The following is a 137839-nucleotide window of genomic DNA, read 5'->3' on the forward strand; positions in this document are numbered from 1 at the left end:
TAACTCTAAAAGTGATCATTAAGCAACAGCTATTTACAACTCTAAGCAACCTTTCTCTTTTTTTATTCACCTCCAACTCTATAACAATATAATGTTCCAATAAAAGGCCATATTAAAATTACAGCAAGTTAATTTAAAAATCAAACAGTGGCTGTCATCGTCGGTGTCTGTCTTCTTTCAGCTGCAGATCTCCTTGGGTTGTCTTTATCTTTAACTGCGAAGATGTTTCATATGAAAAAGATACCTCTGATAGAGAGTGTTTTGTTGGCAGTTACTCTGTCAATGGCAGTTGAGATCACAGTCTAACTTTCAAAATGTCTGCTTCTTTGTACGCCTAACATCGATTGTCTCATTGGTTTGAGGTTGGCAAAAGCAATAGATTCAAAGTCAATTGGGTTTAGTATCCTGGGGCATAATTTAAACTGATTGGACAAATTCAAATTCAGCTAAATTCAACAACCAAAACACAAGTATTTGTTTCACAGCCAAATGTAACATGTTTTCGATTTTCCAGTACACTCAGAGACAGCTAGTTAATGACCTGACAGGTGCCTGCAAAACAGCTTTCACTCTCTCTTAAAGGTACACTACACACCTTCAATTCATAACACCTCCCCCCTTAAGGAAAAAAAGAACCATCATAATGAAAACATGGCTTTTTTTTCTAGTTCTTAACTCCCATTACAAGAAAATACATAAGTCAATAATCTAAGTTCATGCTAATTTCTGCACACAAAGAAATAACATTGGTATCTGTTCAATCTTATCTATACTTTATTTGTTAAATCAGTGATAATGACATCTGCTATCACATTCACATGTACAATTTGTAAATTGAAAGTCTGTAACAAAAGACTCCAACGAAATAGTCTCATATTCTTTAAATTGTTCCAAGAATGTAATAGGATTATGATCCATGTATACAATTGTCTCCAACACATTGTTCATCACATAAACACTAAAATGTTGTAAGACCTGTAGCACACTCAATGATTCATTTTCATTAGTAGAGTACCTTGTCTGGTGGGTGTTGAGTTTCTTTGAAAAGTATCCAACTAGCAGTTCAATTCCACCATTATTTGCCTGTAGTTCTTCCTGATGAAGAGCTTATGCTCAAAACATTGATTCTCCTGCTCCTTGGATGCTGCCTGACCAGATGTGTTTTTCCAGCACCACACTCTTTGATGTCTTCCTATAGCAGTACTGCTCCAATTCCTATGTGGCTGGCATTGATAGCAACTTTGAAGGACTTTTAAAACTTTGGTGCAGCTAAAACTGGTGCGGTGGTTAAAACTGCTTTTAAATTGTCAAATACCTCCTGGCGTTTTTCTGTCCACTGAAAGTTTGTGTTCTTCTTTAGTAAATCTGTTAGTGGTGCCATTCCGCTGCTGAAGTTTGGGACAAACCTCCAGTAGAATCCACTTAGTCCCAAAAATCGAAGCAAAGGGAAGGCTGGTAGGTATAGGGAATGCTGGATGATTAAAGAAACTGAGGGTTTGGTTAAGAAAAAGAAGGATGCATATGTCAGGTATAGACAGGATAGATCGAGTGAACCCTTAGAAGAGTATAAAGAAAGTAGGAGTATACTTAAGAGGGAAATCAGGAGGGCAAAATGGGGACATGAGATAGCTTTGACAAATAGAATTAAGAAGAATCCAAAGGGTTTTTACAAATATATTAAGGACAAAAGGGTAACAAGGGAGAGAAAATGGCCCCTCAAAGATCAGCAAGGCGGCCTTTGTGCGGAACCACAGAAAATGGGGGAGATACTAGATGAATATTTTGCATCAGTATTTACTGTGGAAAAGGATATGGAAGATATAGACTGTAGGGAAATAGATGGTGACATCTTGCAAAATGTCCAGATTACAGAGGAGGAAGTGCTGAAATGGTTAAAAGTGGGAAAATCCCCAGGACCTGATCAGGTGTACTCGAGAACTCTGTGGGAAGCTAGAGAAGTGATTGCTGGGCCTCTTACTGAGATATTTGTATCATCGATAGTCACAGATGAGGTGCCGGAAGACTGGAGGTTGGCAAACGTGGTGCCACTGTCTAAGTAGAGCGGTAAAGACAAGCCAGGGAACTATAGACCTTTGAGCCTGACCTTGGTGGTGGGCAAGTTGTTCGAGGGAATCCTGAGGGACAGGATGAACATGTATTGGGAAAGGCAAGGACTGATTAGGGATAGTCAGTGTGTGGGAAATCATGTCTCACAAACGTGATTGAGTTTTTTGAAGAAGTAACAAAGAGGATTGATGAGGGCAGAGCAGTAGATGTGATCAGTAAGGCTTCCGACAAGGTTCCCCATGGGAGATTGATTAGCAAGGTTAGATCTCATGGAATACAGGGAGAACTAGCCATTTGGATAGAGAACTGGTTCAAAGGTAGAAGACAGAGAGGGTGGTGGTGGAGGGTTGTTTTTCAGACTGGAGGCTTGTGACCAGTAGAGTGCCACAAGGATCGGTGCTGGGCCCTCTACTTTTTGTCATTTATGTAAATGATTTGGATGCAAGCATAAGAGGTACAATTAGTAAGTTTGCAGATGACACCAAAATTGAAGGTTTTTTTTTAGATTAGATTACTTACAGTGTGGAAACAGGCCCTTCGGCCCAACAAGTCCACACCGCCCCGCCGAAGCGCAACCCACCCATACCCCTACATCTACCCCTTACCTAACACTACGGGCAATTTAGCATGGCCAATTCACCTGACCTGCACATCTTTGGACTGTGGGAGGAAACCCACGCAGACACGGGGAGAATGTGCAAACACCACACAGTCAGTCGCCTGAGGCGGGAATTGAACCCGGGTCTCTGGCGCTGTGAGGCAGCAGTGCTAACCACAGCGAAGATGGTTACCTCAGATTACAACAGGATATGGACCAGATGGGCCAATGGGCTTAAAAGTGGCAGATGGAGTTTAATTCAGATAAATGCAAGGTGCTGCATTTTGGGAAAGCAAATCTTAGCAGGACTTATACACTTCTTGGTAAGGTCCTAGGGAGTGTTGCTGAACAAAGAGACCTTGGAGTGCAGGTTCATAGCTCCTTGAAAGTGGAGTCGCAGGTAGATAGGATAGTGAAGAAGGCATTTGGTATGCTTTCTTTTATAGGACAGAGTAGTGAATTGGGAGGTCATATTGCGACTGTACAGGACATTGGTTAGGCCACTGTTGGAATATTGCATGCAATTCTGGTCTCCTTCCTATCGGAAAGATGTTGTGAAACTTGAAAGAGTTCAGAAAAGATTTACAAGGATGTTGCCAGGGTTGAAGGATCTGACCTACAGGGAGAGGCTGAACAGGCTGGGGCTGTTTTCCCTGGAGCGTCGGAGGCTGAGGGGTGACCTTATAGAGGTTTACAAAATTATGAGGGGCATGGATAGGATAAATAGACAAAGTCTTTTCCCTGGGGTCGGGGAGTCCAGAACTAGAAGATATTGGTTTAGGGTGAGAGGGGAAAGATATAAAAGAGACCTAAGGGACAGAGGGTGGTACGTGTATGGAACGAACTGCCAGAGGATGTGGTGGAGGCTGGTACCATTGCAACATTTAAGAGGCATTTGGATGGGCATATGAATAGGAAGGGTTTGGAGGGATGTGGGCCTGGGTGCTGGCAGGTGGGACTTGATTGGGTTGGGATATCTGGTCGGCATGGACTAGTTGGACCGATGGGTCTGTTTCCATGCTGTACATCCCTATGACTCTATGGCACCTCTTTCTTTGAGGTTGGTCATGGAAATTCCTCAATGGGCTTCGTCTTGGTGTTCCTTGGGGTCAACCTTCCTTGGACGATGTTATGTCCCAAGAACGTCACCTCTGCTTTCGCAAGTTCTGTTTTTTTTAAGTTTATTATCAGTTTTGCTTTTCTTAATCATTCAAAGAGCTCTGCCAACTGTACCATGTGATCTTTCCATGATCACTACATCATACAGATAGACTGCACAGTTTGTTAACCCAGCCACAACTCTGTTCATGAGTCTTTGGAATGTGGCTGCTGCGTTCTTCATTCCAAACAGCATTACTTTGAATTGATATGGGCTATTTGAGGTTACAAATGCAGAAATATCTTTTGCTTTTTCTGAAAAAGATACCTGCCAATAACCATGCAGTAGTCCAACTTTCTTGAAACAGTCCTCCAATCTTGGTATTGGATATGGGTCAGATTTTGTTATGGTGTTGACCTTCCAATAGTCCACACAAAAACATCAGGTTTGAGAGCTAACATGATTGGCGAACTCCACTCACTCTGACTCGGTTTGATGATATCTTCATTGAGCACCGCATCCACTTCCTTCTGGACCTGTGTGGCTTTGAAAGGATTAGGGGTGTTATTTTATCGGAATAGCATTAGTCCTACTCCTACTGGATACACAATAGCATTAGTCCTCCCCATTTTATTCCTGCATATGTCCCCTTACTGCTGCAACAAACCTTTCAACTGGGTTCTTTGCTCCTGAGACAGATGGTTCACTAACATATACCACTCCTCTAGGACCTCCTCATTGTTTAACATATTTTGAGGCACGTGACATCTGGATTTGATTCCTCACTCTGTGGGGCAGTAACTAACACCTATTTCTCCAGGTTCTTCTCTCTATTATATTAAGGTTTCAACATATTCACCTGACATGCCTGATTCAGTTTTTTCCTAACCAGCATCTTTACCAGATAGTTTACCTGATTCAACTTTTTCTCAATTTGATAGGGACCACTAAACCTGACTTTGAAATGATCTCCTATCACTGGTAACAATAGTAATATATCATCCCCATTGGAAAACATCTGAACTTCAGAGTTTTTATTTGCCACCTGCTTCATTCTATGCTGTGCCCTCTTTAGGTGCTGTTTAGCTAACTCACCTACCCAGTTTAATCTCTCCCTCACTGCAGATACATCATCCAAGTGGGACATCTCTGACTTTGGTCCTGGCAATTTCTCTTTAATTAATTTCAAAGGGCCTCTCACTTCATGTCTAAATATTAACTGAAAGGGAGTAAACTGAGTAGATTCATTTGGGGCATCTCTAATGGTAAACAATACAAATGAGAAAATCATTTGGGTAATCCTGACAGTATGCTCTTAACATGGTCTTCAGGGTCTGATGTCTTTCTAAAGCTAGGCAAAAGTGAGGACTGCAGATGCTGGAGATTAGAGTCGAGAGTGTGATGCTGGAAAAAGCCTGATGAAGGGCTTTTGCCTGAAACATTGATTCTCCTGCTCATCAGATGCTGCCTGACCTGCTGTGCTTTTCCAGCACCACACTTTCACCTTTCCAAAGCTCCCTGGAATTCAGGATGGTTTGCACTTGACTTAAGGCTGTATGCCTAAGCTATCCATGACTTCCTTAAACAGTCTAGCAGTAAAGTTAGACCTTTAGTCTGACTGAATCTCTCTGGGTAGCTCATACCCCGCATGAAGAAAGCTCTTAACTCCTCTACCATCCTTTTTGCCTTAATGCTCTGTAATGGAATTGCGTCCGGAAATCTGGTAGACACATCCATTATGGTTATCATGTACTGGTTCCCACTTGTACTTTTCAGAAGGGAACCTACACAATCAATCATTACCCATGTGAAAGGTTCTTCAAATGCGGGAATTGGCAACAACGGTGCTCATTTTATTACAGCCTGTAGCTTACTTACCATTTGGCATGTCTGACATGTACGGCAAAAGTTAACCACATCCTTGTGCATTCCAGACCAATAGAAATGGTTTTGTACCTTAGCCTGAGCCTTCCTTACACCTAGGTAACCTCCTCCTGGTAGTTCATGTGCAACCCATAACACTTCCTGTCTGTATGCTAACAGCAACACAATCTGATGCACTTCTGCCCATTTCTCCTCTGCGCTAACCTGCCATGGTCTCCATTTTCATCTCGGATTCTATCTTTCAGATAAGATCACAAGAAGGCACCGACAGGCAAGAAGTTGGTTTGAAGAGTGTCTACTTTAATGCCAAGAGTATCCAGAATAAGGTGGGTGAACTTGCAGCATGGTTTGATACCTGGGATTTCAGAGACATGGGCAGAGCAGGAATGGGAATGGTTATTGCAGGTTCTGGGATTTAGATGTTTCAGTAAGATGAGAGAAACTGGTTAAAAAAAAAAGGCGGTGGTGTTAAGGAAGTTAGAAAGCCACAAGGGATCAGTTCTATGTCTTACTTCTCCTTCAAGGCACAGTGGAGACTCAATGGTGAAACATTCCACTACCAAAAAGACTCACTGCAGTATCAAATGGAAGCCTGTCCTCTTACAGTAAAGACAGAACATCTCAGTAGGGGGAAGGCTGACTGTATCCCAGAAGAGGAGCCGAGTGGAGCCACACCTGTCGATTCCTCTGCAGCCTCAGACAGAGGTATTTGTCCTTCCTAGACAAGACTGAACGCCTTGGCCACAACCTGTTAAACTGCCTCCTGCTCCCATTGTCTTACTTCCCTTCCACATTAGCGTAGGTATATGAATCTCCCATTTAGAGCAGGCAAAACCCTTCTGTCTTAATCTCTTCCCATCAACATATAATCACAAAGAGTATAATAATCAGCTTCTGTAATCCATTCACACATTATCACAGGACATCGACATTCATCGGGCTTTGTAAATTCATAACTACCTTCTTTAAACTATGTAATGACAATCAACCACCTGACTGATAAACCTTTTGTTTAGTCCCTATAAAAAAATACTGTCTTTGTGTGTAGGGCAGAGATTCCTGGAGAAGTGTCATCACAGGCATGACTACTTTTGGGGACATTGAGAATCTCTTGCTGCTGTCCGATAATAAAACATCTGCTGTTGTACTGAAACCTGTGTCATCCGGATTTGTGGAACAAAGTCGATCTCAGCAGTGTGGCATTGTTAGTCAAGGACAATATTATGGCTGCAGAAAAGACGTTTGATGACTTGTCTCCTGAGGTAGTATGGGCTGAGATTAGAAACAGGAAAGGAGAGGTTACACTATTGGGAGGTTTCTATAGGCTTCCAAATAGTTCCAGAGATGTAGAGGGGAAAAGATAGCAAAGATGATCCTTGATAGGAGCGAGAGTGACAGGGTAGTTATTACAGGGGACTTTAACTTTCTAAATATTAACTTGGAGTACTATAGTTAAAGTACTTTAGATGGGTCAGTTTTTGTCCAATATGTGCAGGAGGTACACGGTATGTAGACAGGCCAACAAGGGGGAAGGCCACATTGGATTTGGTACTGGGAAATGAACTCAGCCAGGTGTTGGATTTGGAGGTAGGTGAGCATTTTGGTGATAGTGACCACACTTCGGTTGTGTTTACTTTAATGATGGAAAGGGATAGGTATATACTAGAGGGCAAGAGCTATAGCTGGGGGAAAGGCAATTATGGTGCGGTTAGGCAAGATTTAGGATGCATCAGATGGGGAAGGAAACTGCAGGGGATGGGCACAATTGAAATTATTCAAGGACCAGCTATTGTGGGTCCTTGATAACTATATACCAGTCAGGCAAGGAGGAAAATGTCGAACACAGGAGACATGGTTTACCAAGGAGGTTGAATCTCTTGTCAAAAGGAAGAAGGCTTATGTTAGGATGAGATCTGATGGCTCAGTTAGGGCGCTTGATAGTTACAAGTTAGCCAGCAAAGACCTAAAGAGAGAGCTAAAAAAAGCCAGGAGGGGACATGAGAAGTCATTGGCAGATAGGATCGAGGAGAACCCGAAGGCTTTCTATAGCTATATCAGAAATAAAAGAATGACTAGAGTAAGATTAGGGTCAATCATGAATAGCAGGGGGAAGTTGTGCATGGAGTCAAAGGAAATAAGGGAAGCGCTAAATGAATATTTTTCATCAGTATTCACACAGGAAAAAGACAATGTGGTCGAGGAGAATACTGAGATTCAGGTTACGAGACTAGATGAGATTGAGGTGCATAAGGAGGTGGTGTTAGCAATTCTCGAAAGTCTAAAAACAGGTAAGTCCCCCGGACCAATGTGTAATCATCTGCCATTTCTTCCACTTTCTCACTTCTTGAACTTTCTGTTCATCCACATGAATTTGAGTCATCTCGGAAGTGAGGTGTTAAACTCCTCCAGCAGAATAATCTCTGTTACAGCCTCATAGGTCTCATCTATTTTTAAGGACCACACCCGTTTATCAAAATTACTATGTCTGATTCTTTCAAACTCAACATAAGTCTGACCTGGTTCCTTTTTTCTGTTTCTGAACTGCTGTCTGTATGCTTCTGGTACCAATTCATAAGCAATTAAAATAGCTTTGTTTGATAGCTTCATAATCTCTTAACCCCTCATCTGACAGTGCTGCGAATACCTCACTGGCTCTGCCTACCAGCTTAGTCTGAACTAGTATTACCCACAAGTTCTCTGACCACTCCATCTGACTGGCCAACTTTTTAAAAGAAATAAAGGAGGCTTCTACACCTTTCTCATCAATGTGTGGCAGTGTTTTAACATATTAAAATATATTACTACTCTTCATCTCCATCCTGTTAACTTGGATTTCCTGACTGATTCACAACTTCTGAAGTTCAAACTCTCTCTCCTATTCTCTTTCTTCTCGCTCTTTCCTCTCTTGCTCTTCTTTTCCCTCCTTCCTTCCCTCCCTCTTCTCTCATTGGTCTTCTTTCCCTTTCCTTATCTTCTAACTCCATTTTTCACAATTTTAATTTAAGTTTTTTTTCTAATTTTATTGCACTTGTCTGTTTCTCTAAACACACCTAAGTGCTTGGCTAACTCCTTGACAATTTCAGCTTTACTTTTGTCCCTGGTTAGACCCAATTCTAACCTATTGTTAATTCAGAAGTATGGTCTTCTTCTGTCTTTCTAAACTTTCTTGGCAAATTTGGGAATCATCTTCAAACCCCAGAACGTCTTTAGCAACCTTAAGAGCCATTTCTCTTACTTTTAAATTAACCAACCACAAGTAACCAAAATTAAACAAATTATCATAGAATCCCTACAGTGTCGAAACAGGCCCTTCGGCCCAACAAGGCCACACCGACCCTCGAGTAACCCACCCAGATGCATTCCTCTACCTTATTATCCTATATCTATCCCTGACAAATACAGCTAACCTTCACATCCCTAAACACTATGGGCAATTTAGCATGTCCAATTCACCTAACCTGCACATCTTTGGATTGTGGGAGGAAACCGGAGCACCTGGAGGAAACCCATGCAGACACAGAGAATCAAACCTGGATCCATGGTGCTGTGCGGCAACAGTGCTAACCACAGAGCCATCATGCCACCCTCACCTACATTTTATTTAAAGATCTAGGACACTAATCAGCGAGTGTTTAAATCTACTCGGTTCTTTTGTAACCCCAATCTATTCAAATCTGTCCAAAGCTCAGGCTGGATCTGTCTAAACTGTCCAAATCACAGATGTGAGCCCTCAAACTGTTACCGACATGGCAGTGAACCCTTCTGCTAATTAAATCAAACACACAGAAAAGCTCACCTCACCACATAATCTGTTAAAGATGAGTGACAGAGAACTCCCAAATTCCACTATTTAAATTATTTTAATTTTTAAAGTATTAATTTATTCTTTAATTCTAAAAGTGAACATTAAACAACAAGTATTTACAACTCTAAGTATCCTTTCTCTTAAAGGTTTGTGATCTACCTCCAATTCTATAACAATATACTGTTCCAATAAAAGCCCACATTAAAATTACATCAACTTAATTTCAAAACCACACAGCAACTGTCATTGTCAGCGTTTGTCTTGTTTCAGCTGCAGACCTCCCTGAGTCATCGTTTTTTTTATTGCAAACATGTTTCAAATGAGAAAGCTACCTCTGATAGAGAGTGTATGGCTAGCAGTTACTCTGGTGATGGCAGTTGATCTCACTGACTAGCTTTCAAAATGGCTGCTTCTTTGTACACCTAACATCGGATTGTCTCATTGATTCAAGGTTGGCAAAAGCAATAAATTCAAATTCAATTGGGGTTCAGTATCCTGGTGCATAATTTAAACTGATTGGCTAAATTGAAATGGTTGTCAAAGCAGTATCCTAAACTCAGGTATTTGTTTCACAGCCAAATGTTACATATTTTCAATTTTCCAGCATGCTCTGAGACAGCTGGTCAGTCACATGATAGGTGCCTGCAAGCTCTTAGTGCAAAACAGCTTTCACTCTTGCTTAAAAATACAGTACACACACCTTCATCTTGATAACATCAGAAGTCACATGAAACCACGTTATAGGTCAAAAGGCTTATTTTGAAATCACAAGCTTTCAGTGTGCTACTGTTCCTTTTTCAGATGTAGGAGCATATTCCCTTAACTCGGGATGAAGACTCAGGAGGGAGACAGGATTCAGGCAAATGGAAGACTTTTATTAAAGCAGAAACCGATTAATGCAGGGAGAGGGCCAAAGGATCTCCAAATCTGGCCTTGAAGTACAATAGCTCAGATTGGAAGAGAGATCCATAATACACAATGATTTTACAATAAAATGCAGTACTTTTTTCTTCACTCTCTGTTAATAATCACATACAACATGATCACTATATCCTTCCCTCTTACTTTGGATACCCAATCCTAGGGGACACTTGATTAATGATGGGTATCCCTACGGACAACCCCAGACCTTGGGATTTTTTCTATGCATCCTAATCATTCGCATTTCGAAGTTACTAGGTATGCTCCCTCAGAACAACAGAAGAACTAGGAGCAGGAGTAAGCCGTCCAGCCCTTTGAGCCTGCTCCAGTCTGTCTCAGGCTAACTCATTGCTAAGGACAGCTTGAATTCTGTTATTCATTGTATCCCATGTACTGCCTTTATCAAATTCATTTATTACTCTTACGTTTCCCACTGTCATAGAGTCATAGAGATTTACAGCATTGAAACAGACTCCTTGGTCCAACTTGTCCATGCCAACCAGATATCCTAACCCAATCTAGTACCATTTGCCATCAGCCAGCGCATATCCCTCCAAACCCTTCCTCGTCATATACCCATTCAGATGCCTTTCAAATGTTGCAATTGTACCAGCCTCCACCACTTCCTCTGGCAGCCCATTCCATACACGTACTACCCTCTGTGTGAAAAAGTTGTCCCTTAGTTCTCTTTTATATCTTTCCCCTCTCACCCTAAACTTCTAGTTCTGGACTCTCCCACCCCAGGGAAAAGACCTTGTCTATTTACCCTATCCACACCCCTCATGATTTTATAAACCTCTTTAAGGTCACCCCTCAGCCTCCAATGCTCCAGGGAAAATAGCCCTAGCCTATTCAACCTTTCCCTATAGCTCAAATCCCCCAACCCTGGCAACATCCTTGTAAATCTTTTCTGAACCTTTTCAAGTTTCACAACTTCCTTCCGATAGGAAGGAGACCAAAATTTCACGCAACAGTGGCCGAACCAATGTCCTGTACAGCTGCAACATGACCTCCCAATTTGTATACTCAATACTCTGACCAATAAAGGAAAGCATACCAAACGCCTTCTTCACTATCCTATCTACCTGCAACTCCACTTTCAAGGAGCTATGAACCTAATTATGTATGTAAAAAAATACAAAAGATAGTTTTAACTTACTTGCTGTAACATTTGTAATATTGATTTCTGTTATAAAGTTAGTGATAAACTGTAAAGTCATACAGCTGCTTTCACTGTCAGGACTTTGTTAATAATGTACTGTGAACAATCTATTTTGTTCAGGGCCTAAGAGAAGTCATTACCTAAAGCTAATTAATAGCTGTATCTAGATTTAAATGCAGTTTCTTTTATACTTTTATTAAGCTTTGGTTATACACATCTATCCTTATTTTGAAAACCACCACTATGATTCCCTGAAGAATCTTTAAGTTGAAACTGTTTTCTAAGATTCTGAGTTATTCCTAAAACCTACCATAGATACCCAGGTAAATAGTGCGGTGAAGAAGGCATATGGCGTACTGGCTTTTATTGGTACAGGAATTGAGTTCCGGAGTCCTGAGGTCATGTTGCAGTTGTATAAGACTCTGGTGCAGCTGCATTTGGAGTATTGTGTGCAGTTTTGGTCGCCATACTATAGGAAGAATGTGGAGGCACTGGAACGGGTGCAGAGGAGGTTTACCAGGATGTTGCCTGGTATGGTAGGAAGATCGTATGAGGAAAGGCTGAGGTACTTGGGGCTGTTTTCATTAGAGAAAAGAAGGTTTAGGGGTGACTTGATAGAGGTGTACAAGATGATTAGGTGTTTAGATAGGGTTGACCATGAGAACCTTTTTCTATGTATGGAATCAGCTATTACGAGGGGGCATAGCTTTAAATTAAGGGGTGGTAGGTATAGGACAGATGTTAGGGGTAGATTCTTTACTCAGCGAGTCGTGAGTTCATGGAATGCCCTGCCAGTAGCAGTGGTGGACTCTCCCTCTTTATGGGCATTTAAACGGGCATTGGATAGGCATATGGAAAAAAGTGGGCTAGTGTAGGTTAGGTGGGCTTGGATCGGCGCAATATCGAGGGCCAAAGGGCCTGTACTGTGCTGTATTTTTTCTATGTTTCTATGTTCTATACGCAAGTAATAGTCAATTTCATGTAAAAGCTGACCCCCTATTTTGGCCAAATAACCTGGAATTTTCCATATATCTTGTATAAAAGTCAACCCTAGTTCTTCACAGATAACAGATCAGCATTTATGAGTCAATGTGCCAGCCGTCACATCCCGCTTCCCAGTCTGCAGGTTATTCCTCTCTGCTCCCGGTCTTCCAGTCCACTAGCTGTTGTGTCCGCTATGGATTGTCAGAATTACCATAATTAGAGATCAGTTGTGCTTCTGCTAATGATACGGTATGAATTTTGACAGGCATGAATTTCAGCCACTCAAAAGTAGTATCCATGTAATCATCGACCCCATAAATTTAACCCTATAAAGTAATCAAAAAAATTCGACTACAGAACAAGATCAGTTATCTGAACATCAATTATCAAGAGCAGAAAAAATGTTAAAAGAGGGGGTGATGTGGCACTGTTAGTCAAGGACAGTATTACGGTTGCAGGAGGAATGTTTGAGGACTCGTCTACTGAGGTAGAATGGGCTGAGATTAGAAACAGGAAAGGAGAGGTTACCTTGTTGGGAGTTTTCTTTAGGCCTCCAAATATTCCCAGAGATACGGAGGAAAGGATAGCAGAGATAATCCTTGATAGGAACGAGAGTGACGGAGTAGTTATTATGGGGGACTTTATCTTTCCAAATATTGACTGGGAATACTATAGTTCAAGTACTTTAAATGGGTCAGTTTTTGTCCAATGTGTGCAGGATGATTTCCTGACACAGTATGTAGACAGGCCAACAATGGGCGAGATTAGATAACCACATTAGATTTGATACTGGGGAATGAACCCGGCCAGGTGCTAGATTTGGAGGTAGGTGAGCATTTTGGTGATAGTGACCACAATCAGTAATGTTTACTTTAGCAATAGAAAGGTATAGGTATATACCGCAGGGCAAGAGTTATTACTGGGGGAAAGGCAATTACGATGCGATTAGACAAGATTTAGGATGCTTAAAATGGGGAAGGAAACTGCAGGGGATAGGCACAATTGAAATGTGGAGCTTATTTAAGGAGCAGCTACAGCGGGTCCTTGACAAGTATGTACCTGTCAGGCAGAGAGGAAGTGGTCAAGCGAGGGAGCCGTGCTTTACTAAGGAAGTTGAATCTCTTGTCAAGAGGAGGAAGGCTTATGTTAGGTTGAGATGTGATAGCTCAGTTAGGGTGCTTGAGAGTTACAAGTTAGCCAGAAAAGACCTAAAGAGACAGATAAGAAGAGCCAGGAAGGGACATGAAAAGTCATTGGCGCATAGGATCAAAGAAAACCCTAAGACTTTCTATAGCTATATCAGGAATAAAAAAATGTCTACAGTAAGATTATGGCCAATCAAGGACAGTAGTAGGAAGTTGTGTATGGAGTCAGAGGAGATACGGGAAGCGCTAAATTAATTCATTTTGTCAGTATTATCACAGGAAAAAGACAATGTGGTCGAGGACAATACTGAGATACAGATGACTAGACTAGATAAGATTGAGGTTCACAAGGAGGAGCTGTTAGCAATTCTGGAAAGTGTGAAAAATAGATAAGTCCCGATGGAATTTAACATAGGATTCTCAGGGATCCCAGGGAGAAGATTGCCAAGCCTTTGGCTTTGATCTGTATGTTGTCATTGCCCACAGGAATTGTGCCAAAAGACTGGAGGATAGCAAATGTTGTTCCCTTGTTCAAGAAGGGGAGTAGAGACAACCTTGGAACTTGGAGCCTTTGTGGGTAAAGTGTTGGAAAAGATTATAACAGATCAGATTTATAATCATCTAGAGATGAATAATTTGATTAGGGTTAGTCAACACAGTTTTGTGAAGGGTAGGTCATGCCTCACAAATCTTATTGAGTTCTTTGAGAAGGTGACCAAACAGATGGATGAGGGTAAAACAATTGGTGTAGTATATATGGATTTCAGTAAGACGTTTGAGAAGGTTCCCCATGCTAGGCTATTGCTCAAAATACGGAGGCATGGGATTAGAGTGTTTTAGCAGTTTGGATCAGAAATTGGCTAACTGAAAGAAGACAGATTGATGGGAAATATTCATCCTAGAGTTCAGTTCCTAGTGGGCTACCACAAGGATCAGTTTTGGGTCCACTCTTGTTTGTTATTTACTAAATGACCTGGATGAGGGCATAAAAAGGTGGGTTAGTAAATTTGCAAATGACACTAAGGTCAGTAGAGTTGTGGATTGTGACGAAGGATGTTGCAGATTACAAAGGGACATAGATAAGCTGCTGAGCTGGGCTGAGAGGTGGCAAATGGAATTTAATGTGGAAAAGTGTGAGGTGGTTCACTTTGGAAGAAGTAACAGGAATGCAGAGTACTGGGCTAATGGTAAGATTCTTGGCAGTGTAGATGAGCAGAGAGAACTCAGTGTCCAGGTACATAGATCCTTGAAAGTTGCCACCCAAGTTGATAGGGTTGTTAAGAAGGCATACGGCGTGTTAGCTTTTATTGGTAGAAGGATTGTGTTTCAGAACCATGAGATCATGTTGCAGCTGTACAAAACTCTGGTGTGGCCATATTTGGAGTATTGCGTACAGTTCTGGTCACTACATTATAGGAAGGCTTTCAAAGCTTTGGAAAGTGTTCAAAGGAGATTTATTAGGATGTTGCCTGGTATGGAGGGAAGGTCTTATGGGGAAAGGCTGAGGGACTTGAGGCTGTTTTCATTAGAGAGAAGAAGGTTGAGAGACGAATTAATTGAGACATATAAGATAATCAGAGGCTTATTTAGGTTGGACCCTGAGAGCCTTTCTCCTTGAATGGTGATGGCTAGTATGAGGGGACAGAGCTTTAAATTGAGGGGTGATAGATATAGGATAGATGTCAGAGAGTAGTAGGGGCATGGAATGTACCACCTGCAACAGTAGGGGCAACATTAAGGCATTTAAATGGTCATTGGATAAACATATGGACGAGAATGGAATAGTGTAGGATAGATAGGCTTCATATTGGTTCCACAGGCCAGCACAACATCGAGGGCCGAAGGGTCTGTACTGTGTTCCATGTTCTATCTGCATTTTGGATTATCCAAACAAGATCTCAAGGTCCCATAAAAACGTTATCCGTTATCCGAACAGTTCCCTGAACAAAATGTTCACCGCCAGTCTCATTTGGATAATCGAGGTTGTTCTGTATTACTGGAGTATATACAGTAATTACAAGATAACTTTAGCTGTTGTAGCTGTCTTCGGAAGTTAATTGGGTGGTATCTCACACCTGGTGTTTTTTCATTTACTGGAACAATTATTCTTTCATCAATAGGTCTGGGATCAGTCACTTGTCTGTATTAGGCATACTCTTATCAAAGCTGTATGGAATGGCATTCACAAGGCCTTTTTTTGCTGTCTTTGGAGTTGCTCTGTTCAAAACTGCTAGTGTTTATTTTAAGACTGGAACAGTCTTGTTTATCTCTTCTCGGCCATTTAATGTTTAAATCTTGGGACAGGCTCAGCAGGCTGCCCCATTTTGTTTGTCAGCCATTTTGTGTGAGCAGACCTGGGCCAATATTTGTATAAGCATATGCAGTGCACCCCTACATCAGCCTGATGAAGGGCTTATACCCGAAACGTTGATTCTCCTTCTCTTCGGATGCTGCCTGACCTCTGTGCTTTTCCAACGCCACACTTTTCAACTGCATTAGGTGAAATCACAATCAGGGAAATTATATGGTATAAGGTCCACTTGGCTGACCTCAAAGCAATCACTACAGCCCTCCCCTCTTATCCATGGAATGTGGGCCAGTTCTTTTTCCTATAGCTTCTGTTCGGGCATTTTCACTGCAGGTCCAGTTCCTCCGAATCTTCCTTGGATACTGGCAGCATACCAGACCATTGCCCATCTCCTGTGCCTGGAGAGTCTTGACTGAAATTCATCTTCTTCAGGCAGTAATGGCATCGAGGCTGCAACATCTGCCATGTCCATCTCATCCTCAGAGATGGTCGGTGGAAAGGGAGAACCCACGGGTGCTGACAGCCTTGCTGGATGTTCTGAAGGGGAGGGTATGTTTTGCTCTTGCCCTGTTTGCATGGTTGCAGCTTTCATGTGGTCCACTGCTTCTTTAGATTAGATTAGATTAGATTAGATTACTTACAGTGTGGAAACAGGCCCTTCGGCCCAACAAGTCCACACCGCCCCGCCGAAGCGTAACCCACCCATACCCCTACAAATACATCTACCCCTTACCTAACACTACAGGCAATTTAGCATGGCCAATTCACCTGGCCTGCACATCTTTGGACTGTGGGAGGAAACCGGAGCACCCGGAGGAAACCCACGCAGACACGGGGAGAACGTGCAAACTCCACACAGTCAGTCGCCTGAGTCGGGAATTGAACCCGGATCTCAGACGCTGTGAGGCAGCAGTGCTAACCACTGTGCCACCGTGCCACCCAAACATTTTATATCATGGGACCTGACCCCACGTCAACCTGTTGCCCATGCCTGTTACCCCTGGAGGGCTATTCCCATGGTTTCAACACCAAACTCCATCCCCGAAGTAAACTGCCTCTACTGCTTACAGGAGTCTTGGTGTTGCTGATGCCATTTCACCCTTATGCCCCAGATCCAGGATGATCAGGTTTAATCTGATATGGTGTCTTCTTCCAATTAGCAACTCTGCTGGATCTGTCCCTGTAGTTGTATAATAATCGAACAGGTAGTCTGATAATCGAACAGGAACTGAGACCGTTTGGTATTGAGTGAGGCGTTAGGATGTTTCAACATTTGAACTCCTCTTTTCTGCCAGACCATGGATGAATTGGAGCTGTCCTTACCTACCGAAAAACATTCAACTTGAGGAAATACTCAAATTCTCTGCTGGTGAATGATGTCCTTCTGTCTGTGACCAACACCTCTGGGAGTCTGTGTATTGCAATTTTTCGATCGTCGTCCCTGTATGTGAAGCATGACGCATGAACTCAATGCACATGAGTGAATAGTCATCCACAATGACTAAATGACTAAAAGCCCCACCAAAGCAGCTATGTTGGCACACAATCCTGTCCACCAGACATAACTTCTCATCAACATCTTCATTTCAGAAACCCCTGGATGACTCTGTTGGAGTTCAGGTTAGAGTGGTACTGGAAAAGCACAGCAGGTCAGGCAGCATCCGTGGAGCAGGAAAATCAACGTTTCGGGCAAAAGCCCTTCATCAGGAATGAGGCTGGGAGCCTCCAGGGTGGAGAGATAAATGAGAGGGGGATGGGTCTGGGGAGAAGGGAGCTGAGAGTATAATAGGTGGATAGAGATGGGGGGTAAAGGTGATAGGTCGGAGAGGAGGATGGAGCGGATAGGTGGGAAGGAAGATGGACAGGTGGGACAGGTCATGAGGATGGTGCTGAGCTGAAAGTTTGGAACGAGGGTAAGGTGGGGGAAGGGGAAATGAGGAAACTGGTGAAGTCCACATTGATGTCCTGGGATTGAAGAGTTCCGAGGTGGAAGATGAGGTGTTCTTCCTCTAGGCATTGGGTGGGGAGGAAGTAGCGATGGAGGGGGAGGCCCAGGACCTGCAAGTCCTCGGCTGAGTGGGAGGGGGAGTTGAAATGTTCGGCCACGGGGCAGTGGGGTTGATTGGTTCGAGTGTCCCGGAGATGTTATTCCCTGAAGCACTCTACAAGAAGGCGCCTGGTCCCCCCAGTGTAGAGGAGACTGCATCAGGAGCAACGGATACAGTTAATAACATGTGGAAGTTCAGGTGAAACTTTGATGGATGTGGAAGGCTCCTTTGGGCATTGGAAGGAGATGAGGGGGGAGGTGTGGGCGCAGTTCCTGTGGTGGCAAAGATGGGGGGGGGCACGTGGACCTAACCAGGTAGTCACAGAGGGAACGGTCTTTGCGGAAAGTGGATAGGGATGGGGAGGTAAAAAACATCCCTGGTAGTGGAGTCCGTTTGTCACTGGTGGAAATGTTGGCGGATGATGCAAATTATGCAGACCTCGGTGGGGCGGAAGGTGAGGACTGGGAGGTTCTGTCCTTGTTGTGGTTGGAAGGGTTCCAGGGCGGAGGTGCCAGACGTGGATGAGATGCATTGGAGGGCATCTTCAACCACGTGGGAGGGGAAACTGCGGTCTTTAAAGAAGGAGGCAACCCTTTCGGCCCAAGATGTTGTGCAGAATGCGACCCTAACTTAAACTAGTCCCTTCTGCCTGCCCTTAGTCCACATTCCTCCAGTCCTTACATATTCAATACCAAGCAGCAAGTTCAGTTCTCACTGATTGTAGTAAAAGGTTCAGGCCCAAGGTTGATGGGATGAAATAGATTGAGAAAGATTCAATTTGATTGGCTCAACATTTTTCAGTTAGAAAATGACTGCCTCAGTGCAGTCCTAATTAAGTAAGTAATTAGAAACCCTCAGGCAGTGATAAAACCAACACCTTTAATTCCCTTTAGTACCCTTTCCCACATCTGCGGAACCTTTTACAAGGAACCTTTTACGTTAAAAAAATCTGATTCATATCCTATTCCACATTTGCAAGACTGTATTGAGAAGGACTTATATTTCAAAGTAGAACTGACTCAGAAGGTACCGTTAGGTACCTTTAGCTGAAGGAAATTTTAGATTTTGTGACATCAAATATTGTACTAGTTTAATAGTACATGCCTTTTCATGCCTTTTGATATGAAAATGTGCCAGCCACATTCCAAAGACTAATCAATCAAATCATTTTGGGATTACTCAATTGTACCTTGAGTGAGCTTGTGATTTTTAGTCACGCGTGTTATGAAGTTGAAGGCATATACTGTACATTTAAGAGACAGCAGATGCTGTTCTGAACTGAGAGCTTACAAGGACCTGTGTATATGACTAGATGGCAGTCCCAGAGTGTTCTGGAAAATTGAAAGTATGTAACATTTGGCTGTGAAATCAATACCTGAGTTTGGTTGTTGTTTTGACAACAACTCAAATTTAACCAATCAGTTTAAATTATGCCCCAGAATTAGATTCAATTCGATTAGATTCCCTACAGTGTGGAAACAAGTCCTTTGACCCAACCAGTCCACACCAACCCTCTGAAGATTAACCGACCCAGACTAATTTCTCTCTGACTAATGCACCTAGCACTATGGTCAATTTAGCATGGCCAATTCACCTGAGCTGTACATCTTTGGACCATAGGAGGAAACCAGATCAAACTCCACACAGACAGTCTCCCGAGGCTGGAATTGAACCTGGGACCCTAGTGCTCTGAGACAGCAGTGCTAACCACTAAGCCACCATGCCGCCCCAAAGCTTAATTGTGTTTGAATTTATTGTTTCGCCAACATTGAACCAATGAGCCAATCCGATGATGAGGATATAAAAATGTGGACATTTTGAAAATGACAGAGAGAGCAACTCCACGGGGAAGTGAAAGCAATGATTATTGGAGAGTTGCACATACCATCGACGGAGTGGGAAGTACGACGATTCCCGGGACTGGCTGCTTCACTGACTTGTTAAAGAAGTGCAGGAAATTTCAGTGGACAGAGGAACATCAGAAAACATTTGATATCCTGAAAGCTGTATAAATCACTGCTCCAGTGTTAACCACTCCAAAATATGCTAAGCCATTCAAAATGGCTATCGATTTGAGTGGTGTGGGTGTTGGTATTGTACTCTTGCAAGAAATACCCCTATTGGGTATTTATCCAGAAAAATGAATAACCATCAATATTCCACGATTGAGAAGGAGACCTTGAGCTCGGTGTTGGTGTTGTAACATTTCAACATTTATACAACCAGTAATGTTTCTGAGACAATTGTATAAACTATTGTAACCCCTTAAAGATTTTGGAAAAATGTAAGGATAAAAATTCCAGACTGTTCAGTTGGAGCTGATTATGGTAGCCATTCAATTTGCAAGTTATACGTGTAGGTCCCACCGCCCCCCAAAACAGTCCCAATGTCCCAAAATGTAATGCCCTCCTTGCTGCAACAATTGTCCAGCCTTGCATTCATTTGGAGTAACCTCCTACTTCTCCAATCATGAGCACGTTTGCCTGTTTGAAGGTAAACATCACTACTTTGAACTTTTAGACATTTTTAGAGTTGGATTTCTTGTCCATAAAGGCGAGCATTTGATAGTTGGCTGTTGAAAAAGATGAGTTTGGGATTCTAGTGGTTTAGAAAGGCACTGAAGGGATCCTCTACATCTTGAAGATATCTTCAAGAAAGTAGCAACAGAACAAATGAGACCAATGCTGACACGAGTGCTATTTTCACTTTATTTAGTGTCCCGGATCAGATAGCATCTAACAGTGCACCTCCAGTCCCTGGCAAACTGCTTGAAGCTAAGTGTGTTAAATGGGAAGTGACCCATATCAGAGTATGACCTCTCAAATCACATTCAAATGGTCTAGCAGAAGGTGCGGTTCGTATTCACAGATCAATGGTCAGAAAGAATTGAACAATCATAGGATCATGCAGTATAGAGGAGACCCTTCGCCCATCAAGTCTGTGCTGTGGAAAATACACCGCGACCTACACTTGTCTCAGTTTCCATCACTAACGGTTGTGAGGCTTCATGCCACAACTACCTTCTCAGCTAGTACTTTTCAGACCCCATCACACTCTGGATGAAATAGATGTCCCCAGAGTGTGATATCCTCCCAGTTTCGAATCCCCACAAGGCAGGATCCCTGCAGAGAATGTAGGGGATCCCTTAATGTAGGATCTACAAACAGCAGGATCATCACAACAAGGAATCTTCATTGAGTGGGATTGTCACAGAGTGGTAACATCCCAGTGTAAGGTCATCCCAGTTCAGGGTCCTTAGCTAAAATAAACCCCATCTTTTCAAAGTAGTGGCTGCCAGTTTTCAGTCAGAGAATGCAGAGCAAAGGTGATATGTGGGTGGGGTGGGGGGACTGTGGTGATAGGTGGGAGTGGGGAGAGTGACAGGTTGATGAGGGGAAGGGTGACAGGTTGGCAAGGAGGAGGGTGATTGGTGAGAGAGGGGCGAAGATTGATGGGGAGGAAGGTGACAAGTTGGCGAGGAGGAGGGTGGTAGGGAGCAAATGATAGACTGGTGAGGGGGAGAGTGTATGTGTCTTGGACTATTGTTGTATAGGTTGGGGGTTGGAAGTTGTTCGCCTGTCAGAGTATGAAGTCAAGGAGATGGGAGGTCTCTCTGGGGGGGTTTCAGGTCAGGGATGTGTTGAATTGGGTGCAGATCCAGAAAATCTGGCCTGGTTAGAGGGCTCAGAAGAGGGCTCCTGTCTCTGGACAGGAGATTGAAAGAAGAATCAGATTGTGAATGGTGTTGAACATTATGCAATCATCGGCAAATATCGCCATTTCTAACCTTATGACGGAGGGAAGGTCGTTGGTGAAGCAACTGAAGTTGGTTGGGCCTAGGACACTTGAGGAGCTCTTGCAGAGCTTACCTGGAGTTCAGATGACTGACCACAACCATCTTCCTATATCCCAAACATGACTCAAACCAGCAGTTTGCCCTTTAATACCCACTGATTCCAGTTTTGCTAGGGCTCCTTGATGCCACACTTGGTCAAATGATATCAAGATCTGTGACTATCAAGGGGGTGGCATGGTGGTTAGCACTGCTGCCTCACAGCGCCAGAGACCCAGGTTTGATTCCAGCCTTGGGCAACTATCTGTGTGGAGTTTGCACATTCTCCCCGTGTCTGCGTGGGTTTCCTCCGGGTGCTCCGGTTTCCTCCCACAGTCCAAAGGTGTGCAGGTCAGGTGAATTGGCCAAGCTAAATTGCCCATAGTGTCAGGTGCATTAGTCAGAGGGAAATGGGTCTGGGTGGGCTATTCTTCGGAGGGTTGGTGTGGACTTGTTGGGCCGAAGGGCCTGTTTCCACACTGTAGGGAATCTAATCACTTTTGCCTCACCTCTAGAATTTAGCTGTTTTGTCTATGTTTGAAGTAAGGCTGTAATAATGAGGTAAAGCGCTGAGTGGACCTGGCAAAATCCAAACTGAGCATCATCGAAAAGATTGTTGCTGAACAGGTGTTGTTTGATAGCATTGTTGATGGCATCTTCCATCACTGTATTGATGATTGAGAGTAGACCGATGGAGCAGTAATTGGCCAGACTGGATTTGTCCTACTTTTTGTGGACAGGACATAAGCCTGGGCAATTTTCCAAATTAGAACAAAGATAGGTACAGCACAGGAATGGGCCCATCGGCCCACATTGTTGTGCTGAACTTGATGCCAAATTAAATGAATCCCTTCTGCCTGCACTTGGTCCATATCCCTCCATTCTTTGCATATTCATGCACTTACCAAACCATATCTTTCCCCACCACTACCCCGGCAGCGAATTTCTGACACCTACCACTTTCTGTGTAAAAAAAACTTGCCCCTCACATATCCTTTGAACCTTCCCATCTCACCTTAAATGTATGCCCCTTTAAGTTTTAAACAGTTCAACTCCAGAAAAAAAAGATTCTGACTGTCAAACCCATCTATGCATCTCATAATTTTATAGACTGCTATCAAGTCTCCCCTCAGCCCCTGCCGCTCCAGAGAAAACAAGCCAAATGCTTCTAGCCTCACTTGTAGCTCATGCTCTCTAATTCAGCATCCTGGAAAACCTCATCTGCACCCTCTCCAAAGCCTCCACATCCTTCCTGTAATGTTGCAACCAGAACCGAATGCAATACTCTAAGTGTGGCCTAACCAAAGTCTTATATAGCTGCAACATGATATCCTGACTCTTGTACTCAGTTCCCCAATCAATAAAAGCAAGCATGCCATTTTACCACCTTAATTACTTGTGTTGCCATTTTCAGGGAGAATTGTTAGGTAGATGGGAGTGTTGTAGCTGTGCTGGAACAGCTTGGCTACAGGAGCAGCGTTCTCAAGCACAAGTCTTCAGTACTATTGCCAGAATGTTGTCAGGGCCTTTGCAGTATTCACCAGTGTCGGCATCAGATCAGTCTTCCTGTGAGTCAACCCAAGAAAAGCGATGGGCCTGGATGGAGTCCCTGGCTATGCACTTAGATCCTATGTGGACCAGATGTCGGAGGTATTCACTGACATCTTCAACCTCTCCCTCCTACAAGCCAAAGTCCTTAACTGCTTGTGGAAATCTACATTCATCCCAGTACCAAAGACAGCAAATGCAACATGCCTTAATGATTACCGCCCAGTAGCTCTGACCTCCAAAATCATGAAGTGTTTGTCATTGCCCATATTATCTCGAGCATCCCAGCCTGCTTCAATCCCCTGCAATTTGCCTACTGATGTAACAGGTCCATAGCAGACATTCTTTCCTTAGCCCTGCGCTCATCCCTGGAACATTTGGGCAGCAAGGACACCTACATCAGACTCCTACTCATCGACAACAGCTCTGCCTTCAACTCCATAATTCCCTTCAGACTGATCTCAAAACTTCCTGACCTAGGTCTCAGCACCACCCTCTGCAACGGGATCCTCAGCTTCCTGACTCACAGACAGCAATCAGTAAAGATAGACAACTGCACCTCTTCCACGATAACCCTCAACACTGGAGCCCCGCCAAGGATGCATTCTCAACCCCATATTGTACTCCCTGTACACTCACAAAATGAGTAGCAAAACTCCAAATGAACGCCATCTACAATGTCATGGGGCAATGATAACAATCCTTCTATCAATGTTTGCAAAACAAAAGACTTCAGAAAAAAAGGAGGAGAAAATGTCCCCTATCTCCATCAATGGAGCGGAGGTTGAGAGGGTTGACAGCGTCAAGTTTTTAGGAATGATGGTAACCAACAAGCTGTCTGAAGTTCCTACGTAGGTGCGACAACAACGCCTCTTCTTGCTGAGGTGGCTTAGGAAATTTATCATGTCCAATAAGGACCCTTACCAACTTTTACAGATGCTTCATAGAAAGCACACTATCCAGGTGCATAATGATCTAGTACTAGAGCTGCTCTGCCCAGGACTGCAAGAAACTAGAGAAGGTTGTGAGCACAGCCCAGACCATCATGGACTCCATTTACACTTCATGCTGCTGTGAAAAGGCTGCCAACATCATCAAAGACCCTTCCCACCCCTATAATGCTCTCTTACAACCTCTTCCATCAGGCAGAAGATACAGAAGCTTGAACACGCACCAACAAGTTTGAAAACAGCTTCTTCTCTGCTGTTATTAGGCTGAAGAATTGACACTTTAACTTCAAAAAATGTCAATCTTGTTAATGTTAAACTTGTTTCTTGGATCGCCTGTGCAGTGTAAGCTGTATGCCTCAGTCTGTCTAAGCTCTGCATATCCTTGTTCGTATGATCTGCCTGTATTGCTCACAAACAGAGCTTTTCACTGTACTTTGGTACACGTAATGAGGACAGCAGATGCTGGAGATCAGAGTTGAGAGTGTGGTGCTGGAAAAGCACAGCAGGTCAGGCAGCATCCGAGGTATACATGACCACAATCAATCAAATAAAATGACTTCTGTGGCTCCAATTGTTTCTTGATATCACATGGCACGAATCAAACTGATTATTCCAAATGTTTCAGCCTTATCATTTACAGTCGTGTGCTGGCCACTTCCATCATTGAGGATGGGGATATTTGTCCAGCCTGCTCCCCCATTGAGTTGTTTAATTATCCTCCACCATTCATGACTGAATGCGGCAGACTACAGAGCTTAGATTTGACCCTTTGGTTGTCGACTTGCCCGGATCCATCACTTCTAACTTAGGCTGTTTGGCAGCAAGTGGTCCTGGTTGTTAGCTTCACCAGGTTGACACCTCATTTCCAGGTATGCCTGGTGCTGCACCTGACTTGCCCTTCTGCACTCTCCATTAAATCAAGGTGAATTCAGTGCCTGATGATAATGGTTGACTAGGGGGTATGCCAGGCCATGATCTTGCAGATTGCGCTGGAGTACGATTCTGCTGCTGTTGATGGCCCACAGCAACACATGAATTCCCAGTCAAGTTGCTAGATATGTTTGAGGTCTGTCTCATTTTAGCACAGTGATAGTGCTGCACAACACAATGGAGGGTATTCTTAATGTGAACATGGGACTTCACAAGGACTGTGCAGTGGTCACTCTTACCGATACTATCATGGACAGATAAAGTTTCAATCAGCAGGTTGGTAAGGATGAGGTAAAGCATGTCTTTTTTCCCTCTTGGGCCACCTGCTGCCAACCCAGTATAGCATCTATGTCCTTTATGATTTGATCAGCTCAATTAGTGGTGGTGAGTGATTGGTGAGTGATGCTGTCATGGTGTTATCTAAGTGAAGTTGAATATGGGTTCCACACAACCTCCTTTCTTGACAATTCTGAATCCTCTAGGACTAAAATTAAACACTCAGTTTGTTTTAATTACAGTTTTAACTATGACGCAGCATTAAAAAAATAGGTGTGTTGTCCAACAGCACTTTGCCCCCCCCATGACCTAATATTCAACCTTTCCCCACTGGCCAGTTACCTCACAGCAAAATATACTGGACCTCATTAGGATTAAGAAAAAATAATGGTTGCTGGACTTCTGAAACAAAAAAAAATGGAAATTGCAGATGAATGAATATCTGTGGAAAGAAAACAGAATTAACATTTCAAGAAGGTTGACCCTTCTTCAGAACTGATAGCAGCTGGAACCAAAGTGTAGGAGGGGCTGGGAGTGAGCAGAAACGTGGAGATGGCAGCCAGAGAGACAGAGAAAGATAAAAAGTTAGGTAGATGAAGGGATTGTTGGTAATAGGCCACAGAAGAAGAAATGGGGAGGATCAGAAGGTGTGTGGTTGCTTAGCTCAGTTGGCTGAACAGTTGGTTTGTGATGCAGAATTACACCAATAGCATGGGTTCAATTCCCACACCAGCTGAGGTTATCGAGCTATGCTTCATAGAATCCCTACAGTGTGGAAGCAGGCCATTTGGCCCATCGAGTCCAGACACAGCCTCCCAACCCTCCCCCCATAATCCATGTGAACCTGCATTGCCCATGGCCAGTCCATCTAGCCTGTACACTATGGGCCATTTAGCATGGTTGATCCACCAAACTCCACCTTCTTTGGACTGTGGGAGGAAATCGGAGCACCCAATAGAAACCCCCACAGATGAGTAAGAAAGTACAAGCTCCACACACAGAGACAGACAGTTGCCCAAGGTTGGAATTGAATCCAGATCCCTGGCCCTGTGAGGCAGTAGTGCTAGCCACTAGCCGCTTTACAGCGCTGGGGTCCTGCCTTCTCAACGTCTACCCTCACTTGAAGTGTGGTGACCCTAAGATTAAATCAAAATCTCTCTTTAACAAAAGAGCAGACCGATGATACATAGACCATTCCCTCCAGGACACCTTGGTCTACTCCCCCTCCATGCCCCTTCTCATGGCATCTTTGCCTGCAATCACAGGTGTAACACTTGCCTATTACTTTCTGTCTCCTCACTATCCAAGACCCCAGACATACCTTCCAGGTAATAAGTGCTTTACCTGCACTTCACTCAGATTCAGTTTACCGTATTCACTGCTCACAGTGTGGTCTCCTCGATACTGGGGAGATGAAACGCAGACTGAATAACCACTTTGCAGAACCACGTTCTGACAGCAAAAATGATCCCGAGCTTCCAGTTCCCTGCCACTTCAACACATCACAATGTTCCCTCGTCAACATTTCTGTCTCCAGCCTGTTGCAGAATTTCAGTGAGTTGCAGCGCAGGCTGGAAGAACAGCATCCCATTTTTCCACTTGGGGACCCTGCAGCCTTTAGGATTCAATATTGAGTTCAATAATTTTAGAATCTGAACACCTTCTTCGATGTTCACACCCCCACCATCCAGGCCCTATCATTTTAAGAGTTACTTCCAGCACAGCCAACTTGTTTCCACCACTCATTGTCCCTATTATCAGCTTTTCCTCTTCCCTGGCTTTCTATCAACCATCTCTTTGCCTGCTTAAAGGGTGTCAGTTTAACTCAATTGGCTGGAGGTTGATCTGGCAAAAGAGTGGGATACCAACAGCATGGGTTCAATCCCCACACCAGCCGAGGTTACCATGAAGGACTGTCCTTCTCCTGAGGTATGGTGGCCTCCAGGTTAAGTCACCAGCAGTTGTCTGTCTCTTAAGAGAGAGCAGTCCTATGGTCTGGTGAGATTACGTTGACTTGAGTTATCTTCTGAAGTTCCTTTCTCTCTCTGTAGGCTCCACCTTCAACCATCTGCTCAATCCTTTACTAAACCAGTGTATCTTCAGCATAATTGTCACTGTTCCTTCGTTAATATTAGTTCTGAAGAAGGATCATTGAACTGAAAGTGTTCACTCTGCTTTCTGTCCACAGGTTCTGCCAGACCTGCTGGTTTCTCCAGCAATTTCTACTTTGTTTCTCATTAGGATCAGGATTGTTCCAAGAACCACACTTTTCAACTTTGCTCAAGAACAGCAGTTTCAACAACTTCCTAGACTCATTGAAAACGAATGAAATGTTGTGAAATCATGTTCACTCATGTATTTAAACTAAACAGGGTACACACTGCCCAAACAATCTAACTTGGCATATTTCAATCAAACCTGATTATAATAATAATAATATAAAATGCAGCAGCAAAACATCAATCACACAGGATGCATAGAGAGTATGAGAAATTCATGCAAATGTACAGTCAAGATCAAGGGTGGGATCAGAGGTGGAGGGTGAGGTCAGAGGCTGGGATGGGGTCAGGATTTGAGAGTGGGATCAGTGTTCAGGTGAGGTCAGAGGTTGGGGGCGAATTCAGGGAATGGGGTGAGTTCAGGGGTTGAGGATGGGTTGAGGGATTGAGGGTGAGTTTGGGGTTGAGTGTGATATTAGGGCTTGAGGGTGAGGTCAGGGTGTTGGGGGTGAGGGTGGGGTTGGGGGGATGGGGTCAGAGCTGAGGGTGGGGGTCAGGGTTTGAGACTGTGGTCAAGGGGTGGAGATATGATCAGGGGTTGAGTGTGATTTCAGGGTTTAGTAGTGAGGTCAAGGGTTGAGAATGGGGTCAGGGTTGAGGGCGGGATCAGGGTTGAGGGTGGTGTTGGGGATTGTCAGTGGTGTCAGGGATTGAAGTTGAGGTCAACAGTTGTGGGTGAGATCGGAATTGGGGGTGGGTCAGGGATTGAGGGTGGGGATGGGTTTGAGGGTAAGATCAAGGAAGTATTAGATCTGTGGGTAAGGAATGATATTTGCTGGGTTCATGGTAGGGTATCGCTGGTTAATATGGTTTGAGGTTTCGATGGTCCTGGTGTTGGAGCAGGTCAGAAGAGGTCATCATGCCTTCATCATGCTTTCTGCCATGGATCATATCTGCAGTTGTCAGGAATCTACAGGGATTACCTAAAGGGAGACAATGCATTCAACCTCAAACCAAAACAATACTGGAAAGACTGGAATTGCTGAGCAGAGCTGGCAGCTTGTTTGGAAAGGGAAACAGAGTGAACCTTTCTAGTCTGTGTCCTGGTGAGCCGTATATTCAGGTACTGAGAAACACTAATGCTATTGCTCTCTCCATGGAAGTTGATAGACCTACTGAATATTCCCAACATTTTCCATTGTTGCTTCAGTTTGCCATAATCTGGAGCATTTCTGAACAAAGACTTTGAATGACACAAAATCTAATGGAAGCAAAATTAGAAATTGTTGGAAAAGCTCAGCAGGACTTGGCAACATCTGTGAGAATTCAAAGTTAATGTTTCATGTCCAGTGACCCTTCCTCAGAATTGATTTAGTTTTAATAAGAATAGTGGTGGGGGGAGGGAGGGTTTAAGGAGTAAATGATACATGGAGGTGGAGCCCAAGGAGAGAGAAGAACAGTTGGACAGACAAAGGAGTAGAAAAAAACAACTTTTTCCGAGCTACCATCAGTTCTGAGGAATGGTCATTAGATATGAAATATTAACTCTGCAGATACTGCCAGACCTGCTAAGTTTTCAGAGTCATTTCCGTTTTTACTTTTGATTTCCAGCATTCACAGTTCTTTTGCTTTTTACAAAATCTGCTGGGGCTGGAAGAATTGCATCCAAGTCGATCCTGACATCTGGATTTCTGAAATCAAACGTTCAAAAAGATCAGGAACAAATTACTGCAGATGCTGGATTCTGTATTGAAAAGAACAAATGCTGGAGATCACAGCGGGTCAGACAGCATCCATGGAGAGAGAGGAGAAAGTGAGGACTGCAGATGCTGGAGATCAGAGCAGAAAAATGTGTTGCTGGAAAAGTGCAGCAGGTCAGGCAGTATCAAAGGAGCAGGAGAATCGACGTTTCGGGCATAAGCCCTTCTTCAAGAATGAGGAAGGTGTGCCAAGCAGGCTAAAAGGTAGGGAGGAGGGACTTGGGGGAGGGGCGTAGGGAATGCGATAGGTGGAAGGAGGTTAAGGTGAGGGTGATAGGCTGGAGTGGGGTGGGGGCGGAGAGGTCAGGAAGAAGATTGCAGGTCAAGAAGGCGGTGCTGATTCCGATGGTTGGGACTGAGATAAGGTGGGGGGAGGGGAAATGAGAAAGCTGGAGAAATCTGCATTCATCCCTTGTGGTTGGAGGGTTTCTAGGCAGAAGATGAGACGCTCTTCCTTCAGGCGTTGTGTTGCCATGGTCTGGCGATGGAGGAGGCCAAGGACCTGCATGTCCTTGGTGGAGTGGGAGGGAGAGTTAAAGTGTTCAGCCATAGGGCAGTTGGTTGGTTGGTCCGGGTGTCCCAGAGGTGTTTCTGAAATGTTCAGCAAGTAGGCGGCCTGTCTCCCCAATATAGAGGAGGTCACATCGGTTGCAGCGGATGCAGTAAGTGATGTGTGTGGAGGTGCAGGTGAATTTATGATGGATATGGAATGATCCCTTGGGGCCTTGGAGGGAAGTGAGGGGGGAGGTGTGGGCGCAAGTTTTGCATTTCTTGCGGTTGCAGGGGAAGGTGCCGGGAGTGGAGGTTGGGTTGGTGGGGGGTGTGGACCAGACGAGGGAGTCGCAGAGGGAGTGGTCTTTCCGGAACGCTGATAGGGGAGGGGAGGGAAATATATTCTTGGTGGTGGGGTCTGTTTGGAGGTGGCAGAAATGACGAAGGATGATACGATGTATCTGGAGGTAGGTGGGGTAGTAGGTGAGGACCAGTGGGGTTCTGTCCTGGTGGCGATTGGAGGTGTGGGGTTCAAGGGCGGAGGAGCGGGAAGTGGAGGAGATGCGGTGGAGAGCATCGTCAACCACATCTGAGGGGAAATTGCGGTCTTTGAAGAAGGAGGCCGTCTGGGTTGCTCGGTATTGGAATTGGTCCTCATGGGAGCAGATGCGGCGGAGGCGAAGGAATTAGGAATATGGGATGGCGTTTTTACAGGGGGCAGGGTGGAAGGAGGTGTAATCTAGGTAGCTGTGGGAGGACCCTTACTATAAAACCCGACCTCAAATTTATCTGGACTGTCTCAGACTCCTCCCTCCCCTTCCTAGACCTCTCTATTTCTATCTCGGGCAACCGACTCAACACGGATATTTACTATAAACCGACTGACTCCCACAGCTACCTGGATTACACCTCCTCCCACCCTGTCTCCTGTAAAAACGCCATCCCATATTCCCAATGCCTTCGCCTCCGCCGCATCTGCTCCCATGAGGACCAGTTCCAATACCGAGCAACCCAGACGGCCTCCTTCTTCAAAGACCGCAATTTCCCCTCAGACGTGGTTGACGATGCTCTCCACCGCATTTCCTCCACTTCCCACTCCTCCGCCCTTGAACCCCACACCTCCAATCGCCACCAGGACAGAACCCCACTGGTCCTCACCTACTACCCCACCTACCTCCAGATACATCATATCATCCTTCGTCATTTCCACCACCTCCAAACAGACCCCAACACCAGGGATATATTTCCCTCCCCTTCCCTATCAGCGTTCCGGAAAGACCACTCCCTCCGCGACTCCCTCGTCAGGTCCACACCCCCCACCAACCCAACCTCCACTCCCAGCATCTTCCCCTGTAACCGCAAGAAATGCAAAACTTGCGCCCACACCTCCCCCCTCACTTCCCTCCAAGGCCCCAAGGGATCCTTCCATATCCGTCACAAATTCACCTGCACCTCCACACACATCATTTACTGCATCCACTCCACCCGATTGGGGAGACAGGCCAACTACTTGCGTTACGTTTCAGAGAACACCTCTGGGACACCCGCACCAACCAACCCAACCGCCCTGTGGCTGAACACTTTAACTCTCCCTCCCACTCCACCAAGGACATGCAGTTCCTTGGCCTCCTCCATCACCAGACCATGGCAACATGACGCCTGGAGGAAAGGGGCCTCATCTTCTGCCTAGGAACCCTCCAACCACAACGGATAAATGCAGATTTCTCCAGCTTCCTCATTTCCCCTCCCCCCACCTTGTCTCAGTCCCAACCCTAGGACTCAGCACCGCCTTCTTGACCTGCAATCTTCTTCACGACCTCTCCGCCCCCACCCCCTCTCCGGCCTATCACCCTCACCTTAACCTCCTTCCACCTATCGCATTTCCAACATTCCTCCTCCAAGTCCCTCCTCCCTACCTTTTATCTGAAACCTGCTTGGCACACCCTCCTCATTCCTGAAGAAGGGTTTGTGCCCGAAACGTCGATTCTCCTGCTCCTTGGATGCTGCCTGACCTGCTGCGCTTTTCCAGCAACACAGTTTTCAGCTCATCCATGGAGAAAGAGCATGGTAACTCGTCTAGTCAAGCCTAGACTCAAAATGTTAGCTTACTCTCTCTCCATGGATGCAGTCTGACTCACTGTGATCCACAGCATTTGTTTTCAGTTCAAACAGATAATCTTGTTCATCAAAGAGTCTCATTTGAACATTCAGTTTAACACATCAGATGGTACAAAGAACATGTTAATCAGTCGATATTCAGATCATGATCCCAATACATTACAACCAGATATCAGCCACACGCATATACTCAGGAAATATTGTAGGGTCTCGAAGTCCAAGTGGTTCTGTCATCTTGACCCCCATCTGATCACTCTCCATAGCTCGAGCAACTGGCCCTTAACGTGGTCAAATCGGTCAAAAGTGGTTCCTTAAAGAGTAGTTTTCTGAGTTTGTGATTCTTTCAGAATCCAGGGCTGTTTGTTAATGTTTGGATTGGGAAAGAATTCCCGGTGTTGTCCCAGTCACACGTAGCCAGGCTTCATGGCAGACCGCCTGCAATTTGGACAGCCTCGCATCTCACTGTTTTGTAAGCATCTAGGACAGAGAGGGAGATCATTAGAAACAGCCAGAGCCCCAGCACAATACCCCATGGATGAAAGGTTCCAGAATGCCCACCTCACATGCTGAAGATAAGTCCAAATGCTGAAGATCATTCTCAGATCAGTACTGATCATTACATAGAGAGAGAGAGAGAGAGAGAGAGGAGACAAAGACAGACAGGGAGAGAGGCAGAGAAAGAGAAGTGGTGGAGACAGAGACAGAAAGAAGTGAGACAGAGAAAGACTGACATTGGGGGAGACAAATGGAAAGGCACAGAAACAGATAGAGTGCAACAGAGAGCCTGTAACAGAAAGAGAAAGCAACAGGAAAAGAGAGAAGCAGAAACAGGTGGAGACAAAGGAGAGAGGAGACAAGAAAGAGGCAGCGAGGAAGGGAGAAAGTCGAAATGAAGAGAGACAGAGACAGACGGGAAGATAGGGGAGCTAGCAGAGAAACACAGAAAGGAAAGAGAAGGGAAGCAGAGAGACAAATGCTGATAGAGGAGCAGACAGAGTGACAGAGGTAGTAAGATAGAGAGAAGGGGAGAGGGACAGTCAGACTGAAACAGAAAGAAAAACATATTGTTTTCATCAGTCATGGCATAGAGTATAAGAGCAAGGAGGTAATGTTGGAGTTGTAGAGAGTGTTGGTCAGACCACAATGAGAGTACTGTGTGCAGTTCTGGTCACCTCATGACAAGAAGGGTGTGATAGCACTGGAGAGATACAGAGGAGGTTCACCAGGATCTTGCCTGAAATGATGAAATTGAGCTGTAAAGGAAAGACGAAGTAGGCCTGGATTGTTTGCTTTAGAGCGCAGAAGACTGAGGAGAGGACATGAATGAGGTATAGACAGTATGGACAGGGTGAATAGAGAGCAGCTGTTCCCCTTGGTTGAGGGATCAATCACAAGAAAATATAGCTTTAGAGTAAGGGGCAAGAGATTCAGAGGGGATTTGGAGAAAAAAACCTTTTCATTCAACAGGTGGCAGGGATCTGGAATGCACTTACTAGGAAGGTGATGGAGTCCAGAAACATTACAGCCTTTAAAAACTATTTGGATGAGCACTTCAAATATCACAACATTCAAGGATATGGGACCAATGCAGGAAATTGGGATTAGTGCATTACTAGTGGTAGCTATGACAATGCAGACTTTACAGAAAAGACCAAAGGGTCTTTTCTGTGCTGTATGAATCTATGAGAGAGAAAGCTTCAAAGAATCAGAAACAGTAAAATGGAGAGAAGGTCAGGGATACAGAGACAGAAGGGGATACATAGACACAGTCAAATGGAGAGAGCAATAGTCAGTGCAGTGTTCTGTAAATGTTAACCCTCTGACATGCGACACTTCCTCAGTACTAACCCTCTGGCAGTGCAGTGCTCCCTCAGTAATGACCTTCCAACAGTGCAACCTTTCTTCAGTTTAGATCAGAGTAGTGCTGGAAAAGCACAGCAGGTCAGGCAGCATCCGAGGAGCAGGAAAATCAACGTTTCAGGCAAAAGCCCTTCATCAGGAATAGATGCAGGAAGCCTCCGGGATGGAGAGATAAATGGGGGGGGGGGGGGTGCTGGGGAGAAAGTAGCAAAGAGTACAATAGGTGAGTGGGGGTGGGGATGGAGGTGATAGGTCAGAGGGGAGGATTGAACGGATAGGTGGGAAGGGAGATTGGCAGGTAAGACAGGTCATGAGGACAGTGCTGAGCTGGAAGGTTGGAACTGGGGTGAGGTGGGGGGGAAGGGGAAATGAGAAAACTGGTGAAGTCCACATTGATGCCCTGGGGTTGAAGTGTTCCGAGGCGGAAGATGAGGCGTTTTTCCTCCAGGCGTCTGGTGGTGAGAGAGCGATGGTGGACGAGGCCCAGGACATACATGTCCTCGGCAGAGTGGGAGAGGGAGTTGAATGTTGGTCCATGGGGCAGTGGGGTTGATTGGTGCGGGTGGCCCAGAGATGATCCCTAAAGCGCTCAGCGAGGAGGCATCCAGTCTCCCCAATGTAGAGGAGACCGCATCGGGAGCAACGGATACAATAAATGACATTGGTGGATGTGCAGGTAAAACTTTGATGGATGTGGAAGGCTCCTTTGGGCCCTTGGATGGAGGTGAGGAAGGAGGTGTGGGTGCAGGTTTTGCAATTCCTGCGGTGGCAGGGGAGGGTACCAGGATGGAAGTATGGGTTGTTGGGGGGGCGTGGACCTGACCAGGTAGTCACGGAGGGAACAGCCTTTGCGGAAAGCAGAAAGGGGTGGGGAGGGAAATATATCCCTGGTGGTGGGGTCTGTTTGGAGGTGGCGGAAATGTCGGCGGATGACGCAGTTAATGCGAAGGTTGGTAGGGTGGAAGGTGAGGACCAGGGGCGTTCTGTCCTTGTTACAGTTGGAAGGGGTTTGAGGGATGTGGATGAAATGAGTTGGAGGGCAACTTCAACCATGTGAGAAGGGAAATTACGATCTCTAAAGAAGGAGGCCATCTGGTGTGTTCTGTGGTGGAACTGGTCCTCTTGGGAGCAGATACGGTGGAGGCGGAGGAATTGGGAATTACAGGATTACATTTTTGCAGGAGATAGGATGGGAAGAGGTATAATCCAGGTAGCTGTGGGAGTCGATGGGTTTGTAAAAAATGTTAGTGTCAAGTCATTAATGGAGATGGAGAGGTCCAGGAAGGGGAGGGAGGTGTCAGAGATGGTCCAGGTGAATTTAAGGTCAGGGTGGAATGTGTTGGTGAAGTTGATGAACTGCTCAACCTCCTCTCGGGAGCACGAGGTGGCGCTGATGCAGTCATCAGTGTAGCGGAGGAAGAGGTGGGGAGTGGTGCCGGTGTAATTATGGAATATTGACTGTTCTACGTAGCCAACAAAGAGACAGGCATAGCTGGGGCCCATACATATGCCCATGGCTACACCTTTGGTCTGGAGGAAGTGGGAGGATTCGAAGGAGAAATTGTTAAGGGTGAGAACCAGTTCATCCAAATGAATGAGAGTGTCGGTGGAAGGGTACTGTTGGGGATGTCGGGAGAGGAAGAAACGGAGGGCTTGGAGGCCCTGGTCATGGTGGATGAAGGTGTAGAGGGATTGGATATCCATGGTGAAGATGAGGCGTTGGGGGCAGGGGAAACGGAAATCTTGGAGGAGAGTGGTGTCTCAAAACTATGTGGGGAGTTCCTGGACTGGGAGGATAGGACATCACTTCTGTCACCATGTCGTCGCTGATATCACACGTTCAGCGACTTCCGCCCCCTCTTCTGCTGTTTTCGCCACCACTTCCGCCCCCACCAACACCACTCACCTGCAGTCTGCTGACACACCCCCCACAGATCCCACTGTCACTATCCCCACCCCCCAGAACCCTGAGGGGAACACTACCCCTACTCATGACTCCACCCCCATTCCCCCCACCACCACACCCACTCCAGTTGCAGGCTCCATCCCCTCCCCCAGCTCCACACCCACACCAGATCCCAGCTCCCGGCCCTGCCGAGTTTTCACCATCCCTCGAGACCTCCCCCTCACTGAGGATGAACGATCAGTCCTCAGCAAAGGCCTCACCTTCATCCCCCTCCGCCCACGCATCAATGAATTTAATACACGCCGTGACGTCGAACACTTCTTCCGCCGCCTCCGCCTCCGAGCTTCCTTTCACAATCAGGACTCCCGCCCACCTTCCGAGGACCCCTTCACCCGCCTCCAACACACTCCATCCACCTGGACACCCCGTGCTGGCCTATTACCCACCCTCAACCTCTTCATTTCCAACTGCCGTTGAAACATTAACCACCTCAAACTGTCTACCCCCCCCTTCCCCTCTCCAAACTCTCACCCTCACAAAACGCTGCCCTCTACACCCTCTGCTCCAATCTTAACCTCACCATCAAGCAAGCAGATAAAGGGGGCGCAGTTGGAGTCAGGCGTACTGACCTCTACCCCGCTGAAGCCAGAAGCCAACTCGAGGACACCTCTTCCTACCACCGCCTCGGCCATGACCCCACTGCCCATCACCAAACCATCATCTCCCAGACCATACAGGACCTCATTACCTCAGGAGATCTCCCACCCACAGCTTCCAACCTCATAGTCCAGGAACCCCGCACTGCCCGGTTCTACCTCCTTCCCAAGATCCACAAGCCTGACCACCCTGGCCGACCAATTGTCTCAGGCTGCTCCTGCCCCATCGAACTCATCTACACCTACCTTGATACTGTCCTATCCCCCCTAGTCCAGGAACTCCCCACATACGTTCGAAACACCATCCACGCCCTCCACCTCCTATGAGACTTCCATTTCCCCTGTCCCCAATGCCTCATCTTCACCATGGACATCCAATCCCTCTACACCTCCATCTGCCATGACCAGGGCCTCCAATCCCTCTGTTTCTTCCTCTCCCGACATCCCCAACAGTACCCTTCCACTGACACTCTCATTCGTTTGGCAGAACTGGTTCTCACCCTTAACAATTTCTCCTTCGAATCCTCCCACTTCCTTCAGACCAAAGGGGTAGCCGTGGGAACCCGTATGGGCCCCAGCTATGCCTGTCTCTTTGTCAGCTACATAGAACAATCCATCTTCCGTAGTTACACCGGTACCACTCCCCACCTCTTCCTCCGCTACATTGATGACTGCATTGGCGCCACCTCATGCTCCTGCGAGGAGGTTGAGCAGTTCATCAACTTCACCAACACATTCCACCCCAACCTTAAATTTACCTGGACCATCTCTGGCACCTCCCTCCCCTTCCTGGACCTCTACATCTCCATTAATGACAACTGACTTGACACTGACATTTGCTTTACAAACCCACCGACTCCTACAGCTACCTGGATTACGCCTCTTCCCATCCTACCTCCTGCAAAATTGCCATCCCCTATTCTCAATTCCTCCGCCTCCACCGTGTATACTCCCAGGAGGACCAGTTCCACCACAGAACACACCAGATGGTCTCCTTCTTTAGAGATCACATTTTCCCTTCTCACGTGGTTGAAGATGCCCTCCAACGCATCTCGTCTACATCCCGCACCTCTGCCCTCAAACCCCATCCCTCCAACCGTAACAAGGACAGAACGCCCCTGGTCCTCACCTTCCACCCTACCAACCTTCACATTAACGTGGGTAATATGCCAGCACAGGGTGTCCAGGTGGATGCAGTGTGTTGGAGGTGGGCAATGGGGTCCTTGGAAGGTGGGCGGGAGTCCTGATTGTAAAAGTAAGCTCAGAGGCGGAGGCAGCGGAAGAAGTGTTCGACTTCACGGCATGTATTATCATCCGCCAACATTTCCGCCACCTCCAAACAGACCCCACCACCAGGGATATATTTCCCACCCACCCCTTTCGGCTTTTTTGCAAAAACCGTTCCCTCCGTGACTACCTGGTCAGGTCCACGCCCCCCTACAACCCACCCTCCCTTCCTGGCACCCTCCCTTGCCACCGCAGGAATTGTAAAACCTGCGCCCACACCTCCTCCCTCACCACCATTCAAAAGCCCCAAAGCAGCCTTCCACATCCATCAAAGTTTCACCTGCACATCTACCAATGTCATTTATTGTATCTGTTGCTCCTGATGCAGTCTCCTCTACATTGGGGAGATTGGACGCCTCCTAGCAGAGCGCTTTAGGGAACATCTCCAGGACACCTGCACCAATGAACCCCACACCGCCACATGGCCCAACATTTCAACTCCCCCTCCCACTCTGCTGAGGACATGCATGTGTTGGGCCTCCTCCACCATCGCTCCCTCACCACACGATGCTTGGAGGAAGAACGCTTCATCTTCCGCCTCGGAACACTTCAACCCCAGGGCATCAATGTGGACTTCATCAGTTTCCTCATTTCCCCTCCCCCCACCTTATCCAAGTTCCAGCTCAGCACTGTCCTCATGACCTGTCCTACCTGCCAATCTCCCTTCCCACCTATTCACTCCACCCTCCTCTCTGACCTATCACCTCCATCCCCACCCCCATTCACCTATTGTACTCTTTGCTACTTTCTCCCCAGCCTCACCTCCCCCCCTACCCCCCTCATTTATCTCCCCACCCCAGAGGCTTCCTGCCTCTATTCCCGATGAAGGGCTTTTGCCTGAAATGTCGATTCTCCTGCTCCTCAGATGCTGCCTGACCTGCTGTGCTTTTCCAGCACCACTCTGTTCTAAACTCTGGTTTCCAGCATCTGCAGTCCTCACTTTTGCCTAGTTGATTTTAACCTTTCCTCAGTACTGATTCACTAACAATATGGTATCTCCTCAGTACTGACCCTCCGACAGTGCAGCGCCCACTCAGTTCTGTCCCTCTGACAGTGCGGTGTGTCTTCAGTAGTAACCCTTCGACAGTGCAGTGCTCCGTCAGTACTGACCCTTGAACAGTGTATCACTCTCTCCGTACTGACCCTCTGACAGTGCAGCACTCCCTCAGTACTGACCCTCCAACAGTGCAGCACTCCCCCAGTATTGACCCTCGAACAGTTTATCACTCCCTCAGTACTGACCCTCTGACAGTGCAGCACCCCCTCAGTACTGACCCTTGAACAGTGTATCACTCCCTCAGTGCTGACCCCTCGAAAGCGCAACACTTCTTTCGTACTGACCCTCTGACAACGTGGCATTTCCCCAGCACTAGCCGTCTGATGATGCTACATTCTCTCAGCACTGACCCTCCAACAGTCCTGCACTGAAATATTCATTTATACTCTAGTATCTAAGATGTAATGTTCACATCACACAGCATAGCTTTGCAACTTACTGATGAATTTCATTTCTCTGCTGTTTCAGGTGTGAGACTTACTTCAGATGGAAAAGATGGGAGCATGGCAGCGCCTGGAGCTGGGAGTTCTTATCTCCAATGGAATCTCCACACATCCCGCAGTACAACTCCATGTCTTCCATGCACTCATGGAATTTAACAACATGTTCTCGCAGAAGCCGCTGGGAACCCTTCACTCGATAGATTGTCTCACTTAGACAGTGTGCCTTTAGCATATACAGCTAGGGAGATGAAGCAGAAACCAAGCTTCAGCAGGTAGATTGGGCAGAGATAGTCTCTCTCCCTCTCACACACACGCACACATGCAGACACACACACACTCGTCAAAGGGTGTATTGCCTTTAAAATGTAGAGAACTGATCCACCAAATCCTGTCTTCATTTCTGACAGATTCCATTTTTGTCATTCTGGGACATACTTCCCACATGATCAAAGCCCACCCTCAGCAATATTAGTGAGCTTTCGTTACAATCTCAGCCACTATTGTTACTATTGGACAAGCCAAATCACTGAAAGTAAATATGGCTTGGTTGATCGCAAATTTAATCTTTCTTCGGTTGTTAATCTGCTGGTTACTCACTGAAATGCATTCATTTGAAGCTGATGTTCTTTAACAACAGAACATAGGCTTCTTTCATAAATGAAAATAATATAAGCAAACCTCTCTCCCTCCCTATGTCTTTATGTAAAAGATCTTAACACAAATGCAAATGTAAAGTTTCAACCTGTTTTCCAATACTACCCATTACAGACATTCAAGCCCAGAGAAATTATGCTGCTATCTTCAACTCAATCATTCCCTCTGATTTCATTCCCGTTGACTGTGGAGACAATTTAAAGCTTCCTGTCAAAGTCCTTTACTCAGTTCTAATAAAATGCAGATTTCCATCGAAAGCCTTTGGAATCTTCAATTATACCCTTCTGCTGGCTTCTCTGAATATCCCTGAACCCCTGCTCAGAGAAAACTAAAGCTTTTTTTTTCTGTTTTTGTCCTTACTGAATTAAACTGTTAACTTGTTTCTTGAACTTAATCCCCGATTCTTCTCAACCAAACTGAAGACAACATTTATGATCTTGGAAGTCTTCACTCGACATAACACAGTAAACATCCTTCCATTTCAATTTGCCTAACATTAACTGGGAGAGTCAGTTTGAAACGTTTGAGGGAGTGGAATTTTTAAAATGCATCCAGGATGGTTTTCTTCAACCTGTATGTAGAAGACCTTCTAGGTAACAAAACTGGTTAAGTGGTTGACGAATCAATGGAAGAGCATTTTGCACTCAGCTATAATAACTTCATTAGATTCAAAATTGCATGGAAAAGGTGAAGGATGGGCCTGAAATCAAAGTTCACATCTATGGGAAGTTCAATTTTAATAAGACCAGGTATGATTTGACCAGAGTGGACTGGGAGCAGATACCTCCAGGTAAATCTGTCTCAGAACAGTGGAATGAATTTCAGAAGGAAACATGGAGAGTACAGAGTCAGCATGTTCCAATAAAGAAAAAGGGCATGACAGTGAAATCCTGTAGACCCAAGATATCAAGGGATCTACAGCATTGAATTAAGAGAAAATTGAAGGATTATGGCAGCTGCTGAGGGCTCAAAACAGCATAAACCCTACAGAAGTATAGAGTATACAAGAAGGTACTTAATGTGGTATTTAGGAGAGTGAAAAGGATATATGAAAGGATACTGGCAGGTAAAATAAAGGAAAATCCAAAGTCATTTACAGATACATTAAGGGCAGAAAGGATAAGGAGGGAAAAGACCACATTGGTAATTTGTGTATGGAGCCAGGAGATTCTAAATAAATAGTGGTGCTCACTAGTGAGAAGAACGATATGGGTGTAGAAATCAGGGAGAAAGTCTGTGATACGATTAAAGAAATTCGCATCAACAGAGCGGAGGGTCTGAGTGACAGAGAGGAGGTTCTAAGTGATCTGGCAAGCTTAAAAATAGATAAATCTCCAGAAAGGATGTAGGCTTGAAAGTCTGACTTCAGTTTTCGGTAAATTGCTGGAGGTGACTATAAAAGATAGGATTTATGGACATTTAGAGAGGCAAAAATTGATTAGGGACAGTCATCATGGTTTTGTGCGATGATAATTGTGTCTCAGAAAGTTGGTTGAGTTTTTTGAGGAGGTTAATAAAAAGGTTGATGAAGGCAGTGCAATACACATCGTTTATTTAGATTCTAGACAAGGTTCCTCATGGTAGGCGAACTCATGAAGTTAGGTCACATTTGATTCAGGGTGAGCTTGCCAATTGTACATATAATTGGCTTAATGGCAGGAGACAGAGAGCGGTGGTGGAGGGCTGCATTTTGGACTGGAGGACTATCACCAGCGGTGTTCCACAGGGATCAGTTCTGGGTCCTCTCCGATAAGATTATAGAAGGCATGATTAAAAGCTTATGGATAACATAAAAATTGGTGGCATAGTAGACAGTGAAGAAGGTTTTCTCAGATTATAGAAGGTTCAATGGGCTGAAAAATGACAGATGGAGTTCAATCTGGATAAATGTGAGGTATTGGGGTAGGGCTTACACAATTAATGGTAAGGCCTTGGGTAGTATTGTAGAACAGAGGTACCAAGGGGTGCAGGTACATAATTCTTTAAAGTGTGCATTACATATAGACGTTGTGATTAAAAGGGTGTTTGACACATTAGCCTTCGACGCTCAGTTTTTTGAGAATAGGTGTTGGGACATTATGTTGAGGTTGTACAGGACATTGGTGAGGTCTCTTCTGGAATACTGTGTCCAGTTCTGGTCGCACAGTTATAGGAAGAATATTATCAAGCTGTAGAGAGCTCATAAGAGATTTACCGGGATGATGCCAGGTATGGAAGGTTTGAGTTATAAAGAAAGGCTGGATAGGCTGGGAGATTTTTCACTGGAGCATAGGAGGTTGAGAGGTGACCTGACAGAAGTTTATAAAATAATTAGAGGTATAGATACAGATGGTCGTTGTCCTTTTCCCCAAGATGGGGAATTTCAATACTAGCAGCACATTTTTAAGGTGAGAGGAGAGAAATTTAAAAAAGACACAAGAGGTAAATTTTCCACATAGAGGGTGGTTTGCGCATGGATGTGGCTACAATTAGAATGTTTAAAAGACATTTGGATAGATACATAAATAAGAAAGGTTTGGAGGGATATGGGCCAGGAGCAGGAAGGTGGGACTAGTTTAGTTCAGAATTATGTTCAGCATGGACTGGTTGGACCTGCTGGTCTGTAGCCATGTTGTATGACTCGTGACTCTGTAAGTGTACCCTGTGCTGTTGGGTGAGGCAAGGGAGGAAATAGTAGGGACACTGGCAAAAATGGTTAATTCCTCTCTGGCTATTGGAGACTGCCAGAGGACAGTCAAGACTGGAATAAGGGATAAACCAGGAAATTAAACTTGGTGGTGGGGTAACAATTAGAAGCAACTCTGAGCAACAGAAAGAATCTGCAATTGGACAGGCGGGGATTAATCAAGAACAGTCAGCATGGTTTTTAAAAGGGGATCTTCTCTGACCAATTGATTGAAATTTTCAAGGAAGTTACCAGGTATGTACTTAGATGTTGCATACTTAGATTTTGGCAAGGCTTTTGCTAAGGTACTGCATGGGAGACTGACAGCAAAGGTAACAGTCCATGGGATCCAAGGAAATTTGGTAAACTGAATCCACAATTGGCTGATTAGCAGTAAGCAGAGGGTGGTGGTTGAGTGGGTGTTTTTTTTGTTGGAAGTCTGTGCTCAGTGAGACCCTATAGGGTTCAGTGATGGGGCCCTTGCATTTTGTGGTTTATAAAAATGATTTACACTTGACGGCAGAACGGTTGATCAGTAAGTTTCCAAAGGTAAAAAAATTGGTAGGGTGGTAAATAGTGAGCAGGATAACCTTAGAATACAGGATGACATAAACAGGCTGATCATACGGGTTGAACAATACAAATGGGTTTCAATCTGGATAAACGTGAAATGATGCGTTTGAGCAGAACAAACAAGGCAAGGGAATAAGTGATGAATGGGAGGACCCTAGGAAGCACTGAGGTTCAGAGGGACCTTGGTGTGTATGTACACCTGCCCCTCAAGGAATTGGGACAGATATAGGCATATGCAACTATGGCACATGCTATTAGTTGAGACATGGAGTTTAAGAGCAGAGATGTATTGCTGGAACTGTATAATAGGTTGGTTAGGCCACAGCTAAGGTATTGTTTACTGTTCTTGAATCCATCTTATAGAAGCGATAGTGCACAGGAGATGTTGCCTGGGCTGGAGAGTTTCAGTTATGAACAGAATGGGATTGTTTTGCTTAGAGCAGAGGAAAATGAGAGGGGACAAGATTGAGGCATCTAAAATTCTGAGGGGCATATCTATATTACAGGTGGGCAGGTGGGGAGATCAATGACCAGCAGGGAACATACGTCTAACGTAAGGGAGAGAAAGTTTAAAGGGGATGTAAGGAAAATCTTTTTTTTTATCCAGAGGATGGTGGGACTCTAGAACTCGAAGGCTGATAGAAGGAAAACATAAGATGATGATGCCCCCTTGTGATGCAAAGGGTGAAATGATGGAAAATAGAATAAAATTAATAAATAAGTTCAAAGATGATACAAAAATTGGTGGGATGGTAGATAGTGAGGAGGGTACCTTAAATTACAAGGGATTATAAATGAGTTGGTTAGGTGAACTGGTCAATGGCAATAGAATTCAATCCAGATAAATGCACTGGGACATAAAAAACCAGGCAAGAGAATGCATAATGCATGGATTTCTATTATTAGTTTTCTATTATTTGTTCCTCAGCAGCCCAATACCTTCCATTATGTCATTCAATACTCGATGTCAGAAGATCATGGGTGGCGCAGTGACTCAGTGGTTCATGTGCTGCCTCACAGCGCCAGGGACCTGGGTTTGATTCCCACCTCGGGCAACTGTCTGTGTGGAGTTTGCACATTCTCCTGTGTCTGAGTGGGTTTCCCCTGGGTGCTCTGGTTACCTCCCACAGTCCAAAGATGTGCAAGTCAGGTGAATTGGCCACGCTAAATTGTCCATAGTGTCAGGTGCATTAGTCAGGGGTAAATATTGGGGTAAGGGAATGGGTCTTGGTGGGTTACTCTTCGGAAGGTCAGTGTGGTCTTGTTGGGCCAAAATGCTTGTTTCCACACTGTATGTTGTCTATCTATTCATAAATGCTATGAATTTTTGCCCATTGCTTCTGTTCTCTTGCATCACGGCACATTTCCCTCCTGGGAATGGCACCTTTGAAGGAGCAATTTACAATTATATTCACAATGACCAATCTTGGCATCCATACAATCGCATACCTTGTTGCCCACAGCTTCAGCCAGTTCTCCAGCTTTCTCCACCACCTCGAGAGCCTATAAAGTAATAAGTGTGAAATGAAGAGGGATAGCCAATTTTAATCCATGAGTGATACACAGTGTAAATGCAGATAGACCACCCGAGAGTGGAGTACTCCATCAGCAATGACCCTCTGATAGTGCAGCGCTCCCTCAGCACTAACCGTCTGAAAGAGTGGCCCTCCCTCAGCACTGACACTCCAACAGTGTGACACTCACTCAGTGATAACCGTCTGACAGTACAGCACTCCCTCAGCACTGACCTTCTGACCGTGCGGCCCTCCCTCAGCACTGACCCTCCGACAGTGCGGTGCTCACTTAGTGATAACCCTCTGACAGTACAGCACTCCCTCAGTACTGACCCTCTTACAGTGTGGCACTCCCTCAGCACTGACCCTCTGACAGTGTAGCATTCCCTCAGCACTGACCCCCTGACATTGCGGCTCTCCCTCAGCAATGACCCTCCGACACTGCAGCACTCCCTGGGCACCTACCCTCTGACAGTGTGGCACATCCTCGGCACTGACCCTCCGACAGTGTGGCAACCCCTTGGCACTGACCTTCTGATAGTGTGGCACCCCGAAGGTGCTGACCTTCTGACAGTGCGGCACTCTCTCAGCAGTGACCATATGACAGTACCAACTTTTCCTCACCACTGACCCTCTCACAGTACCAACCCTCTGCTGCTTTTTTGTTCTTCAGTTCAAGTCAAAAAATATTCTTAGATGGGATGTGGACATCACTGTCTGGGCCAGGGTGATTTATTGCCCACCCTTAATTGCCAGAGGGTATTTCAGACTCAACCGCATTGCTGTGGGCCTGGAGTCACATATGCAGACCAGACCAGTCCAGACAGCAGTATCTATTTGCCAACCAGATGGGTTTTAAAGACAATCATCAGTAGTTACATTGTTGTCATTAGATGAGCTTCGTTTGAAAGGAATTCCAGATTTTTATTGAATTCAAATGTCACCATCAGCCATTATCATCAGCTATCCCCAGAATGTTAGCCTGTTTCTGGATTACTAGTCCAGTGACATTACTACTATGCCACTCCTCCCCATTTAATGATTCTGATCTATTACCACCCCCCCCACCCCCTTCTCGGCTATAATCACTCCATTGATCAATTTTCTGACACCCCTCCCCCACCCCCCAATGCCCTTCTCTATCTTGAATGCCAAATTGGGAAACAATAGTGAGAAGAAGTTTCCAGGAGATACATTCAAAAATCAGATTTCGAAGAGTGAGTGCAGAGAAGAATTAGAAGGATAATTTCGGAAATAGGTGGGTATCATCAGGAAAACGCTAACAGGCTGGTGTCTTCTCCATCAACAATAGAAGCTGAGAGCTAGAGAGCTTTAAAGCTGTGTCAAGTTATGAATTTCACTGGATGAATTTAGACCTGTGCCTCTATTGGTTGGCACATCACCTTATGTGGGCTGGCAACAGTCAATTTCTCATGCTCTGCCAATCCACACATACATCACTGAAATAACATCAAACCTTCCAGATTTGCGCTCTGCTCACCTTCATCACTTCACAGACAGGATTACAGAACAACCAGAGTTCGTGTTAACACAGGGACCATGCCACACAGCTATAGATCAGACAGTCAGCGAGATCAACAGTACACAAAGAGGCTCTTCAGCCCATCACATCTTCCAGCACCAGGCCTTGTATGCCTTGGCATCGCAAATGCCCATTTAAACACTTCTTAAATATTGTGCAGGCTTCTCTCTCTAATAGCCTTACAGGAAGTGAATCCCAGACTCCCACCACCCTTTGAGTTAAAATGTTTTCCTCACATCACCTCATACCTTTAAGGTATGCCCCTTGCTCACTGATCCCTCCATTGAGGGGTAAAGTTCCTATCTAATCCCCTCATCATTTTCGACATCTCGATCATGACGCCTCTCAATCTCCTCTGCTCTATGGAAAACAAAATCTGTCCAATCTCTCTTCATACCTAAAACTCTCCAGCCCAGGTAACATTCTGATAAACCTACTCAGCACCCTCTCCAGTGCGATCACATTCCTCCTATAACATGAATTCCAGACCTGCACACAATACTCTAGCTGTCGCCTAACCAATATTTTATACAGATTCAGCATAATCTCCCTGCTCCTAAACTCTATGACTTGTCCAATAAAGAGCAGTATCCCTCCCTTCTGTTCTGCCCAGGTTCCCACCATGATTTTGCATTCCCTTGCACGGTTTGTCGTGCCCCAGTGCATCACCTCACATTTATCTGGATTGAATTCCATGGCCGCTCACCAGCTCATTTATATCGCCTTGTAGTCAAAGGATATCCTCTTCACTACTCACCATCCCACCAATTTTTGTATCCCCTTTGAACTTACTGATCAACCCTCCTATACTCAAATCTAAATCATTTATATAAACCACAAATAGCAAGAGCCCCAACACCTACCCATGTGGAACCTCACTGGATACCAATTTCCAATCGGAATAGCACCTCTCAATAATTATCCTCTGCTTCCTAACACTCAGCCAATTGAGGATCCCATTTGCCAAATTTCCTTTGATCCGATGGACTCCATTTACTCCACATGCTGCATCTGAAGGCTAACAGCATTGTGGAAGACCCCACACCCCCCTCACTCAAACTCTTCTCCCTTGTGCCATCTAGCAGAAGATACAGGAGCATTCGGTCTCTCATGGCTAGACTGTGCAACAGTTTCTTCCCCCAAGCCATCAGGCTCCTTAACACGGCATAATCGGACTCTTTCCCATCTGAAGTTCTTTCGTATTGCTGCTAGAAAAATGTCTACTATTCATCACTCTTCTGTTACACTGTAACTTGCCTGTTTTGCACTTCTTATGCACTTTATGCCATGTACGATTGTGTAGTGAGTGCTATCCATGTAGCACCCTCGGTCCTGGAGAAAGGCTATCTCGTTGTTACTATATCAGTTGTATATGGTGGAAATGATAAAGAGAAAGGTACTCTCTACTCTACCCTTACCTTTGGTATCAGTCTCCCACACAGGACCTTATCAAAAACCTTGCTGAAATCCAAATAGATGGTATATATATGGGGCAGCACAGTGGCTCAGTGGTTAGCATTGCTGCCTCACAGCACCAGGGACCTGGGTTCAATGCCAGCCTCGGGTGACTGTGGAGTCTGCACATTCTCCCCGTGTCTGTGTGGGTTTCCTCCAGGTGCTGCGGTTTCCTCCACAATCCAAAAGATGTGCAGGTCAGGTGAATTGGCCATGCTAAATTGCCCATAGTATTAGGTGCATTAGTCAGGAGTAAATATAGTGTGGGGGATTGGGTCTGGGTGGGTTACTCTTCGGAGGGTCGATGTGGACTTGTTGGTCTGAAGGGCTTGTTTCCATATCGTAGGGAATACAATCTAATCAAAAGCATTGTCATCATCTCCACACCCGGTCCCCTCTTCAGAAAAATTCAATCAAGTTGGTCAGATGTGACCTCCCCTTAATAAAACCATGCTGACTGCTCATAATTAATTCATGCCTCTCCAAGTGTTGGTTAATTCAGTCCCCCAGAATTCCTGGTGTTGGCTCCTACCTTGTCCTGCTCCTTTTGGATGAACCAGCACTTGGCAATTCCCAAAAGAGCTTGGGCCTGCCCCAGGCGGTTGCCAATTTCGGCCATGATATTCAGCGAGGAATCATAGCGAGGTAGAGCTTTCTGCAAGAGACGGATCACATAATTAATTCGAGTCACAAAGATGCACAGCATGGAAACAGCCCTTCGGTCCAACTCATCCATGCTGACCAGATAGTCTAAATGAATCTAGTTCCATTTGCCAGCATGTGGCCTTTATCCCTCTAAACCATTCCCATTCATATAGTCATCCAAATAGCTTTTAAATGTTGTAATTGTAGCAGCCTCCACCACTTCCTCTGGCAACTCATTCCACACACGCACGACCCTCTGTGTGAAAATGTTATCCTTGAGGTCCCTTTTATATCTTACCCCTCTCACTTTAAACCTATGCCCCCTAGTTCTGGACTTCCCCATCCCAAGGAAAAGACCTTGTCTATTTACCTCTCATGCCCCTCATGATTTTATAAACCTCTATAAGGTCACCCCTCAGCCTCTGACAGTCCAGGGAAAACAGCCCCAGCTTATTCAGCCTATAGCTCAAACCTTCCAATCCCGGCAATGTCCTTGTAAATCTTTTCTGAATTCTTTCAGGTTTCACAACATCCATCCTATAGGTCATGAATTCTTAGGTGTGTTAACCCCTATGAGGCCCATGGGGAATCACTGATTAATTTCACCGTGGAGCTTGTTGAATATGGGTTCCCTTGGTAATATGCCTGGCTAGAACTCAACACTTGAGACCTTTATAAAGAAAATGCAAAGGGTTCTTGCGATGTAGTGGTAGTGCCCCTGGTCTAAACCAGAGAGACCTAGGTTCAAATCCCACCTCCTCCAGAGGTGTGTAATAACATTTCTGAACTGGCTGATGAAAGCATGTTATAAAGCAGACCCACTCCCTCTCACTCTGCAGTGCCTGTAACAGGTGCTGCATGTAAATATCCAGTGGGCTACATCGGTGATCTACTGTCGGTCATTAGTAGTTGGGAAAAATGTTAAGGTGATGTTGTGGTGGGGAAACCATTCAGTTGTGTGTGATAGCCTTCTGGATCTACTGAAAAAGATGTAGTGTTATTATTTTGGTGTTCAAACGTAGGTGGTGTTCCTTTCCAGGCAGTCTTCCTCTGTTATTACATTGGCAATGAGAACAGAGAAAAGTTTCCAAAAGCCTTGCCTTTTGACAAATCTGGTAAGCACCAATGAGGAAAAATTAAAAGGCTTGCAGTTTGGGGAACTGCAACCATATTAGTGAGATTTGCGAAAATTTGTAGTTCAGTTTGAGGTTCTGGATATAGGTTTGCTCGCTGAGCTGGAAGGTTCATTTTCAGATGTTTCATCACCATACTAGGCAACATCTTCAGTGAGCCTCCAGATGAAGCACTGGAGGTGTAGCCTGCTTTATACTTATATGTTCTATTTCCATATATAAATATGAATATACTCTATTTATATACACACAAAAATTCCTGGAAGCATGGCATTCTGACCGAAACTCAATCAACAAACACATTGACTTGGATCCCATTTACCACCTCCCGAGAAAAAGAACAGGAAATGACATTGCCATGGGAAATGATGCACCACAGGAGATGATATCACCAACCAAAGGAAACCCAAATAAATAAATAGAAAGCGGGCTACACCACCAGTGCTTCATTCGGAGGTTCACTCAAGGTGTTACCTAGTATGGTGATGAAACGCCTGAAAACGAACCTTCCAGCAAACCTACATCCAGAACTGGAGCCATATGATGTGGGTGTGGGGGTTTGGTCCCAATATGCCAAAAGAATGAGGTATACTTTCAGGCAAAAGGGGACAACAGACAAAAATTCTCCTGACTGCTTATGGGGCCTGGAACTTCGCAACATAAAGAGTTTAACCTAGCTGGCAGCCTCAGAGGCAATACCCTTTCAGAAACTGACAGGTATGGGTGCAGAGCACTATGACTGCAAATCATTTGTTATACTGCAACAGGCTGTTCGGCCCCACGATGTTGTACCAACTGGACGTTAAATTAAACTAATCCCTTCTGCCTGCTTTTGGTCCATTCTTTGTCCATTCATGTGCTTATCTAACAGACTTTTAACTGCGCCCCTGGCAGCAGGTTCCCGACTCTCTGTATAAAATACTTGCCCCTCACATCTCTTTTTAATGTTCCTCCTCTCACCGTAAATGCATGCCTAGTTTTAACTCTGGGAAAGATATTCTGACCGTCAACCCTATCTATGCATCTCATAATTTTATAGCCTTCTATCAAGTCTCCCCACAGCCTTTACCACTCCAGAGAAAACAACCCAAATTTTTCTAGCCTTTCCTTATAGCTAATACCCTCCAATCCAGACAGCATTCTGATAAATGTCTTCTGCACCTTCTCCAAAGGCTTCACATTTTTCCTGTAATGTGGAGACTAGAACTGAATGCAATACTCTAAGTGTGGCCTAGTTACTGACATACCAACTAATCGCAACGTCTTGCTTTGCCCTGCCAGAATTGTTCATAAAGTTGAACAGTTCAATAAAATCATATCTTAATCTTCTCTGCTCCATGGAGAATAAGCACAATTTCTCCAGAATAAAGAATCCCTACAGCGTGGAATCCTAATCGAGTCCACATCGACACTCCACAGAACATCACACCTGCACCCATCACTCCAGTTCCCCGCTCCCCCTGACCCCTGGCAATATTCCTGTAACCCTGCATTTCCCACTGCTAATCCACTTCGCCTGCACATCCCTGGGCACCAAGGTTAATTTAGTATGGCCAATCCACCTAACCTGCACATCTTTGGACTGTGGGAAGAAACCAGAGCACCCAGAGGAAACCCACGCAGACACAGGGAGAATGTGCCAACTCTACACAGACAGTCGCCCGAGACTTGAATCTAACCTGGGCCCCTGGTGCTGTGAGGAAGTAGCACTAACTCCGTGGTGGCTTTGTCAAATGATGTTGGGACTTCGTTTCCACAAGCTCCTACTTATATTCCTATGGTGGGTTGGTGAGCATGAGGTCAGATACACTGCATCTTCTTCTTAGTTCCCTCACTGCCTTTAACTGACTTAATTGAGCAGCTAAGCCTTTTCAGACTCCCAGAACTGAATACATACTCCAAATGTGTTCTCATCAGTAACTGTAGTGATGTAACATTACTTCCTTGCTTTTGTATCCTATGTCTCTATTTATCAACCCAAGGATCCTATAAGCTTTCTTAACAACTTGTCTGGCCACCTTCAGAAAATCATGTACGTGAACCTCAGGGTCCCTCTGCTCCTGTACTCCCACTGATCCCTGTACCTGTCTCTTCATGTTTTTTCTACCAAAATGCATTACCTCACATTTCTTGGTATTGAATTTCATCTGCTCGGTGTCTGCTCATTTGGTCAACTTGTTAATATTCTAGGTTAAAACAATGACTGCAGATGCTGGAAACCAGATTTTGGATTAGTGGTGCTGGAAGAGCACAGCAGTTCAGGCAGCATCCGAGAAGCAGCAAAATTGACGTTTCGGGCAAAAGCCCTTCATCAGGAATAAAGGCAGAGAGCCTGAAGGGTGGAGAGATAAGCTAGAGGAGGGTGGGGGTGGGGAGAAAGTAGCATAGAGTACAATAGGTGAGTGGGGAAGGGGATGAAGGTGATAGGTCAGGGAGGAGGGTGGAATGGATAGGTGGAAAAGAAGATAGGCAGGTCGGACAAGTCATGGGGACAGTGCTGAGCTGGAAGTATGGAACTAGGGTGAGGTGGGGGAAGGGGAAATGAGGAAACTGTTGAAGTCCACATTGATGTCCTGGGGTTGAAGTGTTCTGAGGTAGAAGATGAAGCATTCTTCCTCCGGGCGTCTGGTGGTGAGGGAGGGACGGTGAAGGAGGCCCAGGACCTCCATGTCCTCAGTAGAGTGGGAGGGGGGAGTTGAAATGTTGGGCCACAGGGTGGTGGGTTTGATTGGTGTGGGTATCTCGGAGATGTTCCCTAAAGCGCTCTGCTAGGAGGCGTCCAGTCTCCCCAATGTATAGGTGACCGCATCGGGAGCAACAGATGCAATAAATGATATTAGTGGATGTGCAGGGCTCCTTTAGAGCCTTAGATAGAGGTGAGGGAGGAAGTGTGGGTGCAGGTTTTGCAGTTCCTGCGGTGGCAGGGGAAGGTGCCAGGATGGGAGGGTGGGTTGTAGGGGGGCGCAGACCTGACCAGGTCGTCACGGAGGGAACGGTCTTTGCGGAAGGCGGAAAGGGGTGGGGAGGGAAATATATCCCTGGTGGTGGGGTCTTTTTGGAGGTGGCGGAAATGTCGGCAGATGATTTGGTTTATGCGAAGGTTGGTAGGGTGGAAGGTGAGCACCAGGGGCGTTCTGTCCTTGTTACAGTTGGAGGGGTGGGGTCTGAGGGCGGAGGTGTGGGATGTAGACGAGATGTGTTGGAGGGCATCTTTAACCACGTGAGAAGGGAAATTGCGGTCTCTAAAGAAGGAGGCCATCTGGTGTGGTCTGTGGTGGAACTAGTCCTTCTGGGAGCAGATATGGCGGAGGCGGAGGAATTGGGAATACGGGATGGCATTTTTGCAAGAGGTAGGGTGGGAAGAGGTGTAATCCAGGTAGCTGTGGGAGTCGGTGGGTTTGTAAAAAAATGTCAGTGTCAAGTCGGTCATCATTAATGGAGATGGAGAGGTCCAGGAAGGGGAGGGAGGTGTCAGAGATGGTCCAGGTGAATTTAAGGTCGGGGTGGAATGTGTTGGTGAAGTTGATGAATGGCTCAACCTCCTCTCGGGAACACGAGGTGGCACTGATGACTGCATCAATGTAGCGGAGGAAGAGGTGGGGAGTGGTGCCGGTGTAATTACGGAAGATTGACTGTTCTACGTAGCCAACAAAGAGACAGGCATAGCTGGGGCCCATACGGGTTCCCATGGCTACCCCTTTGGTCTGGAGGAAGTGGGAGGATTCGAAGGAGAAATTGTTAAGGGTGAGGACCAGTTCGGTCAAACGAATGAGAGTGTCGGTGGAAAGGTACTGTTGGGGACATCAGGAGAGGGAAAAACGGAGGGCTTGGAGGCCCTGGTCATGGCGGATGGAGGTGTAGAGGGATTGGATATCCATGGTGAAGATGAGGCATTGGGGGCCAGGGAAACGGAAGTCTTGGAGGAGGTGGAGGGCGTGGGTGGTGTCTCGAACATATATCGGGAGTTCCTGGACTAAGGGGGATAGGACAGTGTCGAGTTCAGTGGGGCAGGAGCATGCTCAGACAATGGGTCGGCCAGGGTGGTCAGGCTTGTGGATCATGGGAAGGAGGTAGAACCGGGTAGTGCGGGGTTCCTGGACTATGAGGTTGGAAGCTGTGGGTGGGAGATCTCCTGAGATAATGAGGTCCTGTATGGTCTGGGAGATGATGGTTTGGTGATGGGGGGGGGTGGGGTCATGGTCGAGGGGGCAAGTCACCCAGCATCATCCTCACAATTCAATATTCTCCCTGGCTTAGCACCATCTGCAAATTTAGAAATTCTGCCATTAACACCTATCTCCAAATCTAAAAATCACACAACACCAGGTGAAAGTCCAACAGGTTTAATTGGAAGCACACTAGCTTTCGGAGCGACGCTCCTTCATCAGGTGATAGTGGAGGGCTCGATCGTAACACAGAATTTACAGCAAAAATTTGCAGTGTGATGTAACTGAAATTATACATTGAAAAATTGATTGTCTGTTAAGCTTTTCATCTGTTAGAATATTGTGATAATTTCACTTCTTCCATGTGTAAATCACAAAACCTTTTTTTTAAAATTGCATTCTCGGGTTAGCTGTTAACAATGGTGATAGCTAGACAATATGTTGAAGGTGTTGGCCCCCTGTGTTCTCTGTCTATGCCATGATTGACATTAGATTGATTCTAATCTAAAAAGTGAGATAACGGAGTTTTACATAAATTCATGCAGTTTTTGAGCTCAGAGTTCTACATGAATGCATGCAGTTTTTGAGCAAAGTACAATGTAACTCTGCGAGTACAAATTCACCCCACAAAATATATGTGTGCATGTGGGTCTTTGCCTGTCTGTGTGTGTGTGTGTGTGTCTGTCTGGGGTGGGGGTTCTGAGTGTGAGAAAGTGTGTGTGTGTGTGTGTGTAGTGAGTGCAGAGTGTCTTAAGTCTGTGAGGGGGTGCATGTGTGAGTGTGGGAGTGTGTGTGTCTATAAAGGTGTGTGTGGGTGTCTGTGTGCGCGGGTGTGTGTACCTGTGTCTGTGTGTATGTAAGAGTGTGTGTGTGTACGAATATCTGTGTGTGTGTATAGTGCAATGGTGATCACCTGTAATGTGACATGAACCCAAGGTCCTGGTTGAGGCCCTCCCTATTTAGATTAGAGGCCCCCTACTTTTAGATTAGAATCAATCTAAACATCATGGCAGAGACAGAGAACACAGGGGGCCAACACCTTCAACATATTGTCTAGCTATTACCATTGTTAACAACTAACCCGAGAATGCAATTTAAAAAAAAGGCTTTGTGATTTACACATGAAAGAAGTGTTAGAACTGTATTCTAACAGATGAAAGGCTTAACAGACAATCAATTCTTCAATGTATAATTTCAGTTACATTACACTGTAAATTTTTGCTGTAAATTCTGTGTTACGATCGAGCCCTCCACTATCACCTGATGAAGGAGCGTCGCTCCGAAAGCTAGTGTGCTTCCAATTAAACCTGTTGGACTATAACCTGGTGTTGTGTGATTTTTAACTTTGTACACCCCAGTCCTATACCGGCATCTCCAAATCATCTCCAAATCAGTTACATAAATCAGGAAAAGTAAGGCCCCAATACCAATCCTTGGGGAATACCATTTTCATCTCACCTCCAATCTGAGAAATGTGTCCATTTATCGCATTCAATTCTCTCCTGTTCCTTTACCATCTGTCACTCTCTCTCTCTTCCTCCTTTTCTGTCTGTAACTATCTCTAATTTCTATGCACATGTTCCTTTGCCTGTGTCCCTCTCTCCTGCCCCTTTACCACTTGCCACACTCACTTGCTGCTTTAACATCCATCACTCTCTCCTGCCCCTTTTATGCCTTCCCCTTTCCCACCTATGAACTCATCCTATTTTACTGAATCTTCTGGCCAGCTCTTTCAAATGCTATCACTAAGAGACATTGGAGTCCAAGCCCAACGTTGCACACTGGGGAGCTGATTGGGATCAGGATTAGAAATAAAATTTCTACAGTCTGGAAACAGGCCCCAAATCTGAAGAGTAACCTACCCAGACCCATTCCCCTACATTTAACTCCTAACTAATGCACCCAACCTACACATCTCTGAACACTGTGGACAATTTAGCATGGCCAATTCACCTAACCTGTATATCTTTGTGATTGAGGGGGGAAACCAGAGCACCCGGAGGAAACTCACTCAGACAAGGGGAGAATGTGCAAACTCCACACAGACAGTCGCCCAGGGCTGGAATCAAACCCAGGTCCCTGGCGCTGTGAGGCAGCAGTGCTAACCACTGTGTTGCCCATAAGAGGTCCAATTTCTTAAGAAGAAACACCATCCACTATTGAACATCAAAATAGAGTAACTACACGTGGCGTTCATAGACTAGTCCCAGCCCAGGACAAACAATTCTGCAGAGCTATTCCTGGCTCTGCTTTGTTTATTGTTTTACATCTGAAAGTACTATCACTGCAATGTACAACACCTGCACACTCCACCCCAGGTCTACAACTGAAAACGGGAAGACTCCTGTATAGAGGGCCTTCCACTGCAGGTGGTAATTTGCCTGGTGACAAATTAACATGCCAAGGCGAGACCAGGTGGCGGGTGAAATTGTCAAAGTGGATGGTGTGCACCAACCTGTTCAAGAAGGCAGAAGGACAGAGAGGGCATTGCCATGAGGTGGCTCAGGCTATGGGGGGTGCAGGTTCCTGAGGGAGGTTCAGGACTCTGGAGCTAACGTGAAATTCCATCCGAGCAGGAGGAATCATAGACAGGACCGACTGCACACTCGAGTGCACAACACTGGATCTGAGCACTGCCATTTTCAGGCAGTGTATGGCATCAGTCATGAACTGGATCTCCACTGCCACCCTGTTTGTCAGTTCCTGCAGCCTCTGCCACCCACCACCCAGCCCAGGTCTCTGCCACCCACTACCCAGCCCAGGTCTCTGCCACCCACTACCCAGCCCAGGTCTCTGCCATCCAGCACCCAGCCCAGGTCTCTGCCATCCAGCACCAAGCCCAGGTCTCTGCCATCCAGCACCAAGCCCAGATCTCTGCCATCCAGCACCCACCATATCAGTGACTCTGGTCACCCCTACAACCACAGTCCTCCCCTCCAACAGCCACTCGATTAGTGGAAGTGTGAATGTCTGAGTAATGGTTCTCTAATGGCAGCCACTACTCTTGACAATGGGAAGAGCTGGCACAAATTGACGACATTTCAGACATTGATCAGGTCCTGGCATCCAGAGGGAGACCTGAAGACCCTCATGGGGTCAAGAACAGGAGCAATGTGTAATCCTTGAGGATCAAGTACATCACCAGGCATACCACCTGGGAGGAGGTTTGACATAAAGGTATCGCTGCAGGGTCCAAAGGCAGAAAGTTACCACCCGAGTGTGGCGGCACACGTGTAATTGACTGCCCTCCTCAGTAAGGAGACTGCAAACCTTTGCCACAACCCAGTCCATGTTCTTATCCTCGAACAAATGACCTAACATTGTCTGGACTTTTGTGACTAAACCAGGAGGAGGGGTCAAAGGAACCAGCTGGTTCTGTAGAGGAACTGGAAGTAGGAGGGAAAAGGTGCTGTGGTCCACCAGGTACCAATGATATAGGTAGAAAGAGGAAAGAGATTCTGCTGAAGTAATATGAGTAGCTCGGGGCTAAATGAAAACTCAGAACTGAAAAGGTAGTACTCTCCATGAACAAAGTGACACAGGGTCAACAAGATTAAAAAAGTAAACACGTGGTTCAAAGATTAATGTGGGAGAAACAGGTTCAAATTCCTGGGACTTTGTACGAGGGAAGGAGGGAGCTGTTCCAATGGGGTGTGCTCCACCTGAATCACGCTGTGATCAGAATCCTGACAAAGTACATACCTAGGGCTGTGGATAGGGCTTTCAATATTTGGGGGGACGGTTTGATTACTTGGAAAATTATGAAAACATTTAAAGTGGGGAAGGACTCAGCAAAAGTCATTAAAGTTTCCAGACCAAGTAATAGGACAGAGAACATGGAAAGAATCAGGAATCCATCTTCAGGCATAGCAGAGAAGGGGGGGGGAGGAGGGGGGGGGGTGGCAGTAAATGCAAGACTGAAGGTGTTTTAGTTAAATACATGCAGTGTATGAAACAAGATAAATGAGTTTGTAGCACAAATTGAAATTAGCACATTCTGTAAAGGGATTAGGGTTGGGAACTAAATATCCAAGGACACACACCCTATCGGAAGGACAGGCAGCTGGGCAAAGGTGGTGGGGTTGCTTTGTTAGTAAGGAATGAAACTGAACTGATAGCAGGAAGTGATAATAGAGTGGGAAGTTGTAGAATTTGTCTGAGTTGAGGAACTGCAAATGAAAAAAGATCCTGATGGGAATTATATTTGATTAGTTACAGTGTGGGAACAGGCCCTTCGGCCCAACAAAGCACACCAAACAGACCCATTCCCCTACATTTACCCCTGCACCTAGCACTACAGGCAATTTAGCATGGCCAATTCACCTAACCTGCACATTTTTGGACTGTGGGAGGAAATCGGAGCACACGGAGGAAACCCATGCAGACAATATGCAAACTCCACACAGTCAGCCGCCTGAGGTGGGAATTGAACCCGGGACTCTGGTGCTGTGAGGCAGCAGTGCTAACTACTGTGCCACCCACTTACATGCAGGCCTCCTCGCAGGAGTCAGGATGTGGGAAGAAAATAAATCAGGAAATAGCAAAGGCACTGTTACCATAATTATATGGATTTGAAAAATCAGATTGGTAGCGGATCTCAAGAAAAGAAATTTGTGGAATGTCTACGAGATTTTTTTGGAGTAGCTTGTGGTGGAGCCCATTAGGCAACAGGCAATTCTCGATTTGGTGATGTGCATTGAAGCAGATTTGATTTGACTTGAGGTGGAGCCATGGAGAAGGAACCCCCAAGGGGGACAGTTACCATAACATGATAGAAGTGACGCTGCACTTTGAGAGAGAGAAGCTAGAATCAGATGTGACAGCATTACAATTGAGCGAAGTTAACTACAAGACATGAGGGAGCAGCTGGTCAGAGTTATAGTCATCGAGTCACGGAAGGTGAAAGTGAAGACTGCAGATGCTGGAGATTAGAGTCAAGATTAGTGTGGTGCTGGAAAAGCACAGCAGGTCAGGCAGCATCTGAATTTCCTGATGACTCCTGCCTGAAACGTTGATTTTCCTGCTCCTCGGATGCTGCCTGACCTGCTGTGCTTTTCCAGCACCACTCTAATCATAGAGTCATGGAAGCCTAAGAGGGAAATCAGTGGAACAACAATGGCAGGGGTTTCTGGGGGTAATTCAGGATGCACAGCAGAAATTCATCCTGTGGAGAGGATGAAGCAATCATCGCTGGCAAGGGAAGTCAAGCACAGCATAAAAGCAAAAGGAAAAAGCATGTAATGTGGTGAAGATAAGCAAGAAGCCAATGGATTGGGAAGCCTTTAAAAACCAGCAAGAAAAAAATGAGGCAAGAAATGTAGTAACGCAGAACTGAGGAAATGACAGAGGAACAGAAAGGTACTTTGAATCAGTTTTCACAGTGGAAGATACCAGCAGCATACCAGAACTTCAAGAGAGTCGGGGTGGAGGATCCTGCAGTGGAAGTAAGGTGAAGGTACCGGGGAAGCTGAAAGGTCAGAAGCTGAATAAATCACCTATACCAGATGGACTACACCCCAGAGTTCCAAAGGAGATAGCTGAGAAGATTGTGGAGACATTGGTGGTGATTTTTCAGGGGTCACTGGAATGAGGGAGAGTCCCAGAGAACTAGAAAATGAGTAATGTAACACTACTGCTTAAGAAGGGAGGGAGGCAGATGACTGGAAGCTATTGGCCAGTTAAACCTAACTTTGGTTGTTGGTAAGTATTTAGAGTTCATTATTAAGGATAAGATTATGGAGCACTTGGAAGTGCATGGTGAAATAGGGATGAATCAGCATGGCTTCATCAAGGGGAGGTCATGTCTGATAAATTTAGATTAGATTACTTACAGTGTGGAAACAGGCCCTTCGGCCCAACAAGTCCACACCGACCCTCCGAAGAGCAACCCACCCAGACCCAATCCCTTACATTTGTCCCTTTACCTAACACTACGGGCAATTTAGCATGGCCAATTCACCTAACCTGCACATTTTTGGACTGTGGGAGGAAACCCATGCAGACACGGGGAGAATGCACAAACTCCACACAGTCACCTGAGGAATTGAACCCGAGTCTCTGGCGCTGTGAAGGCAGCAGTGCCACTGTGCCACCCACGATTTGTTAGTATTCTGTGAGTAGGTAATGAACAAGTTAGACAAAGGAGAGCCAGTGGACATGACTAATTGGGATTTTAGAATCCTTTGACAGGGAGCCGCACAGGAGGCTGTTAAATAAGACAAGAGCCCACATTGTTAGGTGTAAGGTACTGGCATGGATAGACAATTCGCTGACTGGCACAAGGCAGAGATTAGAGATAAAAGGTTAAACTCCAATTGCCATTTCTTGGCCCACTTCCCCAGTTGATCAAGGTCCTGCTGCAATTTCGGATAATCTTCCACTTTGACCACGATACCCCATGTTTTAATGTCACCTGCAAACTTACGAATCATGCCTTGTACATTCTCATCCAGATCACTGATATGGATAACAAACAGCAATGGGCCCAGCACTGATCCCTGAGGCACTCCACTAGTCACAGGCCTCCAGTCCAAGAAATATCCTTCTGCTATAAACCTCTGCTTCCTACCATCAAGCTAATTGTGTATTTGATTTGCCAGCTCCCCCTGGATTCCATGCGAGCTAACCTTCCAGAGCAGCCTATCATGTGGAACCTTATCCAAAGCCTCACTGAAATCCATATAGACTACATCTATCACCCTGCCCTCATCAACCTTCCTTTATCAAAGATGTCTAATAAATTTGTGAGGCATGATCTCCCATGCACAAAGCCATGCTGACTACTCCAAATCAAACCCTATCTTATCCCTCAGAATCTTCTCAAGTAACTTACCCACCACAGACATTAGGCTTACTGATCTATACTGCCAAGGCTTTAATTTGCAGGCTTTCTTGAATAATGGCACGACCTTCGCTACCCTTCAATCTTCCAGGACCTCACCGGTGGCTAACGATAATTCAAAAATATCAGCGAGGACCCCTGCAATTTCTTCTCTAGCTTCTTGCAGTGTTCTTGGATTCATCTGGTCAGGACAAGAAGATCTATCCACCTTCATACATTCTAATTTATCCAACACCTCCTCTCCTGTGATATGGACTGTCCCCAAGATGTCACCACTAACTTCCCCAAGTTCCCAAGTCTTCATGTCTTTCTCCATGGTAAACACAGAGGAGAAATATTCATTGACAACCTCACCCATCTCCTGCAGTTTTACACATATATGACATATTGGTCCCTGAAGGGCCGTATTCTCTCTCCAGTTATTCCTTTTCCTTTAATATACTTAAAGAACCTCTTTGGATTCACCCTAACCTTCTCAGCCAAGGCTATCTTCTGCTGCCTTTTCACCCTACCTTCTTCAGTAAACTCCTGTATTCCCCAGGCGAAAGTCAGGACTGCAGATGCTGGAGATCAGAGTCAAGATTAGAGTGGTGCTGGAAAAGCACAGCAGGTCAGACAGCATCCCAGGAGCAGGAATATCGACATTTCAGGCAAAAGCCCTTCATTCCTGATACCTTCAGGGATTCCCTTGATCCCAGCTTCACCATCACAGGAACATATGGACCTGGAACTCTAGTTCTCTCACTTTTAAAAGCTAGTCACTTGCTGGAGGTCCCCTTCCCTGCAAACAAACTACTCCAGTCAACCCCTGCAAGCTCCTGTCTAATTCCATCAACATTCACCTTGCCTCAATGTAGAACTTGAACCTGTGGACCAGTTTTGTCCCTCTCCATAATTATTTTAAAATTAATAGAACTATGGTCACTGGTCCCAAAGAGCTCCCCCACCGTCAGCTCTGTCAGCTGCCCGCCCCTATTTCCCAAGACTAGGTCGAGTTTTGCCCCTTCCTGAATATAACAAATTCTACCCCATCTCAGCCTTTAAAGCTCTGGCAGTGCCAGTCTATGTTAAGAAAATTAAAATGCCCTCCTATGACAACCCTATTTCTCCTGCAAGTCTCCACACTCTTTCTGCATTAGTTGTTCCTTTAATTCCCATTGACTATTTGGGGGCCTATAGTACAACCCCAATACCGTCATCATCCCCTTCTTATTTCTTAGCTCCACCCACAAAGCCTCACTGGATGATTCTTCAGTTATTTCATCTCTGACTGCTGCTCCGATACTCGCCTTAACCAAAAATGCAACTCCCCCTCCCCTCTTGTTCTGTCTCATCGAAAGCACCAGTACCCTGGCACATTGCTCTGCCAGTCCTGTCCCTCCTTTAGCCATGTTTCTGTAATGGCTTTAATATCCCAGTCGCGCGTACCTATCCACGCCAAGTTCATTGGCTTTACCTGTCAGCCCTCTTGCATTGAATTGGATGCAATTTAATCGATTAGGCATTCCTCGCTCCCTGTCATGTTCCACCCTGACCTGTCTCTTCCATTTAATGTTTCTGATTACTGTATCTCATTCCAGCTTCATACTTGCCTCCCCTCTGTTGAGGATCTCACCCTTTTCGATTTCATCTGAATCATGGAACATTAAGCTGCCAGTCCTGTCCTTCCCTCAGCCAAGATTCTGATAGCCTCTACATTCCAGTCCCATGTTCCCATACATACTGTAAGCTCATCAGTTTTACCTGTAACACCTCTTGAAATAAACGCAGAGTTACTTCGTTTTCCGACTTTCTCATCTGTCTTTTGTAATTAACTTGCTCTTTCCTGATTCAGAATTAGAAAAAAATCTTCATTTTTTTTTTCTGTTTTCACTATTACAAAAATGTCTACAGGCTCCCGAAATGGAACGAGCAAATCTCCCCACCAGGATATTGGTCCCTTTCCAGTTCAGGTGAAACTTGTCCTTTTTGAACAGGTCTTTTCTGTTCCAGAAGAAATCCCAATGATCCCAGAAACTGAATCCCTGCACACTGCACCACTTCTTCAGCCATTGATCTATCTCCTCTATCCTTTCATTCATTCCCTCCTTAAAGCACGGTACCAGACATAAGCCAGAAATTACTACTTTTAATGTCCTGTTTTTTTAACTTTTTACCTAACCCTTTATATTCACTCTGCAAAGCCTTAATCCTTTCCCTAACTATGTTAGATGCACCTCTTAAAGATCAATTTTTTGTGTTAAACTTCAGGAGATGGGAGAGGTATCACTTGAATATTTTGTGCCAGTTTGTTCAATTCCCGCCTCAGGCGACTGTTGGTGTGGAGTTTGCACATTCTCCCCGTGTCTGTGTGGGTTTCCTATGGGTGTTCCAGTATGGGTGCTCCCATAATCCAAAAGATGTGCAGCTCAGGTGAATGCTAAAATTGCCATAATGTGAGGTGCATTAGTCAGAGGGAAATGTGTGGACTTGTTGGGCTGAAGGGCCTGTTTCCACACTGTAGGGAATCTAAAAAGAAATGGAGGGCTAGAGAACTCAGAAATAAATACAGATGTTTTGAGAACAGTTCACATTACAGAAGATGGAATGCTGGAGGTCTTTGAAAACATAAAAGTAGATAAATCTACAGGACCTGATCAAGTGTATCCCAGGATATTGTGGGAAGTTAGGGTGGAAATTAGGGAATTGCAGAAATCTTATCAATAAACATGAGTGAAAGACAGGAGTGTGGCGAATGTTGTGCCATTATTTCAGAAAGGCTGTAAGGAGAAGCTTGGAAAGCCTGTGAATCTGACATCGGCGGTGAGCACATTACTGAATGTGATTCTGAAAGATAGCTTTTACAGCAGCAAGGATTGATTAGGGACAGTCTGCATCACTTTGTGCAAGAAAAGTTGTGTCTTACAAACTTGATTGAGTTTATTTTTAATGAAGTAACCACAGAGGTGGATGAGGGCAGGGTAGTGGACATTATTTACTTGGACATTAGTAAAGCCTTTGACAAGTTTTCACATGGATGAGCTTGTCAGTTGGACACAAAATTGGCTTTATGGTAGGAAACAGAGGGTGGTGGTGGATGTTTGGTTTTCAGACTGACTAATGTGCTTAAGCCTACACATCCCTGAACGCTATGGGCAATTTAGCATGGCCAATTCACCTGACCTGTATATCTTTGGACTGTGGGAGGAAACCGGAGCACCTGGAGGAAACCCACGCAGACACGGGGAGAATGTGCAAACTCCACACAGACAGTCACCCGAGGCAGGAGTTGAACCGGGTCCCTGGCGCTGTGAGGCAGCAGTGCTGATCACTGAGCCCCTTACAGAAAGCACTTCAGCGTTTCCCCTCACTGCAAACCAAGTTCAACTCACCAGTGCCTGTGACCAGCAGTGTTCCACAAAAATCAGCCCACTTTTGTTTGTCATTTATATAATCAATTTGGATAGGAATATAGAAGACAGTAAGTTTGGAGATGACACCAAAATTGGTGGTATATTGGGCAGTGAAGATTATCTAAGAGATCTTAATCAAATGAGTCAATGAACTAAAGAGTGACACATGGAATTTAATTTGGATAAATGTGAGGTATTGAATTTTGGTAATATAAACAAGGGGGCAAGACTTATATAGGCAATGGTAAGGCCTTGGTAGAACAGAGAGGTACATAATTCTTTGAAATTTGCGAGACAGGTCCACAGCATTTAGCATGCTTGCCTTCACTGCTCATACCATTGACTATAGGAGTTGGGCATCATGTTGAGGTTGTACTGGATGTTGATGAGGCATTTTCTGGAGTACAGTGTCAAGTTCTGGTTGCCTTGTACATAGGAAGGCTATTATTAAACTGGACAGGGTTCAGAAAAGATTTACCAGGATGCTGCTAGGATGTTTGAGATGTAAAAACAGATTGGAAAGTCCGGCACTTCTTTCCTGGAGCATAGGAGGTTGAAGGGTGACTTTATTAAAGTTTATAAAATCACGAGGGGCATTGATAAGGTGAATGGCAAGGGTCTTTTCCCTAGGGTGTGCTACTACAATGTAATGTTCATGCGTGGAATGAACTGCCAGTGAAAGTGGCGGATGCAGGTACAGCTACAATGTTTAAAAGGCATTTTGATAAGTTGGGGTGGCACATGGCTCAGTGGTTAGCACTGCTGCCTCACAGAGCCAGGGACCTGGGTTCCATTCCAGCCTCCAGTCAACTGACTGTGTGGAATTTGCACATGCTCCCTGTGTCTGTGTGGATTTCCTCCCCCATTCCAAAGATCTGCTAAATTGCCACATTGTGTCCAGTCATGTGTAAGCTGAATGGATTAGCCATGGGAAGATGAAAGCTTGCAGGGATAGGATAGGGGTCTGGGTGGGATGATCTTCAGAGGTGCAGTGTGGATTCGATGGGCCGAGTGGCCTTCATCCACACTATAGGAATTCTATGAAATACAAGAAAAGGGAAGTTTGGAGAGATATGGGCCAAGCACAGGCAAGTGAGAATAGCTTAGTTTGAGAACATGTTTGGCATGGATTGTTCAGACCAAAGGATCTGTTTCCATGCTACATGACTCTGAGTTTCAGATGCTAAACAGCTAACCAGTAGAGGTGGGATGGGTCCTCATCAGGTGGGCAGGGAAGGCTCAGTGCCAGCAATGAGCTACTCCCTGGTTCAGTGAATGTTGTGGGCAGAGATGAGATCTGAAGTCTACCAGCCAGACAGTGAGCAGGCTGCTGAAGTTAGACAATGTCTACAAGCCTCCCAATCGCCAGCACAAGAAATGCAGAGCTAAACAAAGTCACTTCTAAGTTATTAAACATGAATACATTCTCTCTCAGATTGAGCCGACTGTAAGAGACAGATTGTTCTTACTCCAACATGGGCATTTTCACTCAAGTAGGTGCTGCTGATGGGTAACTCTAAGCCAGCTGGGCCACAGAGAAGCCCAAAGCAATAGGATGAAGACGTGGCAGCCATCACTGCGCCCTAATCAGGAGGTGGCAGAAAATTCGGCTGAAATTCTGCCTTGCCCTTACTACACCCATCCAGCCTCATCTTCTTTGTTTGTCTAATGTCTGACTGCAAGGTGCAGGGAGTGTTTCGATTGAAGTTACGGAGCAGTAGCATGTCCCCCGCACCCCCCACATACAACACACCACCCACACCACAACCATACCACCCACTAAACGCACACATACAACACACCACCCACACCACAACCATACCACCCACTAAACGCACACATACAACACACCACCCACACCACAACCATACCACCCACTAAACGCACACATACAACACACCACCCACACCACAACCATACCACCCACTAAACGCACACATACAACACACCACCCACACCACAACCATACCACCCACTAAACGCACACATACAACACACCACCCACACCACAACCATACCACCCACTAAACGCACACATACAACACACCACCCACACCACAACTATACCACCCACTAAACGCACACATACAAGACACAACCCACACCACAACCATACCACCCACTAAACGCACACATACAACACACCACCCACACCACAACCATACCACCCACTAAACACACAAATACAACTCACCACTCACACCACAATCATACCACCCACTAAATGCACACCTGCCACAGAGCACCCATACCACAACCATACCACCCACTAAACACACACCTACTACAGAGCAGTCATACCATCCACTGCACACACACACCTACCACACAGCACCCACACACAACCATACTACCCACTGCACACACACCTACCACACAGCACCCACACAACCATACTATCCACTACACACACACACCCACACCATAAACATACTACCCTCTACACACTCACCTACCACACAGCACCCACACACAACCACACTACCCACTACACACACGCCTACCTTAAAACACCCACACACAACCACACTACCCACTGCAAACACACCTACCACACAGCACCCACACACAACCACACTATCCACTACACACACACCTACCTTACAGCACCCACACACAACCATACTACTCACTGCACACACACCTACCACAGAGCACCCACACACAACCATACTACCCACTACACACACACCAACCACACAGCACCCACACAAAACCGTACTACGCAATATAGGCACACCTACCATACAGCAATCACACAAACATACAACCTGCTACACGCACACCTACCTCACAGCACCCACACAACTACTACCCTCTACACACACACCTACCACACAGCACCCACACACAACCCTACCACCCACTAAACGCACACCAACTACAGAGCACCCATACCACCCACTATACACGCACACACCTACCATACAGCACCCACACAACTATACTACCCACTACACACACACCTACCACACAGCACCCACACAACCATACTACCCACTGCACTCACACACCTACCACACAGCACCCACACACAACCACACTACCCACTACACACACGCCTATCACACAGCACCCACACAACCATACTACCCACTGCACTCACACACCTACCACACAGCACCCACACACAACCACACTACCCACTACACACACGCCTATCACACAGCACCCACACAACCACACTACCCACTGCACACACACATCTACCACACAGCACCCACACACAACCACACTACCCACTACACACACGCCTACCTTACAGCACCCACACACAACCATACAACCCACTGCACACACACCTACCACACAGCACCCACACAACCATACTACCCTCTACACACTCATCTACCACACAGCACCCACACACAACCATACTACCAACTACACACACGCTTACCTTACAGCACCCACACACAACCATACTACCCACTAAACGCACACCAACTACAGAGCACCCATACCACCCACTATACACGCACACACCTACCACACAGCACCCACACAACTATACAACCCACTGCACACACACCTACCACACAGCACCCACACAAAATTGTACTACGCAATAGACGCACACCTACCACACAGTAACCACACAAACATACTACCTGCTACACGGACACCTACCACAGAGCACCCACACAACTACTACCCTCTACACACACACTTACCACACAGCACCCACACAACCATACTACCCACAGCACACACACACCTACCACACAGCACCCACATACAACCATACTACCCACTGCACACACGCCTATCTTACAGCACCCACACACAACCATACTATCCACTGTACAAACACCTACCACACAGCTCCCACACAACCATACTACCCACTACACACACACCTACCATACAGCACCCACACACAACTATACTACCCTCTACACACACAGACACCTAACATACAGCACAACATAGAGCCTTACTACCCTCTTCACACACACCTACCACACACTACCCACACATAACCATACTACCCACTACACACACACCTACCATACAGCACCCACAGAACCATATTACCCACTACACACACACCTACCACACAGCACCCACAGAACCGTACTACCCTCTAGACACACACCGACCACACAGCACCTACAACACAACCATACTATCCACTACACACACACGCCTATCACACAGCACCCACACAACCATACTACCCTCTACACACATACCTAGCATACAGCACCCACGCACAACCCTACCACCCACTAAACGCACACCTACTACAGAGCACCCATACTACCCTCTACACACACACCTACCACACAGCATCCACACAACCATACTACCCACTGCACACACACCTACCACACCGCACCCACACACAACCAAACTACCCACCACACGCATACCGACCACACAGCACCCACACTACCCACTACACACACGCTTACATTACAGCACCCACACACAACCATACTACCCACTGCACACACATGTAGCACACCGGACCCACACACAACCATATTATCCACTACACACACCTACCACACTGCACCCACACTACCCACTACACACACGCTTACATTACAGCACCCACACACAACCATACTACCCACTGCGCACACACCTACCACACAGCACCCACACACAACCATATTATCCACTACACACACCTACCATACTGCATCCACAGAACGATACTGCCCACTACACACACACCTACCACACAACACCTACACACAACCGTACTAACCACTACACATGCACCTACCACACAGCGCCCACACACAACCATACTGCCTACACACAACCATACTAGCCACTACACAAACACCTGTCACACAGCACCCATACGCAATCATACTACTGACTGCACACACACCTACCACACAGCACCCACACACAACCGTACTAACCACTACACATGCACCTGCCACACAGCGCCCACACACAACCATACTGCCCACACACAACCATACTACCCTCTACACACACACCTACCACACAGCACCCACACAACCGTACTACCCTCTACATATGCCTATAACACAGCATCCACCTACAACCATATGACCCGCTTTACAAAGACCCACCACACAGCACCCACACACAACCTGACTACCCACTATACACACACATCTATCACACAGCACCCACACAACCACACTACCCACTGCACACACACCTACCACACAGCACCCACACACAACCATATTATCCACTACACACACCTACCATACTGCATCCACAGAACGATACTGCCCACTACACACACACCTACCACACAGCACCCTATACAACCACACTACCCACTGCACACACACCTACCACACAGCACCCACACACAACCGTACTACCCACTGCACACACACCTACCACACAGCACCCACACACAACCGTACTACCCACTAGACACACACCTACCACACAGCACCTACACAACCATACTACCCACTACACAAATCCCTACCACACAGCACCCACACGTAACCATACTACCCACTACACACACACCTACCACACAGCAGCCACACACAACCGTACTACCCACTACACACACACCTACCACACAGCACCCACACAACTGTACTACCCTCTACACACACACACGCCTATCACACAGCACCCACACAGCCATACTACCCACTACACACACACACACCTACCACACAGCACCCACACACAACCAAACTACATTCTACAGACATACCTAGCATACAGCACCCACGCACAACCCTACCACCCACTAAACGCACACCTACTACAGAGCACCCATACTACCCTCTACACACACACACCTACCACACAGTATCCACACAACCATACTACCCACTACACACACACACACCGACCACACAGCACCCACACTACCCACTACACACACGCTTACATTACAGCACCCACACACAACCATACTACCCACTGCACACACACCTACCACGCAGCACATACACGCAACCGTACTACCCGCGACACACACCCCCAGCACACTGCACCCACACCACAATCATAAAGTCCTGACAATGTAGAAGCCCATCTAGTCCTATGTGGACCCTCTGAAGAGCATGAGAATCGACGTTTCAGGAAGGGCTTATGCCCAAAACGTTGACTCTCCTGCTCCTTGGATGCTGCCTGACCTGCGCCTTTCCAGCAACACATTTTCAGCTCTGATCTCCAGCATCTGCAGCCCTCACTTTCTCCTCTGAAGAGCATGCCAGCCAGAGCCACCCCCGTACCCCATCCCTATTTCCCTCGGCCATTCCACCTCGCCTGCACATCCCTGGACACTATTGGCAAATTAGCAAGGCCGATCCACCTAACCAGCACGGCTTTGGACTGTGAGAGGAAACTAGAGCACCCGGAGGAGTCCCACGCGGACACAGGAAGAATGTGCAAACTCAGACAGTCGCCCGAGGCTGGAATCAAACCTGGGTTCCTGGTCCTGTGAGGCAGCAGTGCTGACCACTGATCCACCCTTCTGCCCCACACAGAGGCACACAGAACAGAATAGAAATGTGGGGTGGGGTGAGGCATGCATAAGGAGGAGCGAGGAATGAGATGGATTGCAGGAGGAAGGGAAAGGATGGGGGCAATCAGGAGAGGAGGATACGGGATAAAGGGGACACACAAATATGTGGGAACGCAGTTTCCGAAAAGATACAGTTTACAGAGAGACATTGATACGTTAAGTAAACAGGCAAAAGGTTAGCAAATCGAGTATAACATGGGAAAATGTGAATGTTCATTTTGAAAAGGAGAACAAAACAGCAGTGTTTTATTTACATGGGGAAAATCTACAGGAAGTGGCAACTCAAAGGGATGTGTATACAAAACATGAAAAGCTTGCACACAGATGCAGCAGGAAATCAGGTGATCAGGTAAACTCATGGATTATCAGGGTAAGGAAGTCTTCCTGCGACTGTTCAAGGTACTGGTGAGACCACACCTGGAATATTGTGAGCAGTCTTGATCCCTTTATTGATGAGAATGCATGATTTAATTGGAGGTGGTTCGGATGCATGGAGGGATTGTATATATGAGCAAAGGCAAAATAGGTTGGGTCTCTGCTCACTGCATTTCAGGAAAATGAGAGGTGATCTCATTGAAACATTGGATTCTTAAGGAGCTCAACAGAGTAAATGCTGAGATGATGTTTCCCACATGAGACAGTCTCATAACAATGGGACATTGTCTCAGAATAAAGGAATACCGATTTCAGACTGAGATGAGGAAAATTGTCTTTTCTCAGAGGTTGAGAATCTTTAGAACACCTTCCACAGAGAGCCATGGGGACACAGCCCTTGTGTATATCTAAGGGCTGAGATAGATTCTTGATCAGGCAGAAGTGGGGACTGCAGATACTGGAGATGAGCCCCACTCGAATCTTGACGAGATTCTTCATCAGTCTGCGAATCAGGGGTTACAGAGAAAGATGGATGGGAGGAGTGTCCGATCAGCCATGATTCTATGCCATTCAGTAGGAGGTGAACGGCCTATTTTGTATGGTCTAAGGGACCTGCTGGTGGTGGTGGTGCGGAGGGTGGGTATCCTGCAGGAGGAGGGCAGACTGATGGGTGACCTGCAGGGAGTTGAGGAAAGGGGGGAAGGAGGAGGAAACCTGTGAGTGAAGGAGCAGTGGAATAGAGAGGGTTGTGGGAAGATCTCATTGGGTAGGTAACACTAACAGTGTTTCCTGAAAAAGGTACACCCACTCTGAGCTCCACACTGCAGACCTCAGGGCCCGCAATTACAGTGTGTAGCCACATGAGGTCACAACTCCACAAGCTCATGCTGACTGACAACTAAGTCAGAAACCCCTTCCATCACTTTTCGGTTCAGTGGATTGATAATTGAACAAGTTGGATTTTGTCCTGCTTTCACGTACAGGACATACCTGGGCAATGTTCACATTTTCACATTATAGTTCTGCAGGAATAGTCTGGCTAGGGGAGCAGCAAGTTCGGAAGCACAAGTCTTCAGAAATATTGCTGGAATATTATCAAAGCCTTTGCAGTATTCAGTGCCTCTAACCATTCCTTGATATCAAATGGAGTGCACCGAATTGGTTGAAGATTGTGTTTTCTGTGATGCTGCAAACCATTGGCGGAGGCCAAGATTGATTATCCACTTGGCACTTTTGGTGGAAGGTTGCTGTGAATGATTCACGATGGCTCAGTGGTTAGCACTGCTGCCTCACAGCACCAGGGACCTGGGTTCGATTCCACCCTTGAGTGACTGTCTGTGTGGAGTTTGCACATTCTCCCCGTGTCTGCCTGGGTTTCCTCCCACAGGCCAGGTGAACTGGCCATGCTAAATTGTCCATAGAGCTAGGTGTTAGGGGTAAATGTGGGGAAATGAGTCTGGGTGGGTTACTCTTCGGAGGGTCGGTGTGGACTTGTTGGGCCGAAGGGCCTGTTCCCATACTGTAGGGAATCTAATCAAATTCTTTTGCTCTAATTATTGAAGATGGGGATATTTGTGAAGCCTCCTCTTCCAGAGAGTTATTTAATTGTCTACCATCATTCTGCAGAGCTGAGATCTGATCCATTGATTGTGGAACCACTTTGCTGCCTGTCTCTAACAGTGATTTTCTAGTGAATTACTAGTCCAACTGTTAGGGCAGATAAGAGTAAATCAGGAGCACACACATAGGTCAGACCAAAAAATAGAGCAGATTTCCTTCCCGAACAGTGAATCAGATGTGTTTTAACAACAAATCAATGGGAAATCATGGCAATGTTACTGAGATATACATTATATGGAGGACAATGTGTTCATACTTAGGAAGGTGATCACATGCAGGGGTGAAATTTTAAAAATCTGACATATGAACATTTCTTGCCTTTACAGATGGCTAATTTACATTGTGCTGCATTGTGTTCTGACTTGGGTACAAATCAACTTGCAAACAGACTCAGGAATGGAACCTGTTCGCAACACAGAGATTGCCTGCATTTTAAACTTATCCTTGCATTTCATTTCCACCAGCATTTGTGGTGGGATTTTACTGTAAAGGTCCTGTCTCCTCATGCCTTACCAGAGTGTCAGCGTGATGTCGATGGATGTCAGCAAAGCACAGCAGGCAGAGGGCCTGTAGAGGTCGGTCCCGGTGCTGTATGGCAATCTTCATTGATTCCTGAAAGACAGAGGCACAGAGATATACACACACACAGACACAGACACAGACACAGACACAGACACAGACACGCACACGCACACACAGACAGACAGACACAGACACAGACACACACACAGACACACAGACACACACACAGACACACATACACACATACCGACAACACACACACACACACACACACACACAGACAGACACAGACACAGACACACAGACACACAGAGACACACAGACACATAGACACACATACTCAGACACAGACACACACAGACACACAGACAGACACACAGACACATGCACACACACACAGACACACATGCACACACAGACACAGAGAAACACACACACACTCAGATACACACACACAGATACACCCGCACAGACACACACACAGATACACACACAGACACACATACACAGACACACATACACAGACACACACACAGACACACATACACAGATACAGAGACACACAGACACACACGCACAGACACACAATCAATATCATCCATTGGTGACTTGGCTGGGTCAATGTTCCCATATACCTGCTGACCTTGTCCCTCTCAATGTTAGTGATCATGTGTTTAGAAGATGCTGCTGAAGGATCTTTCATGAATTTCCCCAGTGCACCTTGTAGATGGTAAATACTGCTGCTCCTGACCATCGAAGGGGGAGGGAGTGAATGTTTGTTGATGTGCCAATCAAGATGGCTACTTTATCCCCAGTGGCATTAAGCTTCTTGAGTGTTGATGGAGCTGCAGCCATCTCACCCTCCCTACTTGCAGATGTAGGACAGGTTTTGGGGAGTCAATTGGATACAAGTTAGTCAGAAAAATGAAAAGTAAAACAACTTTCTTTGTCATGGAGTCGGAGCCATTACATCACAGAAAGGCCCTTCAGCCCATCATGTTTGTGATATCCTAAAACGTCTACCTGTTCTAATCCCATTTTGCAGCATTTTTCCCACTGCCTTGTTTGCGATGATGCTTCGAGTATTTATCCAAGCAGCTTGTGAGGCTTGTGACCGCACTGTCAGGCAGGAGAAAAGGAGGACTGCAGATGCTCGAGATCAGAGTTGAAAAATGTGGTGCTGGAAAAACACAGCAGGTCAGGCAGTGTCTGAGGAGCAGGAGAATCAACGTTTCGGGCATAAGCCCTTCTTCAGGAATGAGGCTGATGTGCCAAGCGGGCTGAGATAAAAGGTAGGGGGGAGGGGTGTTGGGAATACAATAGGTGAAAGGAGGTGAGGGTGAGGGTGATAGGCTGGAGAGGGTTTGGGGCAGAGAGGTTGGGAAGAAGATTGCAGGTCAAGAGGGCGGTACTGAGTCTGAGGGTTGGGACTGATTTAAGGTGGGGGGGAGGGGAAATGAGGAAGCTGGAGAAATCTGCATTCATCCCTTGTGGTTGGAGGGTTCCTTGGTGGAAGATGAGGTGCTCTTCCTCCAAGCGTCGTGTGGTCAGGGTCTGGCGATGGAAGAGGACAAGAACCTGCATGTCCTTGGCAGAGTGGGAGGGGGAGTTAAAGTGTTCACCCACGGGGCGGTTGGGTTGTTTGGTGCGGGTGTCCCAGAGGTGTTCTCTGAAACGTTTTGCCTGTCTCCCCAATGTAGAGGAGGCCACATCGGGTGTAGTGGATACAGGAAATGATGTGTGTGGAGGTGCAGGTGAATTTGTGATGGATATGGAATGATCCCTTGGGGCCTTGGAGGGAAGTAAGGGGGGAGGTGTGGGCGCAAGTTTTGCATTTCTTGCGGTTGCAGGGGAAGGTGCTGGGAGCGGAGGGTGGGTTGGTGGGTGGTGTGGACCTGACGAGGGAGTTGCGGAGGGAGTGGTCTTTCTGGAACGCTGATAGGGGAGGGGAGGGGAGGGAAATATATCCTTGGTGTTGGGGTCTGTTTGGAGGTGGTGGAAATGACGAAGGATGATACGATGTATCTGGAGGTTGGTGGGGTGGAAGGTGAGGACCAGTGGGGTTCTGTCCTGGTGGCGATTGGAGGTGTGGGGTTCAAGGGCGGAGGAGTGGGAAGTAAAGGAGATGTGGTGGAGAGCATCGTCAACCACATCTGAGGGGAAATTGCAGTCTTTGAAGAAGGAGGCCATCTGGGTTGTTCGGTATTGGAACTGGTCCTCCTGGGAGCAGATGCAGTGGAGCCACTGTGGAACCCCCAGATACCTTCCCCTCCAACCAGAAAAGATGTAAAACCTGCTGGTACACTTTCACTCTGACCTCCATCCCGGGCCCTAAACAGTCCTTCCAGGTTCACCTGCCTCTCCTCCATCCTAGTTTACTGTATCCGGTATTCCCAATGTGGTCTGCTCTACATCAGGGAAAGCAAATGGAAACTAAGGGAACGGCTCACCGAGCATCTCAGACGGGCCCACAGGGGGCGACCAGACCTCCCAGTCACTGCCCATTTCAATTCCTCGTCCCACTCCCTTTCCAACATGACTATCCTTGGCCTCCTCAATTGCCACAGCAAATCAAACTGCAAATTGGAGGAACAGCTCCTCATCTTCCGCTTGGGCAGCCTGCAGCCTGGAGGACTTAACACTGAGTTCTCCAATTTCAAATAACCGTCCTTCCCATCCCCCGACTCCCTGCCCAGCCCCTCCCTGCCCTTCCATTCCTCTCATCGACCCTTCCTTCTAGCCACTAACTGGATTCATTCCTCCCATTGACCAACCAGTCCATACCCTCGACCTGTGTTCACCTAATTAAAAATCACACAACACCAGGTTATAGTCCAACAGGTTCATTTGGAAGCACTAGCTTTTGGAGCGCTGCTCCTTCATCAGGTGGTTGTGGAGCAGGGCCATCTTACAGGGGCAGCATGGCGGCTCAGAGATTAGCACTGCTGCCTCACAGCACCAGGGACCCAGGTTCAATTCCCGTCTCAGGCGACTGACTGTGTGGAGTTTGCACGTTCTCCCCGTGTCTGCGTGGGTTTCCTCCGGGGGCTCCAGTTTCTTCCCACAGTCCAAAAATGTGCAGGTTAGGTGAACTGACCATGCTAAATTACCCACAGTGTTCAGAACAGGTGCATTAGTCAGGGGTAAATGTAGAGCAATAGATTTGGGGAATGGGTCGGGGTGGGTTACGCTTTGGCGGGTCGGTGTGGACTTGTTAGGCCGAAGGGCCTGTTTCCACACTGTAAGTAATCTCATCTAATCTAATCTAAACCCATACTCTCACTCTGATACACCACCCCGTACTCTCACTCAGACACACCACCCCCTACCCTCACTCTGACACACCACCCCGTACCCTCACTCAGACACACCACCCCGTACCCTCACTCCGACACATCACCCCCTACCCTCACTCTGACACACCACCCCGTACCCTCACTCAGACACACCACCCCGTACCCTCACTCCGACACATCACCCCATACTCTCACTCTGACACACCACCCTGTACTCTCACTCTGATACACCACCCCGTACCCTCACTCCGACACATCACCCCGTACCCTCACACTGACCGACCACCCCGTACTCTCACTCTGACACACCACCCCGTACCCTCACTCTGACACACCACCCCGTACCCTCACTCCGACACATCACCCCGTACCCTCACTCTGACCCACCACCCCCTACCCTCACTCTGACACACCACCCCGTACCCTCACTCTGACACATCACCCCGTACCCTCACTCTGACACACCACCCCGTACCCTCACACTGACCGACCACCCCGTACTCTCACTCTGACACACCACCCCGTACCCTCACTCAGACACACCACCCCGTACCCTCACACTGACCGACCACCCCGTACTCTCACTCTGACACACCACCCCGTACCCTCACTCAGACACACCACCCCGTACCCTCACTCCGACACATCACCCCGTACTCTCACTCTGATACACCACCCCGTACCCTCACTCCGACACATCACCCCGTACCCTCACACTGACCGACCACCCCGTACTCTCACTCTGACACACCACCCAGTACCCTCACTCTGACACACCACCCCGTATCCTCACACTGACCGACCACCCCATACTTTCACTCTGACCCACCAGGGGAGCTGCAGATAAAGGGGTGGGGGAGTGCAGAGTGGTCAGGTGGAGATAGGTGGAGGAGCCAGTGTTTTTTTTATTAGAGTCCCTATAGTGTGGAAACAGGCCCTTCAGCCTAACATTTACCCCTTACCTAACACTCTGGGCAATTTAGCATGGCCAATTCACCTGACCTGCACATCTTTGGACTGTGGGAGGAAACCGGAGCACCCGGAGGAAACCCACACAGACACGGGGGGAATGTGCAAACTCCACACAGTCAGTCACCTGAGGCTGGAAATACCTCTGGCACTGTGCCACCGTGCCGCCCACGGGGTGGTGTGTCAGTGTGAGGGCACGGGGTGGTGTGTCAGAGTGAGGGCACGGGGTGGTGGGTCAGTGTGAGGATATGGGGTGATGGGTCAGTGTGAGGGCACGGGGTGGTGGGTCAGAGTGAGGGTATGGGGTGGTGTGTCAGTGTGAGGGTATGGGGTGGTGTGTCAGTGTGAGGGTACGGGGTGGTGGGTCAGAGTGAGGGTACGGGGTGGTGTGTCAGTGTGAGGGCACGGGGTGGTGGGTCAGTGTGAGGGTACGGGGTGGTGTGTCAGTGTGAGGGCACGGGGTGGTGGGTCAGTGTGAGGGTACGGGGTGGTGTGTCAGAATGAGGGTATGGGGTGATGGGTCAGTGTGAGGACACGGGGTGGTGGGTCAGTGTGAGGGTACGGGGTGGTGTGTCAGTGTGAGGACACGGGGTGGTGTGTCAGTGTGAGGGTACGGGGTGGTGTGTCAGTGTGAGGGCACGGGGTGGTGTGTCAAAGTGAGGGTAGGGGGTGGTTTGTCAGTGTGAGGGCACGGGGTGGTGGGTCAGAGTGAGGATACGGGGTGGTGGGTCAATGTGAGGATACGGGGTGGTGTGTCAAAGTGAGGGTAGGGGGTGGTGTGTCAGTGTGAGGGCACGGGGTGGTGGGTCAGAGTGAGGATACGGGGTGGTGGGTCAGTGTGAGGATACGGGGTGGTGGGTCAGTGTGAGGATACGGGGTGGTGGGTCAGTGTGAGGGTACGGGGTGGTGGGTCAGAGTGAGGGTACGGGGTGGTGTGTCAGAGTGAGGGTACGGGGTGGTGGGTCAGTGTGAGGATATGGGGTGATGGGTCAGTGTGAGGGCACGGGGTGGTGGGTCAGTGTGAGGATATGAGGTGGAGTGTCAGTGTGAGGGCACGGGGTGGTGGGTCAGTGTGAGGGCACGGGGTGGTGGGTCAGTGTGAGGCTACGGGGTGGTGGGTCAGTGTGAGAACACGGGGTGGTGGGTCAGTGTGAGGACACGGGGTCGTGGGTCAGTGTGAGGATATGGGGTGATGGGTCAGTGTGAGGGCACGGGGTGGTGGGTCAGAGTGAGGATACGGGGTCGTGGGTCAGTGTGAGGATATGGGGTGATGGGTCAGTGTGAGGGTATCAGACGGTGGTGGGTCAGAGTGGGAGTACGGGGTGGTGTATCAGTGTGAGGGCACGGGGTGGTGTGTCAAAGTGAGGGTATCGGGCGGTGGGTCAGAGTGAGGGTAGGGGGTGGTGGGTCAGAGTGAGGGTATCGGGCGGTGTATCAGTGTGAGGGTACGGGGTGGTGTGTCAAAGTGAGGGTATCGGGCGGTGGGTCAGAGTGAGGGTATCGGGCGGTGGGTCAGAGCAAGAGTGCGGGGTGGTGTGTCAGAGTGAGGGTACGGTGTGGTGTGTCAGTGTGAGAGTTTGGGGTGGTGTGTCAAAGTGAGGGTAGGGGGTGGTGGGTCAGAGTGAGGGTACGGGGTGGTGTGTCAGAGTGAGGGTACGGGGTGGTGTGTCAAAGTGAGGGTAGGGGGTGGTGGGTCAGAGTGAGGGTACGGGGTGGTGTGTCAGAGTGAGGGTACGGGGTGGTGTGTCAAAGTGAGGGTAGGGGGTGGTGGGTCAGAGTGAGGGTATCGGGCGGTGGGTCAGTGTGAGAGTATGGGGTGGTGTGTCAGAGTGAGGGTATAGGACAGTGGGTCAGTGTGAGAGTATGGGGTGGTGTGTCAGAGTGAGGGTATAGGACGGTGGGTCAGAGTGAGGGTATAGGATGGTGGGTCAGAGTGAGGGTATAGGATGGTGGGTCAGAGTGAGGGTATCGGGCGGTGGGTCAGAGTGAGGGTATTGGGCGGTGGGTCAGAGTGTGGGTATCGGGCGGTGGGTCAGAGTGAGGGTATCGGGCGGTGGGTCAGAGTGAGGGTATTGGGCGGTGGGTCAGAGTGAGGGTATAGGATGGTGGGTCAGAGTGAGGGTATAGGATGGTGGGTCAGAGTGAGGGTATAGGATGGTGGGTCAGAGTGAGGGTATCGGGCGGTGGGTCAGAGTGAGGGTATTGGGCGGTGGGTCAGAGTGAGGGTATTGGGCGGTGGGTCAGAGTGAGGGTATTGGGCGGTGGGTCAGAGTGAGGGTATCGGGCAGTGGGTCAGAGTGAGAGTACGGGGTGGTGTGTCAGAGTGAGGGTATAGGACGGTGGGTCAGAGTGAGGGTTTCGGGTGGTGTGTCAGAGTGAGGGTATCGGGCGGTGGGTCAGAGTGAGGGTATCGGGCGGTGGGTCAGAGTGAGGGTATCGGGCGGTGGGTCAGAGTGAGGGTATCGGGCGGTGGGTCAGAGTGAGGGTATTGGGCGGTGGGTCAGAGTGAGGGTATCGGGCGGTGGGTCAGAGTGAGGGTATTGGGCGGTGGGTCAGAGTGAGGGTATTGGGCGGTGGGTCAGAGTGAGGGTATCGGGCAGTGGGTCAGAGTGAGAGTACGGGGTGGTGTGTCAGAGTGAGGGTATAGGACGGTGGGTCAGAGTGAGGGTTTCGGGCGGTGGGTCAGAGTGAGGGTATTGGGCGGTGGGTCAGAGTGAGGGTATCGGGCGGTGGGTCAGAGTGAGGGTATCGGGCGGTGGGTCAGAGTGAGGGTATTGGGCGGTGGGTCAGAGTGAGGGTATTGGGCGGTGGGTCAGAGTGAGGGTATCGGGCGGTGGGTCAGAGTGAGGGTATTGGGTGGTGTGTCAGAGTGAGGGTATCGGGCGGTGGGTCAGAGTGAGGGTATCGGGCGGTGGGTCAGAGTGAGGGTATCGGGTGGTGTGTCAGAGTGAGTCAATCCAGCTGTTGTATCAGAGTGGGGTCTCACTCTATCATTTCTCAGACTGTTCTGTTTGTTATTGATATACTGAATTACAGAACCCCCCATGATAACATACCAATCACACTTGGATGATGGACCTTTAAAACACAGACTCATTCAGTGGAAACATTGTCAATAAAAAAGTTGGACTACTTCCAAAACTAATTCTCTTCCACAGGCTCGTGAACCTTGGATCCACATGACGGTACTCGGGCCTGTGCCCTCTGTCACTGACTGGGTTGTGTTGCCACTGGAGGTCCCCAATACAAGCTCCAGAAAGCCTGCCAACTTCAGGGTGTTATTATGGGGCAAGTGCCTGCATCCTCTTTCATATCAGGCCTTGACAACTCACCAAACCTCTCCAATATCAATGAGGCCACACTAGAAATCTGCTGAGTGGTAACCCCAATGCCCCTTCTGTCCGCTCTCTGCCTTGCCAGCTCACAGTGAGCATTGGCAGAGCCTACTCGTGTGTGCCTTACCTCACAGCATTCCATTGCATCCTCTAAACGTGCCAGTTTACGGTATGCCACTGCCATGTGATATTGGCTCATGGCTTTATATTTCAAGCTCCACGTCTTGCCATAATCGCTGACCAATTCGGCCCCCTTACAGGGAAAGAAGAGTGCCTTCTCGTAGTCTTTGAGCTGGATGTAAAAGTTACCCAGGCTGCAGCACGCCCGGCATTCCAACATCTTGTCGTCGTTGCTGTGAGCGTAGCGCAGGGCCTTCTCAAAGCACTCCAGGGCCTTCTGGAAGGAGCTGAGGCCCAGGTAGGCATTGCCCATGCTGAGGCAGACCTGGCCATTGAGCTGCAAACCCACGGTGGTCCCCTGCATGCTCAAACAGGTCTTGCAGTAGGTGACAGTCTTGGCGAAGTCGCACAGCTTCTCGTTGCTGCGGGCCAGGTTGAGGTAGGACTCAGTGACGTAGTCAGAGTCGGCGATCTCACGGGCCACGTCAATCTGCGCGACAGCGAACTTCTTCATCTCTGCGTACTTGCCCATCTCAGAGTGGGCCGTGATGAGGCAGCCCAACACCCGGAACCTTCCGGGGAGGTCGGTACTCTTCTCCAACACTCGCTTCCAGATGTCAAGGGCTTTCGCTGTCTCATTTGACTGGTACAGACGCAACCCTTTCTCGATTTGGTGCTTGGTTTGGTCTTGGCCCATCTTTGCCTCAAACTGGAGCATAGAAGGCCCTCAGCCGCTGGGGAAGTTCGGAAGGTGGAAAGGCTTGTGTACGGAATTAAACAGCTCCCTCCCAGCCAGCGCACAGAAAACTGGCTTGGACAGAACAGCCTTCCCTGGGTGTCTGCAGCGACGGGCAGATAGCTCTGACGAGGATCGTAAGTGAGTGAAGCAGAAAAGGCCCCCCAGCTCCTCAATGTTGTCGCTGGCAGCCAGTCACAGCAGCTGTCACTGCCTGTTCCAGGGTCAGCCTCACAGCCTGCCCTGTCACTCAGCAAGGTCAACGCGCACAGGGGCTGCACCTAGTGCAGCCTCTGATATCTGAACCATCCCCACCTCCCCCACCCTGTCACTCAACAACACCACAACAGAGAGAGAGAGAGAAAGAGAGATAGAATTTGGGGACTGCCCAGACATACAAGCTGCTCCCGGTGCAGATATTAATTCCCCAACCCAAAACAGCTGCTCAAACCTCTCGAAACATTATTCTGATTTAACCTCCCTTCCCCAACAACTTATTGTTCTGGGAGATTGTCCTGAATACACTCAAGTTCTTCCGCATGACAATCTGAATTCCCCAATCCACATGGAGATCGAAGTTATCCATGATTAACGTGTTGCCTTTGTTACACTCCCTGATTATCTATTGATTGATTCTCTGTCCCATTGTACAGCTGCTGTGAAGAAGTCTATAGTCTATCCCCACCTGTGCCTTCTTTCCCTCTTTATTTCTTACCAACACTATGGACTCTATTGCTTCCAATTCAAGATGATTTGCTATTATCATATTATCATCATCCAGTACCAAATAAAACTACACCATAATGTTTCCTTTCCTGCCTGACACTTTGAAAACAGAATACCCTGAATACTTAGCCAGCTTTGATCTCCCTGTAACCTATATCTCTGTAATGGCTCTAAAATCATAGCTACTTATCTTTATTTGAGCTGTAAATTAATCTATTTTCTTTTTAATACTATGTGCATTTAAGAGCTGTTCATTTTGTCTTTTGACCAAGGTAGCCTCCAGCACCAGGGATCTGGGTTTAATTCCAGCACTGACTGACTGTGTGGAGTTTGTCCTTTTTTTTGTTTATTCATCTGTGGGATGTGGACATCCCTGGCTGTCCAGCATATATTGCCCATCCTTAGTTGCCCTTGAGAAGCTGGTAGTGAGCTGCCTTCTTGAACACAGCCTATGTGCTGTGGGTTGACCCGCAATGCCCTGAGGGAAAGAATTCCAGGACTTTGACCCAGTGACAGTGAAGAAACGACAGTATATTTCCAAGTCAGGATGGTGAGAGGCTTGGAGGGGAACTTGGGAGTGGTGGTGTTCCCATGTATCTGCTGCTCTTGTCCTTCTAGATGGAAGTGATTGTGGATTAGGAAGACGCTTTCTGAGGATCTTTGGTGAATTTCTGCAGTAGATACAGGCCGTTCTGCTATAACATGACAGTTGTGTTCCTCTGTAACCTCACGCTGTAGTAAATGGGCTGTGGAAAACTGCTACAGAAAATCAAGCTGTAGTAGATGTGTGATAGGAAATCACTATCCGCTCAGTAGAAAGTTCACGTTATCCAAAAAATGTCCACAATTCATCAATTTATGCTGACAAGACATGTGTTATGGCAGAACAACCTGTAGTACACACTGCAGCTACTGAGCATTGGTGGTGGAGGGAGTGGATGCTTGTGTATGTGGTGCCAATCAAGCGGGCTGTTTTGTCCTGGATAGTGTAAGCTTCTTGAATGTTGTTGGAGCTGCACTCATCCAGGTGTGTGCAGACCATTCTATCGCACTTCTAACTTCTACCTTGCAGACAGACTTTGAGGAGTCAGGAGGAGAGTTACTCTGCACAGTTTTCCTAGCATCTGACTTCTTGTAGCCATAGTGAGTCCAGCTGAGTTTCTGGTCAACAATCCCCAGGATGTTAATAGTGGAGGATTCAGTGATGGTAACACTGTTGAATGCCAAGGGGCAGTGGTTAGACTGTTTCTTATTTGTGATGGTCAGAGCCTGCCATTTGTGTGGTGTGAATGTTACTCGCCACTTGCCAGCCCAATCCTGCATATTGTCCAGATCTTGTTGCATTTGAACATGGACTGCTTCAGTATCTGAGGAGTTGTGAACGGTGCTGAACATTGCGCAACCATCAGCGAACATCCTCACCTCTGACCTTATGACAGAGGGAAGGTCATTGATGACGCAGATTGGGCCTAGGACACTACCCTGAGGAACTCCTGCAGAGATATCCTAGAGATCAGGTGACTGCCCTCCAACAACCACAGCCATCTTCCTGTGTGTCAGGAATGACTCCAACCACCAGAGAGTTTGCTCCCAGGACCCATTGATTTCAGTTTTGCTCGGGCTCCTTGATGCCACACTTGGTCGAATGCAACCTTGATGTCAAGAGCTCCCCTCCCCTCTGGAAATCAGCCCTTTTGTCCATGTTTGTACCAAGGCTGTAACGCGGTCAGGAGCTGAGTGGCCCTGGCAGATCCCAAACTGGGCATCACTGCGCAGGTTATTGCTGAGCGGGTACTGCTTGATAACACTGTCAGTGACACCTTCCACCATTTTACTGATAATTGAGTGTGGACTGATGGAGCAGAAATTGGCCAGTTTGGATTTGTCCTGCTTTTTATGTACAAAACATACTTGGGCAATTTTCTACATTGGGGAGAAAGTGAGGACTGCAGATGCTGGAGATCAGAGCTGAAAATGTGTTGCTGGAAAAGCGCAGCAGGTCAGGCAGCATCCAAGGAGCAGGAGAATCGACGTCTCGGGCATAAGACCTTCTTCCTGAAGAAGGGCTCATGCCTGAAACGTCGATTCTCCTCCTTGAATGCTGCCTGACCTGCTGCGCTTTTCCAGCAACACATTTTCAGCAATTTTCTACATTGTTGGCTAGATGCCAGTGTTGTGACTGTACTGGAACAGCTTGGCTAGGAGAGCGATAAGTTGAGTACTATTGCCGGAACGTTGTCAGGGCCCTTAGCATTTGCAGTATTCAGTGCCTCCAACCGTTTCTTGATATCACGTGGAGTGAGTCACATTGGCTGAAGACTAGTACCTGGGATGCTGGGGACTACTGGAGGAGGCCGAATTAGACCATTCACTCGGCATTTCTGGCTGTAGATTGCTGCGAATGCTTCAGCCTTATCTTTTGCACTGATGTCTCTTCCATCATTGAGGATGGGGATATTTGTGGAGTGTTCTCCGACAATGAATTGTTTAATCGTCCACCACCATTCATGATGGGATGTGGCAGGACTGCAGAGTTTCGACCAGATCAGTGGTTCTGGGATCGTTTAGTGCCAGATTGACACCCAGCTTCAGGTATGCCTGGTACTGCTCCTGGCACGCCCTCCTGTACCATTGAACCAGAGTTGATCCCCTGGCTTGATGGTAATTGTTGAGTGGGGATATGCTGAGCCTTGAGGTTACAGATTGTGCCATAGTACAATTCTGCTGCTGTGGGTGTGTCGTGTTTACAATTCTGTTGTTATGTCTGCATGGGTCTCCTTCAGGTACTCTCGTTTCCTCTCACAATACAAAGATGTGCAAGTTAGGTAGGTTGGTCATGCTAAATTGCCCCATAGTGTCCAGTGATGTACAAGCCTGGTGGATTATACACAGGGAATGGGGGCGGGGGGTGAGGGGGCTGGGTCTGGATAGGATGCTGTTTTGAGGATTATTGGAAACTTGATGGGCTGAATGGCCTCTTTAAGCACTGTAAGGATTCTTTGATTCATTTTTCCCTTCGACCATAATTGCTGCTGTTTTTCTACGTTTGTTATACCCTCTCCCTTCCTGTCCAACTCTGGGTACCATGAACCAATTACCTGCTTATTTTGCTGCCACATCCTTTTGCTTTCTAAGCCTGCATTTCTGCTCTCCCAAATTGTCACCATCCCGCTCATTAGCTTGAAGCCCTCTCTATAGCCTTAGACATTTGATTCCCCAGGACACGGTTCAAATGAAATCTGTCTCACCAGAACATCTCCCTTCTAGCCCAGTACTTGTGCCAATGCCCCAAGAATTGAAAGCCATTCCTCTTACACCAATCTTTCAGCTGTACATTTAACTCCTTGACTTAATTTACCCCATGCCACGGGTAGCAATCCCAATACTATCACCTTGGAGGTTCTGCTTTTGAGCTTAGGTCTTAACTACTTCCAGCAGAACCTCCTTTCTCATCCCATCAAAACTGTTAATATCTATGAGGATGACAACAATGCTTGCCTTTATTGGTCAGAGTATTGAGTACAGGAGTTGGGAGGTCATGTTGCGGCTGTGTAGGACATTGTTTAGGCCACTTTTGGAATGTTGTGTGCAATTCTGGTCTCCTTCCTATCGGAAAGATGTTGTGAAACTTGAAAGGGTTCAGAAAAGATTTACAAGGATGTTGCCAGGGTTGGAGGATCTGAGCTATAGGGAGAGGTTGAAAAGGTTGGGGCTGTTTTCCCTGGAGCGTCAGAGGCTGAGGGGTGACCTTATAGAGGTTTATAAAATCATGAGGGGTATGGATAGGATAAATAGACAAAGTCTTTTCCCTGGGTGGGGGAGTCCAGAATTAGAGGGCATAGGTTTAGGGTGAGAGGGGAAAGATATAATAAAGACCTCAGGGGCACCTTTTTCACGCAAAGGGTGGTGTGTGTATGGAATGAGCTGCCAGAGGATGTGGTAGAGGCTGGTACAATTGGAACATTTAAGAGGCATCTGGATGGGTATATGAGTAGGAAGGGTTTGGAGGGATATGGGCCGGGTGCTGGCAGGTGGGACTAGATTGGGTTGGGATACCTGGTCGGCATGGACGGGTTGGACCGAAGGGTCTGTTTCCATGCTGTACATCTCTATGACTCTATGACTTGAATCTTTGCCATAAACCTTACTAAAAACAGTTCTTTCCCTCTCCGTACGGAATTCACAGTTTGAAACAAATTCTCAGATATTCACACTCAGCCTTTGTCTGACTCACCAAGGTGAATTCTCCACTCATCCTGACTGTCCACTATAAAGAAACCCGTTTCTTACCCGGAGCTACTCAGAGTCACTTTCTTTCAGTTCGTTTACAGAAGGGATGTCAGGTACTTGAATGCTGACAGCCATGATCAGGCAGCTGCTGCTTTCATTGTTGAACTTACAAAAAGTTATTGTCTGAATCTGACTTTAACTCTCAATCTGAATTTGGAAAAGACATACAGTGTACCAGTTAAACTCCTACATGTAATGCAATACCCAAATATACAGTCATAGAGCTGTACAGCACGGAAACAGTCCCATCCATCAAAACCGACCAGATATCCTAAATAAATCTAATCCCATTTGCCAGCACTTGGTCTATATCCCTCCAAACTCTTCCTATTCATATACCCTTTTAAATGTTGTAATTGTACCAGCCTTGGTGGGCGGCACGGTGGTTAGCACTGCTGCCTCACAGCGCCAGAGACCCAGGTTCAATTCCCGCCTCAGGCGACTGACTGTGTGGAGTTTGCACGTTCTCCTCGTGTCTGCGTGGGTTTCCTCCCACAATCCAAAAAAAAAAGTGCAGGTTAGGTGAATTGACCATGCTAAATTGCCCATAGTGTTAGGTAAGGGGTAAATGTAAGAGAATGGGTCTGGGTGGGTTACGCTTCGGCGGGTCGGTGTGGACTTGTTGGGCCGAAGGGCCTGTTTCCACACTGTAAGTAATCTAATCTAATCTTCCTCATTCCATACACGTACCACCCTCTGCTTGAAAATGCTGTCCCTTTTAAAACTCCCCCCCCCCCCCTCACCTTAAATTTTAGTTTTGGACTTCCCCGACCCCAGGGAAAAGAAATGTCTGTTTATCCTATCTATGCCCCTCATGATTTTATAAACCTCTATAAAGTCACCCCTCAGCCTCCGATGCTCCAGGGAAAACAACCCCAGCTTATTCAGCCTCTCCCTGTAGCTCAAATCCTCCAACCCTGGCAACATCCTTGTAAATCTTTTCTGAACCCTTTCAAGTTTCACAACATCCTTCCTGTAGCATGTACAGCCACAACATGACCTCCCAACTTCGATACTCAATGCGCTTACAAATAAAGGCAACCATACCAAATACTTTCTTCACTATCCTACCTACCTGAGAGTCCACATTCAAACAGACCCCACCACTAGGGATATATTTCCCTCCCCACCCCTATCAGTGCTCCGGAGAGACCATTCCCTCCGTGACTCCCTTATCAGATCCCCACCCCCCACCAGCCTACACCCCAATCCCTGCACCTTCCTCTGCCACCACAGGATCTGCAAAACCTGCACCCACACAGCCCCCCTCACCTCCATCCAAGGCTTCAGAGGATCCTTACACATTTGACAGAAATTTAATGTCATTACTGTTTCTGTTGCACCCAATGTGGTCTCCTCTACATCGGGGAGTCAGGACGCCAACTTGCAGACCGTTTCAGAGAACATCTCTGGGACACCTGCACAAACCAACCCCAGCCAGTGGCCAAACACTTTAATTTCCCCTCTCACTCCACCGGGGACATACAGGTCCTGGGCCTCCTCCATCACCCAACCCTAACCACCCGATGCCTGGAGGAAGAACACCTCATCTTCCAACTTGGGACCCTCCAACCACACGGGATCAATGTAGATTTCACCAGTTTCCTCATTTCCCCTGCCCCCCACCTTATCCCCGTCCCAAGCCTCCAACTCGGCAGTGCCCTCCTGACCTGTCCATCACCTTTCCCACCTATCCACTCCACCGTCCTCTCCAACCCATCACCTTCCCCCCCATCTTCATCTACCTATCGCATTCCCAGCTACATCTCCCCCCCCCCCACCCCCCATTTATCCCTCAGTACCCCAGCCACAAGCCTCATTCTTGATGAAGGGATTATGCCCGAAACGTTGATTCTCCTGCCCCTCAGATGCTGCCTAACTGACTGTGCTTTTCCAGCATCACACTCTTGACTCTGATCTCCAGCACCTGCAGTCCTCACTTTCTCCACTTTTAAGGAACTATGTACCAGCACTCCAAAGTCTCTTTATTCAGCAACACTCCTCAAGCCCTTACCACTAAGTGTATAAATCTTCCCTTTCCAAAATGCAGCACCTTACATTTACCTAAATTAAACTTCGCCTCCCACTCCCTCAACCCATCGACCCATCTGATCAAGGTCCCATTGTACTCTGAGATAATCTTCTTCACTGTCCACTGCACCATCTATTTTGGTGTCCTCTGCATAGTTACTAACCATGCATCCTATATTTTCTTCCAAATCATTTATGTAAATGATGAAAAGCAATTGACCCAGCACCAACACTTGTGGCACACTGCTGGTCCCTGAAAACAACCACCAACACCACCCTCTGTCTCCAGACCACCCTCTGTCTCTGGACCACCCTCTGACCTCCGAGCCAATTTTGTATACAATTGGCTAGCTCCTCTTATTCCATGTGATCTAACTTTACTAACCAATCTACCATGCAGAACCTTGCTGCAGTCCACATAAGAAACATCTACCATTCTGCCTTCATATCTGCTTTGTCACCTCTTCAAAAACTCAATCAAGTTTGTGAGACACGAAGCCATGTTAACTATCCTTGCCTTTCCAAATGCACGTAAATCCTGTCCTGCAGGATCTGGATGAGGGACTCAAATGCAATATTTCACAGACTGTTGATACCACAAATGTTGGGATGGACAGATGAGGATATAACCATCTCTGCAAGTTGGACTATAAAGTTGTTGATTCTCAGAATAGGACATGAAGCTTAATAAGGGAAACTACAATGGAATGAGGTGTGAACTGGCTGTGATAAATCATCACTGAAACAAGTTATCCCCCTATCTACGTCTCTCATAATTTTGTAGACCTTGTTTTGAAGTTAAGAGAATGTATGGTCACTTTAAGAGAGAGGTACCTTTTCTGAGCTGAGAGATTGTGATGAGCTGACAGCTACAGGGAGGCTGAGAATTGATAATATATAACAATCAGCTTGGGATTTGAAGTTAAGGATTTGAATTTAACCAATTAATTTAAATTATGCCCAGGATACCAAAAACCAATTGAATTTGAATTTCATCGTATTGATGACCTCAGACCAAGGAGAGGGGTTATAAAAGGGGATGTAGAAGGAAGGGCAATTTGAAAATGAGTCAGAGCTAACTGCCATCCAAAAAAAAAATCTTGTTTGCTCTCAATAGAAATGGCTAAGAAAGCATTATCTACCTATAAAAGGTACCAAAACATTTAATAGCTAAAAATACTCACAGTAAAAATTAACACAACCACCTGGGAGGAAGACAGCAAATTCGGAAAACAGCATAAGAGACTGTTTAAACTTTCAGAGATTAAGTTAATGATTATTATGGGATATAGGTAAAGCAGTATTACTTCTGCAACCATAATTGTTTATTAACATCAGTATATAATTGTTTCAGCCAAATTAATAATTACCTATTAACACCAGTATCAGCCAAAAGCTGAATTAATGATTGCTTATGTAAGGCAAAAATAAAAATTAACACAGGAATGAAGACTATGTAAAGGGATACATAGTTTGTTCTGAGTTAGCTAAAATGTGCATACAAGAATGGAACATGCCTGCAAACAATGGAAGATGTTACAGACAAATAGATAAGTTGAAAAAAAAATCAGGATATTTCAAGCTCAGCAAATTTCCCTGATGTCAGCCCCGAGGTGAGCCAAGTCACTTATGGGGGTGAGGGTCGACCGGCATGAAGTAGGGGTAGAAGTAAACAAGGGCGGGGCACAGCTCGGCAGGGGCAGAACCCAGTAAGGAATATTGATAGGTTTGAAGGCCAATGAGGTAAACGGGGAAGTACCGAGAATTAAACTGTATAAATTGTGGAGTAATTTCTGGATCGGGGTGACATCCCTTCTTGCAAGAACATTTCAATAAAATTCGCTGCTTTAGAATTTGACTCGGACTGAAATTTATTATACTGTGAGCTCTGTTTCTCACACATTATTTTATTGGATCAACGCTTTAATCGAGTTGGGGGTCAGATATTGAATAGTTAAGAAAAAGTGGACTCAGATTTGTTAATAGTTTTTGTTTAATGTTTACTATTAGAGTTAGGAAAATAACTTGTTTTTTTTCAGTAAATGGTGGGAATTAAGGGTTTTCTTTCACTCACTCACATTTTAGCAGATTTACGAGGTGAGACAAGCTTTTCTGGGTTTTGTAGTTTTAATTAGCAGGGGGGTTTGACCTCCTTGTCATAACAGCCTCAATCAGGTCTCCTCTCACCATTCTTCATAGCCAATGCACTCCTGACCAGGCAACATCCTGGTGAACCTTTCCTGGACTCTGCAAAGCTTCCACATCCTTCTGGTAGTGTGGAAATTGCTTATGCAATATTCCAAATAAAGTTAGATTATATGGGATTCAGGGAGAACTTCATAAACATAGAATAATACAGCGCAGTACACACCCTTCGGCCCTACTTGCAGATCAGACGAACCTCCGTACCCTTCATTTTACTATCATCTATGTGCCTATCCAAGAGTCGCTTAAATGTCCCTAACGTATCTGACTCTACTACCACTGCTGGCAGTGCATTCCATTCACCCACCGCGCTCTCTGTAAAGAACCTACCTCTGACATCTCCCCGAAACCTTCCTCCAATCACCTGAAATTAATGTCCCCTTGTGATCGCCATTTCTGCCCTGGGAAAAAGTCTCTATCTATGTCTCTCGTCACCATGTACACCTCTCATCCTTCTTCTCTCCAATGAGAAAAGCCCCAGCTCCCTCAGCCTTTCTTCATAAGACATGCCCTCCAGTCTAGGCAGCACCTGGCAAATCTCCTCTGCATCTTCCCTAAAGCTTCCACATCCTTTCTATAACAAGGCGACCAGAACTGAACACAGTAATCCAAGTGTGGTCTAACCAGGGCTTTATAGAGCTGCAGCAATAACCTTTTGATTCTTAAACTCAATCCCCCTGCTAACAAAAGCCAACAAAACATACATTTTCTTAGCAACCCTATCAACTTGGGTAGCAACTTTGAGGAATCTATGGTTATGGACCCCAAGATTGCTCTGTTCCTCCACAATGCCAAGAATCTTGCCTTTAACCCTGTATTCTGCATTCAAATTTGACCTTCCAAAGTGAATCACTTCACCCTTTTCCAGGTTGAACTCCATCTGCCACTTATCAGTCCGGTACTAGACCCTGTCAATGTCCCGTTGCAACTGTTACGACATGGTTGGTGAATCCCGCTGTTACTTAAACCAAAAAGCTCACCTCATCTCATAATCTGTTAGAATATGAAGACAGAGAACTTAAAAATTCCACTACTTAAAGAAAATAATATCAGTTTATTCCTTAACTCTAAAAGTGAACATTAGCAACATTTATTCACAACTTCTCTTAATTGCTTAGTATCTGCCTCCAACTCTATAACAATATACTGTTCCAATAAAACACTTATTAAAATTACATCAACTTAATTTCACACCCACACAGCTACTGTTGTCTCCGGTGTCTGTTTTCTTCCTGCTGAAGATCTCCCTTCTTCCTTTTTACTGAGAGTATGTTTCATATGAAAAGGTACCTTTGCTAAATTCTTGGGTCTTTCTTGATGGCAGTTGCTCTCTCTGCAATTTTCAAAATATCCACTTCTTCTCACCTCAATATCAGATTGTCCCATTGGTTCGATGTTGGCAAAACAATAAATTCAAACTTGATGAGGTTGTAGAATCCTGGGGCGTAAGTTAAACTGATAGGTTAAATTTGGAGATGCTGCTGTTGGACTGGGGTGGACAAAGTTTAAAATCACACAACACCAGGTCATAGTCCAACAGGTTAATTGGGAAGCACTAGCTTTCAAAGTGCTGCCTCAGGTGGTTGTGGAGTATAAGATCATAAGACACAGAATTATAGCAAAAGGGTTACAGTGTCATGGAGCTGTAATGATATATTAAACAAATTTAGATTAAGTCTTTCATCTTTTAGAATGGGATATGCTAGTTTCGGTTCTTTAATATGCAAGTCCCAGAACTCCTCTGGAGTTACATTCTCTAGACAGCTTGAGCTTTTCTAAAGTGGCCAAGCAGAGGCTGATAGCCAAGTTTGGTACCCATGAGGATGGCTTCATCCGGGACCTTGGGTTCATGTCACACTACAGGTGACCCCACTGCAGTATACACACACACACACACACTCCTACATACACACACAGACTCTCTCTCATACGTGCACACATGCACTCTGCAGTCACATGCATGCACCCTCTCACAGGCTTATACCCTATCACACTCACACACACACTTTACTAAGCTTACACACACACACACTCTTTCACATGCACTCACAACCACTTACACACTCTGTCTTCTTGCATGCACACACATATAAGTTTATGAGGTGAATTTGTATTTGCAGAATTACATTTTATTTTGCTCAAAAACTCATGTAAGATTCTGTAAGACCCACTTTAGAAATAGAACCAGTCTGATTCAACATTGGGACACAGATAGACTTTACCCTCACACCTTTAATGCATTGCCTGAGTTGAGCTGAGAAAAGCTCAAGCTGTCTGGAGAATGTAACTCCAGAGGAGTTCTGGGACTTACATATTAAAGAATCAAAACTAGCATATCCCATTCTAAAAGATGAAAGACTTAATCTAAATTTGTTTAATATATCATTACATTTCCTTGCCACTGTAACGCTTTTGCTATAATTCTGTGTCTTATGATCTTATACTCCACAACCACCTGATGAAGGAGCAGCGCTGCAAAATCTAGGCTTCCAAATAAACCTGTTGGACTATAACCTGATGTTGTGTGATTTTTAACTTGGTTAAATTTGAACTGTTGTCAAAACAGCAACCATAGGGACGGCACAGTGGTTCAGTGGTTAGCACTGCTGTCTCACAGCGCCAGGGACCTGGCTTCAGGTGACTGTCTGTGTGGAGTTTGCACATTCTCCCCGTGTCTGTGTGGGTTTCCTCTGGGTGCTACGGTTTCTTCCCACAATTCAAAGATGTGCAGGTGAATTGGCCATGCTAAATTGCCCGTAGTGTTAGGTACATTAGTCAGAGGGAAATGGGTCTGGGTAGGTTACTCTTTGGAGGGTCGGTGTGGACTTGTTGGGCCAAAGGGCCTGTTTCCACACTGCAGGGAATCTAATCAAACTCAAGTATCTATTTCACAGCCAAATGTTACATATTTTCAATTTTCCCATACAGTCTGGGACTGCCATCTAGTCATATACACAGGTGCTTGTAAGGTCTCAGTTCAGAACAGCATTCACTCTCTCTTAAAGGTACAGTACACACCTTCAACTTAATGACACCTTTAAGAAAAAAAGTACCATCAGAATGAAACGATGGCTTCATTTTTTTATCTAATCCTTAATCCCATTACAATGAAATATGAAAGTGATTAATCCAAGTTATACTCTCATATTAATTTCTGCACACATTTTTATAACATTGTCCAATCTTATCTGTACTTTTTCTTTTAAATTTGAGATAACGCATCTGCTACCACGTGATTTTACGACCCACAGCATGAACAATTCGTAAATTAAACGTCTGTAACATAAGACTCCAACTGAATAGTCTTATATTCTTGTCCTTAAATCATTCCAAGAATATAAGAGGATTGTGGTCCGTGTACACAACTGTCTCTGACACATTGTTCATCACATAAACATTAAAATGAAGTGAGGCCAGTACCAAACTCAATAATTCTTTTTCAATGGTAGAGAATTTTCTCTGGTGGGTGTTGAGCTTCTTTCAAAAGTAACCAATTGGCCATTCAATTCCATCATCATCTTCCTGGAGCAGTTAAGCTCCAACTCCTATATCGCCAGCATCAATTGTAGCTTGGAAGGATTTCAAAACAATTAATGTATTTAAAACTGGTGGTTAGTACTGCTTTCAAATTCTCACATGCCTCCTGGCATTGTTCTGTCCACCGAAACTCTGTGTTCTTCTTCAGTAAATCTGTTAGCGGTGCCACTATGCTGCTGAAGTTTGGAGCCATGACTTGGAGATGTCGGTGTTGGACTGGGGTGTTGTGGAGGTGGTTGTGGAGGACTCAATCCTAACACACAGAATTTATAGCAAAAGTTTACAGTGTGCTGTAACTGAAATTATACATTGAAAAATTGATTGTCTGTTTGAATACCATGATAGTTTCACTTCTTCCATGTGTAAATCACAAAACCTTTTTTTAAAAAGTTGCATTCTCAGGTTAGCTGTTAACAATGGTGATAGCTAGACAATATGTTGAAGGTGTTAGCCCCCTGTGTTCTCTCTGTCTATGCCATGATGTTTAGATTGATTCTAATCTAAAAAGTGAGATAACGGAGTTTTACATGAATTCATGCAGTTTTTGAGCTCAGAGTTCTACATGAATGCATATAGTTTTTGAGCAAAGTACAGTGTAACTCTGAAAGTGCAAATTCACCCCACAAAATATATGTGTGCATGTGGGTCTTTGTCTGTCTGTGTGTGTGTGTCTGTCTGGATTGGGGTTGTGAGTGCGTGTGCTGAGTGTAGAGTGTCTTAAGTCTGTGAGGGGGTGCATGTGTGAGTGTGGGAGTGTGTGTTTCTGTAAGGGTGTGCGTGGGTGTCTGTGTGCGCGTCTGTGTGTATGTGTCCATGTGTATGTGTGTGTATAGGAGTGCCTGTGTGTGTGTGTGTATGTGTAGGAGTGTCTGTGTGTGTGTATAGTGCAATGGTGATCACCTGTAATGTGACATGAACCCAAGGTCCCGGTTGAAGCCCTCCCTATGGGTATGGAACTTAGCTATCAGCCTCTGCTCGGCCACTTTTCTCTGCTGCCTATCCCAAAGTCCACCTTGGAAGATGGTCACCTGAAGGTCCGACCTCCGACTTCCCCAGTTGGGGAACACTTCAGTGGTCCAGGACATTCGACCTCTGACCTTCAGGTGACCATCCTCCAAGGCGGACTTCAGGACAGGCAGCAGGGAAAAGTGGCCGAGCAGAGGCTGATAGCTACGTTCAGTGACCTTGGGTTCATGTCACACTAAGGTGTCCACCATTGCACTACACACATACACACAGATACTCCTACACACACAGACACTCTCAAACACACACAGGCACTCCTATACACACATACACACAGACACACGTACACACAGACGCGCACACAGACAATTTTGCTATAAATTCTGTGTGTTAGGATTGAGTCCTCCACTATCACCTGATGAAGGAGCAACGCTCAGAAAGCTAGTGCTTCCAATTAAACCTGTTGGACTATAACCTGGGTTTGTGTGATTTTTAACTTTGAAGTTTGGAGCAAACTTCCATTAGAGGTTTTGCTTCTCGTAATCAAAGAGCTCTGCCAACTGTACCATGTGATCTTTCCATGACTCGCTAAAGATCACTACATCATCCAAATAAACTGTATAGTTTGTTAATCCACCCCCACAAGTCTGTCCATGAGTCTTTGGAATATGCGTTCTTCATTCCAAAGGGCATCACTTTGAATTGATATATCCTATTTGGGGTTAAAGACGCAGAAATTTCTTTCCCTTTCTCTGATAAAGATACCTGCCAATAACCACGTAGTAAGTCCAACCTTGGGACATAACTGGCTTGTCCAACTTTTCTCTATAGTCCTCCAGTCTTGGTATTCAGTTTGAGTCCGAGTAACAGCATTGACCTTCCGATAGTCCACAAAGAATCATTGAGTCCCGTCAGGTTTGGGAACTAACACGATTGGCAAACTCCACTCATTCTGATGATATCTTCATTGAACATTGAATCCACTTCCTTCTGGACCTGTGTGGGTTTAAGAGGATTAAATCTGTAGGGGTGTTGTTTTATTGGTACAGCATCCCCTACTTCCACCTCATGCACAGTAGCATTAGTCCTCCCCACTTTATTCCTGCATATGTCCTCATACTGGTGCTACAAACCTTTCAACTGAGTTTATTGCTCCTGAGACAGATGGTTCACTAACCCATCCCATTCCTCAAGAACTTCCTCATTGTTTAACATATTTTGAGGCACAAACTTCACAACATCTGGATTTGGTTCCTCATGGGTTGAACCAAAGGGTCTGTTTCCATGCTGTACATCTCTATGACTCTGTGGGCAGTAACTAACACCTGTTTCTCCAGGTCCTTCTCTCTATTATAATAAGGTTTCAACATATTCACATGACCTACCCAATTCAGTTTTTTCTATCCAGATAGTTTATCTAACTCAACTTTTTCTCAATTTGATAGTTACCACTAAACCTGGCTTTGAAGGGATCTCCTACCACTGGTAAAAATATTAATACATCATCCCCATGGGAAAATGTCCAAATTTTAGAGTTTTTTTTCATTCTATGCTGTGCCCTCTTCAGGTGCTGTTTAGCTAACCCAGTTTGATCTCTCCTTCACCACAGATACATAATCCAAGTGTGAGATCTCCAACTTTGGTCCTGTCAATTTCTCTTTAATTAACTTCAAAGGGCCTCTCACTTTATGTCAGAATATTAAAGGAGTAAACTGAGTAGATTCATTTGGGGCATCTCTAATGAAAAAAAAACAACAATACGAATGGGATATCTTTATGCCAATCATTTGGGTAATCCTGACAGTACGCTCATAACATGGTCTTCAGGGTCTGATGCTGACCTTTCTGGAGCTCCCTGGAATTCACGATGATTGTTTTAAACTGCTATATACCTAAGCTATCCGTGACTTCATTAAACAGTCAAGCAATAAAGTTAGACCCTTGGTCTGACTGAATCTCTCTAGGTAGCTCATACCACGTGAAAAAAGCTACTAACTCCTCCATCATTGTTTGTGCCTTAATGCTCCATAATGGAACTGCGTCCGGAAATCTGATAGACACATTCATATATGTTTAGCATGTACTGGTTCCCACTTCTAGTTTTCAGAAGGGGACCTACACAATTAATCATAACCCGCGTGAAAGGTTCTTCAGATGTGAGAACTGGCAACAATGGTGCTGGTTTTATTACTGCCTGTGGCTTACCTACCATTTGGCACATATTATATGTATGGCAAAAATTAAACACATCTTTGTGCAGTTCAGGCCAATAGAAATGCTTTTGGACCTTAGCTAGTCTTCCTTACACCTAGGTGACCTCCTATCGGTAGTTCATATGCTACCCGTAATATTTCCTGTCTGTATGCTATCAGCAACACTATCTGGTGCACTACTGCCCTTTTCTCCTCCGCACTAACCTGCCATGGTCTCCATTTTCACCTTACCTTTCAGATAATAGCCCACAGGAATACATGCTGATTCCTTTTCTGAGTATGCATCATATATATATCTTTTATTATACATAAAAGGTCTGGTCTTTCTGTTGTAAGTCCATTTAGCCTTTCAGGACTAAACACTCCTGTCTGACCCTCTGCATGTTCAGGTCTTCCCTGCACCATTACATCAAACAGGGTGTCTGCTTATTGAACCTCAACTCCTTCATCATTCTCTTTAGTTTTTGCTTCATGCTGTGACTTATGATAGTGGGATCTTGTTACTACACAGTCTGGAAAAATTCCAGAGTATTTCTCGTTTAACTCCTCAGTTCCCTGGTCTTCCTTTGGCTTCTCATCAACAAGGGGTGTCACTCCCACCTTGGATCCTGCTAAATCGTTCCCAAGAACAAACTGCATTGCTGGAATTGACATTCTGTCAATCACCCCCACTGTTAATTCCCCAGTTTTGATTTGGCTCTCCAATCTGATTTAACATAAGAAATACTAAATTTCTGTCCATCTATCCCACAAATTACCACTCTTTCGGGTAACAGATCAGAAAGAGTGCAAAGATGTTCATCTCTTACTGCGAGAGACTAATTCGATCTCTCAAAATTCTAACTTCTTTCCCTTCTCCTCCTGTTCTTTCTGAGTAAACTTTACTCACAGAGACAACGTATTTCTAATGATCAGGTACTAACTCCACACCCAGCCCCTGCCTGGGCTGTGCACTGTCCCACATCTCCTTGACTTTTCTTGGGGGGTTTCCTTTACTACTTACACTAATGCCACTGGCGTAGCCTCTTTTACCACATCTTTTCCCACAATGCCTTTCTTTAACGACCAGCACTGTGACTTTACGTGACTCAGTTTACCACAGTGGGAACACCTGAGGCCTTTCAATTCCTTATCACCCTCTTGGGCTTCTTTTCTCACCTGTGGTAAACAATTACCAGTGTGCTGTACTCTTTGTTTTGTAGTGTAGGATCTCCCTTTCTCCCAATTCCTGTCCCTCACAGGATGAAAGTCTTGCCGGAAGCTAAACTTTGCCTGATGCGTCAATGTATAATCATCTGCCATCTCTGCTGCTCTTCTCATTTCTTGAACGTTCTGTTCATCCGCATGAATTCTTATAATCTCTGGAAGTGAGGTGTTAAACTTCTTCAGCAGAATAACCTCTCTTAGAGCCTCATAGGTCTTATCTATTTTTAAGGTCTGCACCCATCTATCAAAATTACTATGTCTGATTCTTTCAAACTCAACATAAGTCTGACCTGGTTCCTTCTTTCTGTTTCTGAACCACTGTCTATATGTTTGGGTATCAATTCATAATCAAAATAGCCTGTTTGACATCTACATAATCTCTTAACCCCTCATCTGACAGTGCTGCAAATACCTCACTGGCTCTGCCTACCAGCTTAGTCTGAACTAGCATTACCCACAAGTTTTCTGACCACTCCATCTGACTGGCCAAACAGCCTTTGACACTATCCACAACTCCACCAACTTCCTGTCATTGGCAAACTTATGAACCCACCCTTCCACTTCCTCATCCAAGTCATTTATAAAAATCACAAAGAGCAGAGGTCCCAGAACCGAACCCTGCTGAACACCACTGGTCACCAAGCTCCAGGTTGAATACTTTCCATCTACCACCACTCCCTGTCTGCTGTGGGCCAGCCAATTCTGTATCCAGACAGCTAGATTTCCCTGTATCACATGCTTCCTTACTTTCTGAATGAGCCTACCATGGGGAACCAGATCAAACACCTTGCTAAAATCCAGAAACATCACATCCACTGCTTTACCTTCATCAATGTGTTTTGTCATCATCCTCAAAGAATTCAGTAAGGTTTGTGAGGCATGACCTGTCTCTCACAAAGCCATGCTGATGATGTCTAATCAAACTATGGTTTTCCAAGTAATGATAAATCCTGACTCTCAGAATCCTCCCCAATAATTTGCCCACCACTGACGTGCGACTGACTGGTCTGTAAGTTCCAGAGTTATCCCTGTTCTGGTTCTTGAACAAGGGAATAGCATTTACCAACCTCCAACCAGTGGAGAGTGAGGACACAAAGATCATTGCAAAGACTCAGCAATCTCTTCCCTCACTTCCCATAGAAACCTTGGGTATATCCTGTCTGGCCCAGGGGACTGATCTTTCCTTATGATTTTCAAAATTCTCAGCACATCCTCCTTCCTAACATCAACCTATTCTAGAATATCAGTCTGTTTCATGCTATCCTCAGAAATATCAAGGTTTCTCCCAGTAGTGAATATTAAAGTATTAGTTAAGAACCTCCCCTGGCTACCGGCGCAAGTTCCCTCCACTATCCCTGATTGGCCCTATCCTCACTCTGGCCATCCACTTGTTCCTCACATAAGTGTAGAACACCTTCGAGTTTTCCTTAATCCTACCCACTAAAGCTTTTTCATGCTCCCCTCCAGCTCTCCTTAGTCCATTCTTCAGTTCCTTCCTGACTACCTTGTACCTCTCTAGAGCCCTGTCTGATCCTTGCCTTCTCAACCTTAAGTAAGCGTCCTTCTTCCCCTTGACTAGATGTTCCACATCTCTTGTCACCCAAGGTTCTTTCAACCTACCATCCCTTCCTTGCCTCAGTGGGACAAACCTATCCAGCATTATCAGCTTCCCAAAGAACCTCCACATTTCTGTCATGCATTTCCCCGAGAACATCTGTTCCCAATTTAGGCATGCCTGTTCCTGCCTAATAACATTGTAATCCCCCCTCCTCCAATTAAATATTTTCCCATACTGTCTGCTCCTATCCCTCTCCATGACTATAGTGATGATCAGGGAGTTGTGATCACTATCACCAAGAGATCTGACACCTGCCCTGGTTCATTGCCAAGCACCAATTCCAGTATGACCTCCCCTCTGATCAGCCCCTCTACATAGTGCATCAGGAACCCTCACAAAACTGCTCCATTCACACTATTTGAACTAAGGAGGTTCCAATCAACATTAGAGAAGTTAAAGTTACCCATGACGACAACCCTGTTATTTCTGCAACTTTCCAAAATCTGCCGTCCAATCTGCTCCTCTATGTCTCTGTTGCGATTGGGAGCCCTCTGTAGAAAACTCCCAGTAAAGTGACTGCTCCTTTCCTGTTTCTGACTTCCACCCACACTGACTCTGTAGGCAAACCCTCCTCGATGACCTCCCTTTCTGCAGCTGTGATACTATCCCTGATTAGCAATGCCTCTCCCCCACCTCTTTTACCTCCCTCACTATTCCTTCTGAAACATCTAAACCCTGGAAAATCCAACAACCATTCCTGTCCCTGTGATATCCAAGTCTCCACAATGGCCACAACATCATAATTCCAAGTACTGATCCATGCTCTGAGTTTGTCATCCTTATTCCTGATATTTCTTGCGTTAAAATAGACACATTTCAACCCATCACACTGACTGCACCTTTGCCCTATCAAGGGCCTATCCACCCTCACAGACTGTCTGCACGCTGTATCTGCCTGTTCACTACCTACTCCATCATCTCCCCTGCCAATCTAGTTTAAACTCTCCTGAAGAGCTCTAGCAAACCCAGGATATTGATGCCCCTCCAGTTCAGGTGCAACACATCCTTCTTGTACAGGTCCCACCTTCCCCAGAAGGTATCCCAATGATCCACATATCTGAAGCCCTCCCTCCTAAGCCGGCCCAGCAGCTACATGTTTATCTGCACTCTCTCTCTATTCCGAGCTTCACTAGCACATGACACCTGTAGCAATCCTGAGATTATTACTCTGCTCGTCCTGCCTTCTAGCTTCCAACCTTACTCCCAATGTTCTCTTTTCAGGTCCTCCTCCCTTTCCCACCCTCTGTCATTAGTACTGATGTGTACCATGGCCTCTGGCTGCTCTCCCTCCTCCTTAAGAATCCTATAGACTCGATCCGAGACATCCCTGACCCTGGCACCCGGGAGGCAACACACCATTCAGGAGTCTCGCTCGTGACCCCAGAATCTCCTGTCTGTTCCTCTCACCACTGAATCTCCACTCACTATCCCTCTCCTATTCTCCCCCCTTCCCTTCTGAGCCACAGAGCCAGGCTCAGTGCCAGAAACCTGGTCGCTGTCGTTTTCTCCTGGTAGGTCGCTCCCCCCAACAGTATCCAAAACGGTGTACTTATTATTGAAGGGAAAGGCAAAAGGGGATCCCTGCACTGTCTGCCTATTCCCTTCCCCTCTCCTGATGGCCACCCAGCTGCCTTTATCCTGTAACTTAGGTGGGACTACCTCCCTATAACTCCTCTCTATTATCCCCTCAGCCTCCCAAATGATCCAAAGTTCATCCAGCTCCAGTTCCCTAACACCATCTGCAGGTGAAGTCAGCAGGGGCACCAGTGATAACCCTTACCTCCCACATCCTGCAAGAGGAGCTTGCAACTTCCCAACTGAATACAAAACAAGACAGAGGGTAGTGGAGGAAGGTTGTTTATTGGATTGCAGGAGTGTGACTAGCAGTATTCCATGGGGATCGATGCTCGGTCCACTGTTGTTAGTCATTTACATAAACAATTTGGATGAAAATACAGGAAGTATGGTTAGTCTGTTTGTGGATGACAGCAGCTTTGGTGGTACAGTAGACAGTGAGGAAGGTTATCTAATCTTATAAAGGGATCTTGATCAATTGGGCCAATAGGCCGAGGTGTGGCAGATGGAGTTTAATTTAGATGATTGTGAGATGTTGCATTTTGCAAAGATAAACAAGGGCAGGACTCGCACGGTTAATGGTAGAGCCTGGGAAGTGTTGTAGAACAGACACCATGGGATTCATTGAAAGTTACATCACAGGTAAAGGATGCATTTGGCACACTGGCCTTCATTGCTCAGTCCTTTGAGTATAGGAGTTGGAACGTCACATTGCATGAGACATTGGTGAGGCCACTTTTGGAGTACTGTGTACTGTTCTGCTTACCCTGCGAGAAGAAGGATATTACTAAATTGGAGAAGGTCAGGAAAGATTTACAAGGATGCTGCTGGGACTGGAGGGTTTAAGTTCAAAGGAGAGGTTGGATAAACCCGGACTTGTTTCACAGGAGTGCAGGAGGTTAGTGGGTGACCATACACAGGTTTATAAACTCATGAAGGGCATGAGTTGGGGAGTTCAAACGTAGGGGGCATAAGTTTAAGGTGACAGGAGAAAGATTGAAAAGGGACCTGAGGGGCAACTTAGAACACTGACAGTACAGCACAGGAACAGGCCCTCCCTCCCATGATGTTGTGCTGAACACGACACCAAATTAAACTTCTGTCTGCCCTAGGTCCATATCCCTGCACTCTTTGTAAATGCATGTGCTGATCTAAAAGTTGGTTAAGTGCCCCTGTTATCTGTCTCCATCACCATGCCTGGCAGCACGTTCCAGATTTCTACCACTCTGTGTAAAATACTTGCCCCTCACATTTCCTTTGAACGTTCTCCTGAAATGTATACCCCCTGAGATTAGACATTTCAACACTGAGAAAAAAGATACTGTCTGTCAAACCTATCTATGCATCTCATAATGTTATAGACTACTTTCAAGTCTCCCCTCAGTATCCACCACTCCAGTGAAAGCAGCCCAAGTTTTTCTGGTCTCTCCTTCTAGCGTATACTCTTTCATCCAGGCAGTATCCTGGCAAATCTCTTTTGTACCCTCTCCAACCCTTCCACATCCTTCCTGTAATGTTGTGACCAGACCTGAATGCAATATCCTAAGAGTGGCCTAACCAAACTCTTAGAAAGCTGCAACATGAGATCCTGACTCTTGTACTCAATTCTCTGACCAATAAAGACAAGTATACCATATGTCTTCTTTCCCACCATGTCTACTTCTAAGGCCAATTTCAGAGAGCTATGAACTTGAATCTCAAAACCCCTCTGTCCTTCCTTCTGTATTCTGGGTTCTGCAATTAACATTTCTGCTTCCTGAACAGTTGATCTCCCAAACAGTGCACCTCACACTTATCCAGATTAAACTCCATCTGCCATTTCTCCACCCATATCTGAACTATCATTTGATAACCGTCCATCGCTATCCACAATTCCACCAATCTTTATATTGTCTGCAAACTTACTAACCCACCCATCTACATCTTCATCGAACTCATTTGCATATATCACAAACAGCAACGGTCCCAGTATGGATCCCTGCAGAACACCACTAGTCACAGACCTCCAGCCTGAAAAACAGCCTTCCACCACTACCCTCTGCCTTCTATGGGCAAGCTAATTCTGAATCCATGGGGCCAGGCCACCATGGTTTACATACATCTTAATTTTCTGGATGAGCCTACTATGAGGGACCTTGTTGAAAGCTTTACTAAAATCCACGTAGAGAACATGAGGGACCTTGTTGAAAGCTTTACTAAAATCCACGTAGAGAACATGAGGGACCTTGTTGAAAGCTTTACTAAAATCCACGTAGAGAACATGAGGGACCTTGTTGAAAGCTTTACTAAAATCCACGTAGAGAACATGAGGGACCTTGTTGAAAGCTTTACTAAAATCCACGTAGAGAACATCCACTGCTCTACCCTCATCAATCATCTTTGTCAACTCAAAATTCAATCAAGTTAGTAAGACACGACCTTCCTGCACTGTCCCTAATTAGGCTATGCTTTTCCAAATGCGTGTTAATCCTATCCTTAAGAATTCTCTCTAACAGCTTGCCAACCACCAATGTTAGTCTCACTGGTCTATAGTTTCCTGGATTAGTCCTATATCTCCTTCTTGAATGGAGGAGTAACAGTAACTGCTCACCAGCCCTCCAGGACTTCTCCAGTGGCTAGTGAGGCCCAAGCAATTTCCTCTCGTGCTCTTCTCAATACTCTGAGGGCCTTGAGGACTTCCCTACCTTAAAGCCCTTTAAGAGACCCAGCATCACTGTTTTCTTGATCTCAAAATGCCCTCGGATATTAGCGCTGCTCCTTTACCAAGGCTACGTTGTCCTTGGCTTTTTTCCAGAGAGTCATAAAATACACAGACTCCAAAAAGTCTAAGTTGAAGGGTTTTAGGGCCAATTTGATTTTCGCTAACAAATACTGCCTTTTAAGTTTAAAAAAAACACTTGTACAATGCAAGGGGAGTGGCCAGTTCTCTCAGCTCAGTTCTTCTCTGGTTTGGTTTGGTTTGAGCACAGTAATGTTGTAAAAGCTGCTGGACCCTAAGAAGTAGGTGTATACTGATCTCTCTCTGACATTTCTCCTGTGAGAACTTGGGTTTGATTTTACCTTTTGTGCCAGGGGATGTTTATAGGGATTGTTGCAGGTACTGGGTACAGCATCGGTTCTGTTCTCTTTTGTTTGTGTTTCATTCAGTAATCTTGTAAATAAATTGTTTTGTTTAAAACCATGTGGTTTGTCCAACTGCACCCCTCCTGGACTATCCACATTACACCTACTTAAAACAACGAGCAAGTTTAGGGTATGGGCTACTTATGTTTGACACAAATCTCACAATCCTCCATATCCTTCTCCTGGGTGTATGCCGATGCAAAGTGGTCATTTAGGATCTCACCCATAGCCTCTGTCTCCAAGCACATGTTCCCTCCTTCACCCATAACTGACCTTCACCCCAGTTATCCTCTGAAGGCATGTAAAGAATCCCAAGACATCCCATTTAACTCAACTTGACAATATCATTTCATGGTCCCTTTCTTTCCTAATTCACTGCTTGAGTTCTTTCTTGTTTTTTTTTAATATTCCTCATGGGTCCTGTCCAGTTTTAGCTTCCCTAACCTTACATATGCTTTTGTCATTTTGACTAAATTCAAAACCTTTCCTGTTATCCAAGTGTCCCTTACCTTACCATCCTTATCATAGAGACGTACATAACGGAAACAGACCCTTCAATCCAACCCGTCCATACCAACCAGATATCCCAACCTAATCTACACCCATTTGCCAGCACCTGGCCCATATCCCCCCAAACCCTTCCTATTCATGTACCCATCCAGATGCCTCTTAAATGTTGCAATTGTAACAGCCTCTACCACATGCTCATTCCATACACGTACCACCCTCTGCATGAAAAAGTTGCCCCTTAGGTCTCTTTTATATCTTTCCCCTCTCACCCTAAACCTATGCCCTCTAGTTCTGAACTCCCCCACCCCAGGGAAAAAACTTTGTCTATTTATCCTATCCATGCACCTCATAATTTTGTAAACCTCTATAAGGTCACCCCTCAGCCTCCAACGCTCCAGGGAAAACAGCCCCAGCCTGTTCAGCCTCTCCCTGTAGCTCAGATCCTCCAACCCTGGCAACATCCTTGTAAATCTTTTCTGAACACTTTCAAGTTTCACAACATCTTTCCAGTAGGAAGGAGACTAGAATTGTATGCAATATTCCAACAGTGGTCTAAGCAATGTCCTGTACAGCTGCAACATGACCTCCCAACTCCTGTACTCAATACTCTGACCAATAAAGGAAAGCATACCAAATACCTCCTTCACTATCCTATCTACCTGCAACTCCACTTTCAAGGAGCTATGAACCTGTACTCCAAGGTCTCTTTGTTCAGCAACACTCCCGAGGACTTTACCATGAAGCGTATAAGTCCTGCTAAGATTTGCTTTCCCAAAATGCAGCAACTCATATTTATCTAAATTAAACTCCATCTGCACTTCTCAGCCCATTGGCCCATCTCGTCAAGATCCTGTTGTAATCTGAGGTAACCTTTGTCCTTCCTTCTTACTGGAAACTGACTGTCCTGAACGATGTAGATGCTTTATAGAGGTTGCAGAAGAGGTTTACCAGGATGCTGCCTGGATTGGAAGGCATGTCTTATGAAAAGAGGTTGAGTGAGCTAGTGCTTTTCACACTGGAGAGAAGAAGGATGAGAGGTGACTTGACAAGGTAACGAGAGGCATAGACAGAGTAGTTAGCCAGAGACTTTTTCCCAAGGTGGAAATGGCTGTCGAGGGGTCAGAATTTTAAGGTGATTGAAGGAAGGTTTTGGGGAGATGTCAGGAGTAGGTTCTTTACAGAGAGAGTGGTAGGTGCGTGGAATGCACTGCCAGCAGGGGTAATAGAGTCAGAGACATTAGGGACATTTAAGCGACTGCTGAACAAGCACATGGATGGCAGTAAATTAAGGGGTGTCTAGGTTAGGTCAATCTTAGATTGAGATAAATGTTCAGCACAACAGCGTGGGCCAAATGGCCTGTACTATGCTGTATTGTTCTATGAACTCTGATCAGTGGTCTTTAAAGAAACTTCCATGTCAAATGTGGATTTGCTTGATAACGGTTCCTCCAAATTAACACTCCTTAACTCCACCATAATAACAACGTAATATGCCCTTCTCCAGTTTAGCACTTTCCAACAAGGTCATAGCTAACTTAAAACTTAAGGAGTTGTGACTACTGTTACCATCATGCTCTCCCACTGAAAAATCAGTTACTTGGCCAGGCTCATTAACCAATATAAGGTCCTGTATAGCCCCTCCCCTAGTTGGACTAACCACATACTGTATAAGAAACCTTCTTGGATGCACTTAAACTCTGCTCCGTCTGAGCCCCTTGCCCTAAGGAAGTCCCAGTCAATACTGGGGACGTTAAAGTCACCCACTGTGACAACTCTTCACACAAAGGATACATTATACATAGAATGAATTGCCAGATGAATTGGTAGATACAGATCCAATATTTAAAAGACACTTTGACAGGTACACGAACAGGAAAGCTGTAGTTGTAGGTACGTATGTTGTAGGTACACTACAGCAATCGGCACCTGAGCTACAAATCTTTACAAAAACCTTGAATGAAGGAAATGTTTAGAGAGATATGGGTCAAAGGCAGGTAAATGGGACCAGTTTAGTTTGGGAAACTTGGTAGATATGAATGTGTTGGAATTAAGTGTCTGTTCCCGTGTTGTATGATTCTGACAAGGAGAGAGGTAAGCTTGCAGGGAACATAAAAACTGACTGCAAACACTTATGTAAGCATGGGAAGAGAAAAAAATTGCTGAAAACTAGCGCAGGTCCCTCAGAATAAGAAATGGGGGAATTTACAATGGGGAACACAAAAATGGGCTGCCAAACTAAATGCTTACTTTACTTCATCTTCATAAAGGAAGACATAAATAACATAACAGAAACGACAGGAACACAGGGTTCAGTGAGAGGAAGGAACTGAAGCAAATCTGTACAAGAAACGGTCACAGAGATGTACAGCATGGAAACAGACCCTTCGGTCCAACCCATCCATGCCGACCAGGTATCCCAACCCAATCTAGTCCCACCTGCCAGCACCTGGCCCATATCCCTCCAAACCCTTCCTATTCATATACCCATCCAGATGCCTCTTAAATGTTGCAATTGTACCAGCCTCTACCACATCCTCTGGCAGCTCATTCCATACACGTACCACCCTCTGCATGAGGGTGTTGTAGAACAGACACCATGGGATTCATTGAAAGTTACATCACAGGTAAAGGATGCATTTGGCACACTGGCCTTCATTGCTCAGTCCTTTGAGTATAGGAGTTGGAACGTCACATTGCATGAGACATTGGTGAGGCCACTTTTGGAGTACTGTGTACTGTTCTGCTTACCCTGCGAGAAGAAGGATATTACTAAATTGGAGAAGGTCAGGAAAGATTTACAAGGATGCTGCTGGGACTGGAGGGTTTAAGTTCAAAGGAGAGGTTGGATAAACCCGGACTTGTTTCACAGGAGTGCAGGAGGTTAGTGGGTGACCATACACAGGTTTATAAACTCATGAAGGGCATGAGTTGGGGAGTTCAAACGTAGGGGGCATAAGTTTAAGGTGACAGGAGAAAGATTGAAAAGGGACCTGAGGGGCAACTTAGAACACTGACAGTACAGCACAGGAACAGGCCCTCCCTCCCATGATGTTGTGCTGAACACGACACCAAATTAAACTTCTGTCTGCCCTAGGTCCATATCCCTGCACTCTTTGTAAATGCATGTGCTGATCTAAAAGTTGGTTAAGTGCCCCTGTTATCTGTCTCCATCACCATGCCTGGCAGCACGTTCCAGATTTCTACCACTCTGTGTAAAATACTTGCCCCTCACATTTCCTTTGAACGTTCTCCTGAAATGTATACCCCCTGAGATTAGACATTTCAACACTGAGAAAAAAGATACTGTCTGTCAAACCTATCTATGCATCTCATAATGTTATAGACTACTTTCAAGTCTCCCCTCAGTATCCACCACTCCAGTGAAAGCAGCCCAAGTTTTTCTGGTCTCTCCTTCTAGCGTATACTCTTTCATCCAGGCAGTATCCTGGCAAATCTCTTTTGTACCCTCTCCAACCCTTCCACATCCTTCCTGTAATGTTGTGACCAGACCTGAATGCAATATCCTAAGAGTGGCCTAACCAAACTCTTAGAAAGCTGCAACATGAGATCCTGACTCTTGTACTCAATTCTCTGACCAATAAAGACAAGTATACCATATGTCTTCTTTCCCACCATGTCTACTTCTAAGGCCAATTTCAGAGAGCTATGAACTTGAATCTCAAAACCCCTCTGTCCTTCCTTCTGTATTCTGGGTTCTGCAATTAACATTTCTGCTTCCTGAACAGTTGATCTCCCAAACAGTGCACCTCACACTTATCCAGATTAAACTCCATCTGCCATTTCTCCACCCATATCTGAACTATCATTTGATAACCGTCCATCGCTATCCACAATTCCACCAATCTTTATATTGTCTGCAAACTTACTAACCCACCCATCTACATCTTCATCGAACTCATTTGCATATATCACAAACAGCAACGGTCCCAGTATGGATCCCTGCAGAACACCACTAGTCACAGACCTCCAGCCTGAAAAACAGCCTTCCACCACTACCCTCTGCCTTCTATGGGCAAGCTAATTCTGAATCCATGGGGCCAGGCCACCATGGTTTACATACATCTTAATTTTCTGGATGAGCCTACTATGAGGGACCTTGTTGAAAGCTTTACTAAAATCCACGTAGAGAACATGAGGGACCTTGTTGAAAGCTTTACTAAAATCCACGTAGAGAACATGAGGGACCTTGTTGAAAGCTTTACTAAAATCCACGTAGAGAACATGAGGGACCTTGTTGAAAGCTTTACTAAAATCCACGTAGAGAACATGAGGGACCTTGTTGAAAGCTTTACTAAAATCCACGTAGAGAACATCCACTGCTCTACCCTCATCAATCATCTTTGTCAACTCAAAATTCAATCAAGTTAGTAAGACACGACCTTCCTGCACTGTCCCTAATTAGGCTATGCTTTTCCAAATGCGTGTTAATCCTATCCTTAAGAATTCTCTCTAACAGCTTGCCAACCACCAATGTTAGTCTCACTGGTCTATAGTTTCCTGGATTAGTCCTATATCTCCTTCTTGAATGGAGGAGTAACAGTAACTGCTCACCAGCCCTCCAGGACTTCTCCAGTGGCTAGTGAGGCCCAAGCAATTTCCTCTCGTGCTCTTCTCAATACTCTGAGGGCCTTGAGGACTTCCCTACCTTAAAGCCCTTTAAGAGACCCAGCATCACTGTTTTCTTGATCTCAAAATGCCCTCGGATATTAGCGCTGCTCCTTTACCAAGGCTACGTTGTCCTTGGCTTTTTTCCAGAGAGTCATAAAATACACAGACTCCAAAAAGTCTAAGTTGAAGGGTTTTAGGGCCAATTTGATTTTCGCTAACAAATACTGCCTTTTAAGTTTAAAAAAAACACTTGTACAATGCAAGGGGAGTGGCCAGTTCTCTCAGCTCAGTTCTTCTCTGGTTTGGTTTGGTTTGAGCACAGTAATGTTGTAAAAGCTGCTGGACCCTAAGAAGTAGGTGTATACTGATCTCTCTCTGACATTTCTCCTGTGAGAACTTGGGTTTGATTTTACCTTTTGTGCCAGGGGATGTTTATAGGGATTGTTGCAGGTACTGGGTACAGCATCGGTTCTGTTCTCTTTTGTTTGTGTTTCATTCAGTAATCTTGTAAATAAATTGTTTTGTTTAAAACCATGTGGTTTGTCCAACTGCACCCCTCCTGGACTATCCACATTACACCTGCTTAAAACAACGAGCAAGTTTAGGGTCTGGGCTACTTATGTTTGACACAAATCTCACAATCCTCCATATCCTTCTCCTGGGTGTATGCCGATGCAAAGTGGTCATTTAGGATCTCACCCATAGCCTCTGTCTCCAAGCACATGTTCCCTCCTTCACCCATAACTGACCTTCACCCCAGTTATCCTCTGAAGGCATGTAAAGAATCCCAAGACATCCCATTTAACTCAACTTGACAATATCATTTCATGGTCCCTTTCTTTCCTAATTCACTGCTTGAGTTCTTTCTTGTTTTTTTTTAATATTCCTCATGGGTCCTGTCCAGTTTTAGCTTCCCTAACCTTACATATGCTTTTGTCATTTTGACTAAATTCAAAACCTTTCCTGTTATCCAAGTGTCCCTTACCTTACCATCCTTATCATAGAGACGTACATAACGGAAACAGACCCTTCAATCCAACCCGTCCATACCAACCAGATATCCCAACCTAATCTACACCCATTTGCCAGCACCTGGCCCATATCCCCCCAAACCCTTCCTATTCATGTACCCATCCAGATGCCTCTTAAATGTTGCAATTGTAACAGCCTCTACCACATGCTCATTCCATACACGTACCACCCTCTGCATGAAAAAGTTGCCCCTTAGGTCTCTTTTATATCTTTCCCCTCTCACCCTAAACCTATGCCCTCTAGTTCTGAACTCCCCCACCCCAGGGAAAAAACTTTGTCTATTTATCCTATCCATGCACCTCATAATTTTGTAAACCTCTATAAGGTCACCCCTCAGCCTCCAACGCTCCAGGGAAAACAGCCCCAGCCTGTTCAGCCTCTCCCTGTAGCTCAGATCCTCCAACCCTGGCAACATCCTTGTAAATCTTTTCTGAACACTTTCAAGTTTCACAACATCTTTCCAGTAGGAAGGAGACTAGAATTGTATGCAATATTCCAACAGTGGTCTAAGCAATGTCCTGTACAGCTGCAACATGACCTCCCAACTCCTGTACTCAATACTCTGACCAATAAAGGAAAGCATACCAAATACCTCCTTCACTATCCTATCTACCTGCAACTCCACTTTCAAGGAGCTATGAACCTGTACTCCAAGGTCTCTTTGTTCAGCAACACTCCCGAGGACTTTACCATGAAGCGTATAAGTCCTGCTAAGATTTGCTTTCCCAAAATGCAGCAACTCATATTTATCTAAATTAAACTCCATCTGCACTTCTCAGCCCATTGGCCCATCTCGTCAAGATCCTGTTGTAATCTGAGGTAACCTTTGTCCTTCCTTCTTACTGGAAACTGACTGTCCTGAACGATGTAGATGCTTTATAGAGGTTGCAGAAGAGGTTTACCAGGATGCTGCCTGGATTGGAAGGCATGTCTTATGAAAAGAGGTTGAGTGAGCTAGTGCTTTTCACACTGGAGAGAAGACGGATGAGAGGTGACTTGACAAGGTAACGAGAGGCATAGACAGAGTAGTTAGCCAGAGACTTTTTCCCAAGGTGGAAATGGCTGTCGAGGGGTCAGAATTTTAAGGTGATTGAAGGAAGGTTTTGGGGAGATGTCAGGAGTAGGTTCTTTACAGAGAGAGTGGTAGGTGCGTGGAATGCACTGCCAGCAGGGGTAATAGAGTCAGAGACATTAGGGACATTTAAGCGACTGCTGAACAAGCACATGGATGGCAGTAAATTAAGGGGTGTCTAGGTTAGGTCAATCTTAGATTGAGATAAATGTTCAGCACAACAGCGTGGGCCAAATGGCCTGTACTATGCTGTATTGTTCTATGAACTCTGATCAGTGGTCTTTAAAGAAACTTCCATGTCAAATGTGGATTTGCTTGATAACGGTTCCTCCAAATTAACACTCCTTAACTCCACCATAATAACAACGTAATATGCCCTTCTCCAGTTTAGCACTTTCCAACAAGGTCATAGCTAACTTAAAACTTAAGGAGTTGTGACTACTGTTACCATCATGCTCTCCCACTGAAAAATCAGTTACTTGGCCAGGCTCATTAACCAATATAAGGTCCTGTATAGCCCCTCCCCTAGTTGGACTAACCACATACTGTATAAGAAACCTTCTTGGATGCACTTAAACTCTGCTCCGTCTGAGCCCCTTGCCCTAAGGAAGTCCCAGTCAATACTGGGGACGTTAAAGTCACCCACTGTGACAACTCTTCACACAAAGGATACATTATACATAGAATGAATTGCCAGATGAATTGGTAGATACAGATCCAATATTTAAAAGACACTTTGACAGGTACACGAACAGGAAAGCTGTAGTTGTAGGTACGTATGTTGTAGGTACACTACAGCAATCGGCACCTGAGCTACAAATCTTTACAAAAACCTTGAATGAAGGAAATGTTTAGAGAGATATGGGTCAAAGGCAGGTAAATGGGACCAGTTTAGTTTGGGAAACTTGGTAGATATGAATGTGTTGGAATTAAGTGTCTGTTCCCGTGTTGTATGATTCTGACAAGGAGAGAGGTAAGCTTGCAGGGAACATAAAAACTGACTGCAAACACTTATGTAAGCATGGGAAGAGAAAAAAATTGCTGAAAACTAGCGCAGGTCCCTCAGAATAAGAAATGGGGGAATTTACAATGGGGAACACAAAAATGGGCTGCCAAACTAAATGCTTACTTTACTTCATCTTCATAAAGGAAGACATAAATAACATAACAGAAACGACAGGAACACAGGGTTCAGTGAGAGGAAGGAACTGAAGCAAATCTGTACAAGAAACGGTCACAGAGATGTACAGCATGGAAACAGACCCTTCGGTCCAACCCATCCATGCCGACCAGATATCCCAACCCAATCTAGTCCCACCTGCCAGCACCTGGCCCATATCCCTCCAAACCCTTCCTATTCATATACCCATCCAGATGCCTCTTAAATGTTGCAATTGTACCAGCCTCTACCACATCCTCTGGCAGCTCATTCCATACACGTACCACCCTCTGCATGAAAAAGTTACCCCTTAGGTTTCTATTATATCTTTTCCCCTCTCACCCTAAACCTATGCCCTCTAGTTCTGGACTCCCCCACCCCAGGGTAGAGACTTTGTCTATTTACCCTCTCCATGCCCCTCATAATTTTGTAACCTTCTATAAGGTCACCCCTCAGCCTCCGACGCTCCAGGGAAAACAGCCCCAGCCTGTTCAGCCTCTCCCTGTAGCTCAAATCCTCCAACCCTGACAACATCCTTGCAAATCTTTTCTGAACCCTTTCAAGTTTCACATCTTTCCGATAGGAAGGAGACCAGAATTACACCCAATATTCCAACAGTGGCCTAACCAATGTCCTGTACAGCCGCACCATGACCTCCCAACTCCTGTACTCAATACTCTGACCAATAAAGGAAAGCAGACCAAACGCCTTCTCAAACAGACTCGCTACCACAGCCACATCTCCTTCCTCAGCACCTGCCTACGGAACCGACTGACCCCACACGGACTCCGGACTACGTTCTGACCAACAAAATTTGGACCCAACCAGGACAACCAGTACCTACAACAAATCCGAAGCCTCCAGCAACAGACCTCCCTCAGCAGAGGGCTCACCTTCATTCCCCTACGCTCTCGGATTAACGAGTTCAACATGCGGCGTGACATCGAACAATTCTTCTACTGCCTTCGCCTCCGTGCCTACTTCTCCAACCAAGATTCTCGCCCACCCTCTGACAACCCTTTCTCCCGCCTCCAAGACACCCCGTGCTGGCCTCTCACCCGCCCTCGATCTCTTCAGAGCCAACTGTCGCCGCGACATTAACCGCCTCAACTTCTCCACCCCTCTCACCCACTCCAACCTCTCACCCTCGGAGCGTGCAGCCCTCCACTCCCTCCTCTCCAACCCCAACCTCACTATCAAACCGGCAGACAAGGGAGGCGCGGTCGTAGTTTGGCGCACCGACCTTTACACCGCTGAGGCTAAACGCCAGCTCGCAGACACCTCCTCCTACTGCCCCCTTGACCATGACCCCACCTCCCACCACCAAACCATCATCTCCCAGACCATCCATAACCTCATCACCTCAGGGGATCACCCATCCACCGCCTCCAACCTCATAGTCCCACAACCCCGCACCGCCCGTTTCTACCACAAACCTGACTGCCCCGGCCGACCCATTGTCTCAGCCTGCTCCTGCCCCACCGAACTCATCTCTGCAAATCTCGACACAGTCCTGTCCCCCTTAGTCCAAGAACTCCCCACCTACGTTCGGGACACCAGCCACGCCCTCCACCTCCTCCATGATTTTCGCTTCCCCGGTCCCCAATGCCTTATCTTCACCATGGACATCCAGTCCCTGTACACCTCCATCCCCCATCACGAAGGACTCAAAGCCCTCCGCTTCTTCCTTTCCCACCGTACCAACCAGTACCCTTCCACTGACACCCTCCTTCGACTGACTGAACTGGTCCTCACTCTGAACAACTTCTCTTTCCAATCCTCCAACTTCCTCCAAACCAAAGGAGTAGCCATGGGCACCCGCATGGGCCCCAGCTATGCCTGCCTCTTCGTAGGATATGTGGAACAGTCCATCTTCCGCAGCTACACTGGCACCACCCCCCACCTTTTCCTCCGCTACATCGATGCCTGTATCGGCGCTGTCTCGTGCTCCCACGAGGAGGTTGAACAGTTCATCCACTTTACCAACACTTTCCACCCCGACCTCAAATTCACCAGGACCGTCTCAGACTCCTCCCTCCCCTTCCTAGACCTTTCCATTTCCATCTCGGGTGACCAAATCGACACGGACATTTACTATAAACCGACCGACTCCCATAGCTACCTAGACTACACCTCCTCCCACCCTGCCCCCTGTAAAAACTCCATCCCATATTCCCAATCCTTCATCTCCGCCGCAGCTGCTCCCAGGAGGACCAGTTCCAAAACCGTACCACCCAGATGGCCTCCTTCTTCAAGGACCGCAATCTCCCCCCAGACATGATCGACGATGCCCTCCGCCGCATCTCCTCCACTTCCCGCTCCTCCGCCCTTGAGCCCCACCCCTCCAACCGCCACCAGGACAGAACCCCACTGATCCTCACCTACCACCCCATCAACCTCCATGTCCCGCGTATCATCCGCCATCATTTCCGCCACCTCCAAACGGACACCACCACCAGGGACCCTCCCCTATCAGCGTTCCGAAAAGATCACTCCCTCCATGACTCCCTCGTCAGGTCCACACCCCCCACCAACCCAACCTCCACTCCCAGCACCTTCCCCTGCAACTGCAAGAAATGCAAAATTTGCGCCCACACCTCCCCCCTTACTTCCCTCCAGGGCCCCAAGGGATCCTTCCATATCCGCCACAAATTCACCTGCACCTCCACACACATCATCTATTGCATCCGCTGCACCCGATGTGGCCTCGTCTATATTGGGGAGACAGGCGCCTACTTGCGGAACGTTTCAGAGAACACCTCTGGGACACCCCGACCAACCAACTCAACCACCCCGTGGCTCAACACTTCAACTCCCCCTCCCACTCCACCAAGGACATGCAGGTTCTTGGACTCCTCCATCACCAGACCATGGCAACACGATGGTTGGAGGAAGAGCGCCTCATCTTCCGCCTGGGAACCCTCCAACCACAAGGGATGAACTCAGATTTCTCCAGTTTCCTCATTTCCCCTCCCCCCACCTTGTCTCAGTCAAATCCCTTGAACTCAGCACCGCCTTCCTAACCTGCAATCTTCTTCCTGACCTCTCCGCCCCCTCCCCACTCTGGCCTATCACCCTCACCTTGACCTCCTTCCACCTATCGCATTCCCAACACCCCTCCCCCAAGTCCCTCCTCCCTACCTTTTATCTTAGCCTGCTGGACACACTTTCCTCATTCCTGAAGAAGGGCTCATGCCCGAAACGTCGATTCTCCTGTTCCTTGGATGCTGCCTGACCTGCTGCGCTTTTCCAGCAACACATTTTCAGCTCTGATCTCCAGCATCTGCAGTCCTCACTTTCTCCCCGCCTTCTCCACTATCCTATCTACCTGTGACTCCACTTTCAAGGAGCTATAAACCTGTACTCCAAGGTCTCTTTGTTCAGCAACACTCCCTAGGACCTTACCATTAAGTGTATAAGTCCTGCTAAGATTTGCTTTCCCAAAATGCAGCACCTCGCATTTATCTAAATTAAACTCCATCTGCCACTTCTCAGCCCATTGGCCCATCTGGTCCAGATCCTGTTGTAATCTGAGGTAACCCTCTTCGCTGTCCACTACATCTCCAATTTTGGTGTACCTATTATGCTCGCATCCAAATCATTTATGTAAATTACAAAAAGTAGAGGGCTCAACACTGATCCTTGTGGCACTCCACTGGTCACAGGCCTCCAGTCTGAAAAACAACCCTCCACCATCACACTCTGTCTTCTACCTTTGAGCCAGTTCTGTATCCAAATGGCTAGTTCTCCCTGTATTCCATGAGATCTAACCTTGCTAATCAGTCTCCCATGGGGAACCTTGTCGAATGCCTTACTGAAGTCCATATAGATCACATCTACTGCTCTGCCCTCATCAATCTTCTTTGTTACTTCTTCAAAAAACTCAATCAAGTTTGTGAGACAAGATTTCCCACGCACAAAACCACGCTGACTATCCCTAATCAGTCCTTGCCTTTCCAAATACATGTCCATCCTGTCCCTCAGGATTCCCTCCAACAACTTGCCCACCACTGAGGTCAGGCTCACCGGTCGATAGTTCCCTGGCTTGTCCTTACCACCCTTCTTAAACAGTGGCACGTTTGCCACCCTCCAGTTTTCTGGCACCTCACCTGTGACTATCGATGATACAAATATCTCAGCAAGAGGCCCAGCAACCACTTCTCTAGCTTCCCACAGAGTTCTCGGGTACCACCTGATCAGGTCCTGGGGATTTATCCACCTTTACCCATTTCAAGACATCCTGCACTTCCTCCTCTGTAATCTGGACATTTTGCAAGATGTCACCATCTATTTCCCTACAGTCTACATCTTCCATATCCTTTTCCACAGTAAATACTGATGCAAAATATTCATTTAGTATCGCCCCCATTTTCTGTGGCTCCACACAAAGGCCGCCTTGCTGATCTTTGAGGGGCCCTATTCTCTTCCTAGTTACCCTTTTGTCCTTAATATATTTGTAAAAACACTTTGGATTCTCCTTAATTCTATTTGCCAAAGCTATCTCATGTCCCCGTTTTGCCCTCCTGATTTCCCTCTTAAGGATACTCCTACTTTCGTTATACTCTTCGAAGGATTCACTAGATCTATCCTTTCTATTCCCGACATATACTTCCTTCTTTTTCTTAACCAAACCCTCAATTTCTTTAGTCATCCAGCCTTCCCTTTCACCCTGACAGGAATATACTTTCTCTGGATTCTTGTTATCTCATTTCTGAAGGCTTCCCATTTTCCAGCCGTCCCTTTACCTGTGAACATCTGCCTCCAATCAGCTTTCGAAAGTTCTTACCTAATACCGTCAAAATTGGCCTTTCTTCAATTTCAAACTTCAACTTTTAGATCTGGTCTATCCTTTTCCATCACTATTTTAAAACGAATACAATTATGGTCACTGGCCCCAAAGTGCTCCCCCACTGACATCTCAGTCACCTGCCCTGCCTTATTTACCAAGAGTAGGTCAAGTTTTGCACCTTCTCTAGTAGGTACATTCACATACTGAATCAGAAAATTGTCTTGTACACACTTAAGAAATTCCTCTCCATCTAAACCTTTAACACTATGGCAGTCCCAGTCGATGTTTGGAAAGTTAAAATCCCCTACCATAACTACCTACTATTCTTACAGATAGCTGAGATCTCCTTACAAGTTTGTTTCTCAATTTCCCTCTGACTGTTAGGGGGTCTATAATACAATCCCAATAAGGTGATCATCCCTTTCTTATTTCTCAGTTCCACCCAAATAACTTCCCTGGATGTATTTACAGGAATATCCTCCCTCAGCACAGCTGTAATGCTCTCCCTTATCAAAAATACCACTCCCTCTCCTCTCTTGCCTCCCTTTCTATCCTTCCTGTAGCATTTGTATCCTGGAACATTAAGTTGCCGGTCCTGCCCCTCCCTGAGCCATGTTTCCGTAATTGCTATGATATCCCAGTCCCATGTTCCTAACCATGTCCTGAGTTCACCTGCCTTCTCTGTTAGGCCCTTGCATTGAAATAAATGCAGTTTGATTAATTAGTCCTACCTTGTCCCTGCCTGCCCTGTTTGACCCACTTCTGTTTTCAGCTGTACCCATCTCAGATCGATCTCTTTCCTCACTATCTCCCTGGGTGCCCCCACCCCCACCTCACTAGTTTAAATCCTCCCAAGCAGTTCTAGCAAATTTCCCTGCCAGTATATTAGTCCCCTTCCAATTTAGGTGCAATCCGTCCTTCTTGTACAGGCCACTTCTACCCCAAAAGAGATTACAATGATCCAAAAATGTGAATCCTTCTCCCTTACACCAGCTCCTCAGCCATATATTCATCTGCTCTATATTCCTATTCCTGCCCTCACTAGATTAGATTAGATTACTTACAGTGTGGAAACAGGCCCTTCGGCCCAACAAGTCCACACCGCCCCGCCGAAGCGCAAACCACCCATACCCATACATCTACCCCCTACCTAACAGTACGGGTAATTTAGCATGGCCAATCCACCTGACCTGCACATCTTTGGACTGTGGGAGGAAACCGGAGCACCCGGAGGAAACCCACACAGACACTGGGAGAATGTGCAAACTCCACACAGTCAGTCGCCTGAGGTGGGAATTGAACCCCGGGTCTCTCGCGCTGTGAGGCAGCAGTGCTAACCACTGTGCCACCGTGCCGATCCACTAGCTCGTAGCACTGGGAGTAATCCAGATATTACTACCCTTGAGGACCTCCTTTTTAAATTTCTGCCTAACTCTCTGTAATCTCCCTTCAGAATCACAACCTTTTCCCTTCCTATATCATTGGTTCCAATGTGGACAATGACCTCCTGCTGGCCCCTCTCCCCCGTGAGAACATTCTGCACCCTCTCTGAGTCATCCTTGATCCTGCACCAGGGAAACAACACACCATTCTGCTTTTTCGCTGCTGGCCACAGAAATGTCTGTCTGTACCTCTGACTACAGAATCCCCTAACACAATTGATCTCTTGGAAGCTGACGTACCCCTCGTTGCATTAGAGCCAGTCTCAATACCAGAAACTTGGCTGTTCGTGTTACATTCCCCTGAGAATCCATCACCCCCTACATTTTCCAAAACAGCATACCTGTTTGAAATGGGTATATCCACAAAAGACTCCTGCACTAGCTGCCGACCTCTCTTACCTTTCCTGGAGTTAACCCATCTATGTGACTGTATCTGAGACTTTCCCCCCTTCCTATCACTGCCATCCATCACATACTGTTGCTGTTGCAAATTCCTTTTCGCTTCTATCTGTCTCTCCAACTGATCCACTCGATCTGATAAAATTCGCATCCAACAGCATTTATGTCAGATATAATCCACAGTAACCCTTAAACTCTCTTTAAACTCCCACATCTGACAAGAAGTACATATCACTGCAAAGACCATTTTTGCTCCTTCACAATCTACAGACCCAGAAAATAACACCGTCTTATTCCTCTACAAACACTGCCCCAGGTTAAATTAATAGCCATGGCTTATATTTTAAGTTTAATCAAGAGACTTATCTCCAAAAACATATAGTCAAGAAAGAATCCACTGTACTCACTACTGCAGCCTTTCTCTTGGACAGACTTAAAACAACAATTAACTTATCTGATTTTGTGCTGTGAACTTCACCCAACAGGTTCCTCCAAGATCAGTTGTGAATTTCACTGTTTGTTAATTTTCCCAGATGCACTCCGATGTCCAGCATGTTGGAGAAATTGACGGGATTGAACGCTGATAAATCCGCAAGGTCTGATAACCAAAGTAATTAAGAAAGTGGCTCTAGAAAGTTGATGCACTGGTGGTCACCTTCAAATATTCTTTGGATTCAGACCAGTGAATCTGATGTCCATGGTGAGGCAGTCCACTCTGAACGATTTGACGGCAGAGCACTCGGAAAACCAGTGGTCGAATTGCTCAGCATAGATTCACAAAAGGGAACTCATGCTTGACAAATCCACTGAATTTATTTTTAAGAACGTAACATGTAGAGTTGATCAAAGGGAGTCAATAGGTGTGATTTAATTGGACTTTCAAAGTTTTTTTTATTCATTCTGGATATCACTGCCTAGGTTAGTATGTTTTGCCCATCCCTAATTGCCCAGAGGGCAGTTAAGAGTCAGCTATAGGCTAGACCACGTAAAGGATGGAACTTTCCTTCCCTAAAGGGAATTAGTGAACCAGATGGGTTTTTCTAACAAACAATGGATTTATCATCATCATTAGACTCATAATTCCAATTTTTTTATTGAATTTAAATTGCACCATCTGCTGTGGCAGGATGTGAATTCGAGTCTCTAGCACATTACCTGGGTCTCTGGATTAATACTCCAGTAATAATACTATCAGGCTGTTACCTCCTCACAGTCCCATTAAGAGATTGACGCGTAAAACTCTCGTGCATGGGAATGGGGACAGCATATTGAGATGGATAGAAAATTGGGTTAGCAGACAGGAAGCAGCGTTGGAACAAATAAGTTTTTTTTTGCCTGCCAGGCAGTGACCAGTGAAGTACACAGAGATCAAGAGAAGAGCCCCAGCTATATGTTAATGATTTAGATGAGGGAACTAAATGTAATCTCAAAATTTGCATTTTATACAAAACTGGATGGAAGGATGAACTGCAGGGAGGTTGCAGAGCCCGGGCTGAGTGAGTGGGCCAATACATGCCAGATGTGGTGTAATGCAGACACATGTAAGGTTATCCACTTTGGTAGCGAGAGTAGGAAGGCAGATTATTATTTGAATGGCTGTAAATTGAGGGGATTGTTTAAGGAGACCTGGGTGCCCCCGTGGACAGTTGCAGAAAGTAAGCGTGCAGGTATAGCAGGCAGCAAAGAAGGCAAAATGTATGTTGGCCTTCATAGTGTGAAGATTTAAATACAGGAACAAGGATATCTTCCTGCATTAGACAGGGCACTGGCAAGGCCACAACTGGAACACTGTGAGCAGTTTTAGTTTCCTTATGTGTTGAAGGACATTGTTCCCATTAAGGGGATGCAGGAAAGGTTGACCATATTGATTCCAACACTGATTCTGAGTAGAGACTGAGTCAGTTTGAATTGAATTTTAGAAGAATGAGAGCAGAAACCTATAAACTTCTCTAACAGGATTAGGTAGATTAGAACAGCCACCAGCTGGAGAAGAACTAACACATTCACTACACCACTATGGCAGACAAATGCTAGTGACATTCACATCCTGAGAGAGAACATCAGACTGGTACAAATAACAAATGCCCAGTGTTGAGAATAAGCAGTGAGATTCCTAGATTGAGAAAAAAAGTGGAAGACATGGCACTGAGAGGTGTATCTTCTCGACTGAAGGCGATTTTACCATTTAGTTTCTTGGGAAACAAGGTCAGTTTAACGGACGTTGTGGGTCCAAGTCAAATGACCGGCAGGTAAAGTGTTTTTGTGAAGTAAGAGATGGGTTTTATCGCCCTTGATCGCTGTGCACTTCTTCTGTCAAAATCATGACACCAGACCGTACCTACTTCATGAGCACATGCACACCTCTGAAAAGAAACAGGCAGATGACAGAATCGTCTCAAACTGTTTAATCGTAAATACTAAACAAGGAAGGTACCACATTTCCATACAAAATGACTGCAAATCTATGCGTGCAGTTAAAACATTTTAGTACCCTTTCAAGACAAAAATAGTAGGAAAAATCTGAAACAAATACCAGCTTTATTCAAACTAGCAACATTTTGCCATTCCTCTACATCAACTGTTGGCTCCAAAAAACAACTTACAAGTGGTTTTATGATTTCTTTCATTATTAATCCCATAATTTGTCTCAAGATTACATCACACAAAAAAAAAATCACACTAGATAATGACACTTTGCAAAAAAAAGAAAAGCGTTTTCTTGGTAATGAATGAACAAAGTTGCATTTGACTTTAGTTAGAGGGGTTTGGTCATTGTGGCAAACTGCTAGAAATCAGTAACATTCACATTTGTTAATCATTTAATAGTTCTTGTACAAAAGGCAAAATTTTACAAAACCTATAGAGTTAAATACAATGAGTTTTTACCAATAAAAAGCCCACAGGATTTTGAATTGTTTGTTAACTCACAAAGCAGCAAGGGTTTGGAAAAATCAGTCACTCAAGTATTCTGCCTTTATTTGTATTCTTTACATTATCAAAAGACAACAAGGTGGTAATTACACATCTATGCTCCACAGGATTTTGGATGTGGGTAGGACAGTTCAGGTGTCCAAGTGCCCATGGTGATGTTGGAAGATTGGCAATGATGCGGCAGAGGGAACACATAGATAAGGAGTGTATGTGGGGTGACAGTGGGGGGCATGTGAAAACCAGCCTCCACCCTGTGGATCAATGGCAGGAGTCATGGGTCCCCCTGGTGGATCTAGAGCAGGAATTTCACTTAAGTGTTTACTGGGAACAGAGTGCAGGAACCATGGTGAATGTACTTTGTAGGTACATGTGGACATTCACTTGAGGTCATGTGTGGGTGCCAGCCTGTCTAGAGGGGTTGGTGGAACTCAGCATTGTTATCAAAGGGCTTAATTGACTACTGTTCCCATTTTCCATATTGCCAACACCATCTCTCCACACAAAGAATGGGACCAAATGTGTACGCACCTTTCAATGTAGGAGGCTCATACCCTGATGAGAGCGCCAGGTCCAGCTCGGTAGTTCTTTTTGCAGTTGGGTAGGTGGGTGTGGGGAGGGGGGTCAGAAATAAACTACCAACTAAATTGGGCTCAAACGTGGCCAAATACTGCAGCTACCAAACAACCACAGGTTCCAGTTAAGAATTAGTTGGTAAAATTAGTTGCTGGGAGAGTTGCTTTTTAAAGAAGGCTGTTTTATCTGAGAACTGTAATTAACAGATGTTGTGGAGTTTCATAGTTATCACTTTGCTAGATTAAGAAATGGTGCAACACATATACAGTGTGAAGAGTTCAGATCAGTGCATCAACAGCCCCCTGGAAGGGTCCAGGAACAGCACCTCAGCCCAGGGGTCCTTTGGATGTCTTGAAGAGGAGGTATTAACGAGACTTCAGGGGGGTTTGAAAAAGCAGGGTTGTAGGTCGAGGGGACAGTTATTTAAACAGTGTGGCTATGGGGATGCTTCGGGAGAAACAATGCTGGGAGCAGGAGGGTCTTGAAGAGGCCTGGCTGCTTCATTGTAACCCTATGTCTTCTGGGGTTGAACAGAGTGAGTCAGAGATCCATTCAGAGTCAGAAGTGATAACAGCACAGGGAAATGAAATCCCAGGAAAGGTCAGACATGGGCTCATAGTGGCTGTGTGGGAGATAAGGAAAGGGGGTCAAATCGTGAGGTGGAAATTTGAGGTTAAGTGCTAGGGTCAAAATGAAAATGGCAGGGGTGGGTCGAAGGGTGGGGGCTGAGGGTGTTTGAATTCAGGTGGGAGTTTGGGATGGAGGTGGTTGGAGGCAGTGGGTTGAGATAAACTTTCAGTTGGAAGTGGTTGAATTGAGGCCCAGGGTTCCTAAATATTCGCGTGGTGGTAGGTGTTGAATCTGATGTCTCAGGGCCTGGTTGGAGTTGAAAGTGAATGGCGATTGAGCGTTTGCTGTTCTGAACTAAATTAGGGAAGTGGGGTGTGTGGGCTTCAGAGTTGGGAAATGTAATTGCCAACTCCCCGCTCCACCCAATGTCCCATGAGAGTCTGTAGAAATCTCCACAAATCCTTCACAGAATTGCACAACTTGTCAAACCCAAAGGTGGCTTACTTCCTCAAAATAACCAGCACTCTGTGCTCTCCTTCCCACTTAGCTACAAATAAAGATGCATCCCATCATCGACTGGAAATGACCCACCTCCAATCTCCCGTAAAATCAAACATTTCTCCGTGTGTGTGTGCGCGTGTGCACACGAGAGGAAGAGGAAGGAGGGGCCTGGGTAGAGAGTGAACACCACCGATGCTGGGTTTAGACAGACAGAGGGGAGAGTTTGAACAGGACACATCTGGTCTGACTATGATATTTGCCACAACACAGTTCAAAAATATACTTTATTTAAACCTCCAACTTTTGTTTTTGCACTTTATCAAACAGTAACTTTTAAGTCAGGAAGACAGAGAAGCAGTACAAAGTGGAAAAGGCTGTAACATGCAAATAACACTTGGCACTAAATAGAGTTAACAACAAGTCACATCACATTTTGCTGAGGTCTTCAGCATGGGTACAATACACATGCAAGGTATAGTCACACCAAACTCGACAACATTAAACTACTGACTTTCCATTTTTTTTTGCTTTTCAAACACTTACTGCTAACAACAGAAAACCAAAGTGCCAAATGAAACCCTGTGGGAAATGGCCAACACTTTGAAAGAAGTTATTCAAGTATTTCTTTACTGATGTCACTCCAGCATAATGAGCAGGGAAAGGTGGTGGTAGAGTCGGGGGGGGGGGATAGAGAGAGAGACAGAGACAGGAGAAAAAGGGGGAGGGGAGAGGGAGGACAGAGTGAGGGAGGTGGACAATGAGAGAGGAGAGAAAGAGAGAGAGAGAATAAGGGAGATCAGTGGTGGTGGGGGGGGGGGAGAGAGTAAGAAAGACAGAGAATGAAGGAGCAGGGGGAAGTGAGAAAGAGAACGAGGAAGCCAGGAGAAAGTGTGTGTGAGAGAGAGAGAATGGGGGAGAAGAAGGGAAAGAGAAAGAACATGAGGGAAGTGGGTGGGGGGGGGGAAGAGAGAGAGAGAATGAATGAGGAAGGCAAAGGGGGGGGGAAGAGAGAGAGAGAGAGAACGAGTGAGGCAACGGAGAAGAGAGAACGAGGGAGGCGGGGGGAAGAGAGAGGAGGGAGGTGGGGGGGGGGGGAAGAGAGATAGAGAGAACAAGGGAGGCAAGGCGAGGAGCAGAGAACTGGGAGGGAAGGTGGGCAGACAAAGATGGGGACATGGAGTGGGGCATAGAGAGAGGGAAACAGGAAGTTAGGAAGAGGAGAAAGAAGTGTCAAGATGTGAGGGAAGTGGCGAAAAAGCGAGATGAGAAAAAAATGATAAGAAAAAAGTGGTCAATTTCAGAAGGTAAAGATTGTGAAAAGGGAAATAAGATGCTGAAGTAGAGAAAGAGAAAGCTCAACCCTGCCAATGTATGAAGAATGCGTCTGAGGTTCATTTCCCTTCGAGTAAATTGTGACAAACACTCCACACTGTCCTAAACACACATCACACTAAAAAAAAACACCAATAAGATACGCACAAATCGTTTTCTGTTTTTTTTTCAAATTGATTGGCTGCTTGAGAAATAAAGCCCTCTGCCCATGCTAGAAAGGGCGTTTGCAATAAGGAGTAGAAAGAAGTGTCAAAATGCTGCAATTTAGTTAAGAAATTCTAGAAAAATAGACTCTCAGAGAAGTTTTAGAAGATTTCAATGTAACAATCTGGAAGCTTGTTTAAAGCAGCCTGCCCCAGCAGCACTGAGTGAGGTCGGGGAAGGGGGAGGGGGTGAGAGGGGGTGCATTGGAGTAGAGGTGAACAAAAGGTTTCTGAAATACATCAAATTTAATAGTCTAAACAAGGTCAAAGGTCAGTAGAGGTCAAGCATCAGAGAAGCTCAGAGACAACGAGGGGATGATGAACTTGGACGTCACAGCAACATGCTAGGCAAACGATGAACAGACGGGCACGAAGATATCTAGAAAAGAAAACAAAACCAGAAAGGGAGAAGGACCAAGTTACACAAAGCCATAAACAAAAGGAAGAAACAAAACTAAACCAAAATTAACAACAAAACACAATGATACAGTGCATGGGGGGGGGTGGGGTGGGAGGTGGTCAACGCATAATTTGAACAATGGGACGTGGAAATAGCACATGCTGAACACGAGAACAGACGTTAACTCACACACGTACATGGATGACACCAGACAGCCCTCAGCTACTCCGAGGAGTCAGGGATTGGGAGATAAGGAAGGGGCAGGGCCCACACCGTGTCCTGTCACTTACAGTCTGCACCCATCGCCAAGTGAGAATATTCCTCCTAACAGGGGAGAAGGTGAGCAAGGAAACAGACAGACACGAGGGGGCAGAGTGTGCAAGCAAAACCAGCACCAATACCCCTGCTGACAACAAATCAAAAGACTGGCACAGATAAAGTTATTTTCAAAATTAATACTGTTCGAGCAACAAACTCTCATGCAGATATAGAATGCGTAGGTATCAAACTGAATCACCGAGCCGGAGAGCCACTGGGACAATACGGGATGCTGCAATCCCTGACCACACAGCTGCTCACCTGACAGGACTCCAGCCCAGGAACCCTTTTCCCAGCCTGGGACATTGCAAACCCTTCAGGGCCTTTTGAAGTGTGGTTTACAAATGAACACCGAATGGCAACTTGCTCTGCAGTGCTCCAAAACCGCAAGGTGTAAATGTAAAACCATTTCACATTTTTAGACTGGAGACAGTTCTCAGCCAAGACTCAAAATGGACTCCCCTGCTGCTCAGCAATTAGAATCAGAAATGGCTTTCCTTCTAGCAGAGGAGTCAAAAGACACCTGAATGTAACGTGTTGATTGAAAGGTGGCAGCTCAACGGTGCGGCACTCCTGCCACACTGACCCTCCAACTGCGCGGCGCAGCCTCAGCGCTGACCTTCCGACACTATCTTAGCAGGTCCGGCTGAATTATGGCACTCGGATCTTTGGAGTAATGGGAAACATGCTGTTACAGGGGCAACCCAGTACCTTCCTCTCTCTCTCAGTGCAATTGGGGATGTACTGAGCATGCTTCTGGATTCAGCTCAGGGGCCAGACTGGAGGAAGGGGTGGGGGGAGGTGAGACTGGAGATGGAGGCATTGGGAGGAAGCTCCTTCCGTGTAGGCATTGGGCCGAGCTGGGGACAAAGGTGATGTCAGAGATTAGACGTGACCTACGACTTACAGAGCACCCCCAGTTATTCTTGAGAGGGTCTTCAACACAAATCATTTTCCTATCAGTGGGCTACACCCGGGACAGTTGTGTCATGAACACACAGTCAGGAACAAGGTCAGCTCCTTCACTGGGCTTTCATACTCTGACAACTAGGTTGTGAGGTCAGCAAGCTATCATATTGAAATGAAATCTTTCACTTCTCTCCAAACAGCTATTGAAAACTACAACACAAGACAGTTCAAGTATTTGGATTCAAGAGTGTCAGAGGGACCCTGTTTCAGTAGTTCCACTTCAAGCATTGCATAAAACAGCCATGTCAACAAATTGTCGACAAAACACTGATTCCCCGGTAACATATCTCACAAAATAAATAATCTCCAACACTCAGGAGCAGTAAAAAACCTCTATAAAAATACAAAAGGTAGAACTGTGATTATACATTCATCCCAATCCGTTTTGTGCATTTTAAAACAAGTTCACATTAATTTCCCTGGAGGTTTTTTTTTCAGAACATTAAATGCGCGAAAAACAAAAAACATTTTGTTCTGCTTCTTTTTAAAAGCCCCAAAGCAAAAAATAAAAACGACTGGAGAGAATCAAAGTCTTGGAGGAGACGACATCGCCTTCCACATATCTGACACGGGGTTTGCATTCAGTCATGGTATACACAGAGCAGCACCTCTCTCTAGAGTTAGGACAGCAAATGTGAGCACAATAGCAGCACGGGAAACCTTCGAGGAACCATGGAACCTTGTACAATAGAGAACGCAGCTGGAGGAAAGACAGAAAGAGACACACAGACTACGGGGGAGGGAGACAGAGAGAGAAAAACAACAGAGACCGACAGCGAGCGAGAGAGAGAGAGAGAGAGAGAGACAGAGACAGAAAGACAGACCAACAGAGTGAGTGAGAGAGAGAGAGAGAGAGAGAGAGACAGACTGACTGACAGCAAGAGAGACAGACAGGCCGACAGTGCAAGAGAGAGAGACACAGACTAATGGTGAGACAGTCAGACCAACTGACAGACAGACAGAGACCAACAGTGAGAGAGAGAGACAGACAAACTGACAGTGAGAGACACAGACAGCGAGACAGACTGACAGTGAGAGAGAGAGTGAGACAGACAGACCGAGAACGAGATGGACAGACCAAAAGAGAGAGCGAGAACGAGAATGAGACAGACCGACGGCAAGACCGAAACAGCCAGCCAGCAAAACATACACAATGACAGAGCAAGAGCAAGACAGACAAACAGCAAGTGAGGCAGACCGACCAACAGCGAGAGCGAGACAGACAGACCGACCGACTGACAACGAGAGCGAGACAGGCCGACTGCGAGAGCGAGACAGACTGACTGACTGACAGCGAGAGTGAGACAGGCCGACTGCGAGAGCGAGACAGACAGACCGACTGACTGACAGCGAGAGTGAGACAGGCCGACTGCGAGAGCGAGACAGACAGACCGACCGACCGACAGCGAGTGTGAGACAGGCCGACTTCGAAAGCGAGACAGACAGACCGACTGACTGACAGAGAGAGCGAGAGAGGCTGACTACGAGAGCGAGACAGACAGACAGACCGACCGACCGACAGCGAGAGCGAGACAGGCCGACTGCGAGAGCGAGACAGACAGACCGACTGACTGACAGAGAGAGCGAGACAGGCCGACTACGAGAGTGAGACAGACAGACAGACCGACCGACCGACAGCGAGAGCGAGGCAGGCCGACTGTGAGAGCGAGACAGACAGACCATCGGTGAGAGTGAGACAAACAGACCAACAGCGAGAGTGAGAGCTAGAGCTAGAGAGACAGACCGACTGACCAACAGCAAGAACGAGACAGACCAACCAACAGCGAAAGCGAGACAGGCCGACAGCGAGACAGACCGACTGCGAGACAGACCGACTGCGAGACAGACCGACTGTGAGAGCGAGACAGACCGACTGCGAGAGCGAGACAGACCGACCATCGGCGAAAGCGAGACAAACAGACCGACAGCGAGAGCGAGACAGACAGACTGACAGCGAGAGAGAGACAGCGAGAGGGGCGTGAGAGAGCGAGAGGGGCGCGAGAGAGAGAGAGACAGCGAGAGGGGCGTGAGAGAGAGACAGCGAGAGGGGCACGAGAGAGAGAGAGACAGCATGAGAGTGACCGAGGGGCCAGGGCAAGGGAGAGCGAGAAGGACAGAGACACACTTGACAGAGAGACAGAGACACACTAGAGAAAATAGGGACATGGAGACACACTAGTGAAAGACGGACAGAGAGACACGAGACAGAGAGAGAGAGAAAGGACAGAGACACACTCGAGCGAGATTGAGGGTCAGAGACACACTCGACAGACAGAGAAAGAGAGACAGAGACACACTCGCGAGCGAGAGAGACAGAGATACACCCAAGAGTGAGAGACAGAGCAACAGTCAAAAGATGAAGGGGGTGGGGGGGGTGGGGAGAGGAGAGGGAGAGAGACACACACACACACTGGGGGAGATAGAGAGACAGAAAAACACTAGAGAGAGAGATAGACAGAGAAACATGCGACACAGAGAGAGAGAGAGACAGAGAGAGAGAGAGAGAGAGAGAGACAGAGAGAGAGAGAGAGAGAGAGATGACACAACAACACGCTTGAGACAGCAAGAAAGACAGAGACATACCCGACAGCGAGAGACAGAGACAGAGCTACAATCGAGAGAGAGGGGCACACTCAAGAGAGACAGAGAAATAGAGACACTCATGAGAGCATGAGAGGGGGACAGAGACAGCGTCACACGAGACAGAGAGAGAGAGAGAGAGAGAGAGAGAGAGAGAGAGAAAGAAAGAGAGAGAGAGAGAGAGAGAGAGAGAGAGAGAGAGACAGAGACACACTCAAGAGACACAGAGGGACAGAGACACACTTGAGGGCAACAGAGGGACAGGGACATGCTCGAGAGAACCAGAGGGACAGAGACACACTCGAGAGAGAGAGGGGGGGACAGGGACAGGGACACACTCAAGAGAGACAGGGGGACAGGGACACACTCGAGAGAGAGAGGGGGGGACAGGGACAGGGACACACTCGAGAGAGACAGGGGGGGACAGGGACAGGGACACACTCGAGAGAGACAGGGGGACAGAAACACACCCGAGAGAGACAGTGAGAGACAGACACACTCGATAGAGACAGAGGGACAGGGACACACTCGAGAGAGACAGAGGGACAGAGATCCACTCGAGAGAGACAGGGGGAGAGACACACTCAACAGAGATAGAGGGTCGAGGACACACTCGAGAGAGATACAGGGACAGAGACACACTCGAGAGAGATGGGGGACAGAGACACACTTGAGAGATAGAGGGACAGAGACACACTCGAGAGAGACAGGGGGACAGAGACACACTCGAGAGAGACAGTGAGAGACAGACACACTCGAGAGAGATAGAGGGACAGAGACACACTCGAGAGAGACAGGGGGACAGAGACACACTCGAGAGAGACAGTGAGAGACAGACACACTAGAGAGAGATAGAGGGAGAGAGACACACTCGAGAGAGACAGGGGGACAGAGACACCCTCGAGAGAGGCACACTCGAGAATAATTGAGGAACAGAGACACACTCAAGAGAGACAAGAGTACAGACAGAGACACGCTCAAGAGAGACAGAGGCACAGAGACACACTCGAGAGAGACAGGGGGACAGAGATACACTCGACAGAGACATGCTCGAGAGAGAGGGATAGACAGAGACGTGCGAGAGAGAGGGATAGACAGAGTCACGCTCGAGAGACACAGGGGGACAGACACACTCGATAGAGACAGGGGTCAGAGACACACTCGAGAGAGAGAGACACGGACAGAGACACAGTCAAGAGAGACGGGGTGGCAGAGACACGCTCGAGAGAGACAGAGAGATATTTGACAGAGGCACACTCGAGGGAGACAGAGAGACACACACTCGAGAGAGATAGAGGGACAGAGACACACTTGAGAGAGACAGAGGGACAGAGAGATATTTGACAGAGGCACACTCGAGGGAGAGAGAGACACACACTCGAGAGAGATAGAGGGACAGAGACACATTCAAGACAGAGAGACAGAGATACTCGAGAGAGAGAGAGAAAGAGAGAGAGAGAAGAGAGAGACAGGCACTCGGGACTGAGAGAGAGAGAGACAGAGAGAGAGACTCTCGAGACAGAGAAAGAGAGAGAGAGTTACTCGAGACAAAGAGAGAGAGAGAGAGACACACTCGAGACAGAGAGAGAGACACACTCGAGACAGAGAGAGAGACACACTCGAGACAGAGAGAGAGAGAGAGAGAAAGAGAGACACTCGAGACAGAGAGATAGACACATGAGACAGAGAGATAGACACTCAAGACAGAGTGAGAGACAGAGAGAGAGAGAGACACACACACACTGGAGACAGAGACAGGGACAGACACTGGAGACAGAGAGAGGGACAGACACTGGAGACAGAGAGACACACACTTGAGACAGAGAGAGACACACACTCAAGACAGAGAGAGAGAGAGAGAAACTCAAACTCAAGACAGAGAGAGAGAGAGAAACTCACACACAAGACAGACAGAGAGAGAGAGAGAGAGAGACACATACACACATAGGAGACAGAGAGAGAGACATACACACTGGAGACAGAGAGAGAGAGACACACACACTGGAGACAGAGAGAGAGACACTCAGACAGACACTGAAGACAGAGAGAGAGAGACACACACACATACTCGAGACAGAGAGAGAGAGACACACACTGGAGACAGAGAGAGAGAGAGAGACACTGGAGACAGAGAGACACTGGAGACAGAGAGAGAGAAAGAGAGAGATACACAATGGAGACAGAGACACACAAACACTAGAGACAGAGACACACACACACTGGAGACAGAGAGAGACCCACAAACACACTGCAGATAGACAGAGGGGGAGAGAGAGAGACACTGGAGAAAGACAGACAGAGAGACAAAGAGTCAAACAGAGACAGAGACACTCGAGACAGAGAGTCACTCGAGAGAGAGAGAGAGAGAGACCCACTCGAGACAGAGAGAGAGAGACCCACTCGAGACAGAGAGAGAGAGACTTACACTCGAGACAGAGAGAGAGAGACACACACACTGGAGACAGAGAGAGAGAGACAGAGACATACTGGAGACAGAAAGAGAGAGAGACAGAGCGAGAGAGAGTCACTCGAGACATAGAGAGAGACAGAGACACTTGAGACGAGAGAGAGAGAAACTCGAGAGAGAGAGAGAGAGAGAGAGACACTCGAGAGAGAGAGAGACACTCGAGAGAGAGAGAGACACTCGAGAGAGAGAGAGACACTCGAGAGAGAGAGAGACACTCGAGAGAGAGAGAGAGAGAGACACTCGAGACAGAGACAGAGAGAGACACTCGAGACGAGAGAGAGAGAGAGAGAGAGAGACACTCGAGACAAGAGAGAGAGAGAGAGAGAGAGAGACACTCGAGAGAGAGAGAGAGGGAGACACTCGAGACAGAGAGAGACACTCATTCGAGACAGAGAGAGACACACACACTCGAGACATAGAGAGAGACACTTGTGACAGAGACAGAGAGAGACACTTGAGACAGAGAGAGAGACACACACTCAAGACAGAGAGACACTCGAGACAAAGAGACACACTGGAGACAGAGAGACACACTCGAGACAGAGAAAGAGACACACACTCGTCACAGAGAGAGAGAGAGAGAGAGAGAGAGAGTGAGAGACACATGCGAGACAGAGAGAGACACACACACACTCGAGACATAGAGAGAGACACTCGTGACAGAGACAGAAAGAGAGACACACACTCAAGACAGAGAGACACTCGAGACAGAGAGACACTCATTCGAGACAGAGAGAGACACTCGAGAGAGAGACTCACAAACACTCAAGACAGAGAGAGAGAGACACACACGCGAAACAGAGACACACACTTGAGACAGAGAGAGAGACACACACACACACGAGACAGAGAGACACACACACTCGAGACAGAGAGATACAAACACTCGAGACAGAGAGAGAGAGAGAGACTCTCAAGACAGAGAGACACACACTCGAGACAGTGAGAGAGAGGCCCACTCGAGACGGAGAGAGAGAGAGACCCACTCGCGACGGAGAGAGAGAGGCCCACTCAAGACAGAGAGAGAGAGGCCCACTCGAGACAGAGAGAGAGGGGCCCACTCGAGACAGAGAGAGAGGGAGACCCACTCGAGACAGAGAGAGAGAGAGAGAGAGAGAGACACTCGAAACAGACACAGAGAGACACGACAGAGACAGAGACACATTCAAAACAGAGAGAGAAACACACTCGAGACTGAGAGAGAGAGAGAGAGAGAGAGACACTCGAGACAGAGAGGGAGAGACACTCATTCGAGAGAGAGAGAGAGACACTCGAGAGAGAGACTCACAAACACTCGAGAGAGAGAGAGAGAGAGAGAGAGAGAGAGAGAGACACACACACACTCGAGACAGAGAGACACTCGAGACAGAGACACGACAGAGACAGAGAGAGACACTCGAGACAGAGAGACACACAGTCGAGACAGAGAGAGACACACACACTCGAGACACAGAGATAGAGAGAGACACTCGAGACACAGAGAGAGAGAGACCCACTCGAGACAGAGAGAGACACATGAGACAGAGAGTGAGAGACACATGAGACAGAGAGAGAGAGAGACACTCAAGACAGAGAGAGAGAGACATAATCGAGACAAAGAGAGAGAGAGAGAGACACTCGAGACAGAGAGAGAGACACACACACACTCGAGAGAGAGAGAGAGAGAGAGAGAGACTCACACTGGAGACACAGAGAGAGAGACCCACTCAAGACGGAGAGAGAGAGACCCACTCGAGACGGGGAGAGAGAGAGAGAGAGACCCTCGAGAGAGAGAGAGAGACACACACACACTCGAGACAGAGAGAGAGAGAGAGACTCACACTGGAGACAGAGAGAGAGAGAGAGAGAGAGAGAGAGAGAGAGAGAGAGAGACCCACTCAAGACGGAGAGAGAGAGACCCACTCAAGACGGGGAGAGAGAGACACACTCGAGACAGAGAGAAAGAGATACACCCAATACAGAGAGAGAGAGAACACTCAAGACAGAGAGAGAGAGAGAGACTCACTCGAGACGGAGAGAGAGAGACGCACACTCGAGACAGAGAGAGAGAGGGAGAGATAGACAGAGACACACTCGCGACAGAGACACACACTTGAGATATAGAGAGAGAGACACACACACACACACTCGAGACAGAGAGACACACACACTCGAGACAGAGAGAGACACTCATTCGAGACAGAGAGAGAGAGACACACACACACACTCGAGACATAGAGAGAGAGAGAGTGAGAGAGAGACACTTGAGACAGAGAGAGGGACACACGCGAGACAGAGAGAGACACACCCGAGACAGACAGGCAGAGAAACGGAGAGTCACTCGAGACAGAGACAGGGAGAGAGAGAGAGTGACTCGAGACAGAGAGAGAGAGAGAGAGAGAGAGCGCGACCCACGAGAGAGAGAGAGAGAGAGAGAGAGAGAGAGAGAGACCCACTCGAGAGAGAGAGAGACGCACACTCAAGACAGAGAGAGAGAGGGAGAGAGAGACAGAGACACACTCGCGACAGAGACGCACACTTGAGATATAGAGAGAGACACACACACACACTCGAGACAGAGAGACACACACACTCGAGACAGAGAGAGACACACACACTCGAGACAGAGAGAGACACTCATTCGAGACAGAGAGAGAGAGACACACACACAAGACATAGAGAGAGAGAGAGAGAGACACTTGAGACAGAGAGAGGGACACACTTGAGACAGAGAGAGGGACACACGCGAGACAGAGAGAGACACACCCGAGACAGACAGACAGAGAAACGGAGAGTCACTCGAGACAGAGACAGGGAGAGAGAGAGAGAGAGTGACTCGAGACAGAGAGAGAGACCCACTCGAGACGGAGAGAGAGAGAGAGAGAGAGAGAGACCCACTCGAGAGAGAGAGAGAGAGCGAGAGACACACACACACTCGAGACAGAGACAGAGAGAGACACACTCGAGACAAAGAAAGAGAGACACTCGAGACGGAGAGAGAGAGAGACATACGCAAGAGAGAGAGAGACAGAGAGACAGACTCGAGACAGAGAGAGAGACACACACACATTGGAGACAGAGAGAGAGAGAGAGAGAGAGAGAGAGAGATGCTCGAGAGACAGAGAGAGAGAGACCCACCCGCGAGATGGAGAGAGAGAGAAACACACACACTGGAGACAAAGAGAGAGAGACACTCGACACAGGGAGAGAGAGAGACACTCAAGACACAGAGAGAGAGAGAGACACACACACTCGAGACAGTGAGAGAGAGGCCCACTCGAGACGGAGAGAGAGAGACCCACTTGGGACAGAGAGACAGAGACAGACACTAGAGACAGAGAGACACACTCGAGACAGAGAGAGAAACACACTCGAGACAGAGAGTGTTAGAGAGAGAGAGAGACACTCGAGACAGAGAGACACTCATTCGAGACAGAGACAGAGAGAGAGAGAGACACTCGAGAGAGACTCACAAACACTCGAGACATAGAGAGAGACACACACTCGAGACAGAGAGAGATACAGAGACACAGTCGTGACAGAGACACACACTTGAGACAGAGAGAGACACACACACACTCGAGACATAGAGAGAGAGAGACACACACACACGCAAGACAGAGAGAGACACACCCGAGACAGACAGACAGAGAAACGGAGAGTCACTCGAGACAGAGACAGAGAGAGAGACCCACTCGAGATGGAGAGAGAGAGAGACCCACTCGAGACAGAGAAAGAGAGAGACACACATACTCGAGACAGAGACAGAGAGAGACACACTCGAGACAGAGACAGAGAGACACGACAGAGACAGAGAGACACGCTCAAGACAGAGAGAGAAACACACTCGAGACAGAGAGAGAGAGAGAGAGACAGAGACAGACAGACACTCGAGAGATCGACTCACAAACACTCGAGACAGAGACACACTCGAGACAGAGACACACACTTGAGATAGAGAGAGAGACACACACACACATGAGACAGAGAGACACACACACTCGAGACAGAGAGAGAGAGACCCACTCGAGACGGAGACAAAGAGACCCGCTCGAGACGGAGAGAGAGAGACACGTGAGACGGAGAGAGAGAGACACGCGAGACGGGGAGAGAGAGAGAGAGAGACACACACACGCAAAAGGGAGAGTGAGAGAGAGACACACACACACTCGAGATGGAGAGAGAGAGAGAGACACACACACGCGCGCGAAAGGGAGAGAGAGAGACTCACTCGAGACAAAGAGAGAGAGAGAGACTCACTCGAGAGAGACACTCACTCGAGAGAGAGAGACTCATTCGAGACAGAGAGAGACTCACACTCGAGACAGAGACACACACACACTGGAGACAGAGAGAGAGAGAGAGAGAGACTCATTCGAGACAGACACTCGATACAGAGAGAGAGAGAGAGACACCCGCGAGATGGAGAGAGAGAGAGAGAGAGAGAGAGAGAGAGAGAGAGAGAGAGAGAGAGAGAGAGAGAGAGTGTGTGACACACACACTCGAGATGGAGAGAGAGAGAGACTCACTCGAGACAGGGAGAGAGAGAGACCCACGCGAGAGAGAGAGAGAGTGACCCACTCGAGACAGGGAGAGAGAGAGACCCACGCGAAAGAGAGAGAGAGGCACACTCGAGACAGAGAGAAAGAGACACACCCAACACAGAGACAGAGAGACCCACTCAAGACAGAGAGAGAGAGAGAGAGACTCACTCGAGACAGAGAGAAAGAGACACATGCAAGACGGAGAGAGAGAGAGATGCCCACTCAAGACAGAGAGAGAGAGAGAAAGAGGGAGAGAGAGACAGAGACACACACTTGAGATAGAGAGAGAGAGAGACACACACACGCGAGACAGAGAGACACACACACGCGAGACAGAGAGAGAGAGAGAGAGAGAGAGAGAGAGAGACACACACACGCGAGACAGAGAGAGACACACCCGAGACAGACAGACAGAGAAACGGAGAGTCACTCGAGACAGAGACAGGGAGAGAGAGAGACCCACTCGAGACGGAGAGAGAGAGAGCGACCCACTCGAGACGGAGAGAGAGAGAGAGAGAGAGAGAGAGAGAGAGAGGGAGAGGGAG

General features: G+C 46.5%; 1 protein-coding gene across 1 annotated transcript; it reads right to left on the reverse strand.

Moving 5' to 3' along the window:
* Nucleotides 1–32020: 32020 nt before the first annotated feature.
* On the reverse strand, nucleotides 32021–81553 carry LOC140493353 (43 kDa receptor-associated protein of the synapse-like). Its single transcript, XM_072591752.1, has 6 exons — nucleotides 80677–81553; nucleotides 72941–73039; nucleotides 48292–48414; nucleotides 44697–44750; nucleotides 39394–39593; nucleotides 32021–32623 (listed from the first exon to the last, which is right to left on the reverse strand). The coding sequence occupies exons 1-6, from the start codon at nucleotides 81385–81387 to the stop codon at nucleotides 32551–32553; spliced, it is 1260 nt and encodes a 419-aa protein (XP_072447853.1). The 5' UTR covers nucleotides 81388–81553; the 3' UTR covers nucleotides 32021–32550.
* Between the last annotated feature and the right edge of the window lie 56286 nt (nucleotides 81554–137839).

Source organism: Chiloscyllium punctatum, chromosome 22 (assembly GCF_047496795.1).
Source record: "Chiloscyllium punctatum isolate Juve2018m chromosome 22, sChiPun1.3, whole genome shotgun sequence".
In the NCBI taxonomy this organism is placed as follows: Eukaryota; Metazoa; Chordata; class Chondrichthyes; order Orectolobiformes; family Hemiscylliidae; genus Chiloscyllium; species Chiloscyllium punctatum.

Bases quoted from the DNA above. Each gene is read 5' to 3' on its own strand.
- LOC140493353 (XM_072591752.1), bottom strand. From the start codon at position 81,387: ATGCTCCAGTTTGAGGCAAAGATGGGCCAAGACCAAACCAAGCACCAA. The intron at 39,594-44,696 runs GTATGCGATTGT...TCATCTCCCTAG, and splicing joins CTGAAGCTGTGGGCAACAAG to CTGTATATGCTAAAGGCACA. The intron at 32,624-39,393 runs GTAAGTCTCACA...TCTCTGTCCTAG, and splicing joins TCCCATCTTTTCCATCTGAA to ATGCTTACAAAACAGTGAGA.